Raw genomic sequence first — 114,106 nt, 5'->3', positions numbered from 1 at the left:
TAGACTAGACTGTGGAGGAAGAAACAAAGACACTAAGAACCAGAAGAATAAGAGTGACAACCTGAGGCGGTGGCGGCTGGCCTAAAACAGCCGCAAGGTTGCCATGATTTATCTTATATGGAACTACCGTGGCCTCAGGTTAGACACGGTAATTTGAGCCTTACACAGGCTTGTGAGGAATTATCGACCCGCTATGGTTTTTCTTTTGGAAACAAAGATGAAAAACCACATGATTGAAGGTGGTAGACGGCAAATGAGGTATAAAAATGGGTTTGATGTTCCCCCGATTGGAGTTGCGAAATGATTAAGCTTATGGTGGAATGTGTTTGTGGAGGTAAACATTTTGTTTTCTTCAAAGAATTTAATTCATACAATGATGCGGATTAAGGGTGAATGCGATTGGACCTAAAATACATGGATTTATGGCAGCCCATATAAAAAAGAAAAGGCGAATTTCTAGAAGTGGGCAATGAATGTGCTTCAAGCTAGTGATCTTCCTTGGTTTTGTGGGGGAGATTTGAATGAAATATTGTGAGACTATGAGAAAAGTGTGGGAAGAGAGGGGCCGCATATAAGATCCAAGTTCTTACATGATTTCATGAAGAAAATGGAGTTAATTGACCTTGGGTTCTCTAGTCCAAGATTCACTTGGCAAGGAACGTGCAATAATGTTTTGGTGCAGGAAAGACTTGATAGAGGTTTGGTTAATGCTCAGCGGTAGATTCAGTGGCTGAATACGACGGTTGTTCATGATACTATTAAGGCTTCTGATCATTGTCCTTTAATTGTTAATATTGATCCAGGCAAAATTTGGGGACAACGTTTGTTCCATTTTGAGGCATTTTGGATAAAGAGGACGATTATAGTGAGTCGTAGAGAGAAGCTAGAGTAATCAATTTAAGGGAGGATAGTTAAATAAATGGTAGAAGAAATTAAAACTTTGTAAAGATAATCTGAAGGATTGAAGCAAAAGGAAATTTAAGGATTAAAGATCTTACCAATCACCTTGGGAACCTAAGAATGAACTGGGAGGAAAATATTGAAGAAATACAGGCTATTAAGATAGTATTGAGAAATTAGAAGAACAAGAAGATAAGTTCTGGCTTCCAAGATCGCATATCAAGTGGTTACAAGCTGGTAATGCCAACACTACTTTCTTCCATCTGACTACTATAAAGCGAATGAGGACAAATAGAATAAAAAAGATTCAAAATGGCAGGGGATTGTGGGTTAAGGATCAGGAAGGCATCAGAGGAACAGTGGAAACAATTTCAAGACTTTATTCTCGACAAGTGGACATCGTGAATGGGGAAATATTTTATACTATGTTCAACCAGTGGTTATGCCGCAGATGAATGAATTGTTGATTAGACTATTATAGGAAGAGGAAATTAAAGACCCTGTGTTTCAAATGGGAAGCCTAAAAGCTCCAGGGCCGGATGGGTTCCAAGGTGTATTTTTTTCAATCTTTCTGGGATATAATTGAAGCGGAGATCAAGGGCTTGGCCACTAAGTTTCTAAATGGTGGATCAAATTTGCAAAAATTAAATTCCACCAATATTTTCCTAATCCAGAAGATACCAAACCCTGAATTAGTGAGCCATTTTCGACCAATAAACTTGTGTAATTACTCCTACAAGGTACGTTCGAAGATTTTAACAAATTGTCTTAAACCCCTGCTTTCTAATATTATCTCTCCATGTCAGAATGCTTTTGTGGAAGGAAGACAAATTAAAGACAATATCATCATTGCCCATGAAGTCTTTCATTTTCTTAAGCTCAGTAAGGCAAAGCTAAAGTATGAGTTGGCAATTAAACTTGATATGAATAAGGCATATGACAGGGTGGAATGGGACTTCCTTGAGGCTGTCAAGATGAAGATGGGCTTTGATAGAAAATGGCTAAGCTTGGTGATGAATTGTGTTACGACCGTGGAGTTTTTAGTTTTGATTCATGGGCATCCAGGAAAGAGATTTAAATCGACAAGGGGATTGAGGCAAGGTGACAAACTTTCACCATACTTATTTCTTATTGTTAGTGAGGTTTTATCTTTCCTAATTATAAATGCTATTGAAATGGGATATGTGGAAGGAATCTGGATCAATGCTAATGGAACATGCCTCTTTCATCTCTTATTAGTAGATGATACTTTGATTTTCCTAAAGGCCATAAGAAATAACAGTCAAAATATTGTAAATTTACTCAATGCCTACTGTCATGCATTCGCCTAGGAGATTAGTTTGCAAAAGTCAGTTGTCTATTTTAGTGCTAACACTTTGATTGAAGTTTGCCAGGAACTTTGTAGAATATTAAATATGCCACAAGTGGAAGACCTAGGGAGATACTTCGGAATTCTGACAGATTGGGGAAGTTCAAAAAAAGAGGCGTTGGCTTATGTTAGAGATCGTGTTCTTAGGAAAATACTAGGGTGGAAACAATAGTTCCATTCTCAGGCCAGACATGAGGTGTTGATTAAGACAATCATTCAAGCGTTGTCGACATACCCAATGAACATATTCAAATTTCTGGATACCTTACATAATGAGATTGATGCTGCTCTTGCTAGATTTTGGTGTGGGTAAAGAGAAAACGAGAGAAAAATCACTAGATTAGTTAGGAAACTATAAGTTATTCAAAAAGTGAGGGGGGAATGGGATTCCGGAATCTAAAAGAGTTTAATATTGCTTTTCTTGCCAAGCAATGTTAGAGATTAATCCATGATCTGAATTCTCAGTGGGCTCGAGTATTAAAGGAGCAATGCTTTCCTTATGTCTCATTTTTGGAAGCCAAGAAAGGTGGGCGTGCTTCTTGGATTTGGTCCAACTTGCTTGAAGGAAGGGAGTTGTTGTTAAAAAGTGCGCATTGGCAAGTTATGAATGGTAAAAAAAAAATTTAGGTTGATAAATGGGTTCCAAGTATTAAGTGCGGTCGTCCAATTCCTCTCGATGAAGTAGATGTAGACAGAGAAATGCTTGTGGCCTCGGTTATTAACATGATGGATGGAAGTTGGGAGTTGAACCCAACTCGTAATTTGACCTCTGAAGACGATTGTAGGGCAATCCCTAGTATACATGTGGGTGATTCTAGGAGGGATGATAGGTTCATTTGGCCTACAGATAGGAGGGGGATTTACTTTGTCATATTAGATGGCTCCAAAACAATAATGGCATAAGACGGAATTCACAACCCTTATCTTCAAGGCATATTGATCATGAGGTGTGGAAATGGATTTGGGGACTGGAGGCCCTTTCTAAAATTCAAAGCTTGTTATGGAAATGAATCAAAGTTGTCATTGCTACGCAACTAAACCTTTCTAAAAGAAGGTGTGCTAATGCACCCCTTTGTCCGATTTACAATGAGTATGAGGAATCTGTAGAACATCTTCTGTTTTTTTGTCCCTGGGTTGATTTGGCCTGGTTTGGAGCCTTACTGAATTATAAAGTTGATAGGAATTTTATTACTACTTTTGATGCTTGGCTTTTAAAAATGTTCAAGGAGAATTTCGGGGATAAGACAGAGAGGGCGAGAATTCGAACGCTATTGGCTTTCACTTGTGGGCACAACTAGAAAACCCGATGTAAGTCAATTTTTAATCACAAACCTCCTTCTTCTATGCAAACTGTTAAGGCCATTCAATGTGCGTATACTCTGTTTATGAAGGCAAAGGAAGGGAATTCAACCTAGAGATGAGCAAGGTAAATAGTTCAACAGGATCGGCCCTGGTCTCCACCCCCCTCCCAAATGATAAAAATTAATGTTGATGCACGTTGGAAAGTGGGGGCTTCAATAGGTTATGTAGGTGTTGTGAGAGACTTAAGGAATATGTGTTTAAAGGTTATAAGAAAGGAAGTGCATGCATCCAGTGCAACTGTGGTTGAGGCTTTGGCGATCCTTGAAGGTTGTTTTTTGGCTCAACAAAGCAACAATTCTCAAATAGTGGTGGAATCTTATTACAAACAAATGATTTCTTACTTAAATGGAGGTGCTGAAAACTGAAGCTGGGAGATTTATCCTATTTTAAGTTGCATACTGCAAATAGGGTGTCGTTTTCAAAATTGCATTTGGTCTTAGGTGGCAAGATCAGTGAATGAAGCAGCGAACTTTGTCACTAGATTTAGTGGTGCGGTGATGAGCGATTCCATTTGGGTTGTCAGACCCCCATCATCCTTGGTGAGAATTTTGAACAAAGATGGCTTGCCATGTCCTCCTTCTTAGATATGATTGTTGTGGGATGAAGAAGACGTGTTAGCCTAGTTTAGTAGCATATCCTGTATTCCCCTTCTCGCTTGCTTGTGTTATATTGGTCAGTTTTCTCTAGCTTTCTTTGTATGTGGTGGCTGTTGCCTAGGAATGCATTTCCTCTTTTCAAAAAAAAAAAAAAAAAAAAAAAAAAACCATTGAGGCCATTGGTATAGGTAAGGCCAATGTATGGGGTTTTGAAATATCGATGTCTAGCTTGTGTATTAGCTTAAACATCTAACAACCAAGGTAGTCGTTTTTTTTACTGCCTCACTGAACACAATGTGTTGATGAGTTGTTAGGGTCTAGATTGTGGTAATTGTTGTAGGAAAAGTAATTATTCAAAGTACATTCGCTATGAACTGTGTTGTTGCACGTAAAGAACAATAAAAAAAGACTAATGTGTTGTGCACTATAGTTTGATTAAATTGATAATTAATGTAAAAGATGAAAAGTGGAGAGTGGACTCATGTTAGCCATCCAATATACCAGGTTCTTTCCATGTTCCTCTTCTAGGCAAATGGGCAAAGTAAATGTAATAGCATGATATCCCATTCAAGTATACCACATGACATACTGTAATATCATGTTATTTCTAAACTTTCTAAGCAACTATTTGTTACTTATTTCATTTTATCACTACACAGACCATGATGTCTATATCTTAAAGAATTCTTATTTCACTTTTGTCACAATGAAGATACTAAATTTTAGATGTACACATCGAGCGAATAAAAGAAAAAACTATAGTATACACGAACGTTAGCCTAAAACTTAATTGCTAAAAAAAAGTTGAAATGTGAACTTGCACACAAAATTTCTTGCTAAATTGATAGTTATGCACAAAAATAAAACAAAAATATGTGAGTCTTGACTAATGCCATTGGTTAAAAAAAAAAAGACAAGTCCACACGCAAAAACAATACGTAGATAATACATTTAAATCACACGTAGCATTGCGTAATAAAAAAGTACGCGTGTAAAAAGACTAGTAGGTATAATGTGGTAAAGTTGGAATTTGGAATTGCCCCACTAAGGGTTGGTTTGGTACTGATGTGCTTTTATAAAAAGTGAGTATCAAAAAAATTGAGCTCAAAAAAATATTTGGTAAACACTTAAAAACAGCTTATTTTCACAGTTTTGGGTGAAAAAACTGAAAGCGTGAAGTAGCAAAAATGAGCGTATTATTAAAGTACAGTAGAAACAATTTTTTTTTTAAAGTACAATAATACCAAACCAGCTCTAAATTAGACAAAGGAAGGAAGGGGACAGCAGTCCGGTTGCTTCAACACGCGTGCAACCAAACACGCTCTCAAACCAAGAGCAAAACCAACGCCTGGTTCTCCAAAAAAAAAATTGCCAACGCCTGAATGCTGACCGTCGATCAAATCCCATACTACACGCTCAGCCACCCGATCCCCTAGCGCGTGTAGATTCCCCAAACAACCCTCTCCCGGCGCAAGCCGCGGAAAAAGACCAAACGAGACAAACATAACCAAGACAATAGTACGGCTAGGCCCCCTTAAAGGAAACTCCTTATCTTTAAAGAAAAAATAAAAAATAAAAAATAAAAAATAAAAAATAAAACAACAAGGAGGAGAAGAGATAGAGTTACCATTCTCGTAAATTTTACCATTTTTAGGCGCTAATTTGTAATTCTGCGTCTTTCCTTTCAACAACACTCGATAGTTTTCGCACGAAACTCAGAAACCACACCCTCTCCTTCTTGTCTCTCTGAAATACACTCGCCAGTCTCAGTTTACTACAAAGGTACGCTCTGCAAAGCCCTAAAACCACTCGAATTCGAATTTCAGTACTGCAATGTTAATTTAATTTAATTAATCCAAATTTAATTGTATGTTTATGTAGGTAGCTATATGTATAGGTTGTGTGTATCTGTGTGGTGGTGTTAATGGGGAAAGGAAAACCTAGGGCTGTGGAGAAGGGAGTTGTAGGTCAAACTTTGAGTGTTTCATCATCTGGATCATTGAATATTCCATCTGCACCTGTGTATTACCCTACTGAGGATGAATTTAGAGCCCCTTTGGAGTATATTTATAAGATCAGGCCCGAGGCCGAGGCGTATGGGATTTGTAGGATAGTTCCACCGAAGAGCTGGAAACCCCCCTTTGCGTTGGATTTGGATTCGTTTACATTTCCCACAAAGACGCAGGCCATTCACCAGCTGCAGGTGCGCCCTGCGTCGTGCGATTCCAAGACTTTTGAGTTGGAGTACAATAGGTTTTTGGAGGACCGTTGCAGGAAGAAGTTGCGGAAGAGGGTGGTTTTCCAAGGGGAGGAGTTGGATTTGTGTAAGTTGTTTAATGCTGTGAAGCGATATGGAGGGTATGATAAGGTTGTGAAGGGGAAGAAGTGGGGGGAGGTTGCTCGTTTTGTGAGGCCGGTGAAAGGGATTTCGGAGTGCTCGAAGCATGTATTGTGTCAACTGTATCGTGACCATTTGTATGATTATGAAAAGTATTATAACAAGCTGAACAGAGAGGGGGCCAGAAGATATAAGAGGGGTATGCCTGTGGAGAAGAGGGGTGAACAGAGTTTTGAATGTTCCAGCTCCAAAAGGAGGCGAATCACTAAGGATGGTGGGAAGGTTAAGGTCAGTAAGGTAGAGAAGGAGGATGAGGAGCATGATCAGATATGTGAACAATGCGTAAGTGGCTTGCACGGTGAAGTGATGCTTTTGTGTGATAGGTGTAATAAGGGGTGGCACATTTATTGTCTGTCTCCTCCATTGAAGCAGGTTCCACCAGGGAATTGGTATTGCTTGGAATGCTTGAATTCCGACAAGGATAGTTTTGGCTTCGTGCCTGGTAAGCAGTTTTCACTGGAAGTTTTTAGGCGTATGGCTAATCGTGCCAAGAGGAAATGGCTTGGGTCAGGATCTGCATCAAGGGTTCAATTAGAGAAAAAGTTTTGGGAAATTGTGGAGGGTTCAGCCGGTGAGGTGGACGTTATGTATGGCAGTGACTTGGATACTTCCATGTATGGGAGTGGGTTTCCACGTGTAAATGACCAGAAACCAGAATCAACTGAGGCCAAGATATGGGATGAATACTGTAGGAGCCCATGGAATCTCAATAACTTACCCAAACTGAAAGGATCAGTGCTTAGAGCTGTTCATCATAACATTGCTGGTGTTATGGTTCCTTGGCTGTATGTTGGGATGCTGTTCTCATCTTTTTGCTGGCATTTTGAAGATCATTGTTTTTACTCAATGAATTATCATCACTGGTATGTATATCTTGTGTATTTTTTAATATTATATACGAGATAATTTTAGCTACAAATGCATAATAATTATCCATGTAAGATGATTATTAGTTACAAATGCATAATAATTTTAGCTACAAATGCATAATAATTATCCATGTAAGATGATTATTAGTGGGTTTGGGTTTGGGTTTGACTTCTTGGTTGGATTCCTTGCTTGGTGGAGAGATTTTGTTAATTATCTATTTGATTAGGATTTGGATTTACTTCCAATTAGGATTATGATTCTCATTATAACCTAAGTTCTATGCACTATAAATAGGACTTTAGGGTTAGTTTATTTTGTGCGCCTCACCATTGGTTTAGAGAGTTTTCTCTTTTGGGTTTTGGGTGGAGGTTACCGTTTGGAGTCAGGAGAGTGTGGCAAATTCATGGCTTATTTGTTTTGCATTTTGGTGAGATTCAATTTTTGAGTTTGAGAGTTAGAGACCAATTTGGAACAATCTTCTCTGTTTGTTTGGGGTTCTCTACTCATTTGGTTTAGGGTTTGTAATTTGCGAGATTTGGGTTGTGAGAGTTAACCACTCTATGGTAATCTCCGTTTGTTTAGTGAAATTTTTCACCGTGCTTCGCCTGTGGACGTAGGCTTTATGTCAAACCACATTAATCTCTTGTGTTCTTATTCTGAGATTGTTTGTTTCTTTGCTTTCGTTTACAACGTTGATATTTGATACTTTGTTAGAATTTGCTTCCATTTGTGCATAAAAGTACAACAATAACAAGGTTAAGAAACATGAAAGGGAAGATGAGGAGATACCCTCATTACCCTCATAAAAGAAAAGAAAGACATGATTCACTTGTTTTTCCCCCCATGGAATCCTTTGAAAATAATAATAAAAATTCTGTCCACCTGTTGATACTCTGCATTAAAAGAATTCAAAAGAAAGATGACTTTTGAACAAGATCTTCGGTTATATCCACAGACCACAGAGAGGACAGCATTTTCAGGAAACATATGTGCACCACTTACAAAATACACTTTTGGAAGTAATGTATCTTTTGTGATGATTATTCCCAGTGCAGAATTCAGTCAACATAAAAGTAGATTCATTGGTGAAATTGTTATCACATCGAAGTATATCTGGCTGACAATACTAGTTTGATATTAAATTTGATTTTGGATTTCTGTAACCTGTCCATTTGTCAGCTTCCAATCATGCACCTTGGGTTAATTGAGTACTGAAATAATATATAACCTCGGCCATGTCCTAGTATTATCTGATGGTGGTTGTCTTATAGTGGCGAGTCATTTCTATTTTTAGTTTCGCTGATCAAGTAAAAACTAATTTTGCATCTCTTGCCAAACTAGTTTGGAAAGTTGTGTTTCATAGTTGAAAGCGATTTGTAGGTAGACTTATGAGGCTATGCTGTTTGATTACCTTCAGACTTTTGCTTATATTTAAGAAAAAACAATGGTCGAAATATTTCTTTTGTTGTCTCTGTGTAGTGGATGAGTTTTCCCTTTTCTTTTTCAGAAATCAAATATTTTTTTCTTTTTGTGTAACTTAAAGTGGATGTTTTGAATGTTAGCTTTCTATTGTTTTCTCAGGGGAGAGCCAAAATGTTGGTACAGCGTCCCTGGTAGGGAAGCTAGTGCATTTGAGAAGGTAGCTCTTTCATTTTTTCATTTATTTTGGGGTTTGGTATTTGTTCTTAGAATATCAGCTTTTTCTCATTTGTGGTATCCTTCTCGTAATTCATTGTTTTTATCATTGGGAATTTCTATAGTACATTATTGTGGCAAGGGAATGAATTTGATTTGTATTTAATTGTAGCATGCTGTAGTTCTCTGCTGATTACTGTAACCTTTCAAATTTACCAATGCTTGCGGTTGTTCAATTCAATGCCAAACCAAATGGTGTTTTTCTGATGCTGAATTATAAGCACAATTTTTACTTACGTGCTGTAGGTGATGCGCAACAGTCTTCCTGATCTTTTTGATGCACAACCTGATTTACTCTTTCAGCTTGTCACCATGTTAAATCCATCTGTTTTGCAAGAGAATGGAGTTCCAGTATATAGTGTGCTACAGGTTTTTGTCCATCAATATATTCATAACTGTATTTAGGGTTTTCTTTTCAACTTTAATTATACACATACCAATTTTAAATTATTCATCTGGTATTTTTAGTAATTGTTGACGTTCTTTTCACACTTGCTCTCTGCTAGGAGCCTGGGAATTTTGTCATCACCTTCCCCAGATCTTACCATGGAGGCTTTAATCTTGGTATGGCATTTTGCTTTACAAGTTGATAGTGGTCAGGTGATGTAGTGTTCGGTTAATTCCTGCGCAGGGGATAACGCATTGGCTCTGGCATTTTCAGGTTTGAATTGTGCAGAAGCTGTCAATTTTGCTCCAGCGGACTGGCTACCTCATGGTGGGTTTGGAGCAGGGCTGTATCAGCTTTATCACAAAACTGCCATTCTGTCTCACGAGGAGCTTGTTTGTGTGCTAGCCAAGGTTAATTTTAGTGATAGGACATCTTATGCTTTACTATATGCATGTGTACGACAAATACCTTAAACTAGCTAGCCAATTCAGTGTTTGATATCAAGTATTTGCTTGGTGTTTTGGGTTTTGGCTAGAAGTTTGGGGGACCAAGCTATCTGTGGTTCACAATCTGATGTTCTCAGATCTTTGTCAATCCATACAAGTCTTTTCCAGGTTCAGCTGTACAACTTTAACCTTGTATTGTGTTGTTTAATGATACACAAATGCAAGTCCTGTTTGCTTGCTAATAAAATTTGTGATGTTATACCTGTTGAATAACTTTCATTTTATATCTCTCTGTAAATGTTCAAATTTTAGATGGGATGCTATTACAGCTATGTTGTGTAGTGGAAGTTTCCATAATCTTCAGTGAGCTCATATAAAAATAAGCAAAACTCTGCAGTTATGAAGCTATATTGTATTGGAGTAGCCCTTGGGTTATGAAGCTATCATAATGTGGATTGAAGGGCATAATAATGTTCATTGGATAGCAATTGGGCTACACAGCTTACTCATGTCAATGTACATTGTTAGAAAAGATTTTCACGTCTGATTATCAAATTATTTGTTTGTTGTAATGTGGCATTCTTTCAGTCCATAAATGCTGCAAAAGCAGTTGTCTTGCGTCAACATTGTTTATTGACTTCCTTTCTCCCTTTAAATTCTTTTGCCAGTCACTTAACTGAATTATAGGTCCCGTGAGCTTAATCTTGTTTTGGTTTAGCAGAGTGACTGTGACAGCAGAGTTTCAACTTATTTGAAGAAAGAATTGACAAGAATCTACAGCAAGGAAAAAACTTGGAGGGAGAGGCTTTGGAGAAAAGGAATCATTGGATCATCCATTATGTCCTCTCGTAAATGCCCCGAATATGTTGGTACCGAAGAGGTACTTGCATAATGCATTACAACCTTGTGTTTGGGCATATGCTTTGCAAATTTAATATTTTCAGATGATAATGATATTTCCTGCTGTTTTTTTGTAGGACCCTACATGCATTATATGCCAACAGTATCTTTTTCTTTCTGCTGTTGTTTGTTGTTGTAGGCCATCTGCATTTGTATGTCTAGAGGTATGTGATTCTCAGAATCTGTTTCGAATCCTCACTCTGTTTAGTATTTATGTGTGTAGTTCAATTTGGACATAAGTTATGATTCTAACCTATGCTTATAAATCTTGTGTGGGATTATTCTGTAAGAAAAGTTGGAATGGAGAAAAATAAAAGCACATGTTTGCATAATTGTTCTTTTGGAGATTTTTTCCCAATTATTTAAAGTTGATGGAGATGATGCAATGATAGATCACCTAGATAGTATTTATTCAACTTTCTGTACACTGTTTGGTAAGAAGGATGGAGTGAAATGAATACATCATGAGGTGGAATAATGGAAATAAAAGCAAAGATACAAAGTTTCCCTGATTCTTTTGTTTAGCAGAAGGGAAAGATGAGAGGAAGGAAAAAGAATGATATAATCTTAGATGCATTCCATTTTTATGTAGTTGGATTGAGGACAAGAGTCAAATAATTTTCAAGTATATTATATAATCTATTGCACATGATTCTGGTCCCTTAATCTTTTAACATCCTAACAAAGATATATATAATATTTGTAAGTAGATTTTCTCATTGTTTCGGGGTATCAAGTCAGAGTGCAGATTACTTGGTTGGAAGTTTTTAGTTTTGATGATAAATCCGACTCTTTTGTTTTCTTTTCTGTACTTATTAGGTGTTTAATAGTTGATGTTAATTACCTGATCTCTATAACCCAGAGTCGATAATTTTGTTTTCTTATCCTTACCTTGTTAAGAATTCTCTCGTACTAACTAAATTATAATGATGACTATTTACCATGTAAAATCAAGTTATGAACATGGTTGAACCTGGTACTTGGAAGTCTGTCTATTCAACTCATATGCTTTATCCTCACAAAATACTTTGCCTTTTGTGCAGCATTCGGAACACCTTTGTGAATGCAAATCCAAGAGACACCGTCTTTTGTATCGTCATTCTCTGGCAGAGTTGCATGAATTGGTGCTTGAAATGGATAAACATTGTTTTGGGGAGACAACACAAAGTAGGACTATAAGAAGGCAAACCTCATTCCCTGATGAACCAACGGCTTTGACAAAAAAGGTTGGATTTTTTTATCTTGACTAATCAATAATGTTATGTTGGCTATCATGCTATCATTTTGGTTTTTAATGTTAATCTGTATTTCTTTCTAAGAATGTCTGCGTTATTTTTAACATTAACTGGTTCTTAGTCAACGAATGTGGTGCCTACAATTTGATGTAATTAGTATGTGGGTTTTTTAGACTGCTTCTGAGGCCATGCAATGCATGTAGGTGAAAGGGGGCCATGCTACTTTTGCTCAACTTGCAGAACAATGGCTTTTGCGCTCATGCAAGATTTCTCAGAATCCGTTTTCAAGAGATGAGCATGTGTCTTTATTAAAAGAAGCTGAACAGTTTCTTTGGGCTGGCTCAGAGATGAATCCTGTGAGTTTCAACTGCTTTTTATCTTCTGTTTTGTTCTGAAATTTCACCTATGCTCATTTACATTCACATTGAAATATAGGTGCGGGAAACGATCAAGAATTTGATCAGATTTCAGATATGGGCTGAAGGTGTAAGAGATTGTCTATCTAAACTTGAGACTTGGTCATCTCATCGTGGAAACAATGGAGAGAAAGTTCACTTGGATTATATCAATGAGTTGCTGAGTTTTGATGCGGTGCCCTGTCACGAGACTGGGCATCATATTTTGAAGGTTACAGTTTTGTGAGTGGGTGTAATTGTTAGTTTGTCTTATCCTGGGCCTTGCCAACTAAGACTCTTACCAGGGGTGTGATTCTGTGATACAGGGCTACACCGAAAAGGCAAAGGTGTTGATACAGGAAATTGAATCTGCTATGTCATCATGCCCAAAGGTATTTTTCTGTTTTTCTGTCTATTCTCTCATGAGTTTATCTAACAGTGTTCTAACAATACTAATGTGAAGAAAAGGGCCAGGGCCAGAGCAAAGCTCAAGAAATTCACTTTTTTCTCTGGTCATACATGTACTTGCAGAAAGTAGGCAGTGTCTCTATTGTCTGCTGTACAATAATAGCACTAATCGATTACAATGTGATCTCATTTGACTTCATTCATAAGGATTAACATTTGTTTACAATTGTCCTTCCAGCTCTCAGAGTTGGAATTGTTGTATTCCAGAGCCTGTGAGCTTCCAGTCTGTGTGAATGAAAGTGAAAATTTACTACAAAGAATTTCATCAGCAAAGGTAGTTTACTGTATTTGGACTCAAATTCTACCAAAACCCGAGTTAAAAATAATTCGAGCTATAACGTATTCTCGTATATGGCAAGCTAGTGTTGATAATCTGGCTTCATTATCTGGGCAGGTCTTGATGGAAGGCATAAGAAAATGTATCTCAGAGACACGTACTGCTGCAATTGAGATTGATGTTGTTTACAATTTGAAATCAGAGGTAATGATGATTGGCATGCTGTTCTGTTGCCGAACTTTGTGTTTTGTTTAAATCTCTTACGTTGTGACTAATAATTCCTTTTTTTTTTTTCTTTTTTTTTTTTTTTGGTTGGTTGGGATCATAAAATTGAATCTAATAAACAGATTTCAGAGCTCCAAGTTGAACTCCCAGACACAGATAGGCTTTCGGATCTGTTAAGGAAGGCTGAATCATGTCATGCTCGATGTGGTGAAATTTTGAAAGGTCCTATTATCCTTGAGGTTAGCCATACGGTTAATAGGCTACCCCAATGATTTGCATGATTTAAAGTACTTGTACTTATGAATACATGGCTTCTGCAGGATGTTGAGGTGTTTCTGAAAGAATTGGATGGTTTTACTGTTAACACACCAGAGCTGAAGCTTCTGAGGCAGTACCACACTGATGCTGTTTCTTGGATTTCTCTTCTTAATGCTGTTCTTGTGAACATTCACGAAAGGGAGGATCAAAATGTAGTTAATGAGTTAATGCTCATTTTAACAGATGGAGCATCTTTGAGAATTAAAGGTTCTGGAATATGTTGACTTTTTCAGCAGTCATAAGAAAGAGGCCTCTCTTGTTGCTAACATTGGGTTTTTTTATTTATCAGTTGATCAGTTGTCTATCGTAGAGTTTGAGTTGAAGAAGGCTCAGTGCAGGGAAAAGGCGCTGAGGGTAAGTTACTATTATTATGTAATTCGTCTCCTTCCCTCCCTCCCTCTATAGATGGTCGTGGGTAACCCAATGGGATTAGCTTAGGCCCACTGGATTTGTGTCTATGTGAGTTTTTGTGCATGCAACGTTGCAAACTTGCAGTATGTACACAACGACAAGTTAAGTGGGCCTAAGCTAGCCCACGGGTATCCATCCCTCCCCCTTCTGGCCTGCTCCTATGTAGTTTCACTTGTTTTTTGTGCTTGAATCCTAATAGACACCCAAATGCATATAATTTACTTGGAATATATGCAGATGCGAGATACTAAATTGTCTCTGGACTTCATTCAAGAAGTGATGATGGAGGCAAGAATGTATGTACCGTTACCTTGATCCCTGGTACAAGTGTGATACTAGAGAATGGATTGTATTTGCATTAACCCTTGATCAATTTGTGTTCTCTGTCAGGTTACGTATTGAGGGGGAGAAGTTATTCGTTGATATGTCTGAAGTGTTTGATGCTGCAATGCTATGGGAGGAAAGAGCGAAACATATCCTTGCACATGAGGCTCAGATATCTGACTTTGAAGATGTTATCAGGTTTTCTACATGCTTTACATTTTTTTACCATATGGGTGTTCGTGGATAAGTTCCTTTGCTGGTTCTAATAATTGAGTTTTAATGTTTTAGGAGTTCGGAAGACATACATGTGAATTTATCTTCTCTCCTTGATGTCAAGGATGCACTATCAAAGGCTATGATCTGGTTAAGGAGCTCAAAGCCATTTTTAATGACTTGTTTTCCTTTGGTATCTGTTTCAAGTTCTTTGCTGAATGTCAACACCTTGAAGGTTCTCAACGTCTCCTGTTTGTTTTCTTTGCTAAAGATTGATAGACCTAGATAACAATATGGTTTAATGTTGTAGGAATTAGTTTCCGAGTCAAAGCATCTGAAGGTTTCTTTGAAAGAAATAAGGATGCTTGAGACTGTTTTGATGAACTGTAAGGAATGGGAGAATGATGCTTGCTCTCTACTGCAAGATACAAGGTGCCTATTTGATATTAGGATCATTGGTGATGGAACAAGAGATGGTCTTCTTTCCAAGATTGAACATCTAATTGCAAGAATCGAATCCTTGGAAAGCACTGGTTTATCTCTTTCTTTTGACTTTAGCGAGCTTGTGAAACTTAAGGAGGCTTGTTCTGTGCTGCAATGGTGTAAGAAGGCTCTTTCTTTCTGCTCTGGAGTTCCTCCTCTTGTGGTAATACTTCATACTCCAATAGTAATCAAATTTTATGTCTTCGGATGAATTTGCAATAGTGATCGTACAACATGATGCTTAAGTTTTAGTTGTGGTTGTATAACCACTTTTCCCTTGCATTTCCTACCACATCCAGTTATGACTGCTGGCAGAGTTATCACCAGACTCGTTAATATACCCATGACTTGATCCTCCATGCTCCCTAGTACTAACATTTCACCTTCAAGTTCCACGGACAATTGCTAAATCTCTGCAGTGCTTGAAATTTACACTTCTTAGTCTCAAAATTTTTGCAGTGTAGAGCATCTCCTCTACTTCTTCTTCCTTTGATTAGAATAATAAAATGCATCTAGCGGTAGAGTAGCAACCAGGTTCGGTACCAATTAATGTAATAAGTACGTGATGGAAAATATGATGGACCAAGACACAGCACAAGGAGTCTATCAATGTTTGTCCGACGCATCATAAAAAGTGTATCAATGTTTGTCCATTGCATTCAAGACTCCAACTACTTTTCCATACAACTAGAAGCGTGTTTTGCAGAAGCTTTGCTTTTCGTCTTTTATTGTTCATTTTTTCAATCAAAGAGAAGGGAGAGACGACATAGATGAGATCTGAGAAAAAGAATAGGAATTAGGAAGAGTTAATATTTGCCCTAAATGAAATGACACTCCAAGTCTCAACCCACCACAATCAGAATGAATGCAAGGCACAAGTTGCTAAGCTAGAGTGAATAGATATTGTATAGACCAACTTAAAAAGAGTCCCTGTGATTTTTAAGCTACCCTTGGTACTAGTGGTGGAATAACGAGGATGCTATCTTTTTCTTGCTTGGTTTTCATGTGCTTTGTTTTAACAATGTATGAACTTTCTGTACAATGCCTTTCTGATTGGCAATTTTATGGAGACTTGTCATTTCTGTTGTAGGATGTTGAAGATTTGGTGAGTGCTGCAGGAAATTTATATGGTACATATGCCCCTAGTGCATTGTGGGGCTTGTTGGTTGAAGGGCTCAAATGGCTTGAGCATGCTACAAAGGTTATTTCTGCACCATGCAATTCTGAAAGACACATGTTAAGTGAAGCTGAAGAAGTACTAGCTAAATCTCAGGTGCTTTTATTTTTTGGTAATTTTTCAAATCAATTCTATGCATGGATATTTTTATACTTGATTTACTAAACTGTACCATCTTCTTTTGCAGAGTATTGGTGTCTCCTTCCCATTGATGGTTGGTCAACTTGAATGTGCTATTCAGAAACACAAGTGAGCTTGCAGTTTCTTTGACCTGTTCATTGTTTTACCTTCACATTTTAAACTGAAGTGCATTACTTGAAAAGTAGATATATATGCGGGAGGAGTTTGGGAAAAAATTTCAAGGACTTAGCATGCATGCTACAAGTCCAGGCTGTTGCAGAATATGAAAATGAGGCTAATAATATGAGTGTTTGACAAAACGTGTTTTTTAATTACTATTGTCACTGCAAAATGGTTTCTTTAGAAAAAAGAAAAGTTCTTATTTTGCAAATTTGTTTACATATTATTTGGTAATAGTAGGTTGGTTCTACTTCTACTAGGTAGAAATAAAAGTTGTGTCGTGATTTAGTGTATTAAGAAATGTTTTGATGTTTAGTTATCAAGTTGAAGGAAAGAGAACTCTTGGAATGAATTGGTCCTTAAAACTTGTATACTAGAACTTCAGGGGTGCTACCTGATTCAGTGGCTTGTTTTCTGCTCATATCAAATTATGACCTCTTTGGGCGGTCTGATGTATTGTACCTTTTTCCATTTTGATCAGTTCAAGGGAATGGAAAACCATTTGGCCTATAAGCATGTAACCAATTGGGTAACAAAACAAAAAAAAACTTGGTTTCTGGGTTTTCAATGTGGGGATTAAAACTTACACAATTTTCAATTCATATTGGCCTCTCTTGCATTAACAGTATGATTTATAATAAGTGATTTTAAATGTATTGTAGGTCCTGGCTTGAACAAGTGCATCAACTTTTCAGCCTAAGGCCAGAAGAACGATCTTGGTCTCTAACATTGCAGCTAAAGGTATGATGTCGGTTTGTGCGCTTGTACATGCTTAAGTACTTTAGAAATGACAAAGTTCAATTTTGTTATCTTGCAGTTCATCTTTGAGTCAATGTCTTTATTTGTAGTTTTAATGTTAATATCTCAGCATATTTGATGGTTGATTATAACTGATGACTTCTTCGATTGTTGAAGAGTACAACACTTTGGCTTGGTCAATGTTATATAATTTTTGCCTGCTTTCTCTTGTCGTGTGGTATTGATTGTTAAGTTACATTCGATTATGTACTTAAATTCCTGAAAACATGCCTAATATGATTCAATTGCATTCAGGAACTTGGAGTTTCTGCTGCTTTCAGTTGCACAGAGCGAGATTTGATTGTATCTGAAGTTGAAAGGGTTGAGAGTTGGAAACGACAGTGCATGGATATTGTCAGGGTAGTAGTTGAAGATGATAAGTCATTGCTTGGCGGTTTAGAAAAGGTTTCAGCTAAAACTCTTTGTAATTTATTGCATTTAATTGTAATGTTTTCTGTGCGGACTTAAATCGATGTTATTGATTCACAGATGGGACAGACTCTAGATCGATGTATGCGCATATATGAGAAGCCACATGGCTTGAAAGAGAGTAGTTCCTTTGCTTGCTGCTCCAGTGGTTCTCTGGATCAAGAATTTCTTACTTGTTCTTCATGCAAGGACTGGTAAGGTATTTATTGCTATTGTAAAGTTTTGCGGTCCTTCATCCTTGCATGTTATTACTAGTACTTAATTGTTTCACATTGGGTTGATATTTCAATCTTATTTCTGCACAATCACTTGTTTTTACTTAAGAATTTTCAGCAAGAAACACAATTCCCGTAAACTCTCCCCCTGTTATAGATTATAACTTGATATCTTTTATATGAACAGCTACCATTTGGGGTGTCTAGGGTCTTCCATAATTGATGGCAAACATGCAGAATATGTGTGCCGATGTTGCCGACATCTGGTATCTGGAACAACTTCTCAAAATGGACGCAGTTCTCCGGTATGTATTAGTTTGTTTAGCATATTCTGTAAGGAAGACTATATGTTTGATATCTATATTAATATCCCTTTTACGTTGTACAGATATTTGGAGGGGTGCGGCCAGAACTGAAAAAAATTATTGAACATCTATCCGGTGACGCAGACTTCTGTGTTTGGTAATGAAGTGTATTATGGATGCACTCCTTGAAGCTACTTGTTTATTCATATGTTGATCTTGAAGTTATTGGAATTATTGACATTGTTTTGTATTTTCAGTATTGAAGAAAGAGAGGTGCTGAAAATAAATTTGAAGCAAGCTCTGGCATGCAAATCTCGGTTGACAGAAATAGTGGATTTTACGTTGGCTTATTCTGATAAAGATCTCAGTGTCATCTCTGAAAAGCTAACCACGGCTTTAAAGGTATCTTAAGGAGCATTTTCGTTGTAGTGTCGGAACTTTTTATTATTAGATAAAAAAAATGCGATGGACCCTCTGGCTTTGCCATCTTTAATAAGTAATAAATACCTTTGGGTTGGAATTTGCTAGGTATGTTGTTAGAAAACTAGTCTTTCGGAAATTGAAAAGAAAAAAAAAGGAGAATAGCTAGTCTTGGTATTTTCTGTTGATGGGAATGACCTTGATGTAGGCAGTAGTTGGTGAGTCTTCGTGACTGAATTTGTTTTTGTTATACAGGCCAGAGAAATTCAAGGTGTGCATGATCATGAAGGGGATAGCAACCTTGTGTTGGCCTTATCAAGATACTCATGGAAAGTCAGAGTCAACAGGTTATTGGAGGGTTCACAAAAGCCCACAATCCAACAGATTCAGCAGCAGTTAAAAGAGGTATGTGCTGCTGGTATAGATGAACAATTTCTCTATCCTTTCTGGTGAATTCTTTAATCTAACCCTAGGATGGAAAAATAATTTTCCAACAATTGGTTGTTTTAGATCGAGAATTTCTTTGCTTGTGCATGAGTACTGCATACCGAGAAATGGTGGCTAGGTTTTTTGCTTTTAGAATCTAAAGAAATAATAGAAGCACTTAATACATTGAACTTCAACTTTTTGAGGCAAAAACAAAAGTTCCGATGTGAGGTCACTCATGATTGTCCCATAATAGCAAACCTTTATCAAGTAAAACAATTTAGTGGGAAAGAATATCCTCTATTTTTGCCCTAGGTAATGTTCATGCATGTATTTATATTTTCTTTAATGTTTAGGGAGCTGCCTTAAACATTCCACCTGAAGATTACTATTGGCAGAAACTTACAGAAGTGAGGATTATTGGTTTGCAGTGGGCAGATACTGCCAAGACGGTTAGGAGCACATCTCTCCTAGATTTCTGTATCTTCTCTTTTTCTTTCCTCTCCTCTCTTATTTTTCATCATTATTTTGTGCACAGGTTGTTGCCGATTCTGGGGTTCTCTCCTTGGATAAAATTTTTGAACTTGTTTCGGAGGGTGAAAATTTGCCTGTTCGTCTAGAGAAGGAACTTAAGGTAACAGAGGAGGCTTTCGTCTTAATTGTGTGATGTGGCCTTTTGTTAATAAACTATGCTGGATCTCTGACCCACCCTAAAACAATGCTTACCGGTTCCAGTTGTTGAAAGCTCGGAGTATGCTTTATTGCATATGTCGAAAGCCGTATGATCAGCGAGCAATGATTGCGTGTGACCAATGTGATGAGTGGTATCACTTCAATTGCATAAAGCTGCGTTCCACGCCAAAGACTTACATATGCCCTGCATGTCAGCCTCTAGCAGAAGAGTTGTCTGCTGAACCCGCGGTGGATCAAGAGAGGTCAGCCTGGTCTCCTCAAAATTAACTGTATCCTTTTTCGATTACTAGTATGCGTGTTCAATAACTGGTTCTCCCAAAATGCTTCCTTGCGCAGATGTACCGATGCAAAATCTGTAGAGCCCAAAACGCCCTCTCCTACGCACACAAAGCGCCGGACGAAACCAAAGAAGGCAGAGTCCTTTATAGCACAAAAGATGCTTGCAATTAGGGAGCCCAACAATAGTTTTAGGTGTTCTAGTGGGATAGAACGTTTATGGTGGCGAAATCGGAAACCTTTCAGAAGGGCGGCTAAAAGACGCGCCGAGCTTGAAAGTCTCTCTCTGTTTTCTGATTTGCAACGGTGAAACATTTAAAATCAATGTTGGTTGTAGGCCAACATTTAGTTTATTCAATTGGTTATTACGGTTTTAGCTCTCAAGTAGATAGTCCTAAATTCGAATTTCTTAAGCTATATATATACAATGAGGGGAAAACCCTTGTTCTCGTTCTGGAAATGTTTCTGAAATCATAAACGTTAGCTTGCGTTGTGCGGGGTCAAGTTTGAGAGGGGGGGGGGGGGGGGGGGGGGGGCATTTATGCCTGTCAATTTCTTACACGACATGTTAACTCGGATTCCTGGATTCTCTCTGTTTCGCTCGAGTTCTTCTCCTTCCCGGATTCCATTACTACTAGAACCCAAAACCCATTTCCCTATTTGAAAAAGGAGGTAAATTATTTTTAAGTGACATGGTACTATTGTTTTATTTCTTTTTCATAATTATTTTTGGTAAACTTCTCATAATTTGAATGGTTTATAATGTTTGGTTTTTGTGTACTTAGTTTATGCGAAAGAGAGTTTTGATGTGGAAAGCCTTACTGAAAAAATCATCTATATAACTCTTGAAGATAATAGATCAAACCAAAGTTCCACTACCATTTCTCCGTCATGAACAATGAAAATTGAAGGATTTTGTAAAAAAAACATGCAAGCTTAGAGTTTCATTGACTAGGTTTTAACTTATGAGAAAGTTCCACAACCTTGAAAAGAAAAACTCCTTTATTTAGCATATCCTTGCACATTTGATATCTTGTAGTAGAGTTTGATACTTTTTCATTGGGCTCTTGTTTTGGAGTATGTAGTACTTAATGACAAATGTGTTTTTATGTTTTGAAGAAATATTTATGTGACAATGTGTTATGTGCAAATTTTAAAATTTTTTTTTTTTTCCTTAACGGGTTAAACGGGTTGGGTCATTTTACATGTTATTTTAATAGGTAAAGGGATATGATCTGTTAAGACACCGCTAAGATAATGAGTGTGACACGACACGACCCGTTAAAATAACCTGTGTTAGGGGTGCAACTTGAGTTGGGCCAATCTGAACCCACCCATGTCCAACTCGACTTTAAACCCGAACAAGCAATTTTTAGTTTTATTTTTTTATTTTAATTATAACCCGCCCAAACCCAACTCAATTTCAACCCATTCATTGGGTTGAGTTGGGTTGATCATTTGCATGTCCATCCCCAACCCGATTAACTAAACCCAATCTAACATAAATTACCCTTTATAATTACTTAAGCTTTTAGGGAATACGATACTTTGATTAGTCAGCCCATATTCGTAGTCTCTAAATCCTAAAGCTTTATAGTAGATTGTTAGTCTCCAAAACCTAAATTCGTTGTGTCTCGAAGCAATTGCTCATCAACTTTGATTGATTTAAGAAATTAAAGTTAGCTAGCTTTGATGCTACTTGGCTTAATTTTTTAATTTTTTTAGGAATCCTTGGAAACTAAGTTATTACAGGATTAAACTTGAAAAAGTTGGGAACCCGAACCCAACCCAATTAAACCCAAGCCTGAATTGTAAAAGTTGGGTTAGGATTGGGTTGACCTTCCAACCCGTCCAAGTTGCACCCATAACAGGTGCCACGAAAACGACAGGAACACAACAAACATGACCCATTTACCAGGCCTAATGACATTGCTTCCATGCATTAGTGATGCATTATTTCTCAAAATAACATCATAATTAAAACCGTGCATTCTCTTAATCATTTTCTAAAGACCATTTTTAGAAAATTTATACGACTTGTTTCAAAGAAATCAACTTTTCATGAGCATGCCACTTGTTATATATCTGTTGATTTCTTTGATATATATGAATAGCTAAATGGTATTCAAATTTAACAAAATATTTCTATATATAATTTTGATGACAAAGTGATTGGAACGGTTTTCATTTTTACGTTTGTTCATTAGATGATATTATATAAGTAGAGAAAGGAGAACTTTTCCTTTCGTTGAATAAATATTGTTGGAACCAAAATCTTGCATCCACGAATGAAGGCATAATTCGGTCAGAATTGTCCATGATTTTCTGGCGAGGGGAGAATGAGGTTGATTGGAGGTGTGGTTGAGGTAATGGAATAATTTCCTCCGGTAAATGTTCAAATTATGGTTCACACACGAAGGTTGGGTTAGTTCTTATTAGACCCCTTAGGTTAACAAGGTCAAAATAAAAAGACTTGGTGAGGCACGAGTCCATTTAGTGAGGTTGTTAAATACACATTCTGTTTGATACAATTGGGAGTAACTCAAAATACTTCAATATGGCAAAGTAGTCCGGTGTAAAAAACATACCCATAAAGTAATTTTTAGAGTGCAAGTCTAGGAATTACGCTATGTGCAGTTAGGTGTTGCCTGAAAAATATTGATATGCATTTGGTTTTTATTTGTGATTGGTGATGAACTTCTCATGAGTTTAGGAACTTTGGTTCTCCTGGTGGTACCCAAGTATTCAATATCATTAGGTTTCTAGGTATGACAAGCATATAACCAAGCATGCAAACATTTCAAATGTCATACTTGATATTACATTATTGATGTTGTTTGTACCATACTTGATCAATCTTGAAACTACTAAGTATTGATCAACTTCATACCTTCAAGGATCCACTAAGAGGCTCATGCTGAGGCACCTCTACCAAAGCACAAGAGTTTCTTCCACCTAGGAGGCCAATCATAGCACGACATGTGTCAACATTAGAATAAAGCTCCTAGAGTCCCACATCGATCGCGGACAAAAGCCCAAACCCTCCTCCACTATAAAAAAAAAAAAAAAAAAAGACCATTCTCCTACAATAATCCCTAATGTCATTATTGTACTTAAACTAATCATTAGACCCCACTAATGATGATTATGCTTGAACCTATGTATTTGTGCTAACCCTTCACTATTAATGAGAACTCCTCTACTCTGTGGACGTAGCCAAACTTAGGGTGAACCACGTACATCTTGTGTTTGCTTCCCTATCTCTATCTCTTTACATATTATCCTCACTATCGGAGCAACCAAGCGAATGTCATAAACTTGACACTTTATGTTGTTCCAAAATCTAGCTGATTTTGTGCATCAACATATGTCATTCTTGTAAGTTTGTTTGAAAACCTTGGTTAACATTAATTCTCGAGTCAGAGCTATAATTGCTTCTGCTTCTGTATGCAGATTTCTGAGCTTTCTCTCGTCGGCTTCATTGTTGGATGCCCTTTCGACAGACAAAAAGGCACCCATAATGTGTGTATTCTTAACTTGAGCCGCCTAAACGTACTCTCTCATCTTTCTTTCTTTCTTTCTTTTTTATCAAGATTTGCTTGTCTTTATTTTAGGTTGTGAAAGTGAGGCTTTTCATTGATGACCTTTCTAAGACTAGAAAACTTGAGGGCTTAAAGCATACGTAGTGGGACGAGGGCTTTACATCGAAGGTTGGTGTATATAGCCTTGCAAAATTATTTAGTCTGGTAATATGATGATTCTGGTAATATCATATTTTGTCGTTAGTCAAGGGTACCTAGATTATGTGAACAGGAAGCTGAACTCATTCATGATAGAGTGATTGTATTAGGACTGCACTTACGATATACTCTACTACTACTTTCTTTGTGGGTATATTATCATTAAAAAAATGAATTTGTGAGGTTCTAAAATCATTGACCCTATTGGAAAACAAACTCAAGACTTTCTTAAGTTATTGAAGCTGTGATCGAACTTGCTGGCATCACAATCCCTCTGCGAGTGTTGGTACTCTTTTTCAGTTTAAAAATCCTTTGAAAGCCTTGAGTGAGCATTAGACTCTTTAAATGAGTTATTTGTTATTGTTAGGCGTACCGTTATTGGGCTAAGACAATAGAAAGGTACAATGATGTTATTGTTAGATTGTAAATTTGTGCCACAAGTAAATTCAGCTTCTAATCACGATATTGTGCCATAGAGGCGTTAAAATATATGTTAATTTATTTTCTATACCTTGTTATGTAAAACTTCAAATACTTTCTTTGTGTTTGCCAAGTGATAACCACAAAGTGAGTGGATTTTGGTTCAACTCATGTAAATGCGAATTTTCTGTGACAAATCAGACAATAACACGTGTACAAAGTAATTGCATTTGTATTAATGAGTTTAGGGTTACAATCTGTTTACAAACTTGAATGCTTTGATTCGATTTTTGAAGATGAAAATTGTAGTGTTGTTGATCTGCAAGTCGCGATGACTTAATCTCGAATGAACAAACGCCTCAAGGTTTTGGCTTATGACTATGGAAGAATTAGCACGTGTAGTGGTGCATGATGATTCTTCTCAAGAACGAATAATAACGTGGAGAGTTTTCTGAGTGTTTGAGAGTTTGGAAATTTGGGAGTTTGGAGGGGCTTCAGAGCTTCAGCGTCTGGGTGTGAGAATGATTTTTTGGACCCCTTTCCTCTGTCTTGGTCTCATATTTATAGTCTCTCCAAGCCTTGGCTACAGTTGAACTTGGGCTTGATTGTGCGGTTGACGAATTGACAAAAGAACCTAGACTTGATTTGTGGCTTGGTTCATGATTTGCCTCCATCAATCAATATTTGATTTAAATTAAAAAAAAATCAAAAAAATCAATATTCCCCAATTTGGCCTTTTTTATTTTATTTCAATTTAAATTAAAACCAAATAATTCTTTTCCGCCAAGTGTTGACATGTGATGACTTGTCCAGTTTTGTTGAGTCATAGGTCATGTGTACAATTTGTGAAACACATGGTACATGTCACGTAAGCCTCGCATGTCGAAATTCAATGCGTTGGCGAGCATTTATTTTCATCGAAATTTACATGTCTACAACTCAGCTTTGCAGTTCCATATAAATATAATCACAGAATGTATGACAAATTATATGAAAATGAAAAACATGAAGGAAATGAAGCTAACCATTTATCAAATATTCAACAAAAAAATAATAACTTAAAAGGAAATGAGAATTACAAGCAATTAGGTGAAGTTTAAACCTATTCTTGCAAGTTCTTACTAGTAACTAAAGTGTTTTGAAATGATGTTTTAATACAGGAAATGGATACTACATGTAATGTAGCAAAGCTTTAATTGTAAATGCAATTGCAAAGTTGTCGAATTACCAAAGGAATTTGGAAAAAGTAGGTTGCAGAGCTTTAAAGTCTTGATGTGTTGTGAGTTAAGTGTCTTTGTGTACAGTGTTTTTTGTTGTCTTTAACAGAACATACCTGTCTTCTAGTTTAAGTTTTTTCCTCTCAAATTAATCCTCTATGTTCCCAGTTGCTGATGTGATTGTTGTCAGAGGGTAAGAATTTTTATTGCAACTTGCGCTTTTATCCTTCTAAAACTACCAAAATGCCATATGAAAACACTTCTATGAAAACCGATTGAATTAACTTTGTCTAGCGTGAAAGAGAGTTTTGCCACCGACAATGCCACATGTAAAATACTTTTGAAATCTTCAGGCTTCCTCATTGTTATTCTATTCACAATAAATACTCATCATTGCCTTTAGTTAAAAAAAAATACAAGTAATTGGGCCTTGAATAAACATAATGTAGGGAAATTTGGAAAAATAATCAAAATTTGGACCTCATATAGAATTATAGCCACACTTTTAAGTTTATGATAATTATAATCAAAAGTTAATCTCAAATTACTAATCTATCCTTACTAGCTAGAAACTTCTCTTTTGCTCTTAATTGTACGAGTTTTTTCACAGTTAAGAGCAAAAGAGAAGTTTCTAGCTAGTAAGGATAGATTAGTAATTTGAGATCAATTTTTGGTTATACTTATCATAAACTTAGAAGTGTGGCTATAATTCTACATGAGGTCCAAATTTTGATTATTTTTCCAAATTTCCCTACATTATGTTTATTCAAGGCCCAATGACTTGTATTTTTTTTAACTAAAGGCAATGATAAGTATTTATTGTGAGTAGAATAACTCGCAAGTCATTGAACACATGGCTGCTGCCATGACTACGACGTCGAGCCTGGTCTCCGTCTACCTAAATCTTGCGGTTCTTCTCCCTAATACCTTACCGACGTTGAGCTTCCCCCTGCTATGACCACCATGTAGGTTCCGTTCTGCAAGCTCGACCTGTCTTGTCTTCGACACTCACTGTAACTCCGCCCCACCCCACCTTCCTCTATTTTTTCTCCAACACACAATATAGCTCCGTCCCCCCGACCCCCACCATGTGGGTTCCAAATGACCACATGCCCCATAAAACCATCCCAAAAACGTGGCCACAAACACCTTTTTTCTTGAATTATTTTCCACCCAGCTGGAAAATTTGTTTAGAATTTTTCACCAAAATTGTAAATTAAAAAAATGGAAAAAGTTTGGAGAGAAGAAGAAGATGATGATGATGAAGAATCAAGTCCAACAGCTATCCGATACCAGATATGATAATCAGAGATAAAACTTATATGGAAAATTTTGAAAATTTAGAAGAAAACCCAATACAACTCGACAATCATTTAATTTAGATACGAGTTTAAGAAGTTAAATTGATAATTCTATGTTCTAATTCTACCGATTTCTTCCTCCTCCTCCTAGTTTCTTCTCCTTTGAGTACCCAGAAGCTAAAAGTTGAAGCTCTTTAAGACTAGAGATGGAAAGAAAAAAAAGGTAGAGAGAGAGAGAGAGAGAGAGAGAGAGGCAAAAACGCGTGTGAAGTGAATGATCCAAGGCTCAACTTTTCAATCGCAACTCCCCGTCGGAGCTCACTTGGATGGAGATTGGTTACAGGTGGGTTTAGGAAAACAACAAATAAGTATTCAGCGATTAAGAGTGTAGTAGTACTTTTATATTAACTTTTAGTTATGGTTATCATAAAATTAAAATCATGGCTATAATTTTATATAAGGTACAAATTTTGGTTATATTTCCAAATTTTCCCACAATAATGTATAATTTCAGTCCAAACAGAACTTCTCATGGATGAAATATTTGGTGAAGATACCGACAGTCTTGACTGATGACGGTGACTCCAATTTTGTCCTTCCAGAATTTGTATTGTACGACACTTTCTGCTAAGGGACCTGAATCGTGTACACTGATTATCGAAATTTGATTCAACGACTGCAAACAAGAGATCTCCTTAAAAGTTATAATAACTTTAGTCGTTGGATCAAATTTCAAGGATCCAGATCCCTTGATTTGGTGGATTAGGTGGAAGGGATCAGGAGAGAATCCCTTTCCCACTGATTGTGTACCACAATTTTGAAATTCAAAATTTTAGTCTATGACTACGAAATCTGTGTGCCTCATCTGCCCTGGTAAATTACCAACAAATTCGCCAGAAAAGTAGAGTTCTTTCACTTGGCCATTATCGGTTAGCAAATGACACTTTTCAAAGATTGAAATTTGTTAACTCATTGGAGATGCTAGCATTAAGCAACCAAAATTACATTGTTGTTTAGGTTACTAAGTGTATGAGTGAATGCTTTTAATTACTTTGACATTGACATTAATTTATTTTAGCTTTTAACATATTTTTTTTTTTTTTTTCGTTTTGAACTGCTTGAAACAATTTCTGTTTATAAACAATATTAAAAAACATGTTAAGCAATTTATTAAAAATTCGAGAAAAACTTATTACTCTTGGAAGTGCTTATCTAAAATTTGCTTCAGCGGAGTGCTTTTTATATTTATAATGTCAAACGCAATTAAAAAAAAAATTGATTGTCAAAAGTCACTTTTAATCATTTCAAAAGTTTTTATATCTAGAACAAAACACAAAATAAAATGGCTAAAATAGTCTCTTTCGAAATTACTAGCCTCTCAGTGTGCGGCAACTTGCTTTTTCATATCCTATTTTTTAATATTTATTTTTATTTTTCAATTTTTCAATTTTCTTTTAAATTGAAATATTTTATTTAGGGAGGGGTATGTTAGGAATATTAAAAGCTTCACCTATTTTGGTGTGCTCCCATTATGTATATAGATACATGTTGTGAACATACACGATACATTAGCAACAGAGGGTGAAAATCTTAATTTTTTTTTTTTTTTTGGTAAAAATGTTTTTGAGAATCTAACTGTCTAAACCTCTAAAAGTACATACCATGTTCAAGTGCATAATAGAAAAACCCTGATCTTTTATAGGCTTTAGTATTTTTATTTTGCACCAACTTGGAGGGAAGAAACCTTGTGACAAAAACGAGAGTTTGCGCTTATCACTCGATGTAGAACCTTAGGCCGAGATCGTTTGCATAACCTTGTCTTCGGGTTCTAAAACCTTAGGCCGAGAGCGTTCCTTCCTCAACCGAATTCATTCGGTTAGAAGCTAGCAATGCGTTTTATCTTCATACCATCACATTCGTTTTATTCACCCGATAGAGTTTGGTAGCAAGTTGACATGCCCACATTAATAATCAACCACAGATGAACTTAGTTAGCTTAATAGATACTCTACCTGCGTGCGACATAGGCTTTGTAATTTTTAAGGTCAACACAATCACTCACACATCTGCTCAAGATATCGTCCAATCTCAAACATCTTGAGTTTGAAAATGGAAGTATATGTGGAATTACGTTTATGGAAAACGATACCAATGTGCAGTTTCCAACGACGACGATTTAACTCATTTGTTCTGCATCATCCTTAGGTGATTGGATGTTCAAATTAGAGCAGTTCCACCAGAGGTGGACTTGCCCAGCACCCAGTCCAAAACATAGCCTGACACCCTGTCCAAAACCTCCAGCCCGCAAAACAGCCTGGCACCCAGCCCAAGCTAGGCAACAGGCCAGCCCATTTCGGACAGACCTAGAAGCCGGTCTAGAAGGCTGGCACGTGCACAACACTCGCGACTGGGGCGCGAGTAGGAGACAGTGTTGCAGGCGGCGGGGCCCGCGTCTCAGGCCCACTTGCGTTCCAACAGCTGAGGGCTACGTGGCCTTCCTCAGAGTCGTTGGATTTCCAACGGCTAGTTTTTGTAGGCCGTTGGATTTCCAACGGTAAAAAAATTTAAATGTGACTTTTAAAATGGACTGTCCAATCACACATCAACGGTCCACGTTTTTTTCACCAAAAATAAAATTAAAAAAAAAAAAAGGCCCAACGGTCAGAATTTTGACCGTTGGCCACGTGGCAGCTGGTTGGCTGTTGGATTTGATTATTTTTCAAATCCAACGGTCCAGATTAATTACAACATTAAAATTTATTAAAAATTAATTAAAAATTGTGAAATTTTTTTTAAAAATACAGAAAAAACTTTAAAAAATTATTATTTTTTTCCTATAAATACCTAACCCTCATCTTCCACCTTACACCACATTTCAATATTTTCTACACTTTCTACACTTTCTACATTTGAATATTTTGTACACTTTGAGAGAAAAAAATGACTTCGTGGAAGCTCATTGAAGATGTTACGTTGTGTGAATGTTGGGTTCACACTACTCATGACCCGATTACGGGTAATGAGATGGATAAGCGAGAAATGTGGAGTAAAATTACGAAATCGTTTTGCGATGTACATGGAAAAGATGCCAGATCTAGTCAAGGTCTTCAAGGTCGTTGGGAAAAACGCAACGCATCCTTTACTTGTTGGAAAAACCCCATCTCTCATGCTTCTGGTAATCTGCGTAGTGGGACAAGTTTAGCGGATCAGGTAACAATATTTTTATTTATTTATATGCATTCCACCTACATCAATATTTTAATTTATTTAATTTCTTATGTAATTTATATGCATTCCACGCCCATCAATATTTTAATTTATTTATTTGTGTTACACCCGTATTTTTTAATACTATCTTATCCCACATTTTTATAGACACTACAAGCACAAGCATTCTACAATGCAAAGAACCGTAACAAATCATTCAACAAATGGGAATGTTGGCAAATTGTCAAAGATTGCCCTAGATACAAAATTGTGGCAACCGGTCTAGAAGTTATCATGCACGGTATGGGTCTACATAGTTTGCCAGAAGCAGACACAGCCGAACAAGAAGCCAACACATTTGAAGACACGGAAGGGACGCCTGAAGAAGTGCCAGAGACCCAACCGACTCGTCAGTCCCTCAGGCCTCAAGGTAAAAAGGCATCAAAGAAAAAAGGTAGTTCTTCCAAAAATGACTACACTAAATATATGGAGGAACTTACTCGCCAAGGTGAACTGAACATGGCATGGGAAAAGGCTAGAGATGAGGAAAAAGCTACTGCTATGGCAGCAATAATAGCAGCTACTGAGGCTCATGATGCGACGGCTGAGAGACAAATAGAAATAGTTAATCGAGAGAACGAGATAATTAGAGAAGCACTTCATCAAGAGAATGAGATGCTTAGAGAAGAAAGGATGGCTCAAGCAAATCGTGACACTATGAACAAGTCTCTAGTAGGACTGTCTCCAAATTCAAAATATTTTTAGACATCAGAAAAAAGAGATGTCGTGCGAAGGAGGCGTGCAAGAGATGCCGAAACAAGTCAAGGGGATTCCAGCTACAGAAATCCTAGCAACCAAGATCCTAGCACCACATATCCTAACTCCACAGACTTTGTATAATTTCGAATTTATTTATACTACTTTATTTAATTTGTTATGTAATTTCTTAACATTTTTAGAACTTTATTTAATTTCTTATGTAATTTCTTATTTATTTTTAGAACTTTATTTAATTTCTTATGTAATTTTTGTACTTTATTTAAATATTTGAATAAGATTACATAAACTCACCAAATAAACATTTAAAAAAAAAAACACCAAATAAAATTATATAACCTCACCATATAAACTTAAAAAAAAAAAAAAAAACACACTAAATAAGATTACTTAAAAAACAATACACTTTATTCTTCAACCACAAGCCTTATTTTAATTATCTTCGCCTTCGTGCAATCCCCACTGGTGGTCAATCAAGTCATTCTGGCGGGTTATGTGCCAGTATGGCTCTTGCAATGAAGTGTACCGCTGAACGATTAATTCATTGTAACGTCCATCCCGTTCCAACGGCTCGTGTTGCACGGGATCTTCAGTCCGGTCATGAGCATAGTAGATTTGTGTTCTTGAGTTGTTCATCGGATCCGGCTCGTATTCATTGACGACATCATAATCATACTCGTCTTCAACAATTATGTTGTGGAGAATAATACACGTCATCATGATGGATCGAAGAGCCTCGACATCAAACATTCTAGCTGCAGCCTTGACAATCACCCAACGAGCTTGAAGGATACCAAAACAACGCTCGACATCCTTCCTACACCCTTCTTAACACTTTGCGAAGTGTTTCTCTTTTTCACGCTGCGGATGTGGCACTGTTTGGACAAATGTTGACCACCTTGGGTAAATACCATCTGCAAGGTAGTATGGTCCCTCGTATTTATTACCATTAACCCAATATGTGCATCTCGGCCCATTTCCTTGTAGCAGTTCGTCAAACACTGAAGATTGGGTAAGGACATTTAGGTCATTCTGAGCTCCTGGAACACCAAAAAAAGCATGCCAAATCCATGTATCAAAAAAAGCCACCCCTTCCAAAATGATGCTTTTGGCTCCTTTTCTGTCGCCATAAGCTCCTTGCCACGCACTTGGACATTTTTTCCATGTCCAGTGCATGCAGTCGATGCTTCCAATCATGCCAGGGAAGCCTCGCATCTCACCCTTCCTCAGAAGCCTTCACATGTCCCTTGGCGTGGGTTTCCGAAGGTACTCATTGGTGTAGAGGGCTTCAATTGCAGAGCAAAACCGCATAAGGGACTCCAGAACTGTTGTTTTTCCCATCCTTGCGATCTCATCCATTTGATCTGCAGATGCTCCATATGCAAGCATTCGCAAGGCAGCCGTAATTTTTTGCACAAAATATGGATCATGGTTGCAAACAACACTCATGATTTTATCGAACAAACTTCGTTGCATTCTAAAACGACGTCTAAAAACATGATCAGGGAAAACGCTGTTGGGAATAAAATAATCTTCCAAGAGATCTTTACCTCATCTTTCCCTTCTTCTATCGATATTTGCCGCACGTCTGGGTTTGGCTATCTGACCCACAGCTTCCATGATACGGCGGGAATGTGAGGCCCTCTGCCTTCTATGGTGATCATCCTCATCCTCCTCCATTGCGAATGCCTCATCTCCACCTTCACCTTCGTCAAGATTGACCAATTCTTCCTGTTGTGCCAACAACCTTTTCTGCTGCTCTTGCAACTGTTTATACACTCTCCTTGAAGAAGACATTGTAAGAACTTAAGATTTGAAAACGATAAAGAAGAATTCTGAGCTAAAAAAAAGGATTGAGTTTAGTGTGAGGATGAATGTAGGGATGTAGGGTTTATATGGACAAAAAAAAAGAAGATGAGGTTCTGGACAATGCCACGTGGCACTACGTGATTGGTTGAAAATCTTATCGAAATCTTGGCTAAATTATTGTAAACAGGAAGTGACATGTGACATGTCGGGATTGGTTGAAAATCTTATCAGAAATCTATCTACAAAATAGTACGTTCGGATAATGACACGTGGTGTGACAAGATTGGTTGAAAATCTTATCGAAATCTTGCCTAAATTATTGTAAACAGGAAGTGACACGTGGGTTGTTGGGATTGGTTGAAAATCTTAGCGGAAATCTATTCACAAAATAGTACGTTCGGATAATGACATGTGGCGTGACGAGATTGGTTAAAAATCCTATCCGAAATTAAAACTATTTTTTTAATTTATTATTTTATAAAAAAATTATGTAATATTTTAAATGGACTGGGTGACAGCATTTTGTAGGGATGAAGATCGTTTGTGCCAGCGCATTTTTAGATTGGGTGGCAACACATTTTTTTTTGGGTGGAGATGCTTTGGCCTATTACTGTTCATTATGATCTAGTACTGTTCACTGAAGTGGATAAATAGGCTAGGTGCTGGCGCAAAGTCTTTAAGGATGAAATTGCTCTTATAATGTGGACGCCTCTGAACATAAATGGTGTCCGCCAGAGTTTGTGCCCGTTTGCTTGATATCACACCTCAATACTATTTTCGTACGGGGCTCGTGGAGTGCCCAAATGATTTCGTAATACTTCATGGTCGGAAATTTCAAAGTTCCATAGGGCTCTAAAGACTTACATAGTGCCAAAGTTGATTTTCGAATAGTCGTTTCACGTGGATTCTTCCAGTGTGGTTTTTGCTATTGGAATAGAATATGAATTTGTCTTTGAAGGAATAAATTGTATAAACATTATGCTTTATTTTAAGGGACAATATTTTTTCCTTATACATTCATAGTCTCGTACCATGGTTGGATATCTCCTATTAATAAAGTATAAATAATTAGACTAAGAATTCGAACTTGCGACTTTTTTTGTATCCAAAAGAGAAATATTGCTAAGCTAAGAGCTAATCGATAATTCAACATATTGGCAACGGCATAATAGGTCGTGTCATGTACCAAAACTAAGGTGGGTGTCATATACAAAAAAAATCGCAAGTTCAAATTTTTAGTCCAATTGTTTATACTTTATTAATAGGAGGTATCCAACCATTATACGAGACTATGAATGTATAAGGAAAAAAATATTGTCCCTTAAAATAAAGCATAATGTTTATACAATTTATTTGTATACAAAAAAAGAAGCAGGAGCAAAAGTCATGACTAAGGTCGTGTCATGTACCAAAACTAAGGTGGGTGTCATGTGAGTAATGGCTTTTGCTCCTACTTCTATAGTCTAAACTTGAATACATGTTCTTCTTTTTTAATTTTAGACCGATAACTGAACAATCAACATTTTATTGACCATGCTAATCACTTATTAGTTTCCTTTTAAACTAATTGACTGAGAGCCAATGCCACATTTATGTAGATGTTGTGTTGCGAGAATAACATTAAAAGAAAACAACATCGTTTAATATATTTATCGTCTTCATAGAATTCTAAATCATTAAAACAAAGCATATTTAAGCTTTTTTTTCACAATCCTATATTGGTGGCTCAAAAAAACTCTTTCTCAACCAAATTCCAGCCCGTTCCAATAAGTAAAATATTACTTTTTTGGCTCCTAGCATTGTTTACATTAGAATACCAAACTGTTGAACCTAAGGCTACCTTCAACCGAAGGGTCCAGAGGGTTAGAGGGCCGAAAATAGCCCAAAAATCGTCTCCAACCAAGTGTTAGGCCAAAGGGCTCGTGAGCCCCACTGAACAAAAAAGGGCCAAAGAGCCAACCGGCTGGGCCAACCTAGCTAGCCAACCCTGGGCCGGGCCAGAAATTTGAATGTAACAGCTAGTTGATGTCAGCTAGTCGTTATATTTGAAAATTTTTTTTTGGGCCAAAATTTTTAAAAAATATTTAATTATAGACCCAAAATGGTGATTAGTTCAATGTTGGGGCGCCACACATGCAAGCCAAACTTTTATAAGCATGTTTGCTTGCCAAAATCTCTCCTACAACCGATATGGGATTGCCACACATGCAAGCCAAACTTTTATAAGCATGTTTGCTTGCTAAAATCTCTCCCACAGTCAATGTGGGACAAATATAATAGGTGCCACACATGCAAGCTTTTGTTTGCTCAATTCTCTCCCACGGCCTATGTGGGACAAATATAATGGGTGCCCCAAATATAAGCTTCCTGTTAGAGATGATAAATGTGCATTTATACATGTAACTATCTCAAACTAAGTTGTACTAGTAATTGGACACTTAAATTAAAAAATTAATTTAACATAAAATTGTTAACCGTCGCAAGTAAACATGAAGCGGCGCCAATTACTACAACGAATAAGTGTTTTCACAATTTATTTTAAATTTTTAATTATTTTTGGCCTTATGGTCCTCTGGCTCTTGGTTGGAAATGATTTTTTGTAACAAGGCTAAAACGAGTCCTATGACCCTTTGGCCTTCGGTTGGAAATGATAAGGCCATCTCCAACTAAAGGGTCCAAAGGGTCGAAAATAGCTCAAAAACCATCTCCAACCGAGGGTTAGGCCAGAGGGCTCATGGGCCCCACGGAATCTGAAAGGGCCAAAGGACCAAAAGGCTGGCCCCTTCCAACCAGCCAGCCAACCCCAGGCTGGCCAAATTTTTTGCTTAAAATTGTCGGGTTTCCTGTCGGATATAACCAGCAGGAATAAGAGCAATAATGTCGGTTCACGAATAGTTGGGAAAATTTTGAATACAACAGCTAGCTGACGTTAGCTAGCTGTTATTTTTTAATACTTTTTTTACAATTTTATTTATTTTTATTTACAAATTTTTTTTCCTATAACTTCTATTTTTAAATTCTACTTTTTTTCTATAACTTCCTATAACTTCTATTTTACAAAATTTGTTTCATATTTTCTTTTAAATTCAATTTTTTCCTATAACTTCTATTTTACAAAATTTGTTTCACATTTTTTTTAAATTCCATTTTTTTTCCTGTAACTTCTATTTTACAAAATTTGTGTTTCATATTTTTTTTAAATTCTATTTTTTTTTCTGTAACATCTATTTTACAAAATTTGTGTTTCATATATTTTTTTTTAAATTCTATTTTTTTCCTGTAACTTCTATTTTACAAAATTTGTGTTTCATATTTTTTTTAAATTCTATTTTTTTTCTATAAGTTCCTAAGCCATTATACAACATTAAATTAAATTAAGTAAAATGAAACAACATTAAACAATATGAAACAACATTAAATAACACTAACCAACATAAAAATTATACAACATAAATTTAAGTTGTTGTAGTTTTTAAATTTAATTTGTTCTAGTTTTTAAATTTAAATAATAAATTATGTTTGGCCCTATGACCCTTTGGCCCTCGATTGGAGACGGTTTATTGTGACAGGGCTAAAACGAGCTCTATGGCCCTTTGGCCCTTGGTTGGAGATGGAGACAAATATGACCCTATACTGTTTATTAAAATATTAATATCTTGGAGGACCAGAGGGCTAAAACGAGCCCTCTGGCCAACCCTCGATTGGAGATGGCCTAAGAAATATGACCATGCACTGTTTATTAAAATATTAATTTGTTGGAGGTCCAGAGGGCTAAAACGAGCCCTCTGACCCTCATTCAGTTAGAGATTGCCTAACTCAGCAAAGATACCAACACCAAGACCAAGAGAGAGAGGTAAGGGAGAGGGTGAGAAATGTGGAGGAGGATTCTCTACCCTCCCATTCCCATCCCCTTCCATCTCCTCCTCTCACACATTATTTTTTGTTTTATTATCTCTATAAAAAAATTAATATAAGATGTTGACGTGGCTTAACCGTGACCATTCAAATAAGAGAAGATGAAAGGGTAAAGAGATTAGGAGGGTAGAGAATTTTCTTCCGAAGAATGTGGGGCATGGGGACTTGAGGACTCTGTGCCCTAAGAAAGGAACCAGGATCCTCGCCGGATCCATTCCCTAGGGATCCTAGGGATCACGCAATCGTGTCTGTTCACCGTATATCGTGCGGTCAGAAATCATTTAAATTTAAAATTTAAAATTCAAATATAAATAGTACTTAACGAAAATTGGCCTCAAGATATACGATAAACGGATACGATTACATGATCCCTACAATCCCTAGGGAATGGATCCGGCCAGGATTCAATCTGACGAGGACATCTTAGGTTGGTACCCGGGTAGGGGCCCGTCTGTCCAATGGCAATAAGTCTTTCCTTTCGTATGGTCAGGGATACTGACACCGTACCACAGCTCCCGTCAGGCCTCACTCACCGGATCAGATTAAAGAAAAAGGTAAAAGCACTGTCTCTCTTTCTCTCTCTCTCTCTCTCTCTCTCTCTCTCTCCCCCCTGCTCAGTTAGTAGTTCACAGTTCACACACAAAACTCTCTCTCTCACACACACACACAACTTCATACAAAAGCTCAAATTTTCATTTCATTTTTTTTTCTCCCCAACCCCTTTCCCTTTGTCTTTTCCTCCTTCCTTTTTTTCCCCTTTTCCACCTCCTGCATTTGCCTGTCAAAACCCTAGACTTCAAATCTAGGGTTTTGTTCTGTTGCTGTGTCTGAGGCAGTCGCTCAAGAGCTGCCAGGTTGTTATTCTTGCTTCTCTGTAGCTGCCTGAGCTCCGGATTTTCTACATTTTGGTTTTTGCTGGATATTTTGTGTAATGGGTCTGTAGGGGTCCTAATGTTCAAGCTCTGCAGTCACTTGGTTACTTGTTTCTGTGGATAAAGGTCCGAACTTTTTAGGGTTTTAGATTTTTCTGGAACTTCAAGCAAAACCCTTTTTTATAAGCTCACTCTGGAAGATTTAGGGTTGAAGGGGATTTATTTCCCCTCTTTTTTTTTTTTGGTTTTTGAAAATAATGTTATAACCTTTCCCCCATTTTGTTTGAATTTTCTGTTTTCCTTAAAATTGACTAAGAGGGTTGTAGAAACGATCTTTAGGTGACAAAGAGTTGAGGTTTTTACTGACAAATCTCTTAGTAAATGCATGGATGGGAGGGAAGCAATGGGATTGTCTGGTGGGTCAGCTTCATACTACATCAATAGGGGAGGAGGGGTTGGTGGGTCTATTCCTGGATCACAGGCTGGCGGCGGTGGCGGACTTCACCATGCTGCACTTGGGTTCAGGCCCATCTCAAACACCCTCATCCAACCTCAGTCCAATGTGAGGGTCAGCTCTGTGGGATCAACATTCTCAGTGGAGCCTTCAAGACCCAATTTTGAACATCATGGCAGTACCATGAATGTCACTCCCGGAGCGCCTTCAGCTCAGCCTGTAAAGAAGAAAAGAGGGAGGCCCCGGAAGTATGGCCCCGATGGGCCAGTTTCTCTGGGGTTGTCTCCCATGTCTGCAACACCTACTCCTACACCGGGTTCAACCAATCCGACCGCGAAACGTAGTAGAGGGAGGCCACCTGGGAGTGGTAGGAAGCAACAGTTGGCTGCTCTTGGTAAATCTCTGTGCAATTGCTAACACCCCTTTTTATGTCTTACTTTTGTTTGCTTCCGGTTCTAATTTTATCAATTTTTCTAAATTTAGTTGGCTAGCATTTAGTGGTCCATTATTGTTTAGCATTTTCTTATCAATTTCGTTCATTCAATTTCTATAAGTGGTGGCTAATTCATGCCAATTCTGCTAATGTTAGTAAACTTCCCCCATTTTGTAAATTACGAGTATTGTCCTTGAGGTGCTCACTAACAAACGACTTTTTTTAGCACAAACATCTAAAGATGTATAGGAGTTCAGAAACAGAGATGTATGTAGAAGTAACAGTCATGGATTCTGGTGATATAGTTGTTTTATGTACGCTACACTCGATTTTTTTTTTTATCGTTGGTGGTTAGACGTTTGTAATTTTCCAGTTCAAGTTTTTCTATTTCTCACATGTTTTATAAGGGCGGCTTATTCTTACCATGTCTTGGACGTTTTAAACTGTTTTCATAGGAGATTGGATGAACACTTCGGCAGGATTAGCTTTTGCACCCCATGTTATCACCATTGGAGTTGGAGAGGTATGCTAGACACCGCTCGTATTAGTAAGATACTAAGAATTGATGTCACAAACATTTTGTGCTCTAACAATGGAGTTGCTCCAATGTGTTGTGCTCAACAGTCCCTCCGTGAGGACACTGGAGGTTGTAGTTATTTTCTTTGTTTAATTATGGTTTCAACCTGCATAAGCTCTTAAATTCATGCATAAGGAAAAGAAAACAGATGAATACCAGAAATGGGCACTGATCATTCTTACTGGCCCCTATTATGCTTGCTTCAGATAACTAAATAGAAGCTTCTGACCAAATAGTTTTTAAAATATTGAAGTGGATGTTTATGGATCATAAATCTATAGAACTACACTATTAAAATTTTGCATAATGCTTTACCTATTATTATGTTAAAGCCCAGTAGGAATTATTAGAAGTTAGAACATGTACATATCAGTTGAATGGCCATATCACTAGGATTCCAGAAAGTCAAGATACATAGTACATACATTTGAAAAAACACACGCAAGGCAGGCTACTCTATATGCATGCAACACTTGTCTGTTTACTGTTTACTTACTGATTTCTGTAGTGTCTGGTTCTTGGTGAAAGTCTTTATGTCTTTGTCTTGAACTTGCTTTTGAATGATAGTTATCTGTTGGTTTATTGCTTAAATGCATATGAACTCCTGCCCCTGTTAAACATTTTTCCTCATTGTTTTTCAATAGGACATTGCAGCAAAATTATTGTTATTCGCACAACAGAGACCAAGGGCGCTATGCATATTGTCTGGAAATGGTGCAGTGTCTTCTGTAACTCTACGCGAGCCTGCATCTACTGGTGTCAGTGTCACATATGAGGTTAACTCAATTTTCTCTTTAATTTTGCTCTTTATGGCGCATAAGAAAGAATTCCATTTTAGATACTTTTCCTTCTATGTTGGACTATATCTAATGGATAATTCCATTTCAAAAGTGGGATATGATGCCACATGTTTCTTATTTATAAAAATATTTCTTGCAAATACCAAAGTTGGCAACTTAGTTGAGTTAGTGAAGTGTTGTAACGTTTATGATTGCAAACAGCTGTCCACTTCCAGGCTCATTGTGTAAGTTTGTGGTTGGTTATATGTATAGTACATCTCATTTTCTGTAATAATTTGAACATTTTTAGTTCCTAATGAGAAATTAGGGCAGTAATTAAGTACGTATCAGCAGAAGAAATAATTCCATTTTAGTTCCTTTTCCTTCTATATTGGACCATATCTCAGTTAGAATTTCTATTCCAAAACTAGGATAGGAAGCTGCAAATTTTCTTCTATTTGTTTAAATCATTTTGTGCAAATACTGTAAGTTGTAACTGTAGTTAAGTTGTTGAGCATTATAATGTTTATGATTGCTAAGAGCTGTCCGCTCATTGTGTAAATTTGTGCTTGGTTATAGTTATAGTACATTTATTTTCTTTTAATAGTTTGAGCACTCTGTTTGGTTCAAATAGCTGATGGGAAAGGGAAATTAGTGCAGTAATTAACTACTTATCAAATACATATGGGGCAGAAGAACAGTTGGTAATGGTATACAATGTGCTAACACGGCCTTTGGGCCACCAATAGAATTAGAACTAATGAAATAATAGAATGAAAAGGAGATAAACGAAGTGGGCTAGGAGGCAGGGAATCTGTTTGGAGAATGTCTATGTTGCACCAATACTTCAAATTTGGACAAGGGTGAGTATCGGATGCCTACACCCCCACGATACCTTCCGATACTCATCAGAACCTCCACTTGGAGTATCATTGACTTGTGATGTTGACTATTGGATACTTGTACTCCTAGCATACGGTCAAGATAAAATATTAATCTTGACTTGAATTAAGTTAGGAATTTGGGTTGTTGTAGTTTCTAAATTCCGTTGTTCTTGTGGATTTGGTAGACTCACCGGGACATTTAGAGATGGATGTAGACCCATTGGGCAGGGATAATCATTCCATTCCTGGGATAGGCGGGGACCATTCTCAAAAACCATAAATACTGAGCAGTGAGTTATTTTATTAATGTTAAAAGATAAACATGAATGCTTCACTCTTTTGTTATTGAACTTATATAATGACATATGAACCCTATAAAATATAGTTTTAAAAATATATATTAGTTTAATTTCCATATTGTATCGTTATTTTTTTAGAGATTTGCCGTGTTAGCGTACCGTATGGTACTGGATATCCCCATCTGTATCTTTATCTGTGCAACATGGGAGGATGGTAAGGAAAAAAACTCAACATTTGTTTACGGTTTGGGGTTTTAAGCTATACTGTGATGTTCATGGTTTTTGAGGCAGGCAATTTAAATCTGCCTCGGGGAAGGTTGCTTGCATGCTTAGTTAGATGTAGAAGGATTCGTCAAAGGGTCTTGTAAATTGTAGATGTCCACATATGACAGCACACTCTGGCTGTTTGATGATTTAATGGGTTGATGGTGGCTGTAGCAGCTGCAAGTCTCAGTGAGATAGCCAGATAATCAGATGTTAGAATCTGGAGATGCTTATGGTGATTGTCATTGAGGCTGTTGCCAACCCTTCTTAGTGGCCGAACCTAACATAGTTCAGTGGATTGGTCAATGCTTATTAGTAAGAGGAGAAAAGGTGCCATTAGGAGTGGGTTAACTGTTAGAAGCAGGTTAAACATTGTTACTCTGACAGTAATTAGTTCAGAATCCCAGATACTATCCAGGTTTTAAGTAGGCTGGAATGCCTACTTCCATCTCAAAGAGTATCAACATTTCTCTTTTGTTTGTTCCATTCTGGAGCAGCTCAAAAGGTTTATATATTCTTCCCAGAAACGTGTTCTTAACTTTATCAAGTAAAATGTCTATCACAGTATTCAACGCTGAAATAGTGAATCATTGCTCATAAAAATGCACTTACTTTTGCAAGTCTGGTTTTTGCAATAATTAGCTTATTTTCTGCCTTTAACTTGGTTGTTTATGTGGCTCTGCAGGGTCGGTTCCAGATATTATGCTTGTCAGGTTCGTACTTAGTTGCCGAGGATGGTGGACCTCGCAATCGAACAGGGGGAATAAGTGTTTCCCTTTCTAATCCTAATGGTCATGTCATTGGTGGTGCTGTCGCAGTGCTTATTGCAGCAACTCCAGTGCAGGTATTTTGTTTACTGCTCAGTAATTTGTTCAACGTTTCTAGGCTGAATGCTAATGTTTTATTTCCTGCTGGTTGTCTGCACTTGCACACATGTCGTGACATTTGATATTTGTCTAGCATCGGATGATCTTAGAAGCACTTTTATCAGTTCTAATTGTAGTGAAGGAATGCAGATGCCTATTGAAGATCCGATTCATGTGTTGTTGCAGGTTGTGCTTTGCAGTTTTGTATATGGTAGCTCGAAGACCAAGAACAAGCAATTGGCTGGTCCCAATAGCGACGAGAATTCCGAGCCACAGCATAGCGAGAAATTGGCTCTACCAAGCAGTGCCCCACCTACTCAAAATTATAATCCCTCCGGTGCAGGCATTTGGCCTGGCTCGCGGCAAGTTGATTTGAGAAATGGCCACACTGGTATTGACTTGACTCGCGGATGAAGATAAGCTGCAACAGACATGCCGGTTTTGTATATATGTGTTGTTGTAAATGAACTGCATCTGTGAGAAGGGGTAACTTGACGACTCTTCACCCACCGGCGGTTGAACAAGTTTATGCTAACATAATCTGTAACAAAATCCATAACTCTGGGAGATGTTTCGGTAACAAAATTCACTCATTGAGGAAGTTTCAAGTAGTGTGGAGGTTAAGAGACTCATCTGTAGCAAGATATTCTTTTGGCTTTTAGGTGGAAACTTCTTATTGAATCAAAAGTCCTTTTGAAGTTCGTAACCAATTCAAAATCACAATTTGCAGAATTATATGCCGCATATGTATGGATGAATGAGTTTTTCTCTTTTTGTACAAATCTTCAGAGCAATTTGTGTTTCGCTATCAAGGTGATGGAGCATCACCTGTTCCGTTCGGGGCTTGTTGGTAGTGATTCATTAATAGGGACATAGTCACTTTTGGGAAAAGCGATTATTGCCTCAGAAGTGATTATAGCCCCTTCTAATGACAGCCCTGCTAATGTCTTTGATTTGTTTGGTATCTTGAGATGTGGTTCCATGTGTACCAATCTGGAACCATTAGGATGTTTACCATCACTTTTGTTAAACTAAGGTCGTAAGGGAGTGTTTTGGGGACAACAGCGCTTGTATCGATCGGAAAAACATAAAACACAGCGAAGAATGCTCGTCCCCCGTCTGCTCAAACAGGTGTGAGTTAGGCGATGGTGGCATGACCATATCGGACCTTTATTTCGTGAATGCCAGCAGACGGGCATTTTCTTCAAAAATGTGTCCACGAGATTAGCATCTTTAAACTCCTAACAACCAATTAACAGACCAGGTTTTACAAGATTTAAAGGAAACTAGATGAAGCTAGTGAGTTTTTGTATCACAGGTCACTGTCAACGATGGTTCGGAAGAGATCATTACATCTTGACTCCCAACTAGGCCAATGTCAATCATCAAACAAAGAACAGAAATCGTTTTGTTCGATTAGTGAATCTGGCGGGGAGCATGCACCCTCGGGTTAACGCCTTTGCATCTCACAGTATTCATGAGGCTTCCAATAACCTGTTTATGTCATGCTGCAAAAATAATACAATGTTAAACAGCTAGAGTACTTGACAAAACCTATCGATGATCACTGCAATAAACAACAGAAGCAGCATAACATTATATTTGAGAATTCGACGTCCAGGTTTTCACCTGAAGGCTAAGGGGTGAAGTTGTTGGGTAATAACGACCGACAGGTTTCCCCTGCTGGTCAACAAGAAACTTAGCAAAGTTCCACTGGATATCGTCATCGAAGAATCCCCATTTGCCTAACTTCAAGAACTTGTACAACGGAGCAGTATTAAACCCGTTTACTTCAATCTAACACAAGAACAAAAATGGTAAATTTAAAAGTGTGCAATAATTACAACAACGTCCAAGAACACATCTAAAACTCTTAACCTGCAAAATTCCTAACGGGAGTTATAAATAAGCACCGATATAGAACAATTATACATATATGAAATTCTAGAAGTTTAAGTTTGTTAGCATGCGCATAGTTACAATGCAGTTGTTCGTCGTTTTACAAAGACAATGCATGAGGCATCCAGTCGAACAATCTTCTGGCTTGTCGAAAAGTCTAATATGTTTACACTGTTGGAACGCAGATGCAACATAACCTAGTGTTTCGATTCTGAATCTACCTTGTTAAAAATTGGGAATGCTGTTTTGAAACGAGTGCAGGCAAACTCTTGAATCTGTTCATTACTTCCTGGTTCCTGAGCAGCAAACTGGTTGCACGGAAATGCCAGAATCTCCAAGCCTGGGCCGCACCCCCGGTACATGATACAAAGGAGAAGAAGTAAAGAGAATAGTAGAAATATTTCAGTAACCTTTTGACCTAGTAATTGAGTTTATGATGAAAATGTTTTTTCATATTACAAAACTGAAGGAATTCTTGTTCTTCTCATAAATATTAGACTGTTGCAGAAGCAAAACAGAATAAATTTAATTACTAGAAGAAAAAAAACTTCATCGATCGATGGCGGCTCAAGACTAATTTTTCTAGAAACCTGGTTGTTACAGTTAAATTTTTTAATGGTTGTTAAAATGGCAAGCATGAAAAAATAACATCAGCTCAGAATCCATACCTTTATCTTTATACTTTTGATATAGTTGATTAAATTCCGTGTAGTTTTCATCCGTCAATCCACTGCGGAAATCAGTGAAATGAAAATCAACAATCAACGAAGAACTTTGCATTTTTTGGTTAAAAATATTACGAAGAACGAAAAAAAATGCCAGAAAGGTGATTATAAGGAATACCATTGGGAAGCAACATTAACAATCACTAGAACCTTTCCCCTGTACATGCTAAGATTCACATCCTTTCCTTTAACATCCTGCACAAAACATATAAATTAGCAACCATCAGATGAACTATAAATCAAGATACAATAAAACTACTTCTATCCAACATATGAATTTCGTTTATGGATTTGTACAGCTAGAGAGAGAGAACACATTCAACACAATCACATATTTTCGAAACTATCTACCTTTTGCTATATTTACAGTTTGAAAAACATTTGGCGTTCAATACGTGGATTAGAGCACTGGGAATACGTACGAGATACCATTTTTCATGTCTGGTAAACACACTCTTGAGAATGTGATACCTGCTGCATGGGTATGAACTTTCACATGAGCATGAATTTCATACCAACTGGCTTCCCTCAAGAATTTTTTTTCCCGTCATTTTGAAGAGCAAGCATTATTTTTTGACTGATTTACACTACTTGTAAATTAAAATACCGACTTGATAGAACTTTATTATTGAAAAACTGAACAAATTTTGATTCCCACTACTTTGTAAAACAAACATAGGAACGGGAGAAATGGCGACATCAAAATTTTCCATTTCCCAGCGTTTCCAAACACGAAATCAAAATTTTCCATTCCCATCTCCTGACAATAGACATGGGAGTTTTCTTCCCAAAGAACCTATTCCGTGAACTAAACGACCAGTACTGATGTTACCAGCTAGACAGAGAGAGGAGAAGTGCAAAAACTAATTGAAGATAGGCTTGTTTACCTTGACAGTGTATTCGTAAATTGTTCCAGTTGGGTACTCATTGGGTTGGCTTATCGTTTTACAATCTGGTCCCAACTCTGAAGTACCACCTGCTAGTAAAAGTCACAAACCAGCCAAATTAAGGAACACATGAAATATGCCTGTTACTTTCACGTTCTTATTTTGTGTTGATTGTAATAGCATACTCACTACTTAACAACGCTACGCTTGTTCTACATTTTCAGAAAAAGCTAAAGAGCAGTTTAAAATATCGCATGTTTATTTTGGGTTGATGCATGGCAGTGCGCTTGAAATCTCCCTTTCCGTTTAGAGTAGTTTGGAGTATCATTTAAAGAAGAAAAAAGAAAAAAAAGAAAAAAAAACCCTAAAGAGTACTAGCGAAAAATGCAGCATTGGCACATTAGGGTAAATGAAAAGTAAAAACACAGGTTAAATGATTAAATGCAACTTTTGCACCCAAGATAAAATGTGAACGAAAATTGCACAACCATAGCAAGTTCTGTACAAAACTAAATTAGGGTAAAAACAAAAGAAAAGAACAGAAGCTTTATCTTGCCTTGGGGAATTGCTGTAAAGCAACCAGAAATCTTGTTTCCCATGGAAGATATAGCCAACGAGAAATAAGATCGACAGAAGGGGATGTTGGAAATCAACTCCACACCACAAAATCAGCAAGAATCCCTTAAGTGATGCTTTCTACGAAATCAGCTCTTTATGAAATTATGATGGAGATGCAATTCAGAGTGGAGTGGTGGTTCCCCTTTCCTGACGGTGGAGATGAAATAACGATGGTAGTTCAGCCATTCTTTTTCCTTAGGATGGACGTTGTTTAGTTTTGCATGCTGCTTTACACTATGTTTAGAATGAATAAAATAAACATGGAATTTTGACAAAAGTCAGAATTTCTACGAGTGCGAGTTTAAAAATAAAAATTTATGTGTTCAAATTCCATTATACTTTTAGTTTAACTAAAACAAGAAAATTTACAAATTTTAGAAAATAAAAGTCTATCATTTTAAAATTTCTTGGCAATCTTAAATTTTCTCATCCAAACACAATTTTAAAGTTTTTTCCTCTCTTCATTTGCAAAATTGTTAAAAAACTAAGGATTGAATGCTAATAATTGTGTAAACTAGAAGTAGAAATTCCGTTAGATCTAGAAGATCCTCTCCTTGTACAACTTGTATTAATTGTAGGGCAAGTACATTTTATCATTATTAGTATAAATAAAGGCACTAAGTATCAGGAATTACACATAGAAATATAGAATACTAAAAGCCCTTCTCTCTTTCTCTCTTCCCTAACGGCCATCCCCCTATTCTCTCTTAATAATTAGTTTCACAGCAAAAGAAACCACAATTACACTCTTATATATCGAAATTTTGGTATTTGATTTTCTTTTATATCGAATTTTGGTATTAATTTATAAAAACGCTTTTAACCATTTTAGAATCATAGGGGCCTAAAATGATTTGTTACCCTAAGACACATTTCCTACCTTCAAGATATGTTGCTCACTTTATTCATTAAACTATCATCACTTTACACAGTTTGCACACATTGTATGCGCACATTTAGTATTAGTCTACGTATCGATTAGTTGAAGGGTTTGACAGAGAACATTGTTCTAGGGGGGATGATACATGTTGGTACTTGATTCAAAGGATTAGTGCACCGTTCAAGGCAACATAACAACATTTCCTTAGCAACCAAAAAGAAGAATTTATTCGAGGGGGAAATGTTGTTCCACCACAGAGAATTATTTTATTTTTGCATTTAAAAGAATTTACTTGATACATCAGAACAATCATTTTTAGGATTCTCACTGCTAGGTACTACGAACATAAACATAACTCTTTTTTGAGAGAGTAAAGAAAAGAAGCAGGAAAGTGAGGAAGAAACATATGTAGAAATATAAACAACTTCCGAAACAAAGGGGGCTGGTCCTTCCGTTGGCCGTCACAAGTGGCATTTCCCCTCCCCGTTTCTAACTGAAAGATGAAACAAGGATTTCTATCCATCTCCAAAAACGAACACTCATTCAATACTTGACTTTGCTGATGGAAAGAAAACTCTGTTTATTGTCATATGCAATTATGAGATGGATTACTTTGGATCAGCTGCTGATCCAAATCGAAAGTTTTATGGCTTTCAAAAAACTAGAAGGGGACGGGGAGGCCCTCAAAACCAAACGAGACTAAAAGGAATATGGGAATTAGCACCATTCCTATGATTTGTCTCGAAAAGCCAACGAGGAGCTCTCTCTCTCTCTCTCTCGATTTAACATCATCTATCAATCTGTCTTCCCTGGCCTCTCCAACAAACTCTTGATACGAAATAAATCTCCCGCTATAGCGTTCTTCTTTTGAGCTGATTAGTCAGCTTCTAGCCACCCAACCAATCATGTTGATCTTGACTTACAAAAAGGGGTGAATAAGGTTCTGAAAGAAAACCCTCATCCGTGTTTCGACGACTGGGGGAGTCTGCCAAGCTTGGCCCGTGGGTTCTTTTTCTCCTTGATTTCGGTTTTCTAATTCAAGAGAATTTTTTTTTGTTCGATGACATTGATATAAAAGGATCTTTTTTTATTTTATTTCTAGTGATGCTTTTGTTTTCACTAGCATTTTTTTTAGATAGTCATGTTCGTGTCCTTATTTTTTGAGATTTGCCATGTTGCCATGTCACTTTGTCGCCGAATTCTTGTCTGTGTCTGTGCAATATAGGTCCCTTACATAAGCTTATTTGAGGGATCTTTTAACTGAAGCTCATCGAAAGGATTATATATATATATATATATATATATATATATATATATATATATATATATTGATAAACCGACTGCAATACCACCTGCACAACGACAGTCTTGTCCCAATATAGATTCCTCAGACCATGCTACTGCTGCAGATCAAGTTCAATCTTGATTCTGTTTTGCATTTAGTTCACATGCTGCCATTTATTTGTAATCCTAATTCTACACGTATATCAATTCTACTCATATAAATATCAATGTAATCAGCTCACTTATTAATTGAGTTGTGTTCTATAAACATATTAGATTAGCTTTCATGGTATCGCGAGCCCTAGTCTAACGACGAAGGATAAAGTTCAATTTTTTTTTCTTTTCAGCTATGGCGTCCTTCTGTACTGCTGCTGCCTCTATTCCCTCCGTCACCAATTTTCTCACAACCAAGCTCGACCGCAACTACCATTTCTGGTGTGCTCAGTTTCTCTCTTCTTCGAAGTCGTAATCTGCTCTCCTATGCAACTGGAGACTCCCTGCCTTGTTGCCTTTCTACTGGATGACAACGGTAAACTCACCAACAAAGTGAATCCTTTATACAATGAATGGATTCAAACTGATCAGATGATTCTCTCTTGGATTACTAGTTCTCTCACTCCTAAGGTTCTTGGTACAATTGTCAACAAGATTGATTCTACCTCTGCTTGGTCGTCTCTCCAAGAACGATATGCTTCTACTTCTCAAAATCGTATTATTCAGATGCATACCGAATTGATGAATACTTCTCGTGGTGATCTTTCTATCGCCGATTATCTTGATAAGGTTAATATCATCGCCGATAATCTTGCACTCTATGGTGCTCTCATTTCAGAATCTGATTTAGTTGCCATTATTATGAGCAAGGTTGGTCCACAATATGAGACTACTGTTTCCTTTGCACAAGCCCGAGACACCGCTATCACCTACAATGCTTTGGAAGCTTTATTATTAAGTGCGGAACAACATCACAACACTTTTTCTCTTCCTGCGGATGTCAGCCCTTCTGCATTTGCTACTGTCCACGGTGGCTGTGGTGGTTTCCATGGCCGTGGTGGTCGCAGTGGTGGTTAATCACGTGGGGGTCGCGTTTCTCGCAACTTCACCCCAAACACTAGTTTCTATTAATAAAAAAATTGGCAGTATGGAGAGCCTCAACCCAATAAGATTGAGGCATTGAGGCATGAGCAAGAAGAGCGAGGCCAATTTCAACCAAATGACGATGTTTTCGTTCTGTCATACCGTTTTGTTCAGGATGATGAGGGTATGTATATTGATGATGAATGCCATGTGTTTCTAAATAATGTTTGAAAGTTTTGTTTATATATTCTCCACCACCATCTGTTTGAAAATTTTGAATTTTTCGTTGAAATTTATTCTCCATTTCCGTTTTAAATTTAACAAATGTCGAGAACACATCAAATTTTAATTTTAAAGGATATAACCATGTATAACATGAATAATCATCAATGAAGATTAATATCGATATCCAGAAATGGACAAAGTTGGGGATGTCCATACATCTGAATGAATAAGTTGTAAAGGAAAATTTGAAATTGATGTTGATAATGAAAATGGCAATTTCTTGCTTTTGCCTAGAGGGCATGAATGGCATACAAAATTGAAATGGTGCCTAGTAAGAGGCACTTTACTAGTTGACACTAAATGCTTTAAAATAAATGTGGATGGATGACCAAGTCTAGATTGCCAAACATGATCATCGACTCAAACGCCCATGCACGTAAACAGTCCATGTGTTTTATTTGAATTGAAACTTGAATATGGATAAACACCAGTGTTACTCTGGCCTGATAAAAGGATCCCCTCCGAGCGGATATCCTGAACACGGAAAAAATTAAGGTAAATGACAAAGAAACAATCATTATCAGATGAATATTGGTTAATAGATAAGATATTTTAGGAAGCATCAAGGCAATATAAGGTATTAGAAAGGGTATAAGAACAAGTTGGAGAGTGAATGTAAGAGGTTCTTATTTTGGAAATTCAAACCTTGACCACCATTAACGCCATTAACATGATTAGTGCCCATGTACTCCTGCACGTTTGTAAGTTGTCCAAGATCATTGATGATGTGGGTGTTGGCTCCGAAGTACAGAAGCCAACTGGTGGGAGCAGTGGGAGCTGAGGGTACACGACTAGATTGGGGCAGCAAGAGCTGTGAGACGATCACTAGGAACATGGCCCTCATATGAAGTATTCATTCTGTTGTAGCAGTCAATCGCAGAATGCCCATTTCTACAACAGATTTGGCATTTAAGGGGTGGGTGATTAGAGAAAGGACCTGCACCAAGAAGACCTTCATTAGGGCAGCCTTGATGAGAACCAGCAGGAGCATTAGGGTAAGTTGGATTGGGCGGACCACCGTGAGGAGCACCAAGACGGCCTCCACCGCGTACAAAGCCACCAGATGCAGTGATCTTGCATCCACGATGAACAACCATGGCAGTTATGGCAGGAACATGTGTGTCGCCAGACAAGGTGAAGGTCAGATGGCAAGTTTCAGCACTAAGCAACAGTGCTTCCAACACTGCATAAAAGATAGATGTTTCTCAGGATTGGATGGATGCCAAAATGTTCTCATACAAGGGGCCAACATTATTCATTAGTGTAGCAATTAAATCAGTGTCAGCCATATGAGAACCAGATAAAGCTAATTGATCAGCCAAAGTATTAATTTTATCCAAAAAATCAGCAATATGAAGATCATTGAGACGAAGATTGAGAAGTTCCCCACGAAGTTGAATAACTCGGTTATGAGAAGAAGGTGCATACCTTTCCTGCAAAGCTTTCCAGGCCTTGACAACACTTATGCATTTGATGACAACATGCATAATAGGAGGAGTAAGAGAACTGGTAAGCCAAGAAAGAACCATCTGGTTTTGCTGGATCCATGGTTTGAAGAGGGGATTGATGGTGTCTGTGAGATGACCTTTGTCATCCAGGAGAAAGAGAGAGGGACATTGAAAGGTGCCATCCACAAATGGCATGAGACTTGACTGTGGAGTAACGGGACAACTTGTGAGCACCACAAAGGATAATTATGATGATCAAGTTTTAGAGGAAGCAAAGCAGAAACATTGGTAAGAGCAGCGAAAGAAGCCATGGAAATTGAAAAGAAAGGTTGTCATGAGACAGGAAAAGGGTGATACCATAAAAGAATTACACACGATACTGAGCTTGTATTGATTTCCTATTTATATAGATCTTTACAAGTGGAGTTTGAGTGAAGAACAAACTCTTCAAAACAAACCAAAAGATAATTACAGAAAATACAAAAACAAGATATTAACATATAATCTGTTTGAATTCAAAAATATTCAAATAGTTTAAGGATCAGATTAAGTCGAGCCTTCTTCTTGTTGACTGATTCCATAGTTATCTGCTTTGATTGTTGTGGTGGGAATTGCGCCTTTCAAAAGTGGTTTATCACATCGCCAATAATCTTGCACTCTATGGTGCTCTCGTTTCAGAATTTGATTTAGTCGTCATTATTATGAGCAAGGTTGGTCAACAATATGAGACTACTGTTTCCTTTGCATAAGCCCAAGACATCGCTATCACCTATAACACTTTGGAAGCTTTATTATTAAGTGCGTAACAACATCACAACACTTTTTCTCTTCCCGCGGATGTCGGCCCTTCTCCATTTGTTGCTGTCCATGTTGGTTGTGGTGGTTTCCATGGCCGTGGTGGTCGGTAACGTGGCGGTTACGGTGGTGGTTACTCACGTGGGGGTGGCGTCTCTTGTAACTTCACCCCAGACACTAGTTTCTCGCAGGCCTCCTCTTCGTCTGAAGCCCTTTCTCATAGCCTTTCATCATCTTCTAATGGTATCCTTGGTCCGGCCCCTGCACCTAACGGTTCTACATTTCAATCAATAAGTTTTTCCTCTTCTGGATGCATCCAATGTCTGATTTGTCAACATTTTGGTCACTCGGCTATTGACTACTTCAACCGCCTCAATATGTTATATGAAGGAAGGGTTCATTCGTCTCATCTTCAAGCATATGCGGCTGCCCCCTCTTCTCGTGGATCTGCCGCTGCACCTTCTATTCAACAATGGCTCTTTGATTTTGGTGTGAACTTTCACATAACCAATGACGTGGCACAACTCCAAAATCCTCGTGAGGATCATGGAACTGACCAAATCCGTGGTGTGCATGGTGATAGGATTTTTACCACCTGCAAAAGTATGGATAAAAACATTTAAAAATACTTGCAAGAGAACAAGGTAGTTGTAGTATAAACAGCTCAAGCAAGGTCGTTTTTCGCAGAAATTGATTGAATAATTTATGTAAATACCAAATCTTAATTAATTATTTGAAAACAAAGTTTGGAAGAGGTTGATTTTATGACCTAAAATATTAAAAATGAATTTTAAATTAAAACAATTAAAGAAATTAGCAAAGTAAAGAAAACAAAAGAAAACGTTTTGAAAACCAAATTGTAAAAGCCTAGGGTTCCACCATCCCCTTAACAATTCTATGTAGATTTACTAATTACTTATGAATTACCCATGCAATTTTGAAGGTTAGGTGTTCCTAATGCATATTCTACTTGTGGTATTCAAGCTAAAATGTATATCAAACATGCAATCCGTCTATGATATTCAGATCAAATATAAACATGCATGACTCATTACGCTTTGTGAAAACCCTTTGAAAAACCATGCAACCCCTAAGACGTGGTATTCATCCTAGGTGAAATTATAACTATCAAGCACAAGAAGCAATACTATATTCCCCGGTGGTATTCTGACCGAATTACATCCGATTGCTTATCTAAACATCTTAATGGTCGCGAATCATTAAGACACAAAAACAGTTTAAAGCACAGTGATTAATAATTTGAAGCATGCATGCATAATATGATAAACAATTAAATAAAAACTACATATTTATGCTAAGGCTCAAGGCATCACCCTAGCAAACGGAAATCAGTTACGAACAACCATAAAACAAAAGGAATTTTATTGAAATAGAAAACACCTTGTAGATTAAAAAACGTCAAAGCCTAGCTAAGTTCTCCAAATTGATGTGTACGTTCCTCTCAATGTCGCGTAAAGAACCCTAATGGCTAAAAAGGCTTATTTATACTACTCTAAATTAAAACCCTCATAGAAAAGGTCTTCTAAAAACTAGGAAAAATAATAGAATAAGATAACTAGGAAATAAAAGGTTTCCTATTTGAATTGAAATTCGGACTTCTCAGAAAATCAGACTTTTGACCAATCAAATCAACTCCAATTTCATCCCAAAAGGTCTCTTTTTAAAGATGAAGACGTCCCCTACAAATCCTCAGAAGGAATCTTCCTCAAAATATTCTGTCTTGACCTCCAAAATACCCAAAACGTCCAAAAACGTCAATCTAGGAAAGCTGCGCGCTGGGTCTTTATTTCATCGTCACAATCAAACGGCTTGGAAAAATTTTGGAATTTTGACACAATCATGTTGAAAGACTCATGAACATCCAATTAGAATCACTCCAAAATTCATTCGTTTGAATACTTTTTGTTCTAGAGGAATTCGAAAGTCCTACATTGAAAATATATAACAAAGTATCAAAATTCTACCAAAATAACCAAAAAACTATAACTAAGAATAGGGTAAAATATATGGTATAATATAGACTCATCACTTGGTGGTCCAGGTTTGCAAATATCCAAAATTGGTGACTCTTATCTTCAAACTAAATATGCTTCTTTTTGTTTGGCTAACACTCTCTATTGCCCTCAAGCCTCTACTAATGTCATTTCTTTAAATCGATTTTCCGATAATAATAATTGTTTCTTTACCTTACATCCCAAATTTTGTCATGTGCAGGATTCACGACGAGGAAGACCCTTTGACAAGGCTGGAGTAACAATGGATTCTACCCATGCTCTCCTCTCCCACCCACCCCCACCCCACCCCCCCAAAAAAAACCAAAAAAAAAAAACCATCTCATGGTGTTTTTGCTTTCTTAGGTGAATGTGTAACTTTTGTGAATTTTGTCCTGTCTGTCATAAATTACCATTTTCTTTATCCCCTCCTATGTCTTCTTCTCCTTTGGAATTAGTTCATTCTAATGTTTGGTCATCACCATCACTGTCTGCTTCTGGTTTTAAGTATTATGTGGTTTTTGTGGATGATTTCTCTTGTTATACTTGGTTTTATATGTGTTTAAAGTCCGATGGTTTTTTCACCCTTGTTACCTTTAAAAACTTGGTTGAAAATATGTTCAATGTTAAGATTAAGGCTTTTCAAATAGATGGTGGTGGGGAATTTGTTAATCGCAATTTTTCAAAAATTTCTTGATGAACATGGTATTTACCATTGTCTTACATGTCCCATCATCCTAAACAAAATGGTTTAGTTGAACGTAAACATAGACACTTAGTTGAAAACTGGTCTTACTCTCTTAGCTCAATCCAGTTTGCCTACTTCCTATTGGGCAGAAGCGTTTCACACTTCCAACTATATAATTAATAGGTTGGCCACTCGTATTTTACAACATATTTCTCTATATGAAAAATTATTTCTTAAACCCCCTCAATGTTGGTTTTTTAAGGTTTTTGGGTGTGCATGTTATCCTTATTTGCATCCATATAATAATAATAAGTTGCAATTTCGTTATAAACGTTGTGTTTTCTTAGGATATTCATTAAATCATCATGGTTATAGGTGTTTGGATCCCTCTACGGGATGTGTTTTTCTTTCTCAATATGTTGTGTTTGATGAGAACAGGTTTTCCTATCAAGAATCCATTTTTATTTCATCCTTGCCGTTCTCCTCATGGATGGATCCCATCCTTGCCATTGGGCCAACCATGCAACCCATTCCGACACCTACATCCTCCACACAGCCAGTTGTACCACTCCAGCCTCCTAGTATTCCAGCCGAGCCTACTATTAAGGGCAATTCTCTTGTAAAAGATAAAACTTAGTCTTGATTAATTATGTTGTAATTTGTTGATAGTGGTGTGATTAGTTAGGCTAAGTTTGTTACGGTAGTTAGGATGAGTTGGCAACACAAGTGTGTGTGCTATGCCATTGTATAAATACCAAGTGTAAGCTTATTATTTGTTATCAATTAAAAGATATTTCCTCAATATGGTATCACCCGCTTTTGTCTCACGACCCGATTTGAAAAACATTTCCCTCCTTCCTCTTTGAATCTTCGTCTTCTTCACGATGACAATTCTCTAGTGTTTGTCAATCTCTCTGCAAACCCTAGCTCGCATCAATGACGACCTTTGCTTCTCCCTCATTTGAGTCCGATTCTTAAATTCATTCTCCTCACATCATGAATTCTTCCCCTAATTCCTTAATTTCTTCAATCACAATCCAAAATATTGGATCTCTTGTTTCGATCAAGCTTACTACTACCAATTACCTTACTTAGAGTGCTCTGTTCACTCTGATATTTCACTGCTACAACCTCACCAAAATTGTAGGTGGAACGTTAACTCCTCCGCCTAAATTTCTTCTCGATGCCTTAAGAAATCGCACGGCGACTCTGAATCTGTTGTTGACCGCTCAGTTGGCGGGGAGTGATAAACCGACTGTAATACCACCTGCACAACTACAGTCCTGTCCCAATACGGATTCCTCAGACCATGCGGCTGCTGCAGATCAGGTTCAATCTTTATTCTGTTTTATATTTAGATCACATGCTGCTATTTATTTGTAACCTAATTCTACACGCATATCAGTTCTACTCATATAAATATCAATGCAATCGGCTCACTCATTAATTGAGTTGAGTTCTATAAACATATTAGATTATCTTTCATATATATCCCTATGTTTTTATAGCACTCATCTTGATAGGAAGTCACCTGATGAGTGTTATAGAACACGGGGATATATCTCCGGAGAAATAGACAGCTAAGCCTTTCATACATGCTCAGAGAATGCAATCTGTGATCAAAATAACCAACATCCAGATTAGGAAAGATCTTTGAATCTTGGTTAATTTTCATCATCCCACAAGGAACATAAATGGTTTAATCAAGTTTAAAAAACAAACAGGGACTGCAACTGCTTAATGTTTTGAAATTAACACCATGCCTCCATCCTTAACAAGTCTTGAAATCACACTGATATGATAAACATACACAAAAGCAAGCTTGAACTTTTTATTCCAGTTTGATACACAAAAGGCAAGCATATGTTGAAATCTTCACATCTCAGCAACTTATGCGACTCCCAACAGCGTCTTGATGTCATGCTGCGGAAAATGTATAATGTCAGAAGGCCAGAAAAATTGACAAATCTACAGAGCAAGATGATTAATCACAGTAAACAACAGAGGCAGCATAACATGATTACATTCGAGAAACAGACCTCAATGCTAAGGGGGGGAGTGGTTGGGTAATAGCGGTGAGACGCTTTGCCTTCTTTGTCAACTAGAAACTTGGTAAAGTTCCACTGAATATCGTCTCCAAAGAATCCCCACTTGCCTTCCTTCAAGAACTTGTATACTGGAGCAGTATTATCTCCGTTTACTTCAATCTAACACAACAACAAGGGCGGATTTAGAAAGAAAGATCTAACATTACTGCAAAACCGTCCTAGCTCTTAGATGCAGTTGAAATATCTGTGTGGAATAACGCATGTGAAAGTTCTAATTTGCAGGAGTTCAAATAGAATTAAAATAAGCACTCATTACTCATTAGATAGTTTTTTTTTTCACTTCAACTATTAAAGTTTCAGTAGCCTAAATGTATCAAATTTGAAAGCCTTGAAAGTTGGAACTCAAATTTGTAAACACAGAGATCTTCAACCACCCGCTCATAATCTTATTACAAAAATGAGCTGCTGGAAAATAGATACAATCAAACATAATCTATTGTTTCTGGATCTACCTTGTCAAAAATGGGAAACTCCGATTTGAAACGAGTGCAGACAAAATCTTCAATCTCTTTGTTACTTCCTGGTTCCTGACTACCAAACTGGTTGCACGGAAATGCCAGAATTTCAAAGCCTGCATCAACCTCCCAATATATCATACAAAGGGGAAAATAATAGAAAAGGTAGGATTTCTGCAAAACTTTTGAGGGAATTCATGTTTTTCTAATACACATTAGATCACTGCATATGCAAGACAGTATATTAATTTGAAAGCAGCAGATTAGCATGTACCAGAACTCAACTTGTAAGAGAAGTAACTAAATTGATAGATGTCAGCTCAAGAACATGTAAGAATACAATACAAGTTCTATATGCAAACCTTGATCTTTATACTTTCGATACAGTTCATTCAGCTCATCGTAATTTGAGTTGGTCAGTCCGCTGCCAGGAAAATCAGTAAAAAAAGCAATGAATGAAAGCATAATACGATAGGGACAAAAAAGAGGGTGTATAATGTATATTACCATTTGGAAGCAACATTGATGACCAGCAGAACTTTTCCCTTGTAAATGCTAAGATCGACATCATTTCCCTTAACATCCTGCACTTAAAAAATTTAAAACCCCATCACAAGAAGTACAAGACCAACACACACGAATCATATTTCTCAGCTGAATCTCCAACATGGGTTCAACAGAAATTAACATATCTTCTGTAACCAATATTTGTCTAAACTTTTAACCTTTCAGATATACTTTTTTTCTTGGCATCCAAACAGGACAAGGAAAATTCTCAAAACATGCCAAAAATGAACACCCAAAATTCCCATATGCTCGTTATTTTAATTTTGAACACATTCAACAAAATCACGGTACTCAAGAAACTACTCATCTTCTGCAAGTGGTGGATTGAAAATCCACCTGGTGGTTAGGACATTCATCCTTAACCAACTGCGTCCCGGAATTCAAACCATCCCCTCCTCCCTTCCTCCCTTCCGCCCCTCCTCCCCTTCCGCTTAATATAGTTTAGAGTAGTAATATAGCTTATATTACGGAAAAACTTACCGATCTGCTACAAATTAGGAAAATTAATCATAAATTAATTGAGGATAGAAGGGATTTACCTTGACAGTAAAGTCATAAAATGATCCAGTGGCAGGGCGAGGACTTGCCATTCTTTTGTTTTTCTGGTCTCCACTGTTTGTCAAGCAAAGCTCTCATGTGTCAGTACCAGACCAGAGCAGGGTATTTTATAAGGAAACATTTTTTCTCACCATTATTTAATGTGATGTTTGTTTATCATTCTATTTATTACTGTTAGTTGAGTTTGAATTTTAAGATTCGTTTAGTGAATAAGGAAAAATTTCAAAATTCAAATTCATCTAATAATGATAAATAAAATGATGAAAATATACTACATAAAACAATAGTGACCAAAAATGCACTCATATTATAAAGGAATGGGAAACAAGTGACGTACGGATAGGGAATCATTGGTGCGTGACTTTGGAATGATTGGTCCCTCCCTTGGTTATTTACTTTTTTACACCTCTGGATGAGCTAGGGATTTGCTTCCTTGGGGGCTTCGGTTCAAACTTTTGTTTACAAACTTCTAGCAACCCGGAAGATCTTGTTGAGGGTATCTTGGCCCAAAGAGTTTCTAGTGCTCCCATACAAGACTCAATTTTACGGGATGGTTTGGAAATCCTTATTTAGAAAACACTTTTGCTCATACCATAAACGCTTTTGAGACAGACGTCAATGTAGATTAAAAAATAATCCGAAAAATCATAGAGCTGACACGTGGATTATTTCTCAAGAAAGACAAGACTGCCCCTATTAAATGAGCAAATAACAGCTGAGGTAGAGCAAGCAGAGATCAACAACTGCTCAGGGCAGGTATTTATGATAGAATAATCTCTTATTCTTATCATAAATACATTCCTAATAAGAGAAAACCTCTTTCAAGTAAGTAATTCATTCCATTTATTTAGGATATCTACCTAATTACTCCAAGATATTTATTTACACAAATATCTTGTAATTTTCTTACCCAAAATATCACATAGGGTTGACCACCCTTAAACCCTAGAAGGCTGGCCCATCTCCTCCTTTTTTTTTCCTATAAATACACACTTTATCTCCAAAATTTAGTAAGTTTTAGCTACCCTTAAATAGCCTTTTTGCTACCCACAAATACTCAAACACATTCTTCTCAAAATTCTAACTTTGACATCGAAGGTTCTTTGGCCAAAGCACCTCCCCCCTAATTCATTGTGAGCACGTGAGGCTTTTGGCCTTAATCTTGCAAGTACAGATTTTTCAATCAAAGGAAGGCGGAAATTTGTATCCACAAATTAGTGCTTTCATTTAGGGCTCTGGTTCGAAGACTCTTGCTTTCAACTTCCTTCGTTCGTAGATCCACAACTGCGATGGCAGGAAATTCAGAAACTACAACCAATGGGACCCTTTATGTTGAAGGACGTGGACCAACTGACGGAGATCGTGATGTGGCTTCATGTCGTCGCTCTTCAAGGCTTACCATGACAATGACCGCTCATTTGCCTCATCTAGGAGGTATCGTGGCCATGCTAGTAAAGGTAGCCGCTGCTATAGTGGCCCACGGGGCAGCCTTCACTCAATGCGAAGAAACCCTACGGCATGAGGCCCATGGTGCAAGCAGCCAGCAGACATAGGCTCAGGTAGCTATTTGCCCTCACCAGCAACCCTTAGCCTACTACCTTCACTTGGATGCGAGCTGCACAAACTGAGGCAATCCAAGCCGCACTAACCATGACGCAAGTTGTAGCCCAGCGTGAACTTAACATGCCTTCAACTTAAGGCTAAGCAGGACAAACTGAGGTGGCCCAGGGCCCATACGCCCAACTTGCTCCTGTGGCCCTCCAAACGATCCAACACGGTCTCATACCAGTTTAACCAGCCCAGATCTAGATTTCGAGGCCAAAAGTTGAACTAAGGGTATTTTTCACTTCACCTTACTGCCGATCTGACCCATCCTGGCTCAAGCTTTACACCCAGAGTCCGTTACACTTCCATTACTCAATCAGATGTCTATTATTCCAGCTCTTCCACTCCAAATGGCGAATAACACCTATCCCGATAGGTCGTCAAACTGGTAAGCATTCTCACGCAGCATACTACCTTAGTGAATCAGCTCCTGTAGTGTGCCCTAGACGAGGTGTCCCAAAATAAGACAAATGCAAGTGATGACGTTTCTCTCCAGTAGCGTCCAGGTAAGTAAACCCTCGACCAGTCACGAACTAAGCATTCTGGTAGTGTACACTCCCACTTGGGCCCCCGAGATAGCGTATACTCTTATCTTAGCACGCGGAGGAGCGTGCATTCTTGATTAGGTTTCCGGACGAGCATACATTCACGGTTGGGGCCATACTCCTATAATCAACATGGACAAACTTCCAAGGGAAGCGTTCATTTGAGGTTAGGCTCGCAAAGAGCATCTTCCACCTCACATCGAAGTAGGCATCACGACAGACGGAGAGAAGCAGCCACTCAATCTGGCTTAAGTTCAATTGGAAGCCTATGAGTAATCTGCTTACCTGCCAGGAACGTACCACATGCACCGCAATTGTAGCATAGATGAGTCGAGCATAGAAAAAAGCAGTCGAGACCAGCAGGTCATAACTGGGGGCAGCCAGAAGCCCCATTGCCCCGATAGAGGCAAATTCAAGAAAAAGTATAAAGGCTTCTGACTGAGCGATTGCGCAGATTTCAGCGCATTGAGACCACAGACAAGGCCCTTCGTAAGAATATGGCACACATGGGTAGATTACCATTCACGGACGAGATCGAGCAGACGGCCCCAGCGTAAGTTTAATACGCTGTATTTCACTTTATTTAAAGGAAATGGAGACCCGGAAAGGCACTTGAAGCACTACCACAGCGTGATGATCCTCTACATAGCCAATGACGCTTTAATGTGCAAGAAATTCGCCATTACTTTGCAGGGCGAGGCGTAGGATTCGTTCCATACCATGCCTCCACAGTCCATTTAAAGTTTTGACAAGCTTTCTGTAGTTTTCACTAAGGAGTATGCATCCTACTACTCGATTAAGAAAAAAGTACAATTATCTTTTCAAAATAAAAAAGAATCCGAAGGAGTTGCTTCGTGACTATATGAAGTGGTTCAAGGCGGAGAAGGTGAAGATAGTCGGCTGTAACGACTCGATCGCTAGCGTAGCCTTCCAAAAGGGACTCCCATCATATCATCCCCTATTTGGAGAATTAATCATGAAAGAAAACCTGACTTTGGTAGACTCATTCGCTATGGAAGAGAAGCATGTGCTTTGGGACGAGGCTCAATAAGTAAACAAAGCACCTGAGCAGCCTTAGAATAAGTCCGAGACAACTCAGAATAAGGTGGGCAAGAAGCAGTTTAACAACCAAAGCAGGCGGAGGGCCAAGCGCAAAGATTGGTCCCCGATAAAAAAAGGTCAGGCTACCAAGAACTATACCAAGTTCTCGACCTCAATCAACCAGATCTTCCACAACCTCAATAGTGAGCCTTGGTTGGTTCAAGCTGCCAAGATAATCCAAAAGAGACACCTCCAAGCTGGATCACACAAGTATTGCACGTTCCACAGAGGTCCTGGTCAGACGACCATCAACTGTTATACCTGGAGGGATTACCTAGAGATGCTGGTGAATGAAGGTAAATGCGATAAATACTTGGACAAGCCAGTTGTGCAACCTAGGAGAAACATAGATGCAGACAAGGAATTATCTGCCAAGACCATCAAAATCAACGACATCTTCACCAAGTCTGAGTACTTGAGGGCCATAAACAACTTCAAGAAGAAGAAGATCCAGCAGGCTATATCAGTCTTCCAAGTTTAGGCAGCCGACACTAAACCTGGGCCTATCATTGGTTTCACCAAGCAAGATGCTAAAGGAGTTGACTTCTCACACAACGATGCTCTGGTAGTGCCCGTTTAACTAGCACACACTATAGTGGACAAAGTAATGGTGGACAATGGCGGTTCAGTAAATCTACTTGAGTTATCCGTCATTCAAAAGATGGGTCTGGAAAGCACGATAATACGCCAAGCAGAGGTACTCACCGGATTTAATGGATACACCTCAACTGTTATTGGCAGCAGCACACTCGATGTGAGAACACCACTAGTAGTCTAAAAGAAAACATTCATTATAGTCAGGGACCCGTCTCTCCATAACGAGATTCTAGGAAGGCCCTGGCTAATGGAACTGGGTGCTGTAACCTCCGTCGAGTGCCAAAAAAATCTGATTCTGCATCCTAGGAAGAGAAGTCGGAGTGATCAAATCTAACCATGTCGCATCCCGACAATGCACGGTGCAAATGTTGAAGCAGTCAAAGAAGAAGTCTTTTACCCCCATAGAAGCTGAGGTTCAGAAGGATAAGTCTGCTACCAAATAGCAACCATAGCAAGTGGATCAAGATGATGACATGCAGAAGGACACGCTAACAGAAAAAAAAAAAAAAAAAAAAAAACGATGGAAGGCAGATGATGACGCTGAATACATCAATCTTAATCCCAAGTTGCCGAAGAAAATAGCTAGAATCAACTCACGATTGAGCCCAATCTCACTCAACTGTTTCCTCTCGCGCTCAACCAATCGATACAAGCCATTTTTCAACACCATCAAGAATGTGCAAATAAACAAGTAGGACGACGAGTGCAAGAAAGCATTTCAAGACTTGAAGAAATATCTAACTTCCTCTTCGCTGATATCCAAGCAGGAAACAGACGAGGAATTATAAATCTACTTGGCAGTCTCAGACATAGCGATAAGCTCTGCCCTCATACGAGAAGAACTCAAGGCCCAACTAAGAATTCACCACAATTCTAAAGCTCTCCTCGATGTGGAAACAAGATACCCGAGGATTGAAAAGCTAATTTTGGCGTTAATCATTACAGCTTAGAAGATCAGACCATACTTTATGGCGCATACGGTCATCGTTTTGACTCAGTATCCCTTACGATCGATCCTACATGGTCCAAACGCTTCTCAAAAAGTGATGAAGTAAACATTGGAACTTGGCCAATACGACTTGGTTTACAGATCCCACACGGTGATAAAAGCTCAAGCTTTAGCAGACTTTATAGCAAAGTTCACTCTCGACCTAGAAGATGCAACAACACAGCCCAAAGACGCCCTCGAGCACACTCTAACCGAACCAACCTGTTTTGACAAAGGCTTTTGGCACCTGTACGTCGACAATTATTCCAACTACAAAGGTTCTGGACCAAGCTTGGTCCTTATTGCTCCAGAACACTCAATGCTCGAGCAGGCAATCACTTTAGCTTCAAGGCATCAAACAACAATGCAGACCTTATTGGCAGACCTCCGAATGGCACAAAATCTGGCAGTTAAGAAGCTCACGATATATTCTGATTCTCAGATCATCACTAGCTAGACTATTGGAAAGTATGCAGCAAAGCATCCAAAGATGGCATTATACCTCGAGGAGGTACGAAAGTAGCTCAGGCATTTCTAACTTACACTCTCGCACAAGTGCCACAAGCAGACAACACTCATCTAGACGCTCTGGCAGCCTTAGGCTCTGCTTTGGACTAGCAGTTCAGACGCTCCATCCTGATCGACTATTTGGGAAAACGGAGCATAAAAGAAGAACTAGTAGTTGAGGTTTTACAAGTCAATATAACCCCAAGCTGGCAAGATCCTATCATCTACTACTTAATCAATATGATACTCCTTGTAGAAAGATTGGAAGCTAGAAAGCTCCAGATAAAGGCAGCACACTACTATATGTGAAACGACATTCTTGTCCGAGTATCATTTTGAGGTCCATATCTCTCCTGCTAGCGCCTCCTGACGACTTGAAAGTTTTAAGCTCGATCCACGAAGGCAATTGTTGGAACCACTCAGGAGGCCAATCCTTAGCACAATTGGTCTTTAACACCAGCTACTACTGGCTCATCGTGCATTAACACACTAAGGAATTTTTTCAAAAGTGCGACAGCTTCCCACGCTTCAAGCTTATACTCGCACTGCCTATCAGCGAGCTCCACCCACAGACAAGCCCATAACCATTCATGCAATGGGAATCGTCCTGGTAGGGTCCATGTCGCCCGCTACTAGGGCATATGCATAATGATCATGGCTACCAACTACTTCACCAAGTGGGTAAAAGCTAAGCCCATGACCATCACTACTCAATTAGACATAGAGCGCTTCATATGAAGGAACATCATCTGCCGGTTCAGCATCCCTCAATCTACCATCATCGACAACGGCCTGTAATTTTTAGGTAAAGACTTAGCGAAGTTCCTCCAGAAATATGGAATCAAGCAGCACATGTCTATGCCTAGATATCCCCAAGGCAACGAGCAGACAGAGGCATTCAACAAGAAAATCATAGACTATCTCAAGAAATCCCTCATAGATAAGGAAGGAAAATGGCTAGACAAACTTCCTAATGTCCTATGGGTGTATCGCGCAACCAAACAACGAGCAACCAGTGAAACTCTTTTCTCCTTGGCATTCAGTTCAAAAGTAATCATCCCTCCCAATGTCATCATGTCGAGCATCAGCACCATACTGCTAACTTTGGAGCATAAAATAAATGAGATAGCCACAAATCTAGATATGGCAGAGGAGGAACGCGAGAAGTCCATCACCTACATTGTAGCTTACCAGTAGCAGCTTCTCTTCAGACAGTTTCAGCCTGGAGATCTAGTCCTAAGAAAAGCATTCATCACTGCCTAAAGAGAATGCTCCAAGAAGATGAATCATATTTGGGAAGGTTCGTACAAAGTTAGCATAGTAGACGGCAAGGGTAGCTACGCTAACATGAACGACAAAGAGATTGACAAGCAGTGGAATGCCTATAACCTGCGGAAGTACTACATATGACCTCCCACTTCTCCTTAAGCCATGCTCGAACAAAATAAAGCTCAAAGACTCAAGCAGCTTGACGAGCACTACCTTGCAAGCCTACGACTATCCAGTTGTTAAGCAGTTTTTACCTTTCAGCTAAGTTTGATATCATTCTTCTCATTTATTAACGCCCTAGAAGATCAAAGCTAACAACTGAGCAGTCACGCAGACTTACCTGCTTCTATATGTAAGGTGCTTGACTGTTGGCTCTCTGGTAAACAACTTCGCAAAGGTCCTAAGCCTAGATTGACAATCACATTAGTCATGCAAACCCGTCTGCTTATTAAAAAGCAACGCGCTTCGCTAACGACCTTGTGATTAAAGATCTAGTGGACCATTGATACGAGATATACAACTAGGGAGGTCATTCGGCCCTGCAAGTTAGAAGTTTCAAAAGATGCCTTAAGCAAATGAAGATTCACACCCAACAACCCGAAGTTGAAGCCTAAAGCAATGAAGATAGGCTTCATTGCTTTGTTCAAAGCAGCATGCTCGATTGTTCATTCTACGGCAAAAACTTGAAGCAAGGCAAAAAGACGGGGATGAAGTAAAGCGAAAAACAACAGTTTATTAATTTCTAGCAAATTGGTAAACTGGCATGAAGGCCAACAGAGTTCAAGCAAAATAAAAAACAAAGCAGGAAAGGCAAAGAAGGTAAATCCTAAAGTTTATAAAAAAATCTACTCATCAGCAGCCGTATCACTCTCAGCAACATCAACCTTCCGTACTTTATATACAACTGCCCCATCCTGGGTAGCACTATCATCAGCCGCCCTTACCTGGGCGGCATTACCTTTTGCCGCACATGCCTTGGCAGCTTGATCCTCAAGTGCTCCACTAACGGCGTTCTTGAAGGAAAACTTTAGCAAATCCTCGGAAGAAATAGCAAAAAGCTCGAAGTCCTCATCAGAAAATATGTAGTCAAACGGCATGCCAAGGAAATGAACTCTGTAACCAAGCTTGTAGAAGTCAGCTTGACTTTGGGCAAGCATAACCTAAAGACCGCACTTCTCGCTCTTCAGCTGTTTATTCTCCTTAGTCAGGTCAGTACGAGCACTGTAACTCTTCTAGTTCATTCTTCAGGTTCTCACTAATAGACAATGCTCCTTACAGCTCCACTTCCTTATACTTAAGTTAATTGACGGCCTTCTTAAGTCGAACAACGTCATTATGCACGGCGAGCAAATCTACATCCTTGGAATCATGGGCAAACCAAAATTCTAAAATGGCATGCTCAAGGTCATGCATTAGCAAAGCTTGAACTTCAATCTCCTTCTCTGCAACGCCATACTTCCCACGGATCGCATCAAGCTGAGTCTTCAAGTCATTGATCTTTTGGCGAGCAGTCTTAAACTGTTGAGCAGTGGGGGTAGAGATAACAGATCTTTTCAAAAAGACAAGTTCAGACTCGAACTCTTTAATTTTCTCAACAACCGAGCAAGCTTCTGCTGCCATGGTTGTAGCTATCTCCCTAGTAACCTTGGCGTCATCCTGCTCTATATGCATGTACTCGGCTGCCAATATCACAGATTTCTGCATCATAGCAAGTAGGGAACCTTTTCATGAGTGAGCTGCATTCCTTACAAAGAAACGAGAGTCGACAACCTTGCTTATGCCATCAACAAACTTGGCATATGCTTCCGTGTCATTAAGCAGATCGAGCTTTAACAGTGCATGGATCTCAAAAAACTCTCCTAAAACTAGTTTGGCAGGCTGTTCACGGCTACTCATACAGGAAAACGCTTCATTCTCAGCATCAGAGTCGGCCTTGGCACCACCTTGATAGTGAAATCACCATCATCGCTCTTTATTACTGCACGCACTTCTGGAATCAGATCGAACTTGGTCACAGAATACTGTCTTAGAATAAAACCAGGCACATGGGGCAAGGTAGAATTCTTTCACTGAACAATTTTGTCAATAACTGTTCTAGCAACCTTCAGAATAGCAGGCTTCACAGGCTCAGATCCAGCAGCCTCTTTCTTCCCCTTAGAAGAAGTTAAGTCAATCACAAGCCTCCCAACAGTGGACGTACCCTCGCGAGCAGCAGAGGAAGTCCTCAACTTTTTCTCCACTAGCGGTTTTCTAGCAGACGACAAAGATCTTTCTCCCACCTTCATTTGCAACAGGCTACACAATGGCAATTAGACGAGAAAACGTCTCACCCTTGATCTTCCAATAGGGGCAGCCAACCTTTCTCCCTATGAAGAGGATTGAGCAGTTAATGCCACTCGCGATATTCAGCAGGGATCCCCAAAGCGATGTGCACCTTCTTCATGTCAGAACAAGTCTTGGGAGTTGAACAAAATTTTGAATCTACATAAACAGATGAAGACAAGGCGGAACTCAACAAAAGTATAAAGTAGCTTAGAGACTAATCAGCCTACTTACCATCGATGAAAGTAGTCGGAATGCGAAGCCCAGGCAAGGAGTCAAATTTCATTTTCACTAATCTCTGGGGTCTTTCTAGACCAGTCATGATCCCTTTTGCTCAAGTGATTGAATAGCCTATGACGGGTCCTCAGCTACCCAACACCATGATGTGGCTTTTTTCAAAAAAGTACCAAAACTCATTGGCAGTCAGGTCCAAGTTAAAGAACCTGCTCAAGTTGTGGAACACCATCATCACGCAGACCGCATTTGGAGAGCACTGAGTAGGAACACACTTCATGGAGCAGATCACTTCTTGGAAGAATCGAGGCATGGGAAAGATGAATCCCAACACGAAGTAGTAGGGGTGAAACTTGATAGCTTTCCTAGACCCACACGGTTCGCGGCTGCTACCATCCTTGGCCTGCTTCACGCGAACCCCAAACAGAATTGTGTGCTTACACATCTCGAGGAAGTCTTTGAATTCCTCATCAGAACCTACCTTGACATGAGCAGCCCTGAAGTAATCTAGCTTACTTGCAGATCCGCCATGACGATACAACAACGACATAAATTCATCGCTCATATGGCTTGAGGAAAGCATGTTCAAAAATCCTACAACATGCAAGGAAAAATTATTAGAAGGCTGCTTGATGAAGAAAAAAAATAGAAAAAATGGTCACAGAACCTAGCGCACCATGCAGCAACAACACCGCATCATGCCGCAACACACCATCCTAAGTCCTCGACCCCTGTTGAGCCAAAAAATCAAGCCCTGAGGCTCCACAAAATCAAGAAGAAGGAGAAAATTTAGAAAATTGAAATTTTCTTACATTTGGAAAAGAAGAAAAGCAACGGAACACATTACATGGCCAAGCAAAAATGATTACTAAGGAAAGGAGAACAAATATCTTCTGGCTTTCTCTCTTTCTGCGGGGTTTTAATTGCACTCCAAATTTATTTAACCCCCTACTTGACGCAGACTTAAATATGTTTTGGTGGCAATGACATTCCTTTTCCTAGAAGAATTTAAATTCCAAGTCAAAGTGGAGATCTACATCAAATTGGAACACAAACTCTGTTGCAGCTTTGGATTCCTACACCTCTTGCCCTTTTCTGCGAGTAGCCAAGTAGGTGTAGGGGCATTTGTGGAGCCAAAGATAATCCCATAAATCATGGAGCTAACACGTGAATTATTCCCCAAAAAGACAAGACACCCCCTATTGAATAAGCAGGGAGCAGTCTCATTCACCACATGCAGCTGAGGTAGAGCAGGCAGAGATCAACAACTACTCAAGACACCCTTTCCCGTAGGAAAAGTCAAAGGTATTTATGATAAAATAATCCCTTATTCTTACCATAAATACATTCCTAATCAGAGAAAACTTCTTCCAAGTAAGTAATCCTAATCCTATTTATTTATGATATTTACCTAATTACTCCAAGATATTTATTTACACAAATATCTTGGAATTTTCTCACCCAAAATACAACATAGGGCCTACCACCCCTAAACACTAGAGGGCCGCCCCATCTGCTCCTTTTCTCCTATAAATACACACTTTATCTCCAAAATTCAGTAAGCTTTAGCTACCCCTAAAAAGGCTTTTTGCTACCCACAAACGCTCAAACACATTCTTCTCAGAATTATAACTTTGGCCTCGGAGATTCTTTGGCCTCGGAGATTCTTTGGCCAAAGCCCCAATTCATCGTGGGCTCGTGATGCTTTTTGTCTGAATCTTAGGTGTTATTATTTTGCAGGTGCAGATTCGTCAATCAAAGGAAGGTGGAAATTTGCATTCACAGTCAAACTTTTAAAAAAATTTAACCTTCCTAAAGAATGCTAGATTGTTCATGTGCCATTAGGGTTTAGTTTAGGGGAGTTTTAATGAAAAAGGCTTTTCCAAACTCTTTATTAATAAAAAATCATCTAATAACTTTATTTAATAAAAAATGCTTAAACTTTAATGAAAATAACAAAACAATTTAATACAAAAAAAAAAAAAACTGACATGTAGTTCCACTCGTCAAATCACACACACACTCTCTCTCCATCCCTCCCTCACTTCACCCGTACAAATCATATTATTTAACTATATATATCTCTCTCTCCTTCCACATATTCCTCCCATCAACTTTCTTTCTCCATTCTCCTCTCCCTACCCATCCACATCAACTTTGTCTATCATCTCTCCTTTCACCTAATCCCACCCTCTCATGTCACCATAAATAACATATATTTTTTTTATTATTTATCCACGCGTCAAATCACTCACTCTCTCTTTCTCGAGAAATTTTTAGGTGTACCGGGTACACCAAAAAATTTTGGTGTATCCTCACTCTTTAGAATTTGATTTTATTTATTTATTGAAAAATAAGTGAAGGATAAGTGAGGATTTATGAGTGAGGGTACACCAAAATTTTTTGATGTACCCGGTACACCTAAAAATTTCTCGTCTCTCATCTGTATAGATCATATTATTTAACTCTATTTCTCTCTCTATTCTTTTACATTTTCTATCTCCACTCTCGTCTCTCCGCTCCCATCCACATCAACTTTGTCTATCACCTCTCATTTCACATATCCCCACTCTCTCATGTCACCATAAATAATATATTTTTTATTTTTTGTTTATTTGAACGTTGTTTAATTATTTTTTTAGAACAAACTAAGTAGTAATATTACAACACCAACAAAGAAGAAAATTTTCATTTTTCAGTTTTATTAACTATGCTAATTTTAATTTTAAAATAGTGATTTTAACTTTAATTTGGATAAATTATTCAGTTTGTGTCTTGGATAAGTTATTAAGTTTATATCATGTCGTATGAACAGTGACTATTTTTAGAACTGGAGATTGATTATTTCAAAAATTGAACACGAATATTTTTAGGAAAATTAATGAAAAAGACTTCAAAACTTTGAATTTTATCGAAAAGTCATCCAACAACTTTAGGCGCGCGCCACTCTGTATTTAGTTTCAAAAATAGTATTCATGTTTAGTTTCAGAAATAATGTAATTCTCATGTTCAGTTTTAGAAATAGTGATTATACTAGTGTACAGTTCAAAAATAGTGTAGGACCTGTATTCAATTTTTAGAAATAGTCAGCGTACATTTCAAAAATAGTGTAGTACATGTGTTCAATTTTAGAAATAATCAGTGTTCAGAGATCAAACGCAGGGTTGGTTTTTTATTGTGTTACTATTTCTTCACTACAAATAAATGCAAAAATGTTCTTTATGTTAGAGAAAATTAGAATTCACGCATTCTCCAACATAACTTAGCATAGAATGCAAGACGTAAATTTGTACCTTCAAAAAATGTTTACCGTAAGACAAATATTTATACCTGTAAAGTGGGATGAGTTTTCGCTTTTGCAAGTACCATTTGTAGCATATAGAAAACAATCAAATAGAAAACACAAATAGTTGTACTTCAAATAGTGCATTTATGTAGACTTTTTGTCCACTCTAATTACTTGATCACCACTCCAGTGTATGGTTGCATCATCTACCTTACTCGTCTATCATATAGAAAACAATCAAATAGACAAGTTCAATCTCATGGTGACATTATCATTTAAAATAAGAAATTGGTCTTGCTCAGTTTATTGAGCATAATATACAACACATCGGCACGACGTTAGGTCCTAAACCAGTCTTGGAGGCACAACAACACACAAAAGCAAGGCTTTTTCCCCCTCCTGCTGGAGAAAGGGAAAGCATATGCATACCAGCATTCAACATTCACAGGACTCCCAATAGCTTCTTTAAATCCCGCTGCAAAGGAATTATGTAAGCAGAAAGCTAGCATGATTACACAGATCGAAAATACAACAAACATCAAAGGTAGCACAGCACAATTATATTTGAGAATCAAAGTTCGAACATCCAAGTTTTTACCTCAATACTAAGGGGGGGAGTGGTCGGGTAATAGCGATCAGAAACTTTCCCCTCCTTGTCAACTAGAAACTTGGTAAAATTCCATTGGATATCATCTCCAAAGAATCCCCACTTGCCTAACTTCAAGAACTTATACAAGGGAGCAGCATTATCACTGTTTACTTCAATCTAACACAAGAGCGAGAGATGGTGAAATTACAAACCAAATTTCACATATTACAATACTCCATTCTCTCAGATGTAGAGGAAATGGCCATGGGGAAGAAGATATACAAATTCTAAATTGCAAAAATTCTAAACTAATTTTAAAACTGCATGTAACAATATAGCAGTTAATTTGACTAGCCTATCATTATCTTAAATCTTGAAACTAAACTTGTAATCTAAATATGGAATACCCTTCTCCATCGTTTTACAAAGAGAATAAATAATAGACAACCTTGTGGTTGAACCCTTTTGGCCGGCCTAAAAGTGCAATAGGTTTAACAGTGTAAGCTGTTTGAAAGTAGATACAAACTAATCTACAGCTGCTTGATTTACCTTGTCAAAAATTGGAAATTCAGATTTGAAACGAGTGCAGACAAACTCTTCAATCTCTTTATTACTTCCCGGTTCCTCATCACCAAACTGATTGCATGGAAACGCCAGTATCTCAAAGCCTGCATCAATTCCCCAGTATATCACACAAAGGGTAGAATTATATGTTGAATTAGTCATATTACATTGATCTTTCTCTTATTTATCTTTAAGAAAAAAGGACTTCTGTATTTTACACCAAGGAGTACTTGTTTCTATGATGAAAATGAGACTGCCACTATTGGTTACCAAAACGATAGGCGTGAAAGAACATTTTGAGATCAAAATGCAAACCTTGATCTTTATACTGTTGGTATAGTTGATTCAGCTCTGTGTAGTTTGAGTTGGTCAGTCCACTGCCACAATTAGTGAAAACCAGCATCGTATAGATACGTTTAGAAAGGAAAAACAAAAACAAAACAAAAATAGTTTCCCGTATTAGCCCTGAATAACATCACACCTTTAGAGAAACACTTCAAGCTCAATACTTAAGAGAAACACCCAATTGAATATGCAACGGGAGAAGGGCACCAAATGAATTTTGCAACCAGCAATCAATCAGAACATGACAAGTGACTAACTGCGAGTTTATATCTCCAATTAAGCTCTCTAAGTGTTTATGCATGAAACTTATAGTTGTCAGGCGCAAAAAAGAAAGAACAAAGAAAGTAAGGAGAGGAGGAATAATACCATTTGGAAGCAACATTGATAACGAGTAGAACTTTTCCCTTGTACAAGCTAAGATCCACATCATTGCCCTTTGCATCCTATACAAATATAAACACAACTATCAAAACCAAGATTCACAAACAACAATTATTCATTAACCGAATTAATTCAGACATAGATTCAACACAATAGCAACATTTATTTATTTATCTATCTTTTTCAGAAATAGTGGGGCAAGCCACGGTTATCCACTGCTTCCAGGCCGAAGAGGCTATGTTTACAATATTCCTTTTGTTTTTCTTGGCAACCAACCAGAGTCCAGAGTCCAGAGTCCAGACAAAGGAAAATTCCCAATTCTCCAAACAAGCCAAAAATAAGTAGTACCCAGAATTCAAAATTCCTTTAAATTGATTAGTATTGCAAGAAAAGATGAAAACTTAGAACACAACCAGATGATTCCAACACTACCCATCTTCTACTTAATATTTAAACAACAAATTTTTTGAAGAATATGTAGAGTCTTTTTACATCGCAACCTAAAAATTGAGCAGAAAAAGCATAAACTAATTGAAGATATGCAATTATACATAGATAGATGATATAGATGGGGAGTTACCTTGACAGTGAAGTCGTAAATTGTTTTTGGGTTCTCAGTTGCCTGGCTTGTCATCCTCTTCCGCTCTCAACTCTGAACAAACTGAAACACCTGAAGGTCCACAACGTTGAAAAATGCCGTTCTTTCCATTTCAATGTTCGAAGCTGACCTGTTAACAAAATATTAATGACGCTTTAGGCCCTCGTGTTTCTCCTTGGGCCTTGGTCACAACTGTGGGCTAGGCTATGCTTGTACTCATCGTTGCTCGGGATCCGCTAGTGGATAAACGTAACTTGCCATCAATTTCTGATTTTTGCATGTACGAAAAAAAAAAAAAAAAAATACCATTGATTTTTGAATAACTCAGTGGTACGTATTGTACGGTGATTCATTTTTTACAGACATTTTATTTTTCCTTATAATGAATTTTCTTCAGCCAAATGGAGATGGGTGCGGCTAGATCAGATGATTATGCAGAATGATTCATTTTTTTAGAGGCATTGTGTTTTTCCGTTTAATGAATTTTCTTCTAACCAAGTGGGGACGAGTGCTGCTAGACTAAATGATTGTGTAGAGTGATTCATTTTTTACAGGCATTGTGTTTTTCCGATGAAAGCGCGACGACAAGGGGCAGGGGAGCAGGCGCCACCGCGCAGGGTGACTCCGAGGGTAAAAAGCCACCACAAGAGTCGATAACAAACGAAGCTTAAATGCATAATCTTCCTTAAACATCAACAGAAATCAACAGAACGCAACCCTTACAAGAAGCCCAATAATACAAATAGATGCATCTTATTACAGTAAGTGCCTTTTATTCCACTATTAATTTACTCTCCTCTCATTTCTTCATATAGAGCTGCCCGTTCATGCGACCCCCAGCAGTTTCTTCACGTCCTTCTGCAAAACAAGAAGCAAGACAAGAAACCAGAAATTCGTTAACCTAATTCACTTTCTCAGTTCAATGTAGTTTTCATGAATGTATGTACGATTTCGCACCTCAATGCTCAGAGGAGAAGTTGTAGGGGCATAACGGTCAACGACTTTCCCTTCTTTGTCAACCAGGAACTTGGAGAAGTTCCACTTGATGCTGTCACCAAACAGTCCACCCTTGCTCGACTTCAAGAATTTGTAAATCGGAGCGGCATTGCCGCCATTCACATCCACCTAAAATTGGAAGAATGTAAATCTCCAGCTCTAGTAAACGAACGAAATGAAGATGCTTTCGCTGCTAATATGACATCCTAAGGAGCTCTTACCTTGTCAAAGATGGGATACTCAGCCTTGAAGCGAGTGCAGGCAAACTCGACAATCTCGTCATTTGTCCCTGGCTCCTGAGCTCCAAACTGGTTGCATGGGAATGCCAAGATTTCCAAACCTGCAAGTCCACAGAAGCAAGTGTGAGCTACAAGCCTACAAGGCAACCGACCGAAAGACTCGGAGTTTCTACGAAAACAGCCACGGGATGAAGTACAAACAGGCAAAAGGAAAGCAGACCTTGAGTTTTGTATTTCTCATACAACTGAGCCAACTCTGTGTAGTTTGAATTAGTCAAGCCACTGCATCAAAATAAAAAACCAAATTATATAATACGCTCACACTTCAGATTACGAAATACAAGATCGGCCAAAAATGCATCCCATTACATGAGAATATAACCATATTTATCAGATTTTCATTCCATTTGGTAAGTATGTATGGATTGCACATAAAATCTCAGAAGGAGAAGGAAGATATAGTGTACCATTGCGACGCAACGTTAACGATCAGAAGGACCTTCCCTTTGTAGGTGCTGAGATCAACATCATTACCCTTGGCATCCTGAAAATAAACGGATTTACATTATACGCATTCAATTCTCAGTTTGCGGATGAAGTTTAAACAACCTACAGCCCCTATAGCACATGTCACTTTTGCAACTCAATCCCATCAATTTTTTTTGGGTCAAATTTAAAATAACCCAAATTCATTTTCGATTATAAATAGTAAAGGCGATATTCTTCACTAATCTACGCTACGTGGTCGGGGTGGTTTGCACCCGGGACAAAGCGGATTGAAGAGGATGACCCTAACCACAAGGGCCACCCACCAATGCGATCGGAACCCAGATTCTAACATGATCAATTAAACCCAAAATAGATTAAAGAACGGACCTTTACATAAATTACCCGAATTCTAATACAATAGGGGAAAGCCAAGTCAATCCCCTTAATTTTAACATTTTTTTTTTTTGGACAACCGATAGATTTTGTTAGATCAGATGTTAAATTAGCCACCGAGGTATGAATCTATGCCGTCCTGCTAAACAAACAAAAATCCCCAATCCCAAACGGAAAATGAAAATAGTCAAAATTGACGCAAAACTGTAAAAATAATCAAAATTCATGAAAAGACCACCTTGACAGTGAAATCATGGATTGATTTACTCTCGGACTGGCCAGCCATTGTACGATTCAACAGCAAAGTAGATGCAACCGGGCTTGAAAACTCGACCTTGATAGACGGCGAAAACAGAGAAATCCGCGACCGTGGCAAAAGGGTCTGCAAGGAATCGGCGGAGAAGTGCTTTTGCAGACGCTGAGAAGTAGATGAAGCGGCAACGGTGAGTTTTCGTCGGAAGAGAAAACGAGTAGATTTGCAGATGCAGAGCATTTGGAGACTCAAAGCAGAGAATGGGCCTTTATTTATAGCTGTGGAATGCGATGATCTGTGAGCGCACACGTGGAGGAGACTCGGTTGACACGTAGGTGGTTTTGTATGCGCACACGTGGACGTGTAAGGACAAAGCGTTTGGAAGTGGGGAAACGGCTGGGATTTTGCATCAGGGAATACGTCATGGGTTTCAATGGTCAGATTTTAGTTGATTGTTGGACTTAAATAAGTGTGAATGGTGTGAACTGTGTATGTTTGGATATTTGACATATTTTTGGTTTTCTCTTAACTGTTTTGTACTTTTGTGATAATGCAAATTCTTATTTGTCTTCGATTCTTTACTTCTGGATTTGGTTAGTCTTTTAGCGGACAAGAATTCTTTGCCCTACCACTTCCGATGATCTCTCGTATCTTTCTGTTTGTGTGGTCACGGTTAAATTACATCAACATTTTATATTATTATTCATTTTTATCTTATTATCTCTTTAAAAAAAAATATAAAATATTAACGTGATTTAATCGTGATCACACAAAACAGGAGGACACCGAAAGATGAAGGGCATTGTCCTTTTTCAGCGGGTCTCTTGAAAGTTACAGTTTTCTTTATATATATTAGATGGATGTTGTGAAACTGATGTGATGTGTGGGTGGAATAAAATAAATAAGAAACAATATTTATAATATTTGACAAATGTGTTTACTTCCTTGGAACAGCATTAGTAAAAATAATAAAAATACAAAATAACTCTAATTATTTTCCAGTCTAACTCGCTGATATTTTCTTTCTTCTTCTTTTTCTATCTGTTCTTTCTTTTCCTTTATTCTTCAATACTTTATATGCAAAAATCAAGACCTAACAAACCCATCATATTTTTACCCAAAAAAAAAAAAAAAAAAACCCCTATCATATGGGTTATTTTAATACATTACTGGGAAGCACAGTCATCAAGTGAATAATAAATTTTAATCATCTTTCAAATTCTTCATTAATATTGTTTTTTCAGTGAGCATTCACACTGCTTTTATTGTCCCTGGTCTGAAGGAAACAAAAAAAATATTTAGCTTATGTAGCCAATGTCATACTCTCAGATGCTCCACCTAATTATAATAAACCTAGATTAACTACCTTGTCATCAAGCGGATGTGTGTTGATGCAAGCTTTGAACTTCTGAAGTGAAGACTTTGGAAATATGTAATTTTTTAACTGATAGGAAGATGTACCAACAAATGTTTGTTTTGTTGATCATTGTGGAATCAATCTATTTCCATTTGTAAGGAGGATCTCAATGAGTTGAGCAAAGCAATTCTCAATTGTTGGCAAATATGGAATGAAAGAAATAATCTGGTGTTTTTGGGGGCATCAATCCTATCCATATTCGCTGCCTTGCCATTGCAGCTAGTGTGGATTCTTCGTTCTTCACCGTTAATTGGAGCAGCCCCCTTGATCAGGACGTTATAAAGTTAAATTTTGATGATTCTGTCATTCTGAAGAGAGGTGTTGCTGCCTTCATGTTAAGGAATTTTGAGTGTTGGGTTATTGGTGTTGGTGCCTTCAACCTGGACGGAGTAACTATTTCAGTGGCTGAAGCTATAAGTTTGAGGGAAGAATTAAGGTTTGCTAGACATAAAGGGCTTCAAAACATTCTGTTGAAGGGAGATTCAAAGCTAATCATTTGTGTGATTCAAGGAAGATGAGATGTCTCTTAGAACCTAAATTCTATTATTGAGGATGTTCGTTGGATAGCCTCAGAGTTCAATCACATCGAATGAAACCATGTTTTCGAAGAAGCAAATTTTGTGGTGGATGAGTAGCTCATCTAGGTCTTACTCTTGATAACCCGCATTTTTGGGATCATTGTCTCTCTTTTGTAGTGTTTAATGCCCTAAACTTTGATTGTTTGGGCATCAGTTGTTGCAAAGGTTTTTTTCCTTTAATAAATTTATTTTTCTTCATAAAAAAAAAAAGAAAAAAAGAAAAAAAAGAATAGGGTGTGGTTTTGGGTCTTGCAGAAGGAGCTTAATGCTGATCGCCAATTAGTGACATCAATTTGGTCACCCTATTAAATCAAAATGCTTATGCAATTCAAATTTTGAACTCTTCCATTATATGTACTTTTCTAAACGTAATTGCTCTGTTTTCTTGAAACAATTGTTTGTTCAAGTTGCTGGGATTTTTTGCTATAAATTAAATCGCCCACCACATTTACAATGAATTTGAGCGATAACTATATATGAGATTTGCAGGTGAATGGAGGCTCACTGGTTGTATTATGTTTCCACCTGTATCTAATCTCTAATTAATTTTTATTTTTTGGTTCTTTTTCAATTTTTGAAGAATTAGGCTGTTTTGTAACGATAAAATGAATGATGGTGTTTTTTTTGTTGAATTTCTCTTTTGCAATTTGGGTTTTTTTTTTGTAAATTCTATACCATCCTGTGGTGGTTCATTGCACGACAAGAGTTTGATTTTTTAAAAATTGAGCATATTAAGATGTGACAGTAATTACAAGTTAAATAAAAAATACGTATTGTTTTTGTAGGACTCAAATATTCCTTTTCCCTCTCCACAATGCTTTGTTTATGAGTGCAAAAGTGAGACAAAACTAATAAAAGAACAAAAAAAAAAAAAAAAATTTGAATCTTTAAATTTTGGTGCAAAACAAAACGCATCCGCGTTGTATGATTTGTAACCGACCCCACTTAGCGAGATAATGTTTGGTTATTGTTATCTCCTCAAATTATACATTTAATTTCAATTTGGTCACCCTCTCCATGAGATTACTCATTGTGATGGAAAATGCATCCTCAAACTTTTCAAATTTTGCATTTGAATCCCCATACACCAAACCAGGCAACAATTCATACACTATAAACCTCCTCATATCATCCCTCTTCTCCCTTGAAATCTTCATCAACATCTCCACCACATTCACCTTCATTCCCCTCACTTCCTCTTGATCCACAAACACAGAATAATTTCCATGATCCTCCGGCAAATGCCACGGGTACTGGTAATAAGCCGTGAAAGGATCAAAAAGCACGGGAATGCAGCCCGCTATCAGCGAATCAAATAGTGATTTTCTAGTAGGGCTGTCCCCTGGGGGCTGCAGGCAGAATTCAGACTCTAGGAAGAGGTCAATGACCGTCTCTGGCTGATCACATCTGCCCGAACCACAGTCAAGAAATCGGCATTGGTTTCCATTTTTGGAGGATGGATTGCACTGTTTGATTAGCATAGACCTTATGCTCTCAGCTTGACCAGGCCTTTCTGCACCAGCAAAGCCCACTAACTGTTTTCTGTGCGAGCTTATAATTTTCCATTGCCATGCTATGATGTCGTCGTCTGAGCTTGGATGGAAGGATGTTGGGTGTGGGATTCCTATGTCATTTGGCTGCCATGGCTGCCTCTCAATCAAAAGCTTTACCGGGTTTTTCATTTGATCAATCTCCAAGAATCTGGTTCCCCAAGAGCGGTCCTTTCTCCGAAAATCCCATGAAATTTTTCCCAACACAATGACATGATCCTTGCGAGAATTCTTAGTCCATGATCCTTGTTTCTCAAGCCATGTTATGAGCTCCAAACTCAATGTGTCTTTCACGTCGCTGGAGACATTCTTGAAATGCCATCTCAGAATATCCAAACCGCCGTAAAATGGAATGTAGAAAAGCTTGGCTTCATCCTCATTATAAACCCTGCAAGGATGCTTCATAACCCTCTGATGAAAAATCGGCTCCAATGAGTACTGATGTGTCTGGTACCAACCGTTTCCGAATTTTGGAATTGGTTCTCCCATGGCTTCATTTTTGAAGTACTTGCAGAAGTCCATCCATGGAACCATGTCTCTGCACTGACCAATCAAGTCAAAATTAAACTTGGATGGCAAGTCATACACATATACTCCCCTCCCTTCGCACCCGGCTTGCTTCTTATCCGAAATCCATGATCTGTGCAGTCGCATCTGTTCTTCAACGTCCTTCTTTGCATTCGCAACCTGTTCTTCTCCGTCTTTGTTCTCGCCATTCCTCATAGTTACCGGTTCAGATTCATCTCGGATAACTTCAGCGGTCTCTCTCACCTTCTCACCATTGACAGTGGATTGAGGACTAGTGGAACCATTGCCGCGGTACCAAGGAGGCGACGAGGGAAGAGGCAGGTTCAAACTCTTGTCAAGAGTGTAGAGGTAAATGGAACTATGATTGACGATCGGAATTGGGATTTCAAACTTGGGTTGGGTTTTACCAGCAGATAGGCAGTAATGGTCGTTGAGCTTCCGGGAGGAAACACAAATGTGGACAATGTTGCCGGAGAAAATGGTGGCGGAGGAGGACCAGAGGTAGATAAGAAAGAGAATGAAAAATGCAACCGGGACTCGATAGAGAAATTTGAAAAGAAAAAGGAAACAGCTACAGGATACTTTCGGGGCCGGTTGCTTGGGGAGTTTTGGTTTTCGTTTCGACATGGAAACACCGACCATTGTGAGAAAGCTTGATGTTTGCACTTCTCCGCCTCTGGTTTTAAGTTCTTGCAAGGGGAAGGTCGGATCGTGTTCTTTCATGGAAGCACGTTTGAGAAGTAGAATCTGATTTGGTTGCACGTTGGAATGCAATATTTTCTATTACTTTTTTTTTTTTTTGGTCAAACGGTTAAGTATTAGTTTTCCAATACTTAATTCTTTGTATTTGTCATTGTATTTTCTAATTAAAAAAATATTTAGGTTTGCATTTGACTGAATTCCAATTATTATATAGCAATAAAGGATTAAAGATGTACCGTACTTATCAAACTGGCTTAGATTTGAGCCAAATTCAGAGCAGGGCCGCCCTAAATTTTACTAACTTTTTGTATATTAATTGTTTAAAAACGTGAACATAACTAACAAATCCGTGGTTCAAAAAAAAAAAAAAAAAAAAAAACTAACAAATCCGTCCTACGGAGTGGGAAGGCTCTGGTTCTTCCAGTTAACTAGCTCATATTTTTTGTCATAATAAAACTAAAATCCTTAAAAGTCTGAAGACATAATCTACTATTTTAATTTCATAGGAAAATTATCTAGTCATCTATATATATCAAAAAGAAAATTATAGTGCAACTTTGCTCACATCCTTAAGTCATAGACACCGCACCATGCTTCATTCTTTTTTTTTTTTTCTTTTTTTTTTGGGAGTTATATCAATTTATACACAATGAAAATATAAAAGAAAATATAGCAATCAAAATTTTAGACCATGTAAGGGCCTTTGTTTGAGTCTCGCACAAGATCTCCAAAATCTCAGGACCGGCACTGTTTGAGATTCCCACATCGATCGGCCATTGAAAGGAGAATCTAGTCCTTTATAAGGAATGATACCACACTTATTGTCGAGGCCTTTTGGTGAACCTTCATACCTATTTCTCTCGAGTGGCTAAAGTGGGGGGAATGTTGGCCATACCAACTCATGCATGTGGGACCCATTGGTGTGCTTCTGCACAACAATTGGTATTCGAGCCTAGCAAGGCTTGGTGGATTGATGACTGTCACGGTCTTTGAAGTTGGAGAGCTACAATTGGTATTAGAGCCAAGCAATGCTAGGTGGATTGGTGAGTGTCACAATCTTATCTTTGAAGTTAGAGAGCTCATTTGGAATTTGGTTGCATGTGGTCAAGGTGGAGCTCTATTTGAATTAGGATTGTGAGAAGTGTCTTTGAAGGTAGAGAGCTCATTTGGTGGATTGGTGATTGTCACGATCTTTGAAGTTGGAGAGCTACAATTGGTATCAGAACACAACAATGCCTGGTGGATTGGTGATTGTCACAATCTTTGAAATTGGAGAGCTCATTTAGAATTAGGTTGCATGTAGTCAAGGTGGAGCTCTATTTAAATTTGGATCATGAGACGTGTCTTTGAAATTAGAGAGCTCATTTGGAATTTGGTTGCATGTGGTCAAGGTAGATCTCCTTTATAAGAAATGGTACCACACACATATTGCCGAGGGTTTTTAGTAAAACCATATACCCGTTCCTCCCGTTGGTGTGTTTCCGCACTACACATAAGGGCGGGATTAACGATCACTTTGAACTCAGCTCATTCAGAGATGTGATTTACAATGTGATAAAAAATTAATGTTCTTATTGAACACAAACCTTTATACAGCGGGACTAACGATCAGGTTGAATTCACAACGTTCAAATATGTGATTTACAATGTGATCGAAAAATGATATTATCGTTGGTGTTTTTAGTAGACAAATTATAGAGAACGCAAGAATTTTCTTGAAAATTTTATTTTACTTATTCATGTTCCCACATCATCTCACTAGTGGCGGAAAGGAGGCAAGAAATAGGAAGAAGAACAACAATGTCAACAAACATTACGTTCATTGTTCAGCAATTAAAGTTAAAAAAATGATCCCAGCAGCAACAAACATTTGAGCTTTAGTTTACAACATACTGTCGGTCCTCGAAGGCAGCCTGCGGAAGAAATTGATGGGTGCGGATGGTAGCCTATTGCGAAATCTCGGATGCCTCATCATAAAGAACCCTGCCAATGCTGCCACTACCTGGAACGGTGTAACGTACATCACCAAGGCAGCTATGAGGCAGAATGTGACAAAAAGTGCCGAAGCGCGTGGATCGCGCCAGCTTAACAGTGCCTGAAACCGCTCCCCTTGGGTAGCTACATCACCAACAACAGTCTGAATTCTACCAGCTACGCTCCTTAGGCGATCATACCTCATTCTCACCAGCTCTGGGTTCTTGCTTGTTGGGAATGTGTCGAACTCCTCATCTAGCTCATCGGGGTGCACTAACTCGGCTTGTGAGATCTTTGTGTTCATGTGGGGAGGATATCTGGGCCTGTAGCGGAAGTTCCATATCCCTATCAGAAACATGTAAAGAAACACTGTGGGCAGAATTAATTCCGGGAAGCAAACAAGCATAAGGAAGAGAACATGAACAAGCACTGTTGTGATAGGATTCTTCCACATGCATATATCAGTAAACCATTTGCCTACAGCAAATACTCCTGAGAAAACCGTCATTAGCCTGAAGAAATTCGCTTTGCTCCGCCTCATACTCCAAAGATGCGAGTCCACGTCAGACATGTATTCCACCACTTCCTTCCTAAGTGGTGGCTCTGCTCGGCCTAGCCTTGCTGCAACTATGTTGACAGCCTGGTGACGTAACATGTCAAGCTGCATAATGTTGAAGGGCCTCACATAATGCATCTTTGGCAGCAGCGGTTTTGAGTATACAAACATCATGTTTACAAAAGAAGTGCATGAAAACCGAATTGCCAAATGCAGCTCCCCCATCTTCTTAACACCAGTTGGGTGAAGAACCAGCAGGGGATAAGAGTGTGTGTATATACGTCCTGCTTCAAGTGTTGAGATACGAACGCGAACCTTCCCAATCTTCAGGTCCTTGTTACCATAGGAATCCTTATCCCCGAGCTGACTGTTGTCGAATACACCTACAGTAAGAACTGTAGCAGGGTCAAATACTTCCCATGTGTACTGCTCATTGTATTTTGGACTCAGGTTGTCAACGAGGGTTCTTGTCCGGACCCATTTATGACCATACTTTGCCACACAGTATGTATCTGATGTGCCCTTTTCATTGCGTGTTTTCATTGGGTGAAGCCCTGACGCATTCAAGATTCCGAGCTCTAGTACCCCAATTGATGGCCTCCACAGCTGCTTCGCTGTAGGGCGTAAATCACTACTGTAATGAGTTGATTCATCAAGAACATGATAACCTCCATCAAGACAAACTCGAAGATGAAGGCGGCTGGAGAACTTGTCCCTTTTCAACTGATCTATGTCAACAGCAACTGGCTTTTCCAGATTAAACCATCGGGAATGGATCATACGATCATCAGCGCGCCTATCTACAGCATTCAGAGGTAATATGACTCTCCCAATGATTTCATCTCTTCCAGGGCCCACACGATCCTCAACTGAAATGATAAGATGATCTTCAAAGGGTTCAGAAGCAACAAACAAAAGATCTTCATTCCAAAGGGGGTTTAGATTCCGAGCCTGAAGTGCCTTTGTTTTCAAAACCTGGTTTCCAAGCTGTACCTTGACATATGATTCCGGAAAGCGATTCTTCTCTGCTGCAAAAAGGTCTTGTGCCTCGATAACATTGACACGCACATACCACAACCTTGGTGCATGATAAACCTTTGAACGTATTAGCGTGGAGGCAGCTGGTGTGCTATCAACAGGAGTAGCTGCATCAGAATGCCATGCATCAGAAAAGGCCTCATCTGCTTGCGTTCCAATCCAGACTGCGAGCATCAGCTCACTCTTAATCTTTTCTCCCTTCTTGTCCTCAAGCCGGTACCATTCTGGAGCCAGAGGACTATCTGGTGGGACTCTCATCGGCACCTCATTGATGTCGAATCTTACAAGCCCCACAAAATCATCTTTAATTAGATCCTTGTCCTTAATCACAACTTCTAATACAGATGCTTGCATTCGATCCTTTGAGAAGGCAAAAACCTGATTCCATGTAGGATTTTGCTGCTTCTCAAAGTGCCTTGTAATCCCCTTGTAGTTTCCAATTCTGACTTCAACATACGGATCAAGACTCCCTGTGACATCCATGGCAGGAAGCTCGCGAGCCTTAACAACCCTTACGTATAAAAAATACATGCGTTCCACGAGATCATAGGTGCTTGCAGTCTTGTCTCCGTGAATAACACGGCCACCAACAACTCTTCCACCCCCAAGGTAAGGGCTAGTCTCTTTTAGTGCAAAATCAACCGGTTGTGATGATGCAGCAGAGTGCATGCGAACCAGCTTTGCAGGCTGCGGTTGTTCCTGTTTCATTTGATCAGCTTCGTACTTGGGCACATAATGCTCATCCGGTGCAGAAGAAGCAGGATGCTGATGTTGTTCGTCATGACTTGGATGAGGAAGATGATGAAAGCTGTGTCTGGTCCCAGCTCTCTCATTTTGCAAAGCATTCATGACAGAATTTGGAACTCCTTCGGCGTGTCCATGAGCTGTACTTGGATCTGCATTTGCGAGGGATTCGGCATTAGGGACTGGGGTGGAAGACCTGATTGACGGGTCATCAGTAACATACACCTTGAGGCCAAGCTCTCCTCTTACACGGGAAAAGATGCCGCGCTTTTCCAAAGGGTAATGCAAGACAACAGCATCTGCATAGGGAACAAATGAGTTTCCGGTGAGGCTAATCTTTCCAAGGAAGGACCTGGAGTAGGTAGCTTTGACATTATTGTAGACATAGGCCTCTAGTGTAAGATAATGCAGGTTTGAAGGATCAGAAATATTGAAATAGAAGCTCTCGTTCCAAACGGGGTTTAGATCCTTTTCTTTGATAGTGGTGCGGAACCTTTGACCATCAAAGTAAAGCTCCACAAAAGCATTGGATGAACCTTGCCCATCTTTAGGCAAAAGATTGTGCGCGCCAACTACATCTACCCCAAGCTTAAGATTGTTCATCATAGTAACAGAACAAAATAAAAAACTACAGATACCTACAGAGAAAGGAACAATATAAATTTAGACACTGATATAGATGTGTAATTAAAATCTGCTAACTTGCAAAATACAAAAAGTGGGACTTAAATTAAACAAGTCATATGGATTGGATTGGGAAAGCAACAAAGTCAGCAACTTTTTAGCACAAGCATGTGCAGAAGTGGGATGTTAAACACAAATTAAATAAAGTAATTAAGCACAAAAAATAAAGCAACCCTAATGAGATCCAAAAAGCTCGCTTAATACACATGATCTTTTCATTGAATATTCACCACCTAATCAGTCAGGAAAGTACAAAAAGTCTAACTGGGATTTGGGCTTTGTGAGATCTGTTTGCTGATCAAGAAAATGCAGGAAAATGTGACATTTTAATATAAGTCCAGATAATTGAATAGTTTTAAAATGTGAGGTGCATGGTTCAACTATTTTCCTTCCCTTTCTTAGCAACCAAACAGGATCATATCTCACAGAGTTGTAAAGTCCTCAGTTTTTTTTTTTTTTTTTTTCTTTCACACAGAAGCAGAACAGCAAAAATATAGAATCAAGGGGCCTAAAACTCAAAATGCAGGTAAAAATTTCTGACTTAATTTCTCACACATACATGCACTTTGACAAACCAAAATAAAAATTCATTGAAAAAAAGAAGACAAGCAGAGAAGTAAAAGTAGAAGTTAACAAAGCTAGAAGCTTTTTAATACAACGTGTAATACTAAGAGAGTGGAAAATTTGAGAGTTTATAACTTTATTACTTACGTGGTTTGAAGCTAAATGCAGCTGCTTTCAGATTTTAGCCATTTTCTTTCCAAGTTATGAGAGAGGAAGGAAGAGGAGGACAATGCAGTAAGGTTTGATAGATTTTAGAGAGAGAGAGAGAGAGAGAGAGAGAGAGAGAGAGAAGAAAGCGAAGTGGCATTTGCTTAGGACTTAGGAGTGAGTTATATATTTTTTAAAAAAAAAAAAAGTATAAATAGTGTTTGTTTCTATGGAGTGGTGAGTAAGAGACTAAAAGCTGTGGGTATCGGTACTTGTTTTTCTCTTCCCATTTTCTTCCCTCTGGAGCTCACAACTCTGTCCTTGTTACTCTCTTCGGCTTCTCAGTTTGATTTCACTCTTTAATGTTTAAAATTAGAGCAAATTGCAATTTGACCTCTTGAATTATTACTCTAGTTAAATTTGACCTTCTAATTTTTTTTTTTTTGATAAATTATTCACTAAAACTCCTCGTCACATGTCCTAGTTATGTATTGTATGTCACATGTCCTAGTTATGTATTGTATGTTCGATGAGTTTTGGTGAGAAATATTAAGAGCACTCTCTCAAAGTGAGATTTTATATGAATTTTCAGTCACTTTACGGTTTAACGTTAATTTTCGTATCAACATTATAAAATATTGTACTAAAAACTTGAAATGACAGAAAGTACATGGAGAGCCCAACTTTTGGGAGAATTTTATTCATGAAATTTGAACTTAAGATAATCTCTAACAAAATACAAATTAGACGCATGTCACACAAAATAAGCTGTTATTGCCTATATTCATGTAATTTTCATGATTAAGTCTCAACATTTCAACCATGTCACATTGCCACCCTCTTGCTCCTTTCTCATGAGTGGATAGCTCATATATCTGTTAACAGTATGTAAATGATGATAAAATGGTCTGAGAAAAAAAGAGTACTGCTACATTTACTTCATTTTTTATATTATATTTGTTCACCTTTTTAATAGAGGTAGAGCTTATCGATACATTTGAGTCTTATCTTTATTAAAAAAATAGTACATATATGATGTGAAAAATATAATAAGAGTAGCATTTTTAGAGAAAATAGAGGTAAATGGACGAAATGTATTTGCCAATTGATAAATTGTATGCAAAATGGCATACCATAACTTCATATTCATACATGCATCTAATATCAATGGACTATTAATTGCATTAACTACAATGCTACTATATGTGGAACTTTTGATTTCTTTCTATCATCGATAATATTTTATAGACACGTTTGTTTTGCTTTCAGTTTTTCTCCTCAAGTGACTTGTCATATGAGGAGAAAGATGAAAAGAAACAAAATCGTGTAAGTTTTTCTCAACTGCCATCATCAACATAAATACATCATTAAGTAGGAAAAAAAAATTAGCTTATCAAGATTTATAACTCTCTCATGTTTCTTTAAAAATTATCAAATAACACAGTATGTGTGACGTGAGTAACATTGTTAAAAAAATGAGATAAACTATGATTATATCACATAATGAGTGCTAAAGAGACATGACAAATTGGTGATATACACCCAATTACTTAAACTAGCTAGTTCTTCTCCTAATTGTAGTTGGACCTTTTGCCTTTGAGATTGATGTATTATGCATCCCTAGTGGCACCATGCCACTATTGGTTAGGTTTGCTTAAGCTAAACAGCAACAGAAAAGCATGGTGGAATGGGGAAGTGGCAAGTAGCTAAGTTACTAAAAGCTCTGATTTCCATGCGGATGCAGGCCTGCCTGCCTGCGTAGCGTGAATACCGTGCACGCTAGTCAATGGCACCCACATCTACTTCCTCAGGCAGCTTGAACGTTCCCGATATTTCCACGTGTCGACTGCCCATATTGTCAGGTTCCTCGCAGATCGAGGCTCTTCATCACTGGTCGTCACTTACCAGCCAATGTGAAGCAGTGGTTTCAGTTTCTGGAAGACCGGTTGCCGGATGACTTCGTTGGAATGATACGACGTCGCAGTGCGCGTGCTGTGATCAGCCTTCAGCATCAGATAAGACAAAATACTTATTACATAGCTATTTCGTTTTTAGTTTCTTTTACTTTGACATGATTTTATTCATTGTTTTTGTTCCGCACAATCTTTCTTCACTTTTCTCCATTCTTAACAAAACAGAAAATTAGATTTAAACATTCGATTACTGTTGTCACCATTTGTTAAGAGAGCATCAGATTTTGATCGAATTACTTATGAGGGTAAGTTATTTGAGATTAGCTCATGCGGATCAAAAATTGAGTTGAATTTTTTTATGATACAAATTACAGTGAGAGAGAAGGAGCGTAATCAAACTTAAGATCTTTAAAAGAATATTAATAAGGAATAAAAAGCTAGGCATTGATGAAGCTAATGCTGTCCACTAATAATCCCATGCTGTCCACTAATAATCCCACTAGCTGCTGTACAACCTGGACAACAGAAGGAATACTCCCAGCCAGACAATCACATGGCTTCTGACGCCTTTATTGTTGTTTAGTTTCTGCCACCTTTATTGTTGTTTATTGCATGCGTGTATATGCAAACTGTATATAAACCATGCTGCCATTGCAGCATTGGTAAGCAAAATATAAGTCATCAAAGACAATATTTCTTTATGGTATCCAGAGCCATTTATTTAACGACAAAACCTCCTGCATCTGTTTCCTCCTTCCTCTAACCCAGCAAGCTCGCGACTGTATTTTTTTTTCTTTTTTTTTTTTTTTTTTTTTCTGCCTTCTCTTCTTCTCAAATTTTCTTCCGCTTCCATGGCTGCTTCTTCTTCTCTTCTTACCAGCTCCCTTCCTAATATTTCCTATCTGGTTTCCATCAAACTTGATCGAACCAATTACATGTTGTGGCTTGCCCAGTTTAATCCCTTACTTAAAAGTAATGATCTTGTTGCCTAGGTTGATGGTAAAAAAACATGTCCAACCAAGTTTCTTGAGAATACTACTACTCTCAATTCCGAGTACGTAACTTGGCAGCGACAGGACCAACAATTGTTGAGTTGGATTAACTCAACTTTGACACCCAATGTGCTTTCCATCGTCGCAACTTGTGACACATCCCGAGCTGCTTGGGATACTCTAAAAACACGTTTTGCTTCTCAATCTCGCACCCGTGTTCTTTAACTAAAGCACCAGATGCAGTCCACTAAAAGAGGTAACATGTCCATCACAGACTATGTTGATAAATTAACTAACTTTGCTGATCAATTGGCTTTTGCGGGAAAACCTGTTGATGACGATGATCTTATGGAGCTGATTTTGAATGGTGTTGGTCCTGCTTTCGAAAGTATAGTTACTTCGGTTCAAGCAAGAGAAAATCCTATGAGTCTTGACTATATGGTTGCTTTGCTCTTGAGCGCTGAAAGCCGTATGGACGACTATAGCCCTACTTTCAGTCCTGATCACACCACTATAGCTCTCTTTGCCCCTTCTGGCTCCACTCCCAATCCTGGTCGTGGAACCACACTTCACCGAGGAAATAGTCGTACATCCTTATTCCGTCGTGGTGGTTTTCAAGGTCGTGGTTTTTTTCAAGGTCGCGGTGCTGGTAATCCTTTTGTTGGCCGTCGTGGTGGTTCAAACAGTGGTTTGTTTCATGGTGGATCAGGTCGTGGCTCGTTTCAGAATCGAGGACTTCTTCCTACACCAAATGCTGGTCTTCGTCGCTCTTCCTATCTTCCTAACCATGATGCGGATGCTCCCTCTTCCTCTAATATTTGTAACTATTGTGGTGATCATCGTCATTCTACCGTAAATTGTTTCAAGTCTTCTTTTTCCGAAGGCCGTTATCCACAATCTCATGCTATGATGGCTGCCTCTCCTGTGGTTAATGCACGGTCCCCTACATGGTATACTGACAGTGGCACATCGTCACACATCACCAATGATTTAGCTAATTTGAGCCTCTCCACAGAATATATTGGCCAAGACCAAGTCGCGATTGGTAATGGTGCAGGTTTGTCTATAAAGCATATTGGTTTTGGTTTCGTGTCTCAATTTCCTTTAAATTCTGTGTTGCATTGTCCTTCTGCTTCTGCTAATCTACTAAGCGTTCATCGCTTTTGTTGTGATAATCATTGCTACTTCATTTTCACTCCTACTGATTTCTTTGTGAAGGATCTATCCACGGGGAAGACGTTTTTCCACGGCAAGAGTGAAAATGGATTGTATCCGTTTCGTGTGGGTTTGTCGAAGTTTCCTTTCAAAAACGTGGCATTATTTGGACAACGAAACTCTTCATTTATGTGGCATCAGCGTTTCGGTCATCCATCTCCTGCAATTTTAAAAAAAATTATGTCCTCTATTCCTATTAAGGATTCTAAGTTCCCTAGTTTTTGCCCTACTTGCCCATTGGGCAAAAGCACTAAATTACCATTTGCTTTGTCTCCATCAGTTTTAGTTTGTCCTCTTCAATTGACTCATTGTGATGTTTGGACTTCACCAATTATCTCTGTTAAGGGTTCCAAGTATTTTATAATATTTCTTGATGATTACTCTCGTTATACTTGGATATTTCCTATGAGATTTAAACATGAAGCTTTTTCTTATTTTCAAAAATTTAAATTGCTTGTTGAAAATCTTCTATCTATCCATACTGTTTATAAGATAAAATCTTTCCAAACTGATGGCGGGGGTGAATTTATGAGTAAGGAATTTCAACAATTTTTAATTAATAATGGTATTGAGCACCGGTTAACATGCCCTCATACTCCTGAACAAAATGGTGCTGCTGAACGGAAACAACGCCATATTGTTGACATGGGTCTTACTTTACTTGCCACTGCTAAAATGCCTTCTTCTTTTTGGGTGGATGCTTTCAACACCTCAGTTTATTTAATTAACCGGCTTCCAGCACGCTAATTGAATTATATTTCGCCTTATGAAAAATTGTATAGTTGCAAGCCCTCTTATTTATGTCTTTGTGTTTTCGGTTGTGCTTGCTTTCCCTATTTACGCCCTTATAATAAAAATAAATTGGAATTTCGTTCAAAAAAATGTGTTTTCATTGGTTACTCACTTCATCATCTAGGCTATCGCTGTTATGATATGTCAAATGGACGAGTTTATTTGTCACGTCATGTGGTTTTTGATGAGGAAACTTTTCCATTCGACAACCCTACACAATTCTCCTCAGTCTTGCCGTCAGAAGCTTACTCTCCCATGGTTATCACTCGTTCTCCCTTACCACCTCTTCCTCAGGTACCTTCATCATCTCATATTTCTATTCCTCATACTCTAACATCCTCTTCTAGTGCAGCACCTTTCTTCCCCTTGCAACCTTCCTCAAGTTCACCATTGTCTACACCTTCACTTTCCTCGCCACCTCATTCTCAACCTGCTCCTGATAGCTCTGACAGTTTGATTTCCATTAATGAGGCTCCTCCACCTTCCTCCGCTTCTGCTCCCCATCCTATGCTCACTCGGTCTAAATCTGGCATTCGAAAACCAAACCCCAAATATGCTTTATTGACATCATTACAAGCTCCTGATTCTGAACCAACCTCGTTTCGCGAGGCAAATCAATTATCTCATTGGCGTGATGCAATGACATTGGAGTTTAAGGCCTTGAAAGCTGCTGGTACATGGGAGTTGGTACCTTCTTCAACTGCTACTCATGTTCTTCCTTGCAAGTGGGTCTATCGCACAAAGCGGAAATCTGACGGTACAGTGGAGCGATATAAAGCTCGTCTTGTTGCCAATGGATTTCATCAAACGATGGGTGTTGATTACACGGAGACGTTTAGTCCGGTGGTTAAGCATGTCACCATTCGTCTGGTTCTTGCCCTTGCAGTTTCTTATAATTGGCCTATACGCCAACTTGATGTCCAAAATGCGTTTATGCACGAGAATCTCTCTGAAGAAGTTTTCATGAAACAACCACGTGGTTTTGAAGACCCCGAGTATCCTCATCATGTTTGTCGTTTACGCAAGTCCTTATATGGCTTGAAACAAGCCCCAAGAGCATGGTTTCATCGCTTTTCTGAATATCTTCTTGATTTGGGTTTTGTGGCATCACAAGCAGATCATTCTCTCTTCATTTTTAATAATCATGAAGTATATTTGATTCTTCTAATCTATGTTGACGACATCCTTATCACAGGCAATCAATGCTCTCATGTTGACTCCCTTATCCATGCACTTGGTCAGAGTTTTTCTATGAAAGATTTGGGACCCCTCCATTTTTTCTTGGGTCTTGAAGCAACTCGTGGAGCTGATGGGTTACATCTAAAGCAGACAAAATATGTTCTCGATTTGTTGCAGCGTGTAGATATGTTGGACGCCAAGCCTTGTGCTACTCCAGCTCAATCTAGCTCCCCACTTCATTCTCTTGATGGTGTTCCCTTGCCTAATCCTACCAGCTATCGCAGTGTGGTCGGCGCTCTGCAATACTTAACCATCACCAGACCTGACATCACGTATGCAGTAAATCAGGTATGTCAGCATATGCACCAGCCCACCTCAGTTCATTGGATTGCAGTAAAACGCATCCTTCGTTAATTAAAAGGCACACCTGAGGACGGGCTTCAGTTTAGTCGCGGTGGTACTAATTTGGTCGGATTTTCAGACCCGGACTATGCCGGGGATCCAGACACTAGACACTCCACTGGTGGTTTTTGCATATATTTTGGTCCAAATTTAATATCTTGGAGCTCCAAAAAGCAACGCACAGTTGCTCGTTCAAGTACCGAATCCGAATATCGGCAGTTGGCCATCACGGCAACTGAACTTGTTTGGATCCAACAACTGCTGTAGGAGCTTTGCATCCATATTTCGACTCCTTTAATTTGGTGTGATAACACAAGCTCCATTGCATTGGCATCTAATCCCGTGTTCCATGCTCGAACAAAACATGTTGCTGTGGATTATCATTTTGTGCGTGAGCTTGTAGTGGCAAAGTCATTAAATGTCTATCATGTGTCTACTACTTTTCAGATTGCAGACATATTCACCAAGGGCTTATCTGCTGATCGTTTTCATTTCTTAAAGTCCAAGCTCGTTTGTCGTCCGCTCATGAGCTTGCGGGGGGATGATGAAGCTAATGCTGTCCACTAATAATCCCATGCTGTCCACTAATAATCCCACTAGCTGCTGTACAACCTGGACAACAGAAGGAATACTCCCAGCCAGACAATCACATGGCTTCTGACGCCTTTATTGTTGTTTAGTTTCTGCCACCTTTATTGTTGTTTATTGCATGCGTGTATATGCAAATTGTATATAAACCATGCTGTCATTGCAGCATTGGTAAGCAAAATATAAGTCATCAAAGACAATATTCTTTAGGCATCTGGGTTTGGGTTGGGAGTGAATTTGTATGTTCAGATGTTTTCTTTTGAGTATAGTTGAAAAGAATGTTGTTAGAGACATTTTAGTTAGTCAAACTCTCTGTAGTTAGTCAAAACCTTAATTCATTCCAATTTCCCAGAACCAAAAAATAATAAAGGATACAACTTGGGCGATGTTGGTAGAAAGCACACTCAACCAGCCCAGACCAACCCAGTCCAACCCAACCCAGCCCAAACCAACCCAATCCAGGTCCATCTACTTCATCCGGGCGATCCCAGTAATTGCCGCGAAGATATTAAACCAGATGAAGCTCAAGGCGCAAAAGGTCAGAAGCTACAGAGTCACTCATAAAGCTGATCAACATCAAAATCCTTGACCCGCGGCATGACAAAGAATCAAGAGAAAATTCAACAAAAAGAAGAAATGAAGCTGAAAGTATACGTCGATAGATTGTCACAACCATCTCGCGCAATTTTAATCTTCCTCAAGTAATCTATACTTTCCTTTTTTCTCTTGTTTCCAAATTTTAAGGTTTTTGTTGTTATTTCTATAATTCGATTGATAAATCTCTTAGTTTTTGAATCTGGGTTGTTGTTTTTGCGGTCTGTTTTTTACACGTTTCTTTTTTCCCTGTTGTGAAAGGGTAAATGGAATAGAGTTCGAGGAGATTAAGATGGACATATCCAAACGTCAACACTTGTCTCCTGAATTCAAAAGTATGTCTACGTATGTTAATTTCGATTCAATTCAGGTTTATGTTTGGTGATCAGTGGAAAATCTGAATTTATTTTGTTTTTTCTATTTTCTGGACTAATAAATTGGTTATAAACTTATTTGGGTAAGTTTTTTTCTTTTGGATGGAGATGATATTCTAATCTAATCTAAACTACGGGGATAGGGATTCGAACTTGGGTGCAGACGGGGTACATGCCCTTAGTCAACTTGGCTACGTTTAAGTCTGCAAACGTATTTGGGACCCAATAGTTTTGAACTGATGTTTCTTATTGAATGATAACCATGTTGATGAAAAATGGAAAAACAAGTACTTGTGGGACGTACATGACTTTCGAGTGTAGAACAAGACCCAAGTCACTCACTTAAGAAGATCATTGAATGATCGGGGTTAATTCACTAGTAATGAAACAATATGTTTTAATCTTTTTACCATGTTTGAAGTAATGACTGCTTGTTTTTTATTTTGCTAATGTGGTGGCCCTAGCATAGTAGTAACGTACCAAAGTTGTTCACTGAAGCTTACAAGAAAAAGAGAGAAGGATTCTATGCTGGATGAGTGGGATGGTATCTGCTGAATGGCTCATGGTTTTTTGTTTTCTTTTTTGTCTTATGTGATCTGTAGAAATAAACCCTATGGGACAAATTCCTGCTATTGCTGATGGGAGATTTAATCTCTTTGAAAGGTAATTAATTATATTTCGTGTTTTGTACACTGTAGTAACTATCTTAGGTTTTCTCTATTCAATTTATTCATCCGTTCATTCCTTTTGGCAGTCATGCAATTCTTGTTTATCTTGCTTGTGCATTTCCTGGAGTAGCAGATCATTGGTAAGTCTTGTTGCTTCCTTGGTGCCATGAATTCTTTTGACGTAAATGGCATGGGTTTGGTTATGTAATTTGGATATGGACATGCTCAATACTTTGCCTTGTGAGTTTGTATTCAATTTAGTTTGATGAATTACAATACATACTGCTCTTAAACAAATAGAACTTACATTTTCTCGCACTTCAGATCATCTCTGAAGATCCAAACTCCAAAGAAAAGGAAGCACAAATAGAAGTCGATTTTTTTTAGAATTTCTTATTGTTTTCTAATAATGTAGAGCAGAATTATAATTATGGCCAACAAAAGTTAGCAATGTAAGCTTGGTAATTATGATATTTTAGTTACTTTATCAATTACTAAGGACACACTTACATTAAACCAAAATATCATTTTCCAAGGAAATATCGTGGCATCTGGGTTCATGCAGCTTCTGTTTCAAAAGTGTTTGATACTCTCAAATGGTTTATCATTTTTATCTATAGTTCTGTAAATAACCTTTCCTTTTTGTGCTTTCAGGTATCCTGCTGACCTTTTCAGGAGAGCTAAAATCAACTCAGTATTGGATTGGCATCACTCTAACTTACGCCGTGGCGCAGGTCTCTATACTTGTCTACCAAATTATGCTTCTGATTTCTTCAGTCTGGTCGAATTTGATTCTGCTTTCTCCTTGCAGCTTGCAGTGAGAAAAGTGTTAATAACTGTATATTGATGATTCTATTCTTCAGTGATATAACTTCTTTCTATCTGATGAGCTGTTGCTAGGGAGATTTATTATATACCTATACAGTTATACATAAAAAGAACCTATGTGTTATACATAAAAGAACCTATGTGCAGTGTGCCAGTGACTCGGGTGGAAATTTGGGAGTATGAATTCAGTGATATATGACTGGTTAGTTTCAGACCCCAGAAGAGAAAAAAGCCTCAATTGTCTAGTCTTTGTCAGTGGTATTTGGTTCTCATTGTTGAAAATATATGCACAAAATGTGGAAAGAAATAAGAATAAGAATGATAATCATTTAGATTCAGCCATCTGCGAGTACCTGTACCTCGTTTTCTGTTAACAGATTTGTACGTATTATTTTTCAACTTGCAGATGTACTACTTTCAGCCAGTTTAAATCTCAATGTATTTACTTTGTTGTTATTAAAGTGTTTGTTTAAATCACATACATTCTTCCTATGGCAGTGATAGATATGCAGTTATGGTTCATGCTGCATTAGATTGCATTTTTCATGGGCTATTGAATTTTCACATACATACATCTATCTTCAGTAGCGATCAATATACCGTTGACACAATATAATTTCTGGTTATTCTTTGTTGTGATGTCGCCCTCAACAAGATGCATATTTGAACGGTAAGGTACTTGCTTTGGTTTCCCCTTGTCTTATTTATTTTCCTTTGATGCTTCTCTTTCAGCACCATACGTTCTAAATACTGTACTTGCACCCGTGCTTGGACTTCCATTGAATCCACAAGCAGCTGCTGAAGCTGAGAAACTTTTGTCCTCCTCTTTGTCTAAAATAGAGTCGATTTGGCTCCAAGGTAATGGAAAATTCTTGGTGGGTGGCCTCAAACCATCCATAGCAGATCTCAGCATGGTTTGTGAAATCATGCAACTTGAGGTAAATACATGCGACTCATGCTTATAAATGTTGCTTTATGGGTCAATTTCATTTAAATAATTGGGATGGGTTTGTGGGTTCGGAAGGATTTTCTTCAACTTGTCATGTATAATGAACCAAATTCTAGTGATGAAGTAAATAGATAAAAAGTAATACACGATGAGAGATGAAGTATTAACATTTTAGAGTTGATTGAAGCAATGGTTTCTTGGTGTGTTAATTATTTATGAAAAGTGGTAAATAACGCGTCATCCTTCCACCTTTGACGTGTTCTTAGTCTGCCAAATTTTGAATGTTGCTCCATTTCTAGCTTATCTCGTACTATCTAGAAGGGAATCTACCAAGTCATACTCCTTATACATTCAAGATTTCTATTGGCTTGAGATAAATAAAACCATACTATTGTTGTCTACTGGATTTGTTCTGTTCTATTGATGTTTTGTGAAATCATGGGAATGATGTAATCTATTGAGCTAAACTGGCCATGGAAATTAGATACAGAAAATTATATAGGCAGTGCCCGTACCAACATCGTAAATTTATTGGGGAAACATTCAACTCTGCAAGTTTGAAATAATCTTACTTCACTTTATCGATGTTAGATTAACCCCTATGTGATCTCGGATTTTTACTTTGGTTGTGGAAGAGGATCTATTGGTCCGGTCATTCTCTGTAGTAAAAGATTATACATTATAAAGAAAGCAACCTTCATTTGCGGATGGCATCACGTGATATCTTAACGCTTCATTTTGTCTGTAGCTTGTAGATGAGAAGGACCGCAATCGTATACTTGGCCCGCACAAGAGAGTTCTACAGTGGATTGAGGATACTAAAAATGCGACAAGACCTCACTTTGATGAAGTACATGAAGTTCTCTTCAGGGCCAAAACAAGATTTCAAGAGCGGCGGTTGATGGGAGCAAGCAACAAGACCGATTCCAGCGATAGAGCAGCTGTGCGTTCAAAGATGTGATGTGATGTGAGAAGCCATGTATGTGATTCGAAGTGCTGTTAGAATAATGGCCTTTTCGCGTGGAAAACTTGAGCCTGGCCGGCAACGTTAAATGTCAATGTATACTTTGACATGTGCAATGTTTTACTTCACTATGAACGTCTGCATCTCTTCTTGTATCGTGACAACTCTATAGCGTAAACAAATGATCTACTCTCTTTCACTCTCCTTTTCACAGCTCTATTCAATGGGGCTAGAAGGGTTATTTTTGTGTATTGAGTGTGAAAGCAGGGATCCTTGTTATATAGTAAAGGAGTGGAATCCGAGTAGGGAACTTCCCATCATGTAATCCTACTCGTACAAGACTTTATCACCTAAACTTTAGATTCATATTTGACTAGGTTTACTAATCATATCACAATTGTTTTAGCTATGAAATCCTAGTAACACACTCTTCTTATTAGCGTACAAGTATTATTGAAATCAATCTCTGTAATCCTTAGTCTATATGAGATGTTACATATAAGTGTGCAACTCTAATATAGTCTTACATGGTAAACTTTTTTGGAAAAAGCGTTTTTAACCAAAAAAAAAAAAAAAAAAAAAACAAAACAAACAAAAACAGTGCCCAAGTGTTTTGTAAATTTTTATATAAATTGATGTGAAAGTGTTAAATTACTAAGAGTGATATCATAGTTAAAGTGATAACAATAATTATCAAAGACAAAATGTAGGGTCAAAAATTGTAATTTTGCGAAAATATATGAGGGTATTCCTATCATTTGAAATTTTCATTAAATGTACATTGATTACTATGGTTTGAAAAAAAAAAAAAAAAAACACTTTTTTAGAAGCATGGCAAACACTTTTGCTTTTCTACGGTTATTGACAACTTTTTAAAGAAACATTTTTTTTTTATTTTTTTGGTCTAGATTAAGCTGCTTTTTTTAAAGCATCATAATCTCACCACTCAGTACTACAGTCTGATGATATTCCTTTTCATTTAGAAGTGAGAGGTATTAGGTTCGAATCTCGTGGATGACAAATTTGATACCAAGTTAGGCTGCCCATTGTATGACTTAATCGAACTCTCCATCCCCTTAATATAAAGATATTGATATGCTCAGAAAAATAAAAAAACACCATAATCTCAAACCCACGTTACTTTAGCAGACGGTGATATGCACAACTCTCTTCATTTTATTGTCTTGGGGGTAATTAGTGCATAACAATTCATCGAAGATGAAGTCTGCCATCACAATAATATACACCGGGAACCAAACAGTCGTCGTTCCAATGGAATCGAAACTAATATTTATGGTTCGATTCTTACTTCATGTATCTCAAGGACATCCAAGTTCTTGGGTCTCTTGTAGTTCTTCAACAACAAGGAGCAGCAAACGACGCTAACAGAGGACGCAGCCATTGCAGCTCCGGCAATCCATGGCGGTAATCTAAACCTGGTGGATGGAAAAAGGGCTCCCGCAGCTACTGGGATTCCGAGCACATTATATCCCAACGCCCAGATATAGTTCAAACGAATGCGAGAGAAGGTTTTCCTGGAAAGGTCAATGGCTGTTATCACATCTTCCAAGTTGCTCTTCATAAGAACAATGTCAGCTGCTTCAATAGCAATATCTGTGCCAGCACCAATTGCCATTCCTACATCTGCTGCCACAAGTGCCGGTGAGTCGTTGATCCCATCCCCCACCATTGCAACAACGTACCCCGTAGCCTGTGAATAAGAACATGAAGCTTATAAAATTCTAAGACCAGCTGCATCTTATTGTAAAATGAAATGTAGTATAATTAACGACTGTGAAAGTGCACGACTCACCTGCAAATCCTTCACTTTCTCAGCTTTATGTTCGGGTTTGGCTTCTGCGATCACGGTTTCAATTTCAGTTTCCTTGGCAATGGAATTGGCTGTGCCCCAATTGTCACCTGTAACCATGATACTTTTAACTCCCATAGACTTGAGTATGGAAACGACTTCTTTGGCGCCGGGTTTCAGTGGATCGGATATGGCTACAACTCCTGCTACTTCTCTGTCTATAGCTATTAGAATCCCGGTTTGAGCTAATGCTTCAGCTTCTGCTAGTGCAGCTTCAGCCTCCACCGGAATGGCAATGTTAGAATCCAACATTAAACTCTTGTTGCCTACGATTATCTCCTTGTCCCGAACAACTGCCCTCAATCCTTGGCCGGTAATGGATGCAAAATTTTGTGCTTCAGGCCAGGAAGGATTGTCTTCACCTTCTCTGAATTTCTTGACATGCTCTACAATAGCCTTGGCTAGTGGATGCTCACTGTTAACCTAATATACACAAATGCATTGAAGAGCATCATACTTCAAAGGGAGTTTGTTTACCAAACTTCCGTTCGACAAAAATTGGAAGCGATATTGAAATGCCTACCTCAGTTGCTGCAACAAGTTCATAAAATTCATGAGGGAGCATATTATTGAAGATTTTTGTGTTTACAACCACTGGTTTCCCAACTGTGAGAGTCCCCGTCTTGTCGAAAACAATGCAGTTCACCTGCAGTACTCAATTTACAGATCCATGAGAACTAAAAATGTGGAAAGAGGTCCTCTAGTTTAATGACAAAGTGCTAGATGAATATCACTTGCTAACCTTATGTGCGTTCTCTAATGCTTGGCCCCCTTTGATCAGTATACCTTGAGATGCACCAACTCCGGTACCAACCATAACGGCAGTAGGAGTTGCTAGGCCTAAAGCACAAGGGCAAGCTATGACCATGACTGAGATCCCGAACTGAAGCGCAAGCTCAAAACTGTCGATAGAAGATGGTATCCAAGAATGTGGGTAGCTATGGAACTTCCCTGATAAAAACCAGGCAAGCCACGTCGAAAATGAAAGAATGATAACCTGCAAATTTAGCCACATGCTTACAAAGTTATGCACAAACATAATACTAATCGAAATGCTTTCAAAACAATTTCAGAAAGACATATTATGACTGAAAATTCATGTCAAATAGTTGGTTACCGTTGGCACACAGTGTTTCGAAATGCGATCAGCAAACTTTTGTACAGGAGCTTTGGCCATTTGCGCAGATTCAACAAGTCGAACAATCTGCGAAAGAGCACTCTCGGATCCAACCCTTGTTGCCTTAATATGCAACACTCCATTCACATTCACAGTGCCTCCAATGACAGCATCACCCTTATTTTTACCCACCGGCAGTGCTTCTCCTGTTATCATGCTTTCATTCACATGGCTCTGCCCCCATACAACAAAACCATCACAGGCAACTTTAGCACCCGGAATGATTTTAATCACATCATTCTTTTGTATCAACCTACTATCGATTTCTTGTTCGTTTACCACGTTTCCATCCTCATCCAAACTCAGCAACGTTGCTGTCTCGGGCGCCAAGTTCATAAGCTTGGCAATGGCATCAGATGTCTTCCCCTTTGCCAAAACCTCCAGATACTTGCCTAACAAGATAAATGTAATAAGCATTGAGCTAGTCTCAAAGAAATCTGTACCCTTGAAATCTCTAGAGATTGCAGATCTTAAAACTATATAGACTGAATAGAAATAGGCTGCATTGGTTCCCAAGGCAATCAAAACATCCATATTAGCAGAACCGTTGTGCAACGCTTTGTATGATCCAATGTAGAACCTCCTGCCTATGATGAACTGCACTGGAGTGGACAGCTCCCACCTCAGAATCTGACCAACTGTCAACTTATTCACAATTCTAACATCAAGCACCTTCTTAATTCCTGGGATATACATCAACACCATGGAGGTTAAAAACACGGGAATTGTGAAAAATAAACTCCATAAAAAGTATTTATAGTACTGCTTAACTTCCTCCTTTCTATGAGTGTCTCTCCCCCCTTCAGGGTATATCATTGCTTTGAAATGCGCGGACCCTGATGATTCGATCACTTCGATGAAAGTTCTTGGTCCTATCACATCTTGTTTATAAGAAACCGAAATTTTGTTGAGTTCGGGGAACGTCTCTATGTCTTGAACCCCAGGAAGTGCCTCAAGGGATTTTGTTATTGCTCTAATGCTTTGTTCAGTCTTTATACCGTCAACTTTGAGCTCAATCTTGCTTATGTCGTCCCCTAGACTAATAAGTTTCGCTTCGAATCCGGTGTTTTCGACGATTTCCGACAGCTGATTGTAGCTTACAATCTTTGGATCGTAATGAACTTCTGCTTCTTCAGTTGCTAAGGCCACTTGAGCTCTTTGTACACCATGAACTGCTTGGAGGGCAGATTCAACAGTGGAGGAGCAAGAGGTACAAGTCATTCCATTTATGCTTATTCTGCATACTTGTCTTAATTTGCCATTAATTGTCTCCTCTTTGATCAATTTGGCTTCAAATCCCGCATCTTCCATAGTCCCGCGTATTTTTTCCTCCTACATATGCATTGGAGTAATTAGCTCTATCACTTTATGAATGTTGGTGATGGACTGTATGATTTGTTGTACCAAATTTAATGAGCAGTAAAATGGGATCTTTAAATTCCTACTCAAAAGCCAAGTGGCCATGGGTGCCGAGGCCTAGATAACATTAATTTATTAGAGAATATTTTAATTCTTCAAAGTTTCGCACTCTAAACATAACACTTCGTTATTTCAAACCAAACATGAGTATGCATGGTCGCCCACTAATGGGTTTGATATCAACGGTCAAGAATAAGTTAATAATTAATACACATTCAATTCTTTTAGTATCAACCTTTTTTATAAACTCAATGATTGACCATGAACCTTTGTGGGTCACTTTGTGACTAAAAGAACGAGATTCCACTTTGAAGATATAAGGTTACTTGCAAAATTAGACAATGAGTTCCTTGGTTCACTAGCAAATAATGTATTTTCATTGTAGAAATTTCATAATCGAAACTGTTTAATTTGTCAATCCTCAGTGCAAGATCATCCCTACAAACAATCATTTGAACCAAATAGTCGTTTAGCCCTCCAAATATATCAAAATAAATTGACGGTGTAAGTACCAAGTAACATAATAACGATGAACCACCTATTTGTTCCATATATTTGGATGGCTAAATGATCTTCTATTTAGATGATTTTTTTTGTAAGGATAAGCTTTAAAAGAATTTGAACGGTTTCGATTATGAAATTTTTACTGTAAAAATACATTATTTGCAAGTGTGGAAATGAGCTATCCCCAAGAAAGAATGCAAGTATTATTCCAGTAAAAAAATTATCAGTATTAGTTACATGTAACACATCAACATTAACTTTTTATTTGCTATTTAAATTCGATGAGAAGATAGACATTGCATAAATGATAATATAAAAAATGGGCATTTAGATTTAGGTCCAAAAAATCAACATTTTATTAGATTAAGCTCAATTTGACCTTTTCTTCACTAGTATTTTTTTAGAACAATTACACACATCCAAATTATAAGACTATATTTTAGAGAGAGACCAAGTTTATTTATTTATTTATTTCAGAGACAAAATTTATCCATGTGGTAGGTGATGTCATGGTTGTTTTTTAATTACTTTTGCATTTACAGTTTCACTTAGCTATAAGATGAGTCTCTATCTCTTTATTTGTACTGTTTCTTTCTCTCTCATTTTTCTTCTTTGTCCATTTCTCTCTATTCCTTCTCCTTCCTACCTGTCTCTCTCTCTCTGTCCTCCTAATTGTTTGTCGTCGTTGTCCTCTCTCTCTCTCTCTCTCTCTCTCTCTCTCTCCTCCTACTTCTTCGTCATCTTTCTCTCTCATATTTCTTCTTCACACTTCTTGATCTCCTTCCTCTCTTTTTTTTTTCTTTTTTTTTTTTCATTTTTGTTCCCTAGATTTATGAGTGTTTTTTTTCTTTTCTAAGAATGATTGGAATTTTCGATTTTAGGTTTTTATTTTAGTATTTTTCGAAAGTATTTGATTTTGAGGTTTTGATCGATTTTGATGTATGAATTTTGAAACTGATATTGTAGAAGTACATGAATTTTGAAACTAATCATGCAAAAATATTGAAAATTTGAAACTGGTTTTGTAGAAGTGCTAAATATTTTGAAACTAATCTCGAAAGGTTGAAAATTTTATAATAGATCTTGTTGGAGTGATGAAAATATTGAAACTGACGTTGCAGAAATGTTGGATTTCTGAAACTGATATTGCAAAAAAGTTAGAATTTTGAGACTAATCTTGCAGAAATACTGGAATGTTGAAATAGATCTTACAAAAGTGCTAAATTTGAAACTGGTATTGCAGAAGTGCTCAAAATTTTGAAACTAATCTTGTAGAAATGCTAGAGTTTTAAAACTGATCTTGCAAAAGTGTTGGAATTATGAATCTGGTGTTGCGAAGTGCTATAAATTTTGTAATAGATTTTGTAGAAGAGCAGAAAATTTTGAAACTGATCTTAAATGAAATGCTTTGCTGTTATTGCTCTTAAATGTTTAGCTTAGGATGATTAAAAATAGGATAATGCTAGAAAGAACAAAATTTTAAACCAAATTTGCAAATCAAATGATATGTCACTAATAAGAAACAAGCATATTAATCAACACTTAATTAATATTCCAATCATCTACAATCACATTATTTGGTATACATGGTTCTAAAAAATTTGTTCTTCCTAATATTACCGTTAAAAATAAGATTTTAGCCAAGTCCTCACATGAGGTTGATGTTTTAAATTTTTGGAATCCGTTCTCTATATATACTACATTAATTGGCTATAATTGTGGATGCAAATTTCCGCCTTCTCCTTCTTGGACAAAATTCCACCTACTAAACAAATCACACCTTTGGTCAAGGCCAAAAAAAGCCTCAAACGCCCATGATGATTTTTTTTGGGGGGCCGGGGGGGGGGGGGGGGGGGGGGAGGGGGGGCGCTTTGGTCGAAGAACCTCCGATGCCAAAGTTAGAATTTTGAGGGAAGAGTGTTTGGAGAATTTTGTAGAGTTTTGCAAGAGACTTGAAAGTAGTTTTTTGAGAGAATGGAGAGCTATTTATAGGGATATGGCCGGCCCTATTAGGAGAATAGGGACCGGCCATTTGTGATAATTTTTGGGTGTAATTTGTAGTTAATTGGCCATTAATAGATTAATTAGGTAATAAATCCATTAATTGACTAATTAACATAATTTAAAAGAAATGTTTTGGAGGTTATGAAATAATTACCTTGTGGAGAATATAAGATGAGGGTGGATGAAATAGTTTTGAATTTGTTACCTATTTTGGGCACTTTTGACTTGGTTGAGGGATGATTGCCCGCAACTTGCGCGTAGGTATCTCGGTATGCCTTAAGGGTATTTTTGTCCTCTTCTATCCAAAAATCCACGTGTCACCTTATGGCATTTTCATCAGATGAGGTTGTTTCTGTTTTGGGTTGTGGGTCAGAATCACTGTTATAAAAATTCCCCCTAGCGTTGCTTAGGCATTAGGTGGTTGACCACCGTCTCGATTAATCCCTAGGCATTTCAAAATTAAGAAAGGTCACCTAGACCTGCTTAGGAGCCCACCGAGACTGCCTAGGCACTTACCTAACCCGTCCAGACCCGCCTAGGTACTCACCTTGGTTGCGGATCTTACTTAAACAAAAAATAGATAACTTTCATTTTGCATTTTATTTTTTTAATAAATTGTAAGAGACTTATTGAATACTTAGATGAACACATATTATATATTTGTCCCCCATGGTTTCATTACATTCTAATACTATATAATCTATATGTTATTCTATTTTCTAGTATATGTATCCTGAAGAAATTATATATTTTTTAAGTATAAGCAGACACTTATTGTCTAGCCGCCTAGACAGTAGGCCCCAACCCACCTATTGTTCAAATTCGCATTTGGCAAGAATCGAACATAAGACCTCTCATTTACAAGTGAAGAGGAATACTACTAGACCGTAATACTAAGAGCATCTCTAGTGGAGTCCATAAATAGGGACAACCACTGTGTAAAATAGGTATAAAACAAATATAGGGACAAAATAGATCTCCAATAGATCGGAAAGTGAGTCCCTAAAGCATAGGGAATCATCAGATACATAATGTATGTCATCACATATAGAGACTGTATAAGGACAACCTTGAGTAGAAAACGGGGTCACAATCTTAATTGAAGCTTTTAATGCTTTTAATTAATTAAAACATGGATAACATAAACAAAAAAATGTGCACCTTGAATAGAAAACGGGACCCACAATCTCGATTAAAGAGTTAATGTTCTTGATGCTTTAATTTTAGGGAGTTTCAACAAAACACTATTGGTACTGTTCACTTTTAACAAAAAAACACATTTATACTTTTTTCTGGTACTATTCACTATACATTTAAAAAAGGTTTTTCATTAAAAGGGAAGTTTTTTTGGACTTTTCATTAGTTTTCCTTTAATTTTAATGTTTTTAATTAATTAAAAAAGGTTAACATAAGCAAAAAAATGTGCACCTAATCAAATTATCATGTAACATCATAAAAACTTTAAATTTAAGGATTCTACTATAAGAACTTTACCATTGGAGGCAATATTCCTTTAAGGACACAAAAATTCCTTTAAATCCTCAAATGAGTACTCAAAAGTGGAATGAGAGTCCCTAAATAAGGACTTCCATTAGAGATGCTCTAAGTGGCCCAAGAATGCTAGTTGAGATAAACAGAGGAAACAATTCTTATTATTAAAGAGATAATTATTAATTTATTAAAGAGATAAATATTAATAATAAAATAATTCTAAATGCAAGGGATATGATCTATTTTAATAAAATTGATTATTTCTAATAATGGTTCACAAAATTGGACTTAAATCAAGTTTTTTATTAAAAAATTATTATTGTCACTTCAAAATCTAATTATGCACTTCAATTTTTTAATATTTAGAAAGAAAATATTTTTTTTTTGAAGATGGAAAAAAAATATCTTATTAAAAGCGCACAACTAGATTTTTGAGATGACAAAATTAGAGTTTTTTTTTTTTTTTTTTTTTTTTTTTTTTTAACAAACGATATTATCTTAAAAAAAAAAAAGAAAAAAAAAGAAGAGAGAGTTCTATATTAATAAGGAAACTTCTCTGATTATGATTAAACTTATACTAGCAGCTAGCTAGAACATGATGTTATGCAAAATGTCAGATTTGACTTCTGTATATTTCAAAATAAACTAGAACATGATGTTATGCAAAAAGTCAGATTTGACTTCTGTATATTTCAAAATAAACTTTATGGGTTAGAATTATGCTTCCCGCTAAATAAGGTCAGGCTAATTATTTAATAAATAGTTCAGTGCTTTCAAATCAAGATAATTCAGGTCAATTTGAAAAGGTAATACAGGAAAAGGGAAATAAAACAAGCTTTTTTTTTTTTGAAACCAAGTTAAGAACACATATGATTGATTTTGGAACGAAGGGTCACCACTCTCCACTCAGGTTGGTTGAGGTTTGGGGGCTCTTGCCGGTTGCAACAGCTGCCAAGGTTAATTCTAAGTATTATTTTAGCTTTTTAAACATGGAGGATTTTACATTTTCTGTGAACTTATTATATATTATAAGTAATAGTTAAAAATACTCAGGTCGAGGTCAATTAGTGAACCCAAACTGCAGTCTCTCTAATGTGTTAATTATTTGTTATGTGAACATGGCAGATGAAAACTCGAATTTGAAACATTTTTTCAATATTAAAAACGCAATTATTCGTAAATGACTCACTATTCTTTGTTACCTTTAGTTGATTTTAAAAGAAAATTGAATTCATAATATTTTAGTGGTAAAACAAGTATTTGAATTTTTTTATACCACAATATTTTCTTTTGGGCGAAAGTAAAACGATACTGAAGGCGTGGTTTGCCAAAGCCGCAATATATTAACTCTATGTGGACACTCCCAATCCATGAAAGTCCAACTTTTCTTGAAATATTAACTACACATAAAAATCTGCTTGATCGTAATGCTCCAAACAGGTTGTCGCCATTAAAAAAAATAAAAAGAAGCCATTTCCCTCTAACTATTTAGTCAAGGAAAGTAATTTCTCTTGCAATCAAGAAGGAAAAAAAGAGCAATCCAAAAAAGTAAGAACTTACAGTAACCAAGCTTGGATAGTAGAGAACATGGACAGTATTATTCAACACATCGACGGCAGCCTCACGGATCCCCGGAAGCCGCTTGACCGCCTTTTCAATCGATCCGGCGCATGCAGAACATGTGATGCCAACCACAGAGAACAAGGCCTTCACCTCAGAGCCATTTACATGCCTTGCTTCCGGCGACGTACCTTTCGGTTGCTTATGCATCGACGGATAGCGCGGCCGGGGTGACATGTCACCCCAGCAGTCATTGCAAATGCAACCCATTCAAGCAAATTTAGTTAATAGGGTTTTCTTTTCTGGGAAGTTGGTAAGCTATTTAAAGTTGGGGAGGAGGAGGAGAAGGCACGGAGAATGCACTCTGGGAAATACTTTCTGGTAGTGGATATACGTGGGTTGCGTGTCTGAAGTGCACAAGGAAACCGTAAAATTAGGTTTTAGTGGCAAATGGGGTAAAACTTGTGTTGGGCTTGACTTGTCATTGAATTTCATTGAGTGGCATTACAACCCACTCAAAACTCATCACGTGACAAGTCTTAAATATAATCTTTTATCATTCTTGTATATTTAAAATTTTCATAATTATTTTTTCTACTAATTAATATATATATATATATATATATATATATATATAATCTAATGTTTCTTTTTTTTTTTTTCCTTATCCCCTATTTTTTTTCTTCCCATATACCTCTCCACTTTGTTTTGCCGTAGGTCTTCAATATTCTCTCCCAGTTTGTTTCTTGCTTTCCTTCAATATATATATATATATATATTTTTTTTTTTTTTTTTTTTTTGCACCCACTCCAATTTTATCATGGAAAGCAACCAAGAATATGTAAGTTTCTTTTATTTCTTTATACAATAGTTCCTTTGATCATATAACATGAATAACCCACATACAGGCGTATTAGGGTTTTTTCTTTTCTTTCTTTTAATTTGGGGTTTTTGGGTTCGGATGAAAGGTGTTTGCACTACAAAACGAAGTGTCATTAGCGAGAATCACATGTTGTCAAAAAGGTATTTTGCCGTCGCAAATACTTATTTCTGACAGGAAAAAGCCCTCGCTAGGCATCAGTATCCCATTGGAAATACTTTTTTTCCAACTAGCCGTCAGAATTAATTCATTTTCGACTTACCGGACTTGTCGTTTGTAGTTAGTATTTTATCATAAATGAATTTTCAAAATGGCAAACTTATTTTATTTTTGACATGGAAATGTGGTCGTAATTACCTATAGAGTTGTCGAAATTATTTTTCAAACAACGACAAATATTTTTTACGATGACTTTTTTTTTCCGACCAAACAATTGTGTCAGAAAATCTTTTTCCAACAAAATAATCTTTATTTACGAGAGTGCACAATCATCGCAATTGCAATTACCGACCATACGAGGTTGTCGAAAATACGTAACGGTTTGACAAAAATAGGCACAAAAACATATTTGTGATGGTCAAGCGTCGTTGAACGTATGTACTTCCAATGGTGAAGCTTTATCGGTAATACATATTTGCAATGGCAAGCTTCGTCAGGAATATATATATTTTCGACAAAGAAGCCTCGTCGAATATATATATTTGCAATGGTGAAGTTTTGTCAGTAATATATATTTCTGACGGTGAAGCTTCATTGGAAATATATATTACTGACCATATTTACTCGTCACAAATTTTTTTCGTAACCAATATTTGGTTGAAAATGGGTATTTCCTGTAGGAACGTTTTTGTTAGAAATGTGCACATTAACGAGAGGAATTTACAATCGAAAAAGTTATTATTCTATTTATAATTAAATTATATATTGAGATTAAAATATGATAAAAATAGGTATGTAATCATTAATAATAAATTAACCAAACTATTGTATTAAATTTCTCAACATTCAAACAAAATTATTCATAAAATTCTTTAAAAATAAAATAGACAATACTTAAATTGGAAAAAAAAAAAAAAAAAAGCAATACCCCACGAATAAAACTTAACAAGTTCAGATATTTTATAATATCAAAATGAAAGTATGATGCACTACTGATCTTTATGTTGAGCATCTGACCAACTTTCAACATTCTCCTGTCAAACAAACAATAAAGAGAGTACTTAATTAAAGAAATAACATATTATTCAACAGTAAGACAAACAATAAAAATGAAATGAAACAATTTACCATAGAAGCAGATAGTCCTGAGTGCGCATAATTATTTGAGTTGCTTGGCATCAGTCTTTCAACTAATTCTTGCAAAGAATTCAACTTATCTATTAAAGTGTTGACTTGGTCCTTCAATTTCTCATGGCTTTCTTCACGTTCTAAGCACATACGTTTATTACAACTTTGGCTATTTGAGGGATATGCATCTTTAGTACTAAAGCCAGCACCTACACCAAGAAGACGACCATCACTTGGGCCACCAATCACCTCCTTGTATATGACCCAATCATTTACTTCATTTTGTTCTTCCATAGCAATATTCTTTTTGTTGTCCGTTTTTTCCTTCAATAAAATTGTAATATGTAAGCATAAGTAATACATACAATATCATGTAAAAAAAAAAAAAAAAATTGAAATTGTGATAACATACATAAAATTCTTTAGCCTTTTCACTTGCCCAAGTTTCTTCACCTTCACTCTTACGCTTACTCACATGGAATTTTTTGAAACAATCAATCAGGCTAGGTTCAATTCCACTATGATCAAGCTATTAAGATTTAAAAAAGAAAGTTCATTAAATAAATTTTAAATATGCAAGAATGACGGTATGAAAACAAAGCATAAACATAGTATTTTTACCTCATCTTTTATGTACTTTGCCATTGGAACCGAACTTGTGGTGTGCACAATTGTGGGCTGCTCCCTATTGCACGTGTTTTGCACATTTTGTTTCTGCATGAAAAAGAAAGCAAAGTTAAAACCCAATCATCTCACAATAAGCATCTACATGTAAGGAAAATAATTCATTAACCATCATAAGATGATATTACTTAAATAAAACTTTTACCTTCCATTCATGCGTCTCCCTTTTTTCAACCATTTTACACCAAACATCTTTAGATACATTTGATGGGCAGTTAATGTATCTCTCCCCAATAGTCTTGTACTTATGAAAAACCGAATTCCTCAATGTGCTCATCTAATCAGCATATCTTGTTTTAATATGTAGTTCAAAAGTAGCCCTCATCTCTATTTCAGAACACGTGTACATGTATCCAGTTCCCTTAAAACAACCATACAATTCATCCATTTGCTCTTTTGGATAATCTTTAAATGTAATCCAAGGCCATTAATAACTTGATTAAAGAGCACCCTTATAGTTCTCGTAGCATTTGTAGTTACAATCCTATAAAATTAAAATTAGATTAAAACAATCACATATCTAAGTAGTTAACTATTTGACAATCATGCTTTCAGTGACTTGTGCTCATTACCTGTTATCATGTATTACAATCGGAGTGCCATTCCCATCTTTACCCTTAGCCTTCCCTCTACCTTTCTTTTCGGTAGGACCTAATCAATAAAAATAATAATGTGCTTGTATGTTTTATGTCCTTGAGGCTGCCAAGTTTTATGTCCTACAAAATTGTGATGAATGTCTACCTTTTATTTCGTAAGAAATCTCTCATACCATATGAACTTTCAGCATTTAATCTTTTACTACTTATTTTTAGGATTACAATATTTTAATATATTAATTTCACTAACTCCTTGTTATAGGTGCAGAGAATGTAAGAATGTAAGAATATTCTAGTGCATTATGGTGCTAGAAATGTGGAGGAGTCACATAGGCTTCAATTTTCAAATTGGCTTCATGAGAGGGTATGTATAATATTTATGTGAAAACTATTGATTATTAGATATATTGTTTCTACAATATTTTCCTTTCCATATATGCAGATCAAACAACTATACTATGATAACAAAGTTGATAAGCAAATGCTTTTGTTGGCTCGCAGTCCGGAAAGGCGAGTAAAATATTATCCTGGTTACTATATAAGTGGGTTTAGGTTTCATACATTGAAACGTGACGAGAATAAAAAAAACATAAAATTGTGGAGTTATGGTTAAGGGGGAGAATCAGATTGATAGTGTGCCTTGGTATGGAGTATTAAAAGACGTCGTTGAGCTTCGTTACACATAAGGCAATAGAGTTGTATTGTTCAACTGTGAGTGGTATGACATTGTGTGAAAAGGAACAAGTTGTAAGATAGATCGTTATGGAATAATTAGTATTAATACAACTAGCAAGTTGAATACTAAAGAGCCATTTGTGCTGGCAAACCAAGCAACCCAAGCTTTTTATGTGAGAGAGATTAAAAATAAGGCTTGGAGTTATGTGGTGGAAACGAAGCCTAGAAATGTTTATGAGATGCTTAATGTTAATGATGATGATGAGCCATACCAAGAAGAAGAGGCGCATGGGGGTATTCAAGCCAACCAAAATGATGACGAAGATGATGAAATTGTGGGATAAGCTCTCATTGTGATTGTGTGTGTGTGTTTTTTTTTTTTGTCTGAAAATTTAGTTGTGGAAGTGATGTGGTTATACTTTGTTCAATGTCCATGACAAATGTTATGAGTTAACAAAGGCATGCAAATTATTTCTTTATCATAGAATACTATATTAAGTTATACACATTTTTGCTCAACGGTTTTATTTTTAATTTTAAGGTCCAATCTTCTTCATATGTATCCCAAATTATATGATCTATTTATTGTGGAATTTAAATTAAGCATCAAACTTATTTCAAGAATATTCCTTGTAAATAATTGATTCCAACAAAACCACATGCCTTAAAATTTATTCTGACAAAGAAAAAATTTTGTCAGAAAAAATATGATTACTTCCAACAACAACTAATCACCCTCGAAAATATAAAAGTATTACCGAGAGGACTTTGTTCCCTAAAAAATATAAAAATATTACTGAGAGGACTTTTTTTTTCCCTCAAAAATACTAAATCAATTTCATCAACATGAGTAAACCTTCGGAAATAACGATTCTATTTCTGATAAGAACTTTACTCATCGTTAATACAACTAGCGTCAATTCTTCCCGCCAAACAAAAGTGCATTTCCGACGAAACTTGAGACTTTTTTCCGAGGACATTATGTGTGTTGGTAATAAAAACTTGTTTCATGCCATGTTACCGACGACCCATATTTTATGGTCGCAAAAGGTGTTTTTTTAAGACGGTTTTTTGGGGCCCTCAGAAAATCTTCGTCGGTAATGACGATTTCTTTTGTAGTGTTGGTTTTTTATATTATAATATGAATTAGGGTATCTGCTATGTCTGCTACCTTCTTTATTATTATGAGTCTTTAATTAATATGTTAGTCTAATCTTTGATTTTTTTTAATTTTTTATTTATTGATAGGTTGGTGGAGACAATGGAGTTTGAAGATGATCTGAAAAGCGAAATGGTGGTGCATTCAAATGCTGAAGCTTTTCAGGTATGCAATGCTTATACTTTGAGGAAAGGGTTCAATCTTCGTAAAGGGCATATTTGAAGAGACAAATCAAATAATGTTACGCAACGAGATTTTTTGTGTTCCAAGGGAGGGTTTCCACCTAATACTATAGTTTTTGGTAATACTCATTCTATATGGTAATCAAGAAACTATCAATATGCTCCATCAAATATGACAACCTCGTATCCATCATTTCATGACTTTTGTAATCAGGTTTGTAATGAAACTTATATTTGGGGTTCTAAGTTACAATTTGTGTTATCATTCTAACATTTTGTTTATTGATTTAGGTTAATGGCAGTGGACATCTAGGATAGCACAACTTTAGCTCTTCAACTTCAAGCGTTTTTAGCAAAATGTGCAGATGTTGGAACATAGAGCTCATGGATTGAAGATGGATGAATTGAAGAAACGATGTGGGATTTTTATTTCTTTTTATTTATATAATTTGGCTGCTTGACAATTAGTCAAATTAACTTTTAGATTCACTTTGGATATCAAGTCTTTAACAGCTTATGTTTTGATCAAAGTTTTATTTCAAATAGTATTATCTATAGTTCTTAATTATATTTGGTAGAGATCTACTTTCTTGAAAACGGAAAGCTACTATGATCAAAGCAAAGTGAAAGAAAACAAATAGGTTATGAAAAAATTAACTCGATAATCTGGAGTGTGCACTTTTGTATATATAGAGAGGAGAGAAACAGTGGGGGACAAGAAAAGTTTGTATTTGAAAAGAGGAGAGAAACAGTGGGGGGAAAGAAAGCAAAGAAATTTTGGGGAAAAAAAAAGTGCAGAATTTCATAGTGATGCGCAAACTCATGGTGGAGGGAACATACATCCATTACTAGCTTAACCAAATGGTTTTATCATGCGGTGGCGCTTAATTATGTATGTACTTTCTTACTAGCTATAGGCTTATACACTCACATGATTATTCTAATCACAACCCAAAAGAGATGAG

At 37.6% G+C, this 114,106-nt stretch overlaps 11 protein-coding genes across 12 annotated transcripts; 3 read left to right on the top strand and 8 right to left on the bottom strand.

Annotated features, from left to right (window-relative positions):
- Positions 1-5,867: 5,867 nt before the first annotated feature.
- On the top strand, positions 5,868-20,670 carry LOC137710330 (lysine-specific demethylase JMJ17-like). The gene is made up of 34 exons (XM_068449278.1): positions 5,868-6,009; positions 6,109-7,488; positions 9,077-9,134; positions 9,437-9,559; positions 9,697-9,754; positions 9,852-9,988; positions 10,746-10,904; positions 11,002-11,088; positions 11,968-12,150; positions 12,363-12,515; positions 12,595-12,786; positions 12,881-12,946; positions 13,201-13,296; positions 13,417-13,503; positions 13,647-13,763; positions 13,845-14,049; positions 14,132-14,196; positions 14,491-14,549; positions 14,644-14,775; positions 14,866-15,025; positions 15,101-15,436; positions 16,364-16,546; positions 16,638-16,699; positions 17,413-17,491; positions 17,804-17,953; positions 18,038-18,171; positions 18,380-18,497; positions 18,581-18,654; positions 18,755-18,899; positions 19,173-19,322; positions 19,700-19,795; positions 19,882-19,977; positions 20,079-20,278; positions 20,373-20,670. Exons 2-34 carry the CDS (start codon positions 6,152-6,154, stop codon positions 20,620-20,622), a joined length of 5,547 nt encoding a protein of 1,848 aa, XP_068305379.1. The 5' UTR covers positions 5,868-6,009; positions 6,109-6,151; the 3' UTR covers positions 20,623-20,670.
- A 16,651-nt stretch (positions 20,671-37,321) lies between these two features.
- On the top strand, positions 37,322-42,899 carry LOC137710967 (AT-hook motif nuclear-localized protein 5-like). Of its 2 annotated transcripts, XM_068450143.1 has the most exons (6): positions 37,322-37,552; positions 37,910-38,418; positions 38,913-38,980; positions 39,679-39,810; positions 41,946-42,104; positions 42,313-42,899. In XM_068450143.1, the coding sequence occupies exons 2-6, from the start codon at positions 37,956-37,958 to the stop codon at positions 42,538-42,540; spliced, it is 1,050 nt and encodes a 349-aa protein (XP_068306244.1). In that variant the 5' UTR covers positions 37,322-37,552; positions 37,910-37,955; the 3' UTR covers positions 42,541-42,899. The 2 variants fall into 2 exon arrangements, with proteins under 2 accessions (XP_068306244.1, XP_068306243.1); XM_068450142.1 differs by having other exon boundaries at positions 37,322-38,418.
- A 643-nt stretch (positions 42,900-43,542) lies between these two features.
- On the bottom strand, positions 43,543-48,849 carry LOC137710055 (probable phospholipid hydroperoxide glutathione peroxidase). Its single transcript, XM_068449013.1, has 7 exons — positions 48,786-48,849; positions 45,638-45,726; positions 44,869-44,945; positions 44,694-44,755; positions 44,247-44,365; positions 43,756-43,923; positions 43,543-43,620 (listed from the first exon to the last, which is right to left on the bottom strand). The coding sequence occupies exons 1-7, from the start codon at positions 48,847-48,849 to the stop codon at positions 43,543-43,545; spliced, it is 657 nt and encodes a 218-aa protein (XP_068305114.1).
- Positions 48,850-50,214: 1,365 nt separating this feature from the next.
- Positions 50,215-51,310, bottom strand: LOC137710054 (uncharacterized). Its single transcript, XM_068449012.1, has 4 exons — positions 51,079-51,310; positions 50,719-50,964; positions 50,427-50,606; positions 50,215-50,255 (listed from the first exon to the last, which is right to left on the bottom strand). Exons 1-4 carry the CDS (start codon positions 51,308-51,310, stop codon positions 50,215-50,217), a joined length of 699 nt encoding a protein of 232 aa, XP_068305113.1.
- Positions 51,311-56,473: 5,163 nt separating this feature from the next.
- On the bottom strand, positions 56,474-58,539 carry LOC137710842 (probable phospholipid hydroperoxide glutathione peroxidase). Its single transcript, XM_068449983.1, has 6 exons — positions 58,394-58,539; positions 57,795-57,871; positions 57,650-57,711; positions 57,285-57,403; positions 56,764-56,931; positions 56,474-56,647 (listed from the first exon to the last, which is right to left on the bottom strand). Exons 1-6 carry the CDS (start codon positions 58,442-58,444, stop codon positions 56,615-56,617), a joined length of 510 nt encoding a protein of 169 aa, XP_068306084.1. The 5' UTR covers positions 58,445-58,539; the 3' UTR covers positions 56,474-56,614.
- A 12,574-nt stretch (positions 58,540-71,113) lies between these two features.
- LOC137710551 (probable phospholipid hydroperoxide glutathione peroxidase) lies at positions 71,114-73,480 on the bottom strand. The gene is made up of 6 exons (XM_068449614.1): positions 73,326-73,480; positions 72,731-72,807; positions 72,335-72,396; positions 72,005-72,123; positions 71,465-71,632; positions 71,114-71,341 (listed from the first exon to the last, which is right to left on the bottom strand). Exons 1-6 carry the CDS (start codon positions 73,377-73,379, stop codon positions 71,309-71,311), a joined length of 513 nt encoding a protein of 170 aa, XP_068305715.1. The 5' UTR covers positions 73,380-73,480; the 3' UTR covers positions 71,114-71,308.
- Positions 73,481-73,997: 517 nt separating this feature from the next.
- LOC137709936 (probable phospholipid hydroperoxide glutathione peroxidase) lies at positions 73,998-75,981 on the bottom strand. The gene is made up of 6 exons (XM_068448917.1): positions 75,699-75,981; positions 75,046-75,122; positions 74,799-74,860; positions 74,561-74,679; positions 74,301-74,468; positions 73,998-74,201 (listed from the first exon to the last, which is right to left on the bottom strand). Exons 1-6 carry the CDS (start codon positions 75,951-75,953, stop codon positions 74,169-74,171), a joined length of 714 nt encoding a protein of 237 aa, XP_068305018.1. The 5' UTR covers positions 75,954-75,981; the 3' UTR covers positions 73,998-74,168.
- A 2,710-nt stretch (positions 75,982-78,691) lies between these two features.
- On the bottom strand, positions 78,692-80,428 carry LOC137709916 (xyloglucan-specific galacturonosyltransferase 1-like). The gene has a single exon (XM_068448899.1). It carries the CDS (start codon positions 80,426-80,428, stop codon positions 78,692-78,694), a length of 1,737 nt encoding a protein of 578 aa, XP_068305000.1.
- A 1,942-nt stretch (positions 80,429-82,370) lies between these two features.
- On the bottom strand, positions 82,371-85,406 carry LOC137711664 (multiple C2 domain and transmembrane region protein 7). Its single transcript, XM_068450920.1, has one exon. The coding sequence runs from the start codon at positions 85,404-85,406 to the stop codon at positions 82,371-82,373; it is 3,036 nt and encodes a 1,011-aa protein (XP_068307021.1).
- An 8,380-nt stretch (positions 85,407-93,786) lies between these two features.
- LOC137710649 (glutathione S-transferase T1) lies at positions 93,787-97,857 on the top strand. The gene is made up of 7 exons (XM_068449730.1): positions 93,787-93,977; positions 94,132-94,205; positions 94,847-94,907; positions 94,999-95,052; positions 95,567-95,646; positions 96,473-96,678; positions 97,438-97,857. The coding sequence occupies exons 1-7, from the start codon at positions 93,874-93,876 to the stop codon at positions 97,648-97,650; spliced, it is 792 nt and encodes a 263-aa protein (XP_068305831.1). The 5' UTR covers positions 93,787-93,873; the 3' UTR covers positions 97,651-97,857.
- Positions 97,858-98,944: 1,087 nt separating this feature from the next.
- On the bottom strand, positions 98,945-107,907 carry LOC137710053 (probable copper-transporting ATPase HMA5). The gene is made up of 6 exons (XM_068449011.1): positions 107,679-107,907; positions 100,641-102,032; positions 100,266-100,520; positions 100,047-100,169; positions 99,467-99,946; positions 98,945-99,364 (listed from the first exon to the last, which is right to left on the bottom strand). Exons 1-6 carry the CDS (start codon positions 107,886-107,888, stop codon positions 98,945-98,947), a joined length of 2,880 nt encoding a protein of 959 aa, XP_068305112.1. The 5' UTR covers positions 107,889-107,907.
- Between the last annotated feature and the right edge of the window lie 6,199 nt (positions 107,908-114,106).

This window comes from Pyrus communis, chromosome 12, assembly GCF_963583255.1.
Source record: "Pyrus communis chromosome 12, drPyrComm1.1, whole genome shotgun sequence".
Taxonomy (NCBI): Eukaryota; Viridiplantae; Streptophyta; class Magnoliopsida; order Rosales; family Rosaceae; genus Pyrus; species Pyrus communis.
This window is presented reverse-complemented; position numbering and strand designations above follow the sequence as displayed.

Coding starts and splice junctions, on each gene's coding strand:
- LOC137709936 (XM_068448917.1), bottom strand. CDS start 75,953: ATGCTCTGCATCTGCAAATCTACTCGTTTTCTCTTCCGACGAAAACTC. Junction 74,680..74,798: donor TGAGAAATACAAAACTCAAG/GTCTGCTTTCCT, acceptor GTGGACTTGCAG/GTTTGGAAATCTTGGCATTC. Junction 74,202..74,300: donor CTTCTCCTCTGAGCATTGAG/GTGCGAAATCGT, acceptor CTTGTTTTGCAG/AAGGACGTGAAGAAACTGCT.
- LOC137710842 (XM_068449983.1), bottom strand. CDS start 58,444: ATGGCAAGTCCTCGCCCTGCCACTGGATCATTTTATGACTTTACTGTC. Junction 57,404..57,649: donor TCGAAAGTATAAAGATCAAG/GTTTGCATATAG, acceptor AGGTTGATGCAG/GCTTTGAAATTCTGGCATTT. Junction 56,932..57,284: donor AGTTTCCCATTTTTGACAAG/GTAGATCCAGAA, acceptor TTGTTGTGTTAG/ATTGAAGTAAACGGAGATAA.
- LOC137710967 (XM_068450143.1), top strand. CDS start 37,956: ATGGATGGGAGGGAAGCAATGGGATTGTCTGGTGGGTCAGCTTCATAC. Junction 38,419..38,912: donor GCAACAGTTGGCTGCTCTTG/GTAAATCTCTGT, acceptor CTGTTTTCATAG/GAGATTGGATGAACACTTCG. Junction 42,105..42,312: donor TTGCAGCAACTCCAGTGCAG/GTATTTTGTTTA, acceptor GTGTTGTTGCAG/GTTGTGCTTTGCAGTTTTGT.
- LOC137709916 (XM_068448899.1), bottom strand. CDS start 80,428: ATGGTCGGTGTTTCCATGTCGAAACGAAAACCAAAACTCCCCAAGCAA.
- LOC137710649 (XM_068449730.1), top strand. CDS start 93,874: ATGACAAAGAATCAAGAGAAAATTCAACAAAAAGAAGAAATGAAGCTG. Junction 94,206..94,846: donor CTTGTCTCCTGAATTCAAAA/GTATGTCTACGT, acceptor TGTGATCTGTAG/AAATAAACCCTATGGGACAA. Junction 94,908..94,998: donor AGATTTAATCTCTTTGAAAG/GTAATTAATTAT, acceptor TCCTTTTGGCAG/TCATGCAATTCTTGTTTATC.
- LOC137711664 (XM_068450920.1), bottom strand. CDS start 85,406: ATGATGAACAATCTTAAGCTTGGGGTAGATGTAGTTGGCGCGCACAAT.
- LOC137710053 (XM_068449011.1), bottom strand. CDS start 107,888: ATGCATAAGCAACCGAAAGGTACGTCGCCGGAAGCAAGGCATGTAAAT. Junction 102,033..107,678: donor ACTATCCAAGCTTGGTTACT/GTAAGTTCTTAC, acceptor ATGCATATGTAG/GAGGAAAAAATACGCGGGAC. Junction 99,365..99,466: donor AGAAAGTGAAGGATTTGCAG/GTGAGTCGTGCA, acceptor TCTTATTCACAG/GCTACGGGGTACGTTGTTGC.
- LOC137710054 (XM_068449012.1), bottom strand. CDS start 51,310: ATGGTTCTTTCTTGGCTTACCAGTTCTCTTACTCCTCCTATTATGCAT. Junction 50,965..51,078: donor TGATCAATTAGCTTTATCTG/GTTCTCATATGG, acceptor TCTTTTATGCAG/TGTTGGAAGCACTGTTGCTT. Junction 50,607..50,718: donor TGAAGGTCTTCTTGGTGCAG/GTCCTTTCTCTA, acceptor CCATGTTCCTAG/TGATCGTCTCACAGCTCTTG.
- LOC137710551 (XM_068449614.1), bottom strand. CDS start 73,379: ATGACAAGCCAGGCAACTGAGAACCCAAAAACAATTTACGACTTCACT. Junction 72,808..73,325: donor TTTACGACTTCACTGTCAAG/GTAACTCCCCAT, acceptor ATATTTGTATAG/GATGCAAAGGGCAATGATGT. Junction 72,397..72,730: donor ATCAATGTTGCTTCCAAATG/GTATTATTCCTC, acceptor TAATTGTGGCAG/TGGACTGACCAACTCAAACT.
- LOC137710055 (XM_068449013.1), bottom strand. CDS start 48,849: ATGGTAGTTGCGGTCGAGCTTGGTTGTGAGAAAATTGGTGACGGAGGG. Junction 44,946..45,637: donor TTTACGAATACACTGTCAAG/GTAAACAAGCCT, acceptor TGTTTTGTGCAG/GATGTTAAAGGAAAGGATGT. Junction 44,756..44,868: donor GTTAATGTTGCTTCCCAATG/GTATTCCTTATA, acceptor TGATTTCCGCAG/TGGATTGACGGATGAAAACT.
- LOC137710330 (XM_068449278.1), top strand. CDS start 6,152: ATGGGGAAAGGAAAACCTAGGGCTGTGGAGAAGGGAGTTGTAGGTCAA. Junction 13,764..13,844: donor AAGGTCCTATTATCCTTGAG/GTTAGCCATACG, acceptor TGGCTTCTGCAG/GATGTTGAGGTGTTTCTGAA. Junction 18,498..18,580: donor AAAATGGACGCAGTTCTCCG/GTATGTATTAGT, acceptor TACGTTGTACAG/ATATTTGGAGGGGTGCGGCC.